Source organism: Mytilus trossulus, chromosome 1 (genome assembly GCF_036588685.1).
Source record: "Mytilus trossulus isolate FHL-02 chromosome 1, PNRI_Mtr1.1.1.hap1, whole genome shotgun sequence".
In the NCBI taxonomy this organism is placed as follows: Eukaryota; Metazoa; Mollusca; class Bivalvia; order Mytilida; family Mytilidae; genus Mytilus; species Mytilus trossulus.
In genome coordinates this window covers 112,212,683-112,330,617 of record NC_086373.1, presented here as the reverse complement: position 1 = coordinate 112,330,617, position 117,935 = coordinate 112,212,683, and the positions used below count along the sequence as shown (strand labels likewise).

Sequence of the window (117,935 nt, the reverse complement as noted above, 5' to 3'; positions counted from 1 at the left end):
CTCACTTTCATTCAAATATTAAATTTATGACACCAGAACCACCGTTTTACAAGCAGAGCCAAATACAATGAAAGTCCCAACTATGTATTGGCTTCCGAAGCTACACAAAACCCCTTACAAATATAGATTTATTTCGTCTTCAAGCCATTGTTTAACTACTAAATTGTCTATTCTTCTTACCAGCACACTTGGTACAATTAAAAACCTGATAATAAATTGTTCAAATAAGGCCTTCGAAAATAGTGGAATAAATTACTTTTGGAGTGTCAAGAACTCGTTGGAAGTACTTGATAAATTGCATGCCTATATTGGTGATTTTGAATCTGTTCAAAGTTTAGATTTTTCTACCCTGTATACCACATTGCCTCACATTCTCATTAAGAAAAAAATCACACGCCTAATTAAATGGGCATTCAAAAAATCAGAATGGGAATATATATGTCCAAACTCTTTTAGGTCATTTTTTAGTAGCAATAAACAAAAAAACTATGTTAATTGGACATGATTTGATACTATATATGCCCTTGAATTTTTACTAGATAACATTTTTGTTCGCTTTGGGGATTCCGTATATCGTAAGATTATCGGAATTCTAATGGGAACTTACTGTGCACCACTTATTGCGGACCTGTTTTTGTATTGTAATGAGTTACAATTTATGACAAAAATAAGCAAAGACCCATCGAAACAACATCTGATAAACAAATTTAATAATACTTTTAGATATTTGGATGATATTTTGGCTCTCAATAATGACGACTTCAGTATGTATATTAATGAAATTTATCCTGTTGAACTTACTTTAAATAAAGCTAATACTAACAATGACCACTGCCCTTTTCTCAATCTTAATATCTATATCACTAACGGAAAGCTGAATACTAAAATTTATGATAAAAGGGATGATTTTTCATTTCCTATCGTTAATTATCCGTTTTTAGATGGTGACGTTCCCTTGTCACCATCTTACGGTGTTTATATATCTCAACTTGTACGATTCGCTCGTGTATGTAACAATGTTTTAGATTTTAACGAGAGAAATTTATGTATTACTGAAAAATTATTACACCAGGGTTTTCGATATCACAAACTAGTCAAAACATTTACTAAATTTTATCATCGGTATAAAGACATCATTCGTAAATATAGCTCAACATGCAGACTTTTTATACGTTCAGGTATTTCACATCCAATTTTTTATGGAAATATTCTTTATAAAGCACAAAGGTGTCAGTATTCACCTCATAATCTTACAAAACCTCGGGATATAATTACGATACTGATGTCAAGTCATTAAAGATTGCATATTTTGGCGTTAATATTGAGTCACTGATAAGGTCTTTGCATCGGAACTAAACACATTTATTCTAAAAACAGTTGTTGGCATGACACGGGTTATGTTCTTCTCATATATGTTATGATGGTATGATACTTAACCCCTAACGGGAAGGATTGTGCCTGATGTTCATATGATGAAATCATAATCTTTCAGTCAGTTTAATTGAAGTCTGGAGCTGGCATGTCAGTTAACTGCAAGTAGTCTGTTGTTATTTATGTATTATTGTCATTTTGTTTATTTTCTTTGGTTACATGTTCTGACATCAGACTCGGACTTCTCTTGAACTGAATTTTAATGTGCGTATTGTTATGCGTTTACTTTTCTACATTGGTTAGAGGTATAGGGGGAGGGTTGAGATCTCACAAACATGTTTAACCCCGCCGCATTTTTGCGCCTGTCCCAAGTCAGGAGCCTCTGGCCTTTGTTAGTCTTGTATTATTTTAATTTTAGTTTCTTGTGTACAATTTGGAAATAAGTATGGCGTTCATTATCACTGGACTAGTATATATTTGTTTAGGGGCCAGCTGAAGGACGCCCTCCGGGTGCGGGAATTTCTCGCTACATTGAAGACCTGTTGGTGACCTTCTGCTGTTGTTTTTTAATTGGTCGGGTTGTTGTCTCTTTGACACATTCCCCATTTCCATTCTCAATTTTAAAACTACTGTAGCCTATATTTGGACCAAATTTGTTAATATTTTCTATATAAAGTTTTTTATTTGAAAACCTGTGATTTAAACATGAAAGTATTATTTAACTTATCTCTTCTCATGTTTCACTCCTGTTGTGCATACTTGGAGAAATATTTAAGATATTGTGTCGAGGATATGGATTGGGTTTCCAGAATAGAGATTTATATTATGTGTCAAAATATAAGAATAGAGAGAAATAGGTCAGATATAAACAATAAAATATAAAGGGGAGATAAATTCAAAGAACAGAGAATAATAGGCAAACCTAAATAAATCAGATGCTCCGCAGGGCACAACTTTATACGAACGCAAAGTTCGAACCCTGAACAGTTGGGGCAAGTATGGACACAACATTCATCTTGATACAGCTCTGGATTTGGATTGTGATTAAATAGTTGACACAGCATAGGTTTCTGACACAGAATGAATGTGGTATAAAAACTTAAACTTAAAAACTTAAAATTTTTAAATTGGACATTTATTATGGTCCAATATCCAAAATCTGAATACATGGTTTGATTCAGCATATCAAAGAACCCCAAGAATTCAATTGTTTATGAAATTAAATAAAGTTCAATTTTGAACCCTTTAGATCTCAATGTGTACCAATTTGATAACCGGGTCCAAACATCAAAAATCTAAATACATGGTAAGATTTAGCATACACCAAAGAACCCCATATATTCAATTTTTGTTGAAATCAAACAAAATTTCATTTTGGACCCCGATTTGTATCAACTGGAAATCTGGGCCTACAATCAAAAATCTAAATACATATTCAGATTCAGCATATCAAAGAACCCCAAGGATTCAAATTTTGTACTTTTGGACCAACTTGAAATCTGGGCCTATATTAAAAAAACTAAATACATGTTCAGATTCAGCATATCAAAGAACCCCAAGGATTCAAGTTTTCTTGAAATCAAACAAAGTTTAGTTTTAGACCCCGATTGTAACCGACTTGAAAATTGGGCCCTTAATCAAAAATGAGCTTTTGCAATCAATTGGTGTCCGTATTTCTCGGTTAAACTTTAACCAAAAAAATACTAGGCCCATTCAAACCATAGTTTATATGATTGATCCAAAAGGTATTAAGATTATAATTTGAGAATTATATTACGGTCCATCAAAAAACATGACTGCCACAGCTAAAATAGAACAAAAGAGGTAAAACTCCAGTGGATGTCTATCATCTGGAAAAATGACGTGTTTATCTACTAGTTTATCATGAAATTCTTAAAAGTAACAATTTGAACGGGGACTTAGATGTTCGTAATATATATAGATCTACCCTCTTTATATTGGTACAAAAACAGATGACTCCTAATAATTTTAATGGACTATACCACTCCAGAAATTGGTGAGACAACTAAGATTTGTCTCCGAGTTGGAACATGGATATTCATGTTCATTATAGATTATGAAAAACTTTATGAAATTTTGTATTTTATTTGGCATTGCCATTAGTGAGTGTTGGGTATATTAACCCAAGTCGGGTAGGATCCTGTGATTTAGTTTATGTTATTGTTGCTGTTTTTCAATTGTTTTCATTGTTTATCTTTTTTTAGACTTTTTCTTATTCAATGTTATACAATGGTCTTTTATAGCTTGCTATTGGTATGGGATTTGTTTATGGTTGAAGGCTGTATTGTAAATGGTAAAACAAAGTTGCTAACGTCTATGACATTTGGTTCGGTTCATTACATTTGCGCACATTACCATTACATTAGCGTGCAAATGTCATTACGTTTGCACGCAACTTTTGATTACAACTGCGCGCATTTATTTGACAGGTTAACTCAGGTAAGCTCAGGTCATATTACTTATTTATTTATAAATTTATTCAATTATTTTTAAGTAAAAGTACCCTTTCTGTTAGTCTAAGTCACCTTCTCACCCACGAGGATGTGGAAGTGGGATTCAAGCAGAAGTCGGTTGCATTATATTATATCATATACTAATGAACTAATGAATGTCTTAGAATTCAATATATTCAATATGTATTTAAAATGTATTTTTTAAATTAATAAATTTTAGTCATATCTAATATGAACATTATAGTTATTCATATTTTGATATTATTTATATTTTATTATATTCCATTTATAACCTGAGTTTACCTGAAATGTAAATGCGCGCAAATATAATCAAAAGCTGCGCGCAAACGTAAAACATTTTAATCCCCAAATGCGCACAAACATAATGCACCCATTTGGTTTTTGCTGGAGAGTTGTCTCATTGCCAATCATACCTTTATTTAATTTTGTTTTGGCGTACTAAATTATAATCCTGGTACATTATACATCACTGCGTGAATGCCACTGCTGGTGAACGTTTCGTCCCCGAGGGTATCCGGCACCAGCCCAGTAGTCAACACTTCGGTGTTGACATGAGTATCAATAATGTGGTCATTTTTATAAATTTCCTGTTTACAAAACATTGAATTTTACGAAAAACTAAGGATTTTCTTATCCCATGCAAAGATTACCTTAGCCGTATATGGCACAACTTTTTGGAATTTTGGATCCTCAATGCTTTTCAACTTTGTACTTGTTAGGCTTTATATAATTTGATATGAGCGTCACTGATGAGTCTTATGTAGACGAAACGCGCGTCTGGCGTACCAAATCATAATCCTGGTACCTTATACCCCACTGGGTCGATGCCTTTCCTGGTGGACGTTTCGTCCCCGAGGGTATCCGGCACCAGCCCAGAAGTCAACATTTCGGTGTTGACATGAATATCAATAATGTGGTCATTTTCATAAATGTCCAGTTTACAAAACATTGAATATTACGAAAAACTAAGGATTTTCTTATCCCAGGCATAGAAGAGGGACGAAAGATACCAGAGGGACAGTCAAACTCACAAATCTAAAACAAACTGACAACGCCATGGCTAAAAATTAAAAAGACAAACAGAAACACAACAATACACATGACACAACATAGAAAACCTAAGAATAAACAACACGAACACCTTAGCCGTATATGGCACAACTTTTTGGAATTTTGGATCCTTAATGCTCTTCAACTTTGTACTTGTTTGGCTTTATAAATATTTTGATATGAGCGTCACTGATGAGTCTTATGTAGACGAAACGCGGGTCTGGAGTACTAAATTATAATCCTGGTACCTTTGATAACTGTTCACACCACTGGGTCGATGTCACTGCTGGTGGACGTTTCGTCCCCGAGGATATCACCAGCCCAGTAGTTAACACTTCGGTGTTGACATGAAAGTCAATAATGTGGTCATTTTTATAAATTTCCCGTTTACAAAACATTGAATTTTACGAAAAACTAAGGATTTTCTTATCCCAGGCATAGATTACCTTAGCCGTATATGGCACAACTTTTTGGAATTTTGGATGATATGAACTTTGTACTTGTTAGGCTTTATAAATATTTTGATATGAGCGTCACTGATAAGTCTTATGTAGACGAAACGCGCGTCTGGCGTACTAAATTATAATCCTGGTACCTTTGATAACTATTCACACCACTGGGTCGATGTCATTGCTTGTGGACGTTTTGTCCCCGAGGGTTTCACCAGCCCAGTAGTCAACATTTCGGTGTTGACATGAATATCAATAATGTGGTCATTTTTATAAATTTCCTGTTTACAAAGCATTGGATTTTACGAAAAACTAAGGATTTTCTTATCCCAAGCATAGATTACCTTAGCCGTATAAGGCACAACTTTTTGAAATTTTGGATCCTCAATGCTTAACAACTTTGTACTTGTTAGGCTTTATAAATATTTTGATATGAGCGTCACTTATGAGTCTTATGTAGACAAAACGCGCGTCTGGAGAACTAAATTATAATCCTGGTACCTTTGATAACTATTAACACCACTGGGTAGATGTCACTGCTGGTGGACGTTTTGTCCCCGAGGGTTTCGCCAGCCCAGAAGTCAACATTTCGGTGTTGACATGAATATCAATAATGTGGTCATTTTTATAAATTTCCTGTTTACAAAGCATTGAATTTTACGAAAAACTAAGGATTTTCTTATCCCAGGCATAGATTACCTTAGCCGTATATGGCACAACTTTTTGAAATTTTGGATCCTCAATGCTTTTCAACTTTGTACTTGTTAGGCTTTATAAATATGATGATATGAGCGTCACTGATGAGTCTTATGTGCGTCTGGCGTACTAATTTATAATCCTGGTACCTTTGATAACTAATTACCAAATTCTGAGACTGGTTTTTTTCTGTATTTGGCTACAAGACTAAGTCAGGTTTAACTTTATACAGTTATAACTGCAGTGAAGAGAACATTTTCCCTGTGTGCTCTGACTATTTGCATTGTTTATTTGCTTCAACATTTCTTGTTTGCAATAATGATTGAAAACATGTTCATGGCAGAAAAATATATATTTGTTATTTTCATTCATTACACTCATTTTTCTGCAAACAAAAATATTAAAGTAAGTTGATTGTTAACTTTTGTGATTCCCTCTTCACTTTTACACATCTTTTATTTCTACAGAATACAAAAACAAATCACCTGTTTCTTCAACACTCCAAAAATTAAAACTTGCAATATTTTAGAATAGTTGCAAAGTAGTTTGAACTACTATATAAAAATAATTCAAATAACAATAAAAATATTTATACAATATTTAATTCTTAAAACCACAGCGAAAATTAAATTTAGATGTTGAAAACATTGTGGCCTGAGATGTTTGATGATCTTTTATTAATCAAAGTTGATAATATTTAACATAAACTCACATACTGAATGCAGAGTAAAATATAGTCAAATGTGTAAAGTACTCATTTCACAAAAGTTGGAATTGGCCAGGAATTTGATGTTTTATTAATTAGGCAAACAAACTACAAGATTCAAGTAGAAATAGTTGTACTACTTTTGGGACAAATTATATCAAAATTATAGAAATCTTCATTGGCTCTTACTCAAAATATGGACAATTTATATTAGGGTGTCTTGAAATCTTTTGACAGCTTCTGAAGTGCTAATTTTTAACCTTTTCAGCTGGACCAAATCACTACTTTCCTTAAAAATTCTGGACCCAATTTTTTTAGTGTAATTCCCCCCTCCCTACTTGCAATTTGAGGCATTAAACATGGAGAAATAAATTTGGAAGGGGTATAAAAATTAATGGCAAGTAACCCATTGTCAACACTAGGGACTATATTTGTGGGACAACGAAAATCAAGGGACGACAATTAATCAAGGGACGACAATTGTGGTCTCTGACCATATAACTGCCAAGCCTAGAATGTACTCTTATGAGAATAGATTTGTTTTAATCATAAGTATAGCTTTGACTATGTAATGTGTGGAAGGTACTTTTCCCAGCTTCATGATATATGATATGATTGATAAACTAAGATGAAATATTTGAATTCTGATTGAATCACAGGTATCTATTATCAATCATGTGTTAATTATTTGCACAGATGCAATTTAAAACTAGGGCATATTTTTGTTGTTGAATAGTCTAGGAAACAGTACAAGCATGATAGCAATAGATAAATGTTTTGTCAAAAAACATAAAAGGGTTCACATTTTTGAAACTCAGAATACAGATATACCATAGGACAAGAATGTAATTAAATACAGGTCACCATAGGGCCTTCAACAAGCAGCAAACACCATACTATAAAGTCAGCTATAAAAGACAATAAAACAAAATCTTTGAGAATTTAAAGTGAGTCAACTCAATTATTTGATGTAAAGCATTTGAAAATTTTATAAATTAGGCTTAATTTCAACAGGAATTTTAATCATCAAAGACAGCTCTTGGAAATGTAAGTCTTTGATGAGTAAACTCTTTGGAATTAAAACCAAATATTGTTTTTCTCCTTTTAATACAGTTTTTTAAAATCATATTCAGTGAAATATTAAATCCATAAATATAAAACTAATGCATTTAAAAATCAACCTCTCTGTTAAAAGCTCATGTTATGTTTGTACACTATGCCAACTCTAAATAAAGCTTATTCATTATAATAACCTACACACAGAATACACTAAACAGTGTTTTTAAGTTACTAAGGCCGTGTTCACATTGACCTAAATTCGGTGTTGTGTTAGTGTAACTCACACGTAAACTAGACACAATTGCGTTCCCATTGATAAAACTCAATGTTTACATGTAGTTTAAAGCATGTTTTATCTACACACAGTCGATAGTCAATGTAGGCCCTGTGTAGTTTAAGTGTACACAAAACTAGGCATTTAGGACATTAGTTTTACCGTGTATATATTTAAGAAGGAAACTATTTTTGAGTAAAAGTGATATTTTTGATAATTTACAGAAACTGTTGTCTAAATTTTACCGATTTTTTTTTTGTTAAAAAAAAATTCACATACTTTATTAACCCCTGATCAAGACTCAAAGCAGCATCATTGCTGAATCCATAAGGCAGCAACCAATTGATTTTCGGGGGGGGGGGGGCCCTGAAAAAAATTGTTTGTTTCACCCTCAGCTGCCACTATATATAATGCTCAAATTGATTTCGACTTGTCACCAAAACTTGTCCTAAAAAAACCAATTCCCCACGCCCCTCTACCTCCCCCCCCTCCCCTAAAAATGAAGTAAATAGTTGCTGCCTAATTCATTTGAAAAGGGCTTTACCGAATCGACTTGACGTACACAGAAATATTCGCAACTGGTTTTTACTCAAAAAACGATTCACGCATAAATGCATGACTAAAAAAAGTGTGGGGTAAATGATATGTTTGTCTAGTATCTCAGATCCGTTAAATAACACTTAAAATAAATTAAAAATAAATGTCACCCTATTCTTTTACCAAATACTCCTTGGAGAAGAAATACCATTTGAAACAAACAGAAAAGATAAAAATGTTGTGATCCCTTATATCTCAATCCCTTTTTTCGGCTGTAAGCACGCTCTGCAGCAAACGTTTTCTAATGCGTAATCGAGACATCTCTAGTATATTCAAACTTCTGCAAATTATAAAAATGGTTTTATAAAAAGTAGCAACCACTTAACTTAAAAAAGGGGAGGGTTATTTTTTTTTTATCTGAGTCAGATTTCTTTTCTTCGAGTATACGTTTTTATTCCTTTTTTTTCGATGCTGGTGATCAGATACATTTTCTTCAATATCTAACACTATCATGTATGGGGATTCAGAATATTTTTTTATCATCTGTATGATCATTTTTTTTTTTTATCAAATTGGGGCTCCGAATATTTCCAGTCCCACCCCCACCCCCCTTTTGAAGTCAAATGGTTGTTCCCTTACCACTAGAAAAAAAAATCCAAAAACTTTGAATTCAGTTCTACGTAATGAACATTTAAATGACATATAGTTTCCAATGGTTTACAAGTGGGAACAAATCTTATGTAAAGGTAGCTAAACAATGTGTATAGATGTGAACAAATGTAATGTGAAACCAGTGTACACTACACTAAACTAATTGTAAACATGTTAACTCTACACGGCGTTTGGTGTGAACACGGCCTAACATTTAATAACACTGTAATTATCAACAACAACATTAATTACATAGTAATTATTGACATTACATTAAATAACACAGTAATTATTGATAGTACATTAAATAACACAGTAATTATTGATATTACATTAAATACCATGGTATTTATATATTTACATTACATTAAAATCATTACAATTATATACATGACATTACATTAAAATCATTACAATTATATACATGACATTACATTAAAATCAATTACAATTATATACATGACATTACATTAAAATCATTACAATTATATACATGACATTACATTAAAATCATTACAATTTTATACATGACATCAAAAACATTATAATTTTATACATGACATTAAATATATTAAAACATTGCACATCATTACAGCACCAACATGATACACTATAAGAGAGAAAACATGGACATTCCTGAGCAATGGATTTTAGTATTGGACATGCATTTGTATCATTTATAAATATAATTTGAAGGGTCATGTAGAATTGTATTTAAAGATAGTTATAACACCTTTTTAGCCACATGAGTGCAGATTTTTTTTTTTCAATTCACCTAGTGACAATCTGAAAGTTTCAAATTGTAAGTGGTCATTTGCAGTATTTCCAAAGTCATTATTGATTCTAGAACACTTCAACATTTTAAAGTTAAGCTAAAATCAAACAAGAAGAGAGTGAGAAAAAAGAATCTTCCCTTGTCATGAACTGGAAATTAAAAAAAATAATGAATTAATCAAAATGACGTGGGCGAAAGATGTTGGCAGGGAAGCAGGGGAAATCTTACATTTATAAATATTGCAAATGAATACAACTCTAAAAGTAAATCAGGCTATAACTTTGTAAGATATTGTTAAAAATATTGAACATTTTAATATTGGAAGGATTTTAGCTGGGAAAAATACCAGCAGCAGTCTAACCAGATGCTCCGCAGGGCGTAGCTTTATACGACTGCAGAGGTTGAACCCTGAACGGTTGGGGCAAGTATGGACACAACATTCAAGCTGGATTCAGCCCAAATTTGGATTGTGATTAAATAGTTGACACAGCATAGGTTTCTGACACAGAATGAATGTGTTCTAATGAACTTAAAATTTTTGTTTTCTCTTAGAGCAATTCACTATGCTGTTGAATATTAATCCTCTCAAAAAAATGTTTGAAGAAATTTTCTTTTTATTTATGAAATTTCAAATGAGAAAAATTGAACCCAATTTTTTAAACACATCCCCCTTTCCCTTATTCCAAAACTAATCTCAATTAAAATATTCTAATGGAGTTTGCAACAATAACTACTCATTTAAATACATCATAAAATATTAAGATGTAAAAAAACTGCTTGTTATCACTGAATGGTAAAGATTATTTAAATTTATCAGTTGGTAGTAAAAAGTGAATATACATTGTATATTGTATATAACAAAGATTTAAGTTGATTCTGGACAAAGAAAGATAACTCCAATTAAAAAAAATATCTTGCTATTGCACAATAAGATATTTCTTGCTTACTATTCTTGACAAAGAAAGATAACTCTAATTAAAAAAAAATTTGCTATTTCACAATATTTTGCAATTAGATATTTCTTGCCATTGCACAATACTGTGCAATTGAAAAGACTTGCTATTGCACAATACTTAATATAATAATTTTAGATCCTGATTTGGACCAACTTAAAAACTGGGCCCATAATCAAAAATCTAAGTACATGTTTAGATTCAGTATATCAAAGAGGCCCAAGAATAAATTTTTTGTTAAAATCAAACTTAGTTTAATTTTGGACCCTTTGGACTTTAATGTAGACCAATTTGATGAAATCAAACAAAGTTTAATTTTGGACCCTTTGGGCCCCTTTTTCCCTAAACATTGTGTTTAAATTTCATTGATTTCTCTTAACTTAAACTAAAGTTATGGTGTGAAAACCAAGAAAAATGCTTATTTGGGCCCTTTATTGGCCCCTTATTCCTAAACTGTTGAAACCAAAACTCCCAAAATCAATCCCAACCTTTCTTTTGTGGTTATAAACCTTGTGCTAAAATTTCATAGATTTCTACTAAAGTTAGAGTGCGAAAACTAAAAGTATTCGGACGACGACGACAACGCAGACGACGACGCCAACGTGATAGCAAAATACGATGAAATTTTTTTCAAAATTTGCGGTCGTATAAAAACCAAATCTGAACCAGTAAATTTTATTTATTCCTGCCTTCATGCATGACAAGAGGGTACTTGGTTGGATGACAGTAGAAAACAGAATCAAATACCACAAATATTTATTGCTATTTAATTGTATGCGGAAAGAAGCACCACAGTACCTAATTCAAAAGTTTCAACTTATATCTGTAAATAATCCTTATGCTTTAAGGGGTGTTACTCAAGGTAATTTGATAGTTCCAAAGCCAAAAACTGAACTGTTTAAAAAATCCTTTGCTTATTCTGGATCAGTTTTATGGAACGGACTACCTTATGAAATGCGTAAAGTGCAAAACACTTATTCTTTTAAACAAATTATAAAACAATACTTGAGACAGTCCCAATATTCAGTCTGAAATGATTGCAACTATTACTCTTAGAATGTATGATTTTAATGATTTGTATATATATACTAGGTCTATTTACTACATGCGATATGTAACTGTTTCATATCTTTTAATCATGGTACATGTACATTGAACTATTATGTCTATACAATTGTGTTTATATGTTGTATGTTTGCTTTTTTCTCTTATTATTATCATTTTGTTTTTACTTGTATTACATACATGTATATGAGGGCCTCAGGGAAGATTAGTGATTGTAACTAACTGTGTTTACCCTCTTTAAATAAAGAATTTATTATTATTATTATTATTATATAATAAGATGTTAAGAATAATGTGAGTATTCTGTATTGAACCATTACATTTTGATATCAATGGAGAGTAAAGATGAATCAAATTTATTTGCAAAAATGCAATTTTTCCTTAATCACCCCAAATTGATACCCAAAAAGGTACATTATTTTAAAATTAACTAAATGCAAATAAAAATTTATAGACTGTATTTACTCTAAAAATATGTCTGAAATAAATAAAATGACTATTATAAGGAATGATCTTTTTGTTGGAATGTGAAATGAGTATTAGTCAATAATGTAAATTTTGAATAAAAGATTAAAACTGAACTGTTGTATAAATGTATAACTCATGTATATAACATCAGATTCAGTAACTGAGACACATAATGGCTTGTTCACTGGCACTTTCTTTAATCCACAAATTTCTAGTAAAGTCATGATCATTGTAATTCACTGGCACTTTCTTTAAATCACTTTCTAATAATTGAGTCATAATTATCATTGTAATTCACTAGCACTTTCCTTAATCCACAAATATAATTTCTAGTAAACATGACTACAGCAGATGGATTCTATAACAAACTGGTATATTCTCCTGGTTGATCCGCATTTCTGGAAATGAAAAAAAAATGCATAATACAAAAATACAAAAATAAAAATACCAAACTCTAAGAAATATTTAAAACAGAAAGTCCATCATCAAATGGCAGAATCCAAAGCTTAAACACATCAAATGAATCGAAACAACTTATATTCCTAAATTGGTACAGGTCTTTCTTATAAATCTGGTGTATAGCTAGCTAAACCTCTCACTTGTATGGCAGTCAAAGGAGTAGGTCCGGTAAGGACTCATTTTGGCCTAAAATTTCAGTTTCATCTAACGAAAGATTTTGACCACTTTTTAAACACTTAAATGTCTATTTCACTTGATTCAATTAGTTTTTGAGAAAGTTTTTAACTAATTTAGTCATTAAAAACGATCTGATTCAAGCTCAAATATGAAAAATCTCTCAAATATGCCAAAAAACGTCACTTTTCGGATGGTTTTTGTCAAAAATGAAAGTGGCCGCATCCGTGTTCATCCACAATCTTTATATATGTTATGTATTATCATAAAACACAACTTACATTTCAATATTAAGGATGAACACGAATGCGGACACTTTCCTTTTTACACGGAAACCGTCTAAAATTTAACTAAAATGACAGAATTTTGAAGATTTCAGCAATTTAGCATGACCTAATGATGCTAGTACCCGATATATGTGCATTGTATGGTCAAAAACAGCCCATATTTATGTAGCAGAAGCATTTAACTGTCCAATAAATAACTAAAAGTTTACATTTTAACAACTTTGTAAAACTGTTATATTTTGGGGCCAAAAAGGGGTCTTACCGGACCTACTCCTTTAACAAAGCTGTTTTGATGACAACTTCTTTACAAGATGTATCTTAATATGTATCATTTGTAATTTTGTTTCTCATTTTGTTAATACCAATTGTTTGAGTCTGGCGTATTAAAAGAAATATTTCCTGTAATTTTTAGGACACCAAAAATCAATAAGGAAAAAATCTTATTTTTACACAATTCTCTAGAAATTAAGTTCTTTAAAAACTTGTTTTAGTTCAATAGTTCAAAAATCTTTATTGTATGGTCTTATGCACTTCAAAAACTGTTAAGCTCAAAAAGTTATTTTAAACTAGCACCATGTTGCATAGAGTCTCTTTTATGGTACGGTACTTTAAAGTTATAAAGTTATAAGTCACAATATATAAAAGTAAACCTTTATAGGTCAAGGTACGGTCTTCAACATAGAGCATTGGCTCATTTTGAGGCACATAAGGATTATTGACTCGAGGTCCGATGGAAGTCCTGATCTTACCTTTTACAACAACATAAACATGACCACAGACCACACCCGGTATCTTCTCCCCTGTATAAAGCTGATGTTGGGGGATCATTACATTTACATATAAACTCTGAGAGATCACTCTTAGGAAAGCCACACTCATAATACTCCTACAAATAGACAATCATTATAACACCATTGTCTTTATAGATGTGATGTGTAGTATAACAAATGTATTCTTTTTAAATAATATATCTGTGCTGGGTTTCTGGGCCAGCGATTATTTGACCGTAAACTTTGGACATTCAAACAATTTAACTTGTGGTGTAACTTAATAAATGCAGCAATCAAGTTTTATCATGATAGATTGTATATGTTGTATATGGTCCAAGTACAACCCCTCCACAAAATATGAAACCTACATACAACATCTTTCAATTTCAATGTTGACTTTTTCAAAATAATGGTACACATAATCTTCAAACGTAATCAAACCTAACACCATTTTATAACAGAGGGGTTCATATACTGTAAATTCAGAATTTCTGGCCAGAATTGTGACAGGGTTATAATCGCATTAATTTAAACTCACATTTTAATTTTTTTTATATGACTTTAGTAGGATTTTTAGTCTGAAATTACAAAATCGCAAAAAATAAATGCACACAATAATTTCTGAATTTACAGTACTCATTTTCAAGTTAAATCAGTTAAAATCATTTAAAAAGCAGTTGAAAAGGGCATCTTTTCCTGATATGTCACAATTTGATGTCACAGAAATAACAGTTTATGTTAGCAATGTGGTTACCTCCCCTGTTACTGTATCATATGCTCATGCATCAAACTCATCACAATTAAGAGATATAAGTTTGGCAGATCTCCAAGTGTTTGAGATTCCTAAGTATCCATGTAATCTCAATTTGTTCTTGTAGGAATATGATTAGACTAAGACAGTTGCAGATATAGACTTCAATTTAAGAGTCAAAATTGAGGGTTATAATTGTACAAAGAAATATATCTGTACTTAAAAATAACCAAACTGAAAAAATAGATATCTGCCAAACATTTACCCCTATTTACTGTAAAGTCAGAAATTATTGCTTGCATTTAATATTGCGATTTTGTCATTTAAGACTCAAAAAGGGATTTTAATTTTTACGATTTTGAGAAAATCCTGTTTAGTTCATATAAAACATTTCAAAATGCCAGTTTTAAATATTGTGTCTACAACTCATTTTTCCAAATAATAAAAACCTTGCAATAATTTCTGAATTTACAGTATATATCCTCAATAATTTCTGAATTTACAGTATATATCCTCAATAATTACCTTTATAGTTTCATATGTATCCAGAATAACAGCAATAAACAAATTCAAAACACAATAAATAAAGAGTGAGATAAATATATACAGGTAGATCCGACTGAAATACCACACCACCATGTTCTTTGTCATTGTGGCCGAAAAAGTCACAAACATATCATCTCCATTGATTAATGAATATAAACACTCGGAGGATGTACTCAGATGACGGAACTGAAAAAAGAAAAAAAAATATTCAATAAATGTCATAAATGTATAATATTTTTTTAATTAAACACTCATATGGAAGGAATGGACAGAGAAACATACATTGGTTCATGATTTTACAAAATACAACATAAATATACCAAATTAATGAATGTGTTGTAAACATTTATTTAAAAAGAAGAATTTGAAAAAAATATGTGTCTGAAGGACACAATGCCATACTCACACTATCATGTGTCTATGTGTAATGAAATGTGAAATCAAGGTCAGCAAATAAAGATTTAACATAACAATTAAAAGTTTCCCTCATAATGAACTTGTGCACTAATTTTTCGAGTTCATGTGATCAAATTTACAACCAATACTACTGCAGCGGTAGTGTAGATTTCTCATAGTTCATTCTTACTGTCAAACATTGCAGAATCTAGCTTTATGATATATTAAATATTTCTCATCATTTATATAAATTAAATATTTGCCAGTAAAATCTTAGCAAACAGACAATAATAAATGATTTAATCAAATTACTTTTAATATAAGTTTAGTCCAAATAAAACATATCCAAGGACACAATACCCACAATTATGTAGTATGATCCAAGTATAACCCATCCATATATCCTAACTTACCTTTATGTGGTATGGTCCAAGTTCAACCAATTCATATATCCTAACTAACCTTAATGTGGTATAGTCCAAGGACACCCATCCATATAACCTAACTTACCTTTATGTGATATGGTATAATTATACCCATCCATATATCCTTACTTACCTTTATGTGGTATGGTCCAAGTACACCCATCCATATAACTTAACTTACCTTTATGTGGTATGGTCCAAGTAAACTAATTCATATAACTTAACTTATCTTTATGTGGTATGGTCCAAGTAAACTAATTCATATAACTTAACTTATCTTTATGTGGTATGGTCCAAGTACAACCCATCCATATATCCTAACTTACCTTTATACGGTATGGTCTAAGTAAACTAATTCATATATCCTAACTTACCATTATATGGTATGGTTCAAGTAAACTAATTCATTTATCCTAACTTACCTTTATATGGTATGGTCCAAGTAAACTAATTCATATATCCTAACTTACCTTTATATGGTATGGTCCAAGTAAACTAATTCATATATCCTAACTTACCTTTATATGGTATGGTCAAAGTAAACTAATTCATATATCCTAACTTACCTTTATGTGGTATGGTCCAAGTAAACTAATTCATTTATCCTAACTTACCTTTATATGTTATGGTCCAAGTAAACTAATTCATTTATCCTAACTTACCTTTATATGGTATGGTCCAAGTAAACTAATTCATTTATCCTAACTTACCTTTATATGGTATGGTCCAAGTACAACCAATCCATATATCCTAACTTACCTTTATGTGGTATGGTCCAAGTACAACCCATCCATATATCCTAACTTACCTTTATATGGTATGGTCCAAGTAAACTAATTCATTTATCCTAACTTACCTTTATATGGTATGGTCCAAGTACAACCAATCCATATATCCTAACTTACCTTTATGTGGTATGGTCCAAGTACAACCCATCCATATATCCTAACTTACCTTTATGTGGTATGGTCCAAGTACAAATCATCCATATATCCTAACTTACTTTTATATGGTATGGTCCAAGTAAACTAATTCATTTATCCTAACTTACTTTTATGTGGTATGGTCCTAGTAAACCCATCCATATATCCTAACTTACCTTTATGTGGTATGGTCCTAGTAAACCCATCCATATATCCTAACTTACTTTTATGTGGTATGGTCCTAGTAAACCCATCCATATATCCTAACTTACCTTTATGTGGTATGGTCCTAGTAAACCCATCCATATATCCTAACTTACCTTTATGTGGTATGGTCCTAGTAAACCCATCCATATATCCTAACTTACTTTTATGTGATATGATCCAAGTACAACCATCCATATAACCTAACTTACCTTTATGTGGTATAGTTAAAGTAAGGGCTATTCCAGAAAAAAAATGTATGAGGGGGTTGGAAGGCACATTGTATTAATAATACATGGGTGATGGGTATCAGAGCAACTTTTCACACTATAATGCACTATAATTCTTAATTACAATTGTCTGAGTGGCGGGTGCTGACAAAAACTGCCTTCCAACCCCCCCCCCCCCCCCTACATTTTTTTCTGGAATAGCCCTAAACTAATTCATATATCCTAACTTACCTTTATATGGTATGGTCCAAGTACAACCCATCCACAAAACATGAAACCTACATACAACATCAGAGCTCCAACCAAAAATCTCATCATATTTGGAAATGCTTTCTTTAAAACAATACTGAGAATCTATAAAGGAATTAAATAAAAATATAATGAATGTAACAATATACAAATGCATTAATCTTAATATGTAACTAAGAACAACTTAATTTTTAAACACACAAATCTACATTATTACCTTATTTTATTATCTATAATGATGTTTATTCTGTTAGGCATTTGTGTTTTAAAAATCCTGGGTTTCTGACTGGACCCATACCTACTGATAACTTACATCAAATATTTTGAAGAATCCTTGATACCTGACTGTCCCATATCTATCAATAACTTACATTGAATGTTTTGAAGAATCCCAGATATCTAAGGACTCCTAACCATACCAGTATACTACCAGTTCCCAGAAACAAGCTACAGTTATCATAATTCTCTGAGGTACTCTGTGCATTCTGAAGATAAATAAACATTTAATATTTTTTTCAAAATTTAGTCTGTCACATGTTGGTTTTTAAAGCAATGTGGATTCTACTTCATGAATGTTTTTTTTTATGAAAGTTCTACAAAACAACTCTGTACTAGCATACATTATAACTTTAACTTGTGAGAACTATATTTGTTATACAAGAACATGTGATCTGAGGAGACCATACACTGCTCCCATGGCCATGTCACACCATACATTATAACTCTAACTTGTGAGAACTATATTTGTTATACAAGAACATGTGATCTGAGGAAACCATACACTGCTCCCATGGCCATGTCAGTTTATTGTGCGACTTATGAGTTTAAATGTCCCTTTGATATATTTCGTCTCTCTTTTAAAATTCTTTACCTCATCTAACTAAGTCTTGATTTAACCTATTCCTAAAAGACTAGCATTATTCAATTAAAACATGCAATGCTGAATTCCAAACCCAATGCAAAATATATTTCAAAACAATGACAAGTAAGTGTTAACAATACCTCATAAAGACTTTTCATTTAGTTTGAATGTAAGACAAAACAGTCTGTAGCAGTATTTCAACTCGCACAGCTATATAATCTTATTGTGAAAAAAATAGATGTAGGGTACCAGTATATCTAATTGAGAGAGCAACCCAAACATCCATCAAAAGTTCATCAGGTGCAAAAATAGTCAATTTGATGATTTTTTGTTGTATTTCTTAAACCTGAGGAATGTTGGATGCTGATATAGTCATCCAGTTGTAGTCTATATGTAGAGTAGACCCCAGTAAACAAATTAGCTCCAACAGTTCTTAGGTTGAAGTGAAACTGATCTGGGTACAACAGTCTAAAGAAGGTCATTAGAACAAAAAATATGGAATTTATTTCATGATTTTTTTACTTCAACTGGAACTGAAACCTAAAGCAATAATTTCCTATGAGTATTTCAATAATAAGTACTATCAGTAGTTATATGCCTGTAGGTTTGCACTATTTTTTAAAGTTATAAGCCTCTGAACTTCCTGTTTAGGACACCAAAGGGAGGCTAACCCTACAGAGAAACCAGTTTTATCCGATTTCAATCTTCCAAGTTCGTAGTTGAGCTCAAAATGCAACTTAAACATGAGGAACATGACAGTATATATAGCTTCAGGTAGATGGAACATGCATACATTTCTAAATAAGTCCGTCAGTTCGTCCGTCAGTCCTGTTTCTTGTCATCGCAACTCCTCTCAAACCACACAACAGAATTTCACGAAACCTTTTCAGATAATAAGGACATACTATGTAGTTGTGCGTATCGTCGGGAAATTGCAATTCAATTTTTTTCTAGGAGTTACGCCCCTTTGAACTTATTTACTTTAATGTACTACTGCAACAGTTTGTCATCGCAACTCCTCTCAAACCACATTACAGAATTTCACGAAACCTTTTCAGATAATAAGGACATGCTATGTAGTTGTGCATATCGACGTGAAATTGCGATTCAATTTTTTTTCTAGGAGTTACCCCCCTTTGAACTTATTTACTTTAATGTATTACTGCAACAGTTTGTCATCACAACTTCTCTCAAACCACACAACAGAATTTCACAAAACCTTTCAGATAATAAGGACATACTATGTAGTTGTGCATATCGACGGGAAATTGCGATTCAATTTTTTTTCTAGGAGTTACGCCCCTTTGAACTTATTTACTTTAATGTACTACTGCAACAGTTTGTCATCGCAACTCCTCTCAAACCACACAACAGAATTTCACAAAACTTTTTCAGATAATAAGGACATACTATGTAGTTGTGCATATCGACGGGAAATTGCAATTCAATTTTTTTTCTAGGAGTTACGCCCCTTTGAACTTATTTACTTTAATGTACTACTGCAACAGTTTGTCATCGCAACTCCTCTCAAACCACACAACAGAATTGCACGAAACCTTTTCAGATAATAAGGACATACTATTTAGATGTGCATATTGGCAGGAAATTAATTTTTCTTTTATAATTTTTTTTCTTACACTTATTCAATTTCTCCAATGACAATGTGGGGACGTGGGGTATGTGAGCGTGCTCACTAAGGTTCTTTAATTTACCAAAACAAAGGTTTCAAGCAAAGGCTAAATTTGTGTGATTTTGCTTCTGATAATTAACATCTAGCATTTCAAAATAATAAGTCTATGATAAGTGAACAACTGTGGTCAGTGTTTGGAGGAATTGTGCTAAGCACATGATGAGGCAGTTGAACATGTTGAATTGAAAGCAATTAAATCAATCTATAAAAGTCCTATCAATAATAATTCAGTCCATTGTTTTAAGACAAAATTGTTTCAAGTTGATAAGCAGACACATAAATAAGAGGATAGAGCTATGTTTGTATAGATTTTCTTTCAAAGTGTTAAACATTTACAATCTGAAAATTAGAGATTTAAGTGAAATTTGACAAAATCATATGGATTTCAATTTAAGGGGGTTCCTGGGTATAAATCAAATTTTTTTTCTAATATAGGATTTCGCTATATTTTTTTTTTAAATGAACTTTATCATATACTTAAAAGAAAAATGAAATAAAAAGATGGGGTCACCGTTCATTTCAGCTCACAATCTGCCTCTGGAAGAAGCATACATTTTTGTTAATGTCCCTTTTTTCTATTGAACTAACAGGAGAAATAGATGTTATATCGAAATAAAAAAATTACCTAATAACAGAAATCGCTTAAATTTTACAATTATTTAGTTTACGTACAGCTTATTTGAAAACAATAATAAAATATATAGGTCACCAATGAGTTAAAAAAGATATTTCAAATTTAATGCCAAAAAAATGGCATTTTTCACCAAAGGGAGATAATTTGGAGCTTTTTCAATGATATAAACATTTTAAAAGTCATCTGGGGCCCAAACGAATAAATTTTATGGGTTGATTTTTGTACCATATCATAAAGTAACAACTATTAGTGTGATAAATAAAAACTTGTAATGAAAAAATAGAGGTTTAATTTTTGGCTGAAATTTTTTGTACCCAGGAGCCACCTTAAGCCTAGAATTTATGCTTTGGCAAACTATATATTCAAGTCAAATATGTATAAAACATCTTGCTTCACATAGCATTTACTTTTCATTACCAGTCAAAAATAATGTTTTATTTGAATTTTCCTAGAAAATCAAAATGTGTGTCATCAAAGGAAAGCCTGTTAATATGTTATATTTCAACCTAGACATGATTTATTATAATGATGGTCAATAAATCCTAATTTGAAATAACTTTAGCTGGTAATAGGGGCCAATTTTGTGCCTAATTGGTCCTACTCCTATGCAAAATGAATGCCATTACTGAATTTCATGGTAACCATGGGTATGGGTGCTGGAGGCAGGAATTTGTCAACTCACCACATCATAATTCTCATCAAATAATTCCTAACCAAAAATAAGGAGCATTTACATAGCTAGTTCTGGATGTAAACAAATTGTAACTTAATGTTTTTTTTTAATGTCCAGTGGAAAATATTTCACTGATAATCACAGTAATGAAGAAATTTTAAAATAAGTTAAAATTTAATTGATATTATAAATTTATACACAAAAGAATCTCACACAAAGAAAGTATTCCCAACATTGAGATTTCTTTAAAAAAAACACCATAATATTTGCTACATGATGGCAATACATTATATGATTTTTATATAAAACTTTACATTAACATTCTATTGTCAAACAAATGTTTAGAAAGAAAAAGAGAAATATATTTTGTACTATTAAAGATTTATCAGGAAAATAAACTTCCATAGAGAAACACTGTCTCAATCTTTTATGCAGAGTTAGTTATTAGTCCAGAGAGCAAGGGCCAATAACTCTGCATGGTAGATTGACACCTTCTCTTTAAAATGAAGAGAACAAGAAATAATCTTGAATCAAACTTGACTATTACCTTATTCTCAATGATAAATCAATGTACCTTATTCTCAATGATAAATAAATGTACCTTATTTTCAATCTGTATCTTGAATGAACTTCCGACAATGGTGAAGATATCATTGAGGACAATGGCAACGTACCATAGGTTTAAAAACTCAAATTTATCTGACCGTGATAAGTCTTTACGATAAACTTTTTTGAAGTGGTCTATTGTCTTCTACAACACAAAACATTTAAGATATAGGCTGATTTCAATGCATGGTAAAAGATAAAGAGCAACTATTTTGAACATTAGGTCGTTAGTTTTCTTGTTTGAATAATTTTACATTTGTGTGATTTAGGGGCCTTTAATAGCTGACTATGCAGTATTGGCTTTACTCATTGTGGAAGACCATACAGTGACCTATAGCTGTTAATTTCTGTGTCATTTGGTCTCTTGTGGAGAGCTGTCTCATTGGCAATCATACCACATATATATTTCTATATTTTGAAGAACAATCAAAGACTATGATTTAGGGAGCCCACCAACAGCTATATACCCACCCCAAAAAAGTCCTCCCTACCTATTTTGAAAATTGATGAAAAAAGAATCACATGCATTTTTTTTGTTTGGCCTTATTTACTTAATAAGTAAAAAATGTAAACCTGCACTAATGATCATTAAATATGGGGTGTTTGTTTCACTGATGAACCAAGTTCGAGGAATAACAAAAACATTCCCTACTTCACAAAGTAATTACTGTATGCACCAGGGCTCACACTACATTAGAATTATAGGGAGAAGGGACTTCTCTTTTTGAAACTGATAGAGAGAAGTGCTCCTTCGCGCACTGTGCTACAACTTTAGTCGAAAAAGCGAGACATAGCGATCTTACATTCTGTGGTCGGTGGCATCCACAAATATTCACTCTGTGGTTAAAATTTTTGAATTTATAATAACTTTCTTAACCTAGCCTGGATTTCTACGAAACTTGGACAGAAGCTTGTTAATGTTCATAAGATAGTATCCAGAAGTAATTTTTGTAAAAATAAAATTCTATTTTTTCCATATTTTACCTATAAATGGAATTTGTTTTTCTGCCAGGAAAAATTACATTCACTCTGTGGTTTAAGTTTTAAAACTTTTAATAACTTTATTTTACTACCCTGGATTCTTTATGATCATAAGATTTACTGTAGGTAACTTTTATCACAATAAAATGAAGTAACAAACTTATTTTGCCGTCGAAAGTTAGAATGATGTACGCTCGCGAGTAACAAATACCGAAAGTGCATGAAGTATAACTTTATCATTAATTTCTCTTCTTCAAACACAAGTGACGGAGAGGAAAGCGACTTTTTTGCTCTAGTGGCCTGCTAGCGTGAGCCCTGATGCAGTTTTTAATATTATAACCAAAAACAAACACTGACTATTTTACCTGTTTAAGTCTGTGTCCTCTGTATAGAGACCTCAAACACAGAACTGCAGAGAGAACACTGACAAATATAACAAAGATATCATACAGTGTATTCGTCAGTCTCTCCTGCTTTTCTTCTTCTGAAAATAGGCAGAAAACATGGTAAGAGTGGGAACACATCAATGTCTTGTCTGAGGAAAGCAAAAATATGCAGAAAACATGGTAAGTGTGGAATCACATCAATGTCTTGTTTGAGGAAAGCAAGAATAGGCAGAAAACATGGTAAGTGTGGAAACACATCAATGTCTTGTTTGAGGAAAGCATTGACACATCATGAAACAGTTAGAAAATGAAGAGGAGCACAATCTCTCCCTTTCTTTCTTATTCCCAAAATAAAACATTGATGTTACAGACAAATGTGTACACAAAGAAATAACATAAAACCAAGGACAATATATTGTATTCATCTCATATAAATATAAATTGGGTTCTTTTTCTCTAGACAAAGCAATGTATCATTCAATATAAATTGATATGCCGTTTCATGATACTATTAAAATACAAACATCTGTTCTTTGTTGTTTTGTTTTTGTTTAACTTCATTTTAAGACATATATGTAATTTATTCTTATATCTAGATTAACAACAAACAAATCTAGCAATTCATTGTATGGACATGGTATGCAGTAATAACTGTATATATTTTAAATATTGCACCCATTTATCAATAAGATTGTTGATATACAAGCAACAATAACATTTTTTTTACATAAATAAGGCCGTTAGTTTTCTCGTTTGAATTGTTTTACACGGTCTTATCGAAGCCTTTTATAGGTGACTATGAGGTATGGGCTTTGCTCATTCATAAAGGCTGTACGGTGACCTATAGTTGTTAATGTTGGTGTCATTTTGGTCTTTTGTGGATAGTTGTCTCATTGGCAATCATACCACATCTTCTTTTTTATAACAATGCAAGATTAAGCAATACAAGCTCATAAAATTGCTAAATTTAAAATTTAACCGTATTTAGACTACTAGTAAGGTCACATGTAAGATGAAAGCATTATAAACATTTCTGAGTATTATACCTATAACACTTACCTCCATAATTATAATGTCCATGACATGTTCTCTCTTCTAATTCTGTGTCTAAATCCAATAACATCTGACCATCTCTATTGGAGTCATCAAATACTATCTAAAATATATGTTCAATCATTTGTATCATTTCAGAAATGAGATACAATGTCGATTCATTATTATTTGTTGGTAGATAATTGTTTGCAGATTTTGTGAGTAAAAAAAAAACTGAGTTTAATTTCATGAAGGCTTGCATTTAGTATTTGTTACAACCAGAAAATCAAGTATCACAAATTTAAAATTTTTACTCAATCCATAAAATGATTCCACAGTATATATCTAATAAGTCTCCATTCATGAGGGAAAACCTAACTAATCTCATTCAAAATACATAGAAATTTGACCTGGATCAACACAGAACATTTATGTATTAATAAACCTCCTTGTTTTCAAAATTCCAATAGGGAACATACTTTATATAATTGTTTAAATAAACCAATTTTTCAAGACGTTTCGGCCAATGGCCTTCTTCAGTTCTTTATTTTTCCTCTCAACTACATGGCTGACATTACATTTAATCAAACCAACAAATTCTTATATTTTTTAAGTTGGTTGCTGATAACATGTACACCATTAACTTAATTGTAGACATGAGTATGAATAATTTTAAGTTGATCCCAACAGGAAAAAACTTTTAAATTTCTGAAGATAAGCCTTAGTGTTAAAATTATATTCACCTGTCCATGGACTATAAAACATTCAGGTGCTACTTTTCTTCCTTCTGCATTCAGTCTGTAGGATTTTATCTTGAATTTCAGGGTCAACTTGATAATCCTAAAAAAAGATGAAAACAGGTTTAAAATCGATAGGTAAAATGTCTAAAAGATTGGAGAAACAGTCACAAGTTCTCTGTAAGAGTAGTTCCTTTTCAAGATCAATTTCTCAAATTTATACCTGTGAAATAGATACTGTATCGCAAGTTATTTTCGCCAGTGTGACAAGACAAATTACCTGTGAAATAGAAATGTTTTGTTGTTTTGTAACAGGAATATTACCTGTGAAATAGATGCTTGTTGTTTTGTGACAGGAAAAATTACCTGTGAAATAGATGCTTGTTGTTGTTTTGTGACAGGAAAAATTACCTGTGAAATAGATATGTTTTGTTGTTTTGTAACAGGAACATTACTTGTGAAATAGATGCTTGTTGTTTTGTGACAGGAAAAATTACCTGTGAAATAGATGCTTGTTGTTGTTTTGTGACAGGAAACATTACCTGTGAAATAGAAATGTTTTGTTGTTTTGTAACAGGAACATTACTTGTGAAATAGATGCTTGTTGTTTTGTGACAGGAAAAATTACCTGTGAAATAGATGCTTGTTGTTGTTTTGTGACAGGAAAAATTACCTGTGAATTAGATATGTTTGTTGTTTTGTGAGAGGAAAAATTACCTGTGAAATAGATATGTTTGTTGTTTTCTGACAGGACATATTACCTGTGAAATAGAAATGTTTTGTTGTTTTGTGAGAGGACATATTACCTGTGGAATAGATTAGTTTTGTTGTTTTCTGACAGGACATATTACCTGTGGAATAAATAAGTTTTGTTGTTCAGCGTTAGATATTCCTTGATATCATATCTATCCTGTGTCTTCCCTTATATATTACCTGTGGAATAGATAAGTTTGTTGTTTTCTGACAGGACATATTACCTGTGGAATAGATTAGTTTTGTTGTTTTCTGACAGGACATATTACCTGTGAAATAGATTAGTTTTGTTGTTTTCTGACAGGACATATTACCTGTGGAATAGATTAGTTTTGTTGTTTTCTGACAGGACATATTACCTGTGGAATAGATTAGTTTTGTTGTTTTCTGACAGGACATATTACCTGTGGAATAGATTAGTTTTGTTGTTTTCTGACAGGACATATTACCTGTGGAATAGATTAGTTTTGTTGTTTTGAGTTAGATATTCCTTGATATCATATCTATCCTGTGTCTTCCCTTATATATTACCTGTGGAATAGATTAGTTTTGTTGTTTTCTGACAGGACATATTACCTGTGAAATAGATTAGTTTTGTTGTTTTCTGACAGGACATATTACCTGTGGAATAGATTAGTTTTGTTGTTTTCTGACAGGACATATTACCTGTGAAATAGATTAGTTTTGTTGTTTTCTGACAGGACATATTACCTGTGGAATAGATTAGTTTTGTTGTTTTCTGACAGGACATATTACCTGTGGAATAGATTAGTTTTGTTGTTTTCTGACAGGACATATTACCTGTGGAATAGATAAGTTTGTTGTTTTCTGACAGGACATATTACCTGTGGAATAGATTAGTTTTGTTGTTTTGAGTTAGATATTCCTTGATATCATATCTATCCTGTGTCTTCCCTTATATATTACCTGTGGAATAGATTAGTTTTGTTGTTTTCTGACAGGACATATTACCTGTGAAATAGATTAGTTTTGTTGTTTTCTGACAGGAAATATTACCTGTGGAATAGATTAGTTTTGTTGTTTTCTGACAAGAAATATTACCTGTGGAATAGATTAGTATTGTTGTTTTCTGACAGGAAATATTACCTGTGGAATAGATATGTTTTGTTGTTTTCTGACAGGACAAATTACCTGTGAAATAGATATGTTTTGTTGTTTTGTGAGAGGACAAATTACCTGTGAAATAGATTAGTTTTGTTGTTTTGTGAGAGGACAAATTGCCTGTGAAATAGATTAGTTTTGTTGTTTTCTGACAGGAAATATTACCTGTGGAATAGATTAGTTTTGTTGTTTTCTGACAAGAAATATTACCTGTGGAATAGATTAGTATTGTTGTTTTCTGACAGGAAATATTACCTGTGGAATAGATTAGTTTTGTTGTTTTCTGACAGGACATATTACCTGTGAAATAGATTAGTTTTGTTGTTGTGTGACAGGACAAATTACCTGTGAAAAAGATTAGTTTTGTTGTTTTGAGACATGGTATATATTACTTGTGGAATAGATTAGTTTTGTTGTTTTGTGAGAGGACAAATTACCTGTGAAATAGATATGTTTGTTGTTGTGTGACAGGACAAATTACCTGTGAAATAGATTAGTTTTGTTGTTTTGAGACATGGTATATATTACTTGTGGAATAGATTAGTTTTGTTGTTTTGTGTTAGATATTCCTTGATGTCATATCTATCCTGTGTCTTCCCTTATATTTTACCTGTGGAATAGATTAGTTTTGTTGTTTTGAGTTAGATATTCCTTGATATCATATCTATGCTGTGTCTTCCCTGTTGTTTTATTTAATTCTTGTACTGGATACACAGAGACACAATCTGAAATAAATGATAAAACTATAAAAATAAACACAATCTGAAATTAATGATAAAACTATAAAATAATCAAACTCTGGATACACAGATACACAATCTGAAATAAAATGACATAGCTATAAAATAACCATGCTCTGAATACACAGAAACACACTCTGAAATTAATGATAAAACTATAAAATCTCCCTTCTCTAGATACACAGAAACACAATCTGAAATTAATGATAAAACTATAAAAATCTCCCTTCTCTAGATACACAGAAACACAATCTGAAATTAATGATAAAACTATAAAATCTCCCTTCTCTAGATACACAGAAACACAATCTGAAATTATTGATAAAACTATAAAATCTCCCTTCTCTATTACACAGAAACACAATCTGAAATTAATGCTATAACTATGAAAATAAACACAATTTGAAATTAATGATAAATAAACTATAAAATATAAACACAATCTAAAATTAATGATATAGTGCTCTATAAAATAACCATGCTCTGAAATTAATTAAATAACTATAAAAATTCATGCTCTGAAATTAAACACATAACTATAATATAACCATGCCCTCATTTTTTTTATGATGTAATTGCAATGTACTTTAACATTTTATTGTTATATGTCTGTTTATTTAATATGGTGCATGTATAATTAATTTGTCAAAAAATGAATGTATATCCTATAAGCTGTACTTGCTTTTGGAATAAAGTATTATTATTAACTAGACATCATTTTTAAAGATTAATTTAAGCAGAGATGATAAAAATTTGAAATAAATAGGTTTCAGGCCAGGTTGTGAGCAAAATTCATTGATGATGACAAGCTGGCCATGATGTCGTGTGTTGTACGTCACAAGCTGGCCATGATGTCGTGTGTTGTACGTCACAAGCTGGCCATGATGTCATGTGTTGTACGTCACAAACTGGCCATGATGTCATGTGATGTATGTTTACAATCACATTATCCATCAGCTGTCTTTCTACCTTCGATAGTTAAATTTCTAACTCAATTTCCAAACAAATAATCAGTTTTTGATTTGGGGATGTACAGCGGACGGTCATTCAGGCCAAACAGTGTCCATGCATTTACTCATCAACAATCAACCAAAGCTTTGCAAATTTCAATATGTTTTTTCTGATGACAGAATGGAGATCAAGTTATTGACAATTTTGACATTGACCATTCATGAGTTATGATTAAGAAAAATAGTGTTTCCAGTTGTTTCTCTGCTTTAACACATGAATCCTTCAATGAAAGCTCTAAAATTTTAATATGTTGTTACTAATGACAAAACTAAGGTCAAGTTACATATTGATGATTTTCACTTTTACCGTTCAGGATTTATGGTCCTTGTGATATTGAAAATTGCATCAGATATTTTTTTCTCTTACTTTTGAAGCATTTGTCTATTTGATAATAAACTGATGTCATCCTTTTATAAGGTAACCCTTTATGGTGACAAATAAAACTCTTAAAATGTTCTCACTTCAGTATTTATATCATACCTTGATTTTTCTCTGAGTAAAAGCTGAATGTTCCATTTGGATAAAGCATGCCACCATTGTAATGTTCACTGCACAGTTCCATGGCTCTCACAGATCCATTCTCACGTACCAACTGGAAAACAGCAAGAGCTGTGTCTTCTGTCTGATTATACTACAAAATGTAAAATAAATATCTAAATAGGGTTTCTATTATAAACGAATACTACAGAGTTCCATTGGTCTTAGGTACCAGATTTTACTGTTGAGCATGACAAATGACTGACCAGGATTTTGAGGGTGCCCCAGGACATTTAAGAAGAACATTTTATGTTTATAGTTAATATGTATTGGTTTCCAGCACACTGTAAGAAGAAGAGAGAGACATATAAAAATATGGCACATAGCAAAACATACCAAGATGAAGCTTGATAAGAAATATGAAAAAGCTACAACATGTAGATTCTGACAAAAATACAACAGACATATATGATATTGACATACATCATGTACATATAGACAGAGCTAGACCATTATACCCCTAATCCTTCCGGGCAGGTATATATTATATCATAAGCTTTATAATACCTGTTTCATTGCAAAGTTGATATGTTGATACAGTTCATCAAAGTCATATATAGCATACTGTCCAATAGCAGGAGGGTAAGGCATTGTTTCATAAGAGTTTTCCCAGTCCTTCAGATACAGATGTTTTAATGCTATATTATTCTTCTCAACATACTCAACAAATAATGACCTCTCTCTACCAAACATAACAAGCTGAAAATGGGCAAATAATAATGAACAAGTGAAACTGCCAGCTACTGCTCACTGATGATACCCCCGCCGCAAGTGGATAATATTAATAGTGTAAAAATATGCAAGTGTTCGGTAAACAGGAAGTTGTCGAGTGATGAATCTGAAAAGGCATCACACAGTATAGCTGACTTATATAAATCCTGAAACCAAATTTCAGAAATCCTTGTATTGTAGTTCCTGATAAAAATGTGACGAAAATTTTCAACTTGGCTATCATGTGTCAAATCATACAAATGTTCTGTAAACAGGAAGTTGTCGAGTGATGAATCTGAAAACGCATCACACGGTATAGCTGACTTATATAAATCTTAAAACAAAATTTCAGAAATCCTTGTATTGTAGTTCCTGAGAAAAATGTGACGAAAATTTTCAACTTGGCTATCATGTGTAAATTCATACAAATGTTCGGTAAACAGGAAGTTGTCAAGTGATCAATCTGAAAACGCATCACACAGTATAGCTAACTTAGATAAACCCTGAAACCAAATTTCAGAAATCCTTGTATTGTAGTTCCTGAGAAAATGTGACGAAAATTTTCAACTTGGCTATCATGTGTAAAATCATACAAGTGTTCGGTAAACAGGAAGTTGTCAAGTGATCAATCTGAAAAAGCATCACACGGTATAGCTGACTTAGATAAACCCTGAAACCAAATTTCAGAAATCCTTGTATTGTAGTTCCTGAGAAAAATGTGACGAAAGTTTCATGGGACAGACTGACTGACGGACAGACAGAGGTAAAACAGTATACCCCCCCTTTTTTAAAGCGGGGGTATAAAAAATCTTCCAAAAATTTTAAATGTAAAAAGTCTTTTTTTTAAACATGCAATTTTACAAAGAAATCAATACTGTCATGACTGTAACACAATTTCTTTCCCACATGAATAGAATGTGGTATTGGTGACAATGAGACAACCCTCCTGAAGTCACACACAATGTATAAGAAATAAATAAGTCACTCCTAACAGTTACCTATAAAGGGCCCTACATTATACATTCTTTTACTGAGATTTTTAATGGCCACTTTATACTAAACACATTGGATGTGTACTGATTGATTCTAGTGTAGAATAGATGACTTATTAGTTCTAGTTGGCCCTGAGCTACAATGTAGCTTTCAAAAACTGTGAATAACCTTAGATCAGTACTTTGAGTCTTGTCTTTTCGATAGTTGTTTTTTTGTGCTTTATGTCAATATGATGAGCCTTTTTCAACAGACTTTTATAGTTTGCATTGTTTATTCTATGTTTATCAATCTTAAATTGTTTCAAGCAACAAGAAATGCACCCACATGTGGCATAACTTTCCTAGTCAATTATGTTTAATAGTTTCCACAGACAACATTTTCCTGCTATGCTATTTTTTCATGAACATGATGAAATTATAAATGAAGGAACACCAACCTGTACTGTTACAATAATAACTTTCAGTATCTGTAATGTAAGCTTCCATGGACATTTTTTCCTGGCTACTATTTTTTCATGTGGTCCCATAAAAAAGAACTTCAGCTCTCTTCTGAGTTTATCCTCCAGATAAGGCGTTGAGGGAGATCGTAATAGAGGTTTTGATGGATTTGGACCGTGTCGAGACTGTCCAATATTTTCATTATTTTCTGGCGGAGAATTGATACTTTGATTTTCATTACTTTCTTGTTTCTGATAACTAACTGGATTCTCATCATTATCAGGTGTTAACCTTTCTCCGGTAATGTCTGTCATTTCTGTAAAGAAGAAATTATCTTGCAATCTGTATAAAAGTTTTTGTTAACATTAGAGATAAATTGTAGCAATTCAACAACTCAAATAAACCAAAATAAAGAGTACATTACATCCTTAAATAATAGACAATCACCCATTCCACATGAGAATCTTCACTCCTTAAATAATAGACAATCACCCATTCCACATGAGAATCTTCACTCCTTAAATAATAGACAATCACCCATTCCACATGAGAATCTTCACTCCTTAAATAATAGACAATCACCCATTCCACATGAGAATCTTCACTCCTTAAATAATAGACAATCACCCATTCCACATGAGAATCTTCACTCCTTAAATAATAGACAATCACCCATTCCACATGAGAATCTTCACTCCTTAAATAATAGACAATCACCCATTGCACATGAGAATCTTCACTCCTTAAATAATAGACAATCACCCATTCCACATGAGTATCTTCAATCCTTAAATAATAGACAATCACCCATTCCACATGAGAATCTTCACATTGTAATGGAAGTGTTATAGATAATCTAATATCAAGGTAATGTGACTGTATACAAATTAAATGAATATATAAATGTACAGTACTAGTTGCTAGAACAAATTGTATGAAATAAGTATTTTTTTATTTCAAAAGAGCTATAGATTTCACCAATTTCACCAACAAAGTTTTTTCACAATATAATTTGTATTATATTGTGAAAAAACTTTGTTGGTGAAATTAAATGTTTATTGTTATTTAGGTCATGTAGGTTTTGTTAAGGAATACCCTATATGTGCTGTTATTTAGAAACCTGTGTTTGTCTGTAATTAGTGTCGTATCTTGAATTATTCCAGAAATAAATTGTAAGTATAATAGAAACAAGACTATGTTGACCTCCAGATGTCTTTTGGTTATTTGTGTTGTTTGACTGCTGTCTCGTTAATGTAAATAAGCCTCTGGATACCGAAGAGCATTGTTCTTTGAGTAAGATTTTTATCATAATGTGATAATATAAAACTGGGTTGCAATTTTAAGTAAAAAAAAAAATGGTAAATTTTGAAATAACTTGCAATTGGTGCTTGAATTGAGGACTTGCTTTCAAATAAGATTTATCATATTTATTGCTGCTACCAAACACAAATTTATATATTTCTTACAAGAAAAACTCAACACTAAAATTAACAAAAAAAAGGGATGATTTTTTGTTCCCTATTGTCAATTTCCTTTATTGGATGGTGATGTTCCTTTGGCACATCTTATTGTTACTGTAATTATATATCACAACTCATTCACTATGGACGTATTGGTTGTGATGTTTAAGATTTGGAAAATTATTTAGTCAAGGATTTCGGTACCACAATTTACTAAAAATTTTAACTAAATTCTTTGATTTTGAAGTTCATTTGTACCTGTAGAAAACTTACTTCAGACGGGACACCACATCCTCATTTTTAAGGAAATATTGTTTATATCCTGCCTGGATATTTAGAAATGATGGCAGCACTAAATTTCTCAATCTTTTAAATAAACTTATTCTGAAAGGCTACTAATTCAACACTGTTATTAGATCTTTAACTATCCTTTTTATTGGTTTTAATAATGATTTTGTTATCAGTGAACTAAAAGCAAACTTAATTCTAGATTTGTAATTGCTAGCAATAACAGATGGCCCCCTTCCCCCAATGCCAGGGTAACAGCAACCATTTTGAAAATGCCAAAGTCAAAGAGCGCATCTGCACATGTACATTCATGGATCTACAATCTGTCGTTTTACAAATTTACATTGGTTTTAAGTCGATTTTCAGTGGTACATTTTGAACAAGTTGACATGGTACAAGTTAACTTGCTTCCTTTAACTTGTTTAAAATCTACTTTTATTCAGTGAATAACTTATTTTTTTACTTACCTGTTATCATATTTCTGAAGTAGAAATTTTACAAATTGAAATGATAAGGAAAAATGTGTAAAATCCCTAATTTTCACTTTCAGATACCTTATGACAAATGATAAATATTTTTACTACATTTTGTGTAATCTAACTTGAAGTTAATGAAACTCAGCCAAGTCCTTGCACTGTTGAGGATCATTTAAAGGAAATTTCCCTTATTGTGTGAAGGCAAATGACATGAATGACAAAATTGAAATTACATATAGATATATAATACCTTGAACTTTTTTCAACTTTTCTGAGATTGCTCTTGTGCGAATTTCTTCTTCTTCGCTATAATTTTCTGAATCCCTTTCAGTTGGAGAAATCTGAAAACTTTTCTGACTTGTCATTGGAGTTTGTATGTGCTGTCATTATCTAAAAAGGAAGTTTTTTTAGGGTTTGATAGTGATAGGTGTTTGACAGTAAGTCAGCTGATTTATATAGTCGTAAAATATATAAACGGATTCTTTTCTCTAATCGATAAATTAGAATATTATTTTTTAACATATTCAATACATATATAAAAGTTATTAAAAAACATTTTTTATGATAGAAAACAAAATATTTTTATGTTTTTGTTTAGTTTATAATGTCGTAAATACTCTTACCAAAAATCAATTAATTTACTGGTTCTGCCTTACACGTAGAGCAAGCAAATTAATAACGATAGAATGTCGGTACCAGTCATTTAAATTTCGGCAGGATGACAGACGAAAGTAGTATGCAATTTTTCTAATATTAATCTTATTCAATTACGAAATACGACCCAAACTCTTCTAATAGAAAAAGAGAGAAAAATGAAACAAGATCTGAGATTTTTTCCCCATGTTAGAGTGATCTTTATGTTTTTTAAAGTGTAAATAAAAAGTGTAATTGCTAAAAAAGTAAAAAAGGTCCTAGTAACATCAATACAATGAATGACATCACAGTAACTGAAAATGGGGTATTCAAACTGTTAAAAAACCTTAACACCAACAAAGCTGCAGGACCAGATGAAATACCAACCAAAATACTGCAAATAACTGCTGCAGAATTATCACCAATTCTGACAAGAATCTTTCAGTTTTCACTTGATACAGGAGAAGTTCCACAAGATTGGAGAGATGCCAACATAGTGCCACTATACAAGAAAGGGGATACTCACCTAGCGGCCAACTATCGTCCAGTCTCACTTACCTCCATCACTTGTAAGCTGTTAGAGCATATAGTTCACAGCAGCATAATGAAACATTTTGATCAACAAAATATACTCTGTGACAACCAACATGGTTTCAGGAAACGCAGATCATGTGAAAGTCAGCTCATCATCACCATCGATCGTATAGCCAAATACCTTTCAAATGGAACCCAGATTGACATCATACTCCTGGATTTTGAAAAGGCATTTGACAAGGTTCCTCATTCAAGACTGCTGTACAAACTCCAATTTTATGGAGTAAGGGGCCGGACAAACTCCTGGATCAGTTCATTCCTATCAAACAGGAAACAACAGGTAGTATTGGAAGGTGCTAGATCTCAACAAGACGATGTTCTGTCAGGTGTGCCACAGGGCACAGTGCTAGGTCCTTTATTGTTCCTAACATACATCAATGACATGCCCGGATATACTCAATCAGATGTCCGTCTCTTTGCTGATGACAGTCTACTATACAGGGAAATTAGTAACACCAAAGATACAGAACAACTTCAGAAAGACCTTGAAGCATTAGAAAATTGGGAAAAAACATGGATGATGAGATTCAATCCAACAAAATGCAATATTATCCATTACCACCAAAGAACAAAGAACCTATACAATACCCATACACTCTACATGGACACATACTCGAACCAGTAGATAGTGCCAAGTACTTGGGAGTTTCAATATCAAACAACCTCTCATGAAACAAACATATCCAGAGTGTTACAGCAAAGGGTAACCGAACACTTGGGTTTGTCAAACAAAACCTTAAAGAATGTACCAGGAAAGTAAAGGCTGCTGGCTATACAACACTCGTGCGACCTGTCATAGAGTATGCTTCTACTATATGGGACCCAACCAACCAAGCAAGCATCAACACACTAGAACTTATACAGAGGAGAGCTGCTAGATTTGTCTATAATGACTACACATCACGCACAGCAGGGTGCGTCACTACAATGTTAGAAGATCTTAAATGGGACACATTACAGACAAGACGCCGTGACAACAGGCTATGCATGCTCTATCGTATCCAGAATGAGCTGATAGACATCAACAAGAGTACTTACCTCAAAGGTGGCGACAGTAGAACTCGTGGAGGACACAAGTTTTACCAACAGAGGGTCACCAGTAATGTCTACAGGAACTCCTTCTTTCCAAGAACAATCATGGAATGGAATACATTACCTGCCAGGGTTGCTGAAGCGGGATCAGTTGAAGATTTTCGCTCAGGGCTACAGACAACACATTAATACCAGACTGGACGATTGTACATAATTTTAACCGTAACAACCTGATTTTATTGTAAATACTGTATATAGCCTTAGGGGACTAGATATGTGATGTCACCATGCGTAGTCCCGCAGAGTTTAAACGTTTCATTAAAGGAACCCAACTCTTATATGGAAGAAGAAGAAAAAATACCGAACGTCAAGGAAAATTCAAAACGTAAAATCCCTTATTAAATAGCAAAATCAAAAGCTTAAACTCATCAAACGATTAGAACAATACTGTAGTATTCCTAACTAAGGACAGTCAATAATCATTTCTCTCTGTAGGGTGACCTATACTATAGTTGTTAATTTTGGTGTCATTTGGTCTCTGTGGAGAGTTGTCTCATTGGCAATCATGGTATCGGGACTGTTCGCCCTAGTAACATGTTCGCCCTGGGTCCATTTGCCCTGAGTTCGTTCGCCCATAGAGTCCGTTCGCCCTACTAAAAAATATTAATATTCGAGGCTTCGAAGTGGAATAAACTTAATCAGATATATTTCTATGGTATATATTCTTGAAATTTATGGAAACATGGAAATATCTAAAAGTTTAAGGATCATTAATTTATTGTTTTATGACAAAATAATTCGGATCACTGCTTATTGTGATACCTGTCTTTTGATGGATTTATAATATAAAAAACAAATTTGTTTTGATAATATATTCAGCTTGAAATTAATTTAAAAAAAATGTACGAACTGTAAAACGGATTTACAAGTGCATTCATTAAAATACTCTGAGACTAGTCTAAGTTATACTGCATACATTAGTGAATGACTGAATACAATTATTTTGTTAACAAATATCAACAAAGATAAATACATTGTATTCCAGTATTCTACTGCAATCAAAGGGAAATTTATGAAATTGATTGCGGCAATATCAATATTCGGTGATTTTTTTCAACAAACTTCAACATATTTTATTCAAATACTTAAAATTATGCCACTAGACAACAATTAGTAAAAAATTAAAATCAAGGCGAATGGACCCTGGGCGAACAGGTACAAGGGCGAATGTGAATTAGGGCGTACGGACCCGGATTCGGCAATCATATACCACAACTTTTTTTTTTATATTTATCATGTTTATGGAATATCCGTTTCACAGAAGGGGACAGAGAGGCCTCGGTGACCAAGAGGGGTGTGGAAATATTTGTTGTGAGCACTTGTCCCCGGGCAAGTGAAACCTAAAATTTTACTTGTCCGGATTTTTTTTTACTTGCCCTAATGATCCCAATGAATATTGAAGTATTTCTTGTAAGCTAATACCTGATTCTTACTTAGCACTGTTGTGCATCACAAACAAATGAAATCTATTTGTTTATATGTGTAAAAAATTAGGAAAGTAGGAAATGGGTTGACATCAATGGGACAGAAACCTAACAGCAAACCAACCAATGAAATGACATGTAAAGGACAATTTTGCAGCAGTTTTTTAAATAAAAATTGTAGCCATTAGGTACATATACTAAATTTGAGGACAGTGATCGAAGAAATGTAAACTTAATAATAGATAAACTATTGATTTTGTGGTGTTTCTCTCAACTGACGCACCTGTTTTTTCCTTGATTATTTATTATTGTCTTGATGGGCAATTAAAGCATCCCTTTTATTTTCCACTTTGACAACAAATAATGTTGACCTTTCATCTATAAATAAGACTACATCTATAAATAAGACAAAAACTTGATTTATTTTCCGAATTTCCATAGATAGCCAGGGGCAATCTGATATCCACGAAGTCTGAAATTTTTGCTTCCGTTTTTTTTTTAAATACTCTGTGTCCTCCATTTGCATTTAAGGTTTTCTACTCGACTCATGACTCTTTTTGTCTTGCTTGACCACCTTTTTATTTATCAATCTGAATTTTGATACAAAATTTAAAGAAATGACACTTCCGGTAAATGATGGATAAAACCTAATCGACGATCCCGGGTCAATCCAATGTTACACGACTCGGGTTCGCATACTTATTTTTAATTATTTTGGTAATCGATCTATTTCCAGTATCATGTAATATTTATCGTCATATTGATGTTTTTACTTGCTGAACATTGGTTTCTTTTACATAAATTAAACATCTTTATATGTTTTGAAATTTATTTTATATTTTTGTTGGATTTGAACTTTTTCTTGTATATTTTTTTACTTGTCCACTTAACTCCAATCTTAATTGACCAGGATTGTCAGTTTTCCTATTGAAGGTTACTTGTTTTCTCAGGGCACTCTGGCTTCCTCCTACCATAGAAACTAACCACCACAAAAAGAGTCTATAAGTAGCACTTAATAGTGGAGTTAAAACACCAAAATCAATCAATCAGAAGGGGACAGATACATTTTTATAATAAGGTTTCTATTATAGTAACTATAATTTTGTCCAATTTTCCTATCAAATTAGATTATTAGGTTTATACTTATTGGAGCCCTATGACAGGTTCTACATATTGATTAGGGAGAAGGATTTATGTATATTTCCTGAGCAGGTGTATTTTGTCAATGTATGAGGCACATGCTTTCATGATAAGTTCTTCATGTTCTTTCTGTTTCTTAGTTTGAATTCAATATGAAGTCTTCTGAAAATTTTCAGCACTCAACATATATTAGCATGAACAAGACAACAACAACAAAATTATTCTTTCAGATGTCTTTAGTGCTTATAACATTAAACATTAACTGCACAAAGCAACTAGAATTTGAAATGTCAAATGCTTCTCCAATGTAAAAATATTTTGTCCATTGAATGACTCTAATGATGTTAAAATGATACATGTTACGGCCAGAAATCGCCTTTAAATTGTAGCCAACAAAAGACACAAATCAATGGTAAAATTTAACAATATTTAATATACAAAAGTTTACAAAAGGTATTACACAAATATTACTGTTAACTTAACTGTCAAAATATGAGTCCAATCTGTTATCTTTATCTGTATCCGGAAATCTTTCGGAATCCAATTTGAATATTACGTTCACTACTAATGTCACAATCCAGTATGATGTTGTTTGTAGAATAAAAGTGTTAATCCAAATGCTGTGAATACTAATGTCTATCAATGTCTATGTCCAAGTTTAATTATGAGAGTTTAACTTTAGTGTCTGTATATATATAGTTGTGACGGATTATTCTAGAACACGCTAGAACGGAACATTGTGGAAAATCCTGGAAAGTTACAATGGAAGTTTCTGGAATAACGTAGAAATTTAAATTACGCATCTTTTATAAGGATCATTCTAGAAAGTTCTAATCATTCTGTGATTGTTCCAGTGATTCCTAAACTGCACAGTTATAAGATTATTTGGTAAACAACTATCAGGCCATACAACACAAATTAGGCCAACATAAATAAACATAATAATTACAATATCATAACACCTCCCCCCTTAAAAGAAGTTTTAGTGTAACAAAAACTTATCATGAATAATATGAACAAAAATACATAATATATACAAAGTGATTTAATAAGCTCTAGATAAAGCATCAGCTATTACATTATCTTTACCCTTAATATGTTTTACAATTACATCATATTCCTGTAACAATAAACTCCACCTAGTCAACCTCTGATTCTTGTTTCTCATTTTATGCATGAAGGTGAGAGGATTATGATCAGTATAAACAAGAATAGGATATACAGTGGGATTCAAATATACATCAAAATGTTGAAGTGCTGACAACATTGCAAAACACTCTTTTTCAATAGTTGAATAATTTTTCTGATGTTTATCTAATTTCTTAGAAAAATATGATATAGGTTTTTCAACATTATCATCTGTCTCTTGATATAAAACAGCTCCTATTCCTACATCGCTTGCATCAACGGCAAGTTTAAATTGTTTTTCAAAGTCTGGAGTCATCAGAACTGGACTATTAATTAAAAGTGATTTGCTATTTTCAAAAGCGTTTTGACAATTTTCACTCCAGATAAATTTAGAGTCTTTTCGTAAAAGATGAGTCAATGGTTGAACAACAGTAGCAAAATTTGAACAAAATTTCCTGTAAAATCCAATCATGCCTAAATATCTCATAAGTTGTTTTCTATTTGTAGGAGGAGGAAATTTGGAAATAGCTTCCACTTTAGCCATAATAGGTTTTACTTGACCTTGGCCAACTGTATGCCCTAAATAATCAACAGTGGCCTGACAAAATTCACTTTTACCAAGATTAACAGTCAAATTTGATTTTGACAATCTATCAAAAGTATCATACAAATGTGTTAAATGCTGTTCCCAGCTATCACTACATACAATAAGATCATCAATATAAGCATAACAACAGTCTAAATCTTTTATAACATTATTGATCATTCTTTGAAATGTAGCTGGAGCACTTTTCATGCCAAATGGCATTACAGTATATTGAAATAAGCCATCTGGTGTAACAAAAGCTGATATTTCACGAGCTCTCTGTGTCAATGGAACTTGCCAATAACCTTTCAATAAATCAAATTTGCTCACAAATTTTGCTTGACCAATATTGTCAATACAATCCTCTATCCTTGGAATCGGAATCAGATTTTGAGACTGAATTTACTTTTCTGAAATCAGTCACGAAACGAAAGGTTTAATCTGGTTTTGGCACAAGGAGACAAGGAGAGCTCCATTCACTGTTACTCGGCTCAATAATATCATTGTCAAGCATATATTTAATTTCTTTTCTCATAACTTCAAGTTTGAGTGGATTGAGCCGGTAAGGATGTTGCTTAATTGGAGAAGCATCTCCTACATCAACATCATGACAAACAGAAGTGGTTTTGTTTGGCACATCTGGAAAAAGATTTTTAAAAGAAAATACCAAAGTTTTTATTTCTTCTCTACGATCAAAAGATAGATGTGCAACTTTTGAGTCTAAATTTGACAAAATTTCTGAATTTTTCAATCTAACGGTCTCTTCCATAGATTTAGAACTAAAAGGTTGTTCAATTACATCTGGTTTGTCATGAGTGTTCTCAAATTGAACCATGCCTAAAGTGGCAACTGGTTTACTATCACATACATTAGTACGCTCAAAATATGGCTTTAACATATTAATATGACACACTCTATTTTGTTTGCGCCGACCTGGAGTTTTTACAATATAATTCAAATCATTAATTTTACTCTCTATTGTATAAGGACCACAATATTTAGCCTGTAAAGGATGTCCAGGGACTGGCAAAAATACAAGTACCTTATCACCAGGCTCAAAAACTCTGTCCCTGGCATCTTTATCATACCATATTTTCATCTTGTTCTGTACATTTTTTAAGTTTTTCTGAGCAATTTGACAAGCAGTAAACAATTTTTCTTTAAATCTAGATACATAGTCTAAAAGATTCAAGTCAGTATGTTCAGTAAGCCACTTTTCCTTAATCAATTTTAACGGTCCCCTTACAGTATGACCAAATACCAATTCAAAGGGACTAAATCCAAGGGATTCTTGAACAGCCTCACGGACTGCAAAAAGTAGAAAGTGAACTCCATCATCCCAGTCTCTGTCAAATTGAAGACAAAAAGTTCTAATCATGTTCTTCAATGTTTGATGAAAACGTTCTAAGGCACCTTGAGATTCTGGATGATAAGCACTTGATCTGTACTGAGCAATCCCTAACTGGTACACGACTTGCTGAAATAAACCTGACATGAAATTTGATCCCTGGTCGGACTGTATAGACTTAGGAAGTCCTACTAATGTGAAAAATTTGATCAAAGCTTTGACGATAGTAGGTGTCTTGATATTTCTGAGCGGAATAGCTTCAGGAAAGCGGGTAGATGTACACATGATTGTCAATAAATATGCATTTCCAGTCTTGGTCTTTGGTAAAGGTCCAACGCAGTCAATTAGAACTCTGCTGAAAGGTTCGTCGAAGGCTGGAATAGGCAGAAGTGGTGCTGGTGGTATTTTCTGGTTAGGCTTACCAACAACCTGGCATATATGACATGATTTGCAGTATTCTGCAACATCATTTCTAAGTTTAGGCCAGTAGAAATGCTGCAAAATCTTAAGGCAAGTCTTCCTGATACCTAAGTGTCCAGCCAAGGGGGTGTCATGGGCAAGACCAATAATTTCTTGCCTATAAACTTTAGGCACCACCACTTGGTACACCACTCTCCATTCCTCCTCTGGTGTAGCATCAGGAGGCCTCCACTTCCTCATTAAAATGCCGTCCTGATGGTAAAAGCATTCGGCCACTTTGTCTGCTTCCTCCTGTGGTTGAGCCCTCTGGCTGAGCTGAAGAACCTCAGGGTCTTTATGTTGTTCTTCGAGTAAATTCTTTCGGTCTAATGAATGGCTGTTTACATCTGGCCATGGCATAATAACATTTTTGTTAACACTAGGTGGTTTTATAATAGCCTTTTCTGAGTTACCAGGATCTTCAATATCAGATATAAAAGTGTCAGAAAGGTCCATGTAATCAAACTTGTCTTCTTGCAAATTCTCATTTTGTTGTTTTCTAGCCATCGCCCTAGTAACAACACAAGCTGGATACAATTCAGCATCATCTTCAGGTGATTTAACATCCACCACCGGTTCACTGGTAACAATTGATTCAGCAACCACTTTGCTCCTAGCTAGATCATTTCCTAGCAATAATGTAACACCCTCGACAGGGAGATTAGGACGAACACCTACAACAACTGGTCCAGTTATCAAATCTGACTTCAGATAAATACGATGGAGAGGAACATCTATACAACCTAACTCTACACCTTGTAACAAAACGGAGGCACCAACAGAAGTATTCTCGGACAAAGGCAACACACCTTCTAACAATAAAGTCTGAGAAGCTCCAGTGTCCCGTAAAATCTTAATAGGATGAAGAGTGGTATCATCAACAATAGAAACAAACCCATCAGACATAAAGGGTTTGTATTCCTCCATGTAATCACAAAAACTGGACTTAAAAGCCTGACTCGCAGGACATTCCAGCGCACTGGAAATATAAGGTGTCGTACACGCACTGGTCTTAGGCTTATTATCTCGTTCATTCTTCTTTTGGAGTCTAAAACAATCAGCCATCAGGTGACCAATCTTCTTACAATAAGCACAAGTCAGTGACTTCTTCTCAAAAGTATCAAATTTTGGACTAGACATATTATAACTGGACTGACTCTTATTCTGTGCAACAGGCTTACTATCAGTACGCTCAGTGCTTTGATTTTTGTAATTTCCACTGGAAGTATTAACATTTTGACCCTTGAAACTTCTTTTATGTGAAAGAGTATAATTATCTGAAATGACAGCTGCATCATGTATTGACTCAACAGTTTTGTCGTCTAAATGTGTTTTTAAGTCCAAATGAACACATTGTTTGAACTCTTCTAATAACATCAATTGCCTTAGGTTATCAAAATTGTTATCTGTTTTCTTTGACGTAAGCCATTTATCAAATAGATCTTCTTTTTCTCGAGCAAATTCCACATAGGTTTGGGAATCAAACTTTTTATATGATCTAAATTTCTGTCTATAAGCTTCTGGTACTAGCTCATAAGCTTTCAAAACTTCCTGTTTTACCGTGTCATAATCAGAACTTTTTTCTGATGGAAGTGCAGAATATATTTCAGCGGCCTTACCCTCAAAAACACTTTGTAACATCGTAGTCCAATATGGTTTTGGCCATTTCAAATTATTAGCAATTTTCTCAAACTGTGGAAAATATTTATCAACTGTTTTTTCACAAAATTTCGGAACCAAACGTATATTCTTTGCTGCATCAAAATAATCTGATTTCGACTGGACATTAGTGTTGCTTTCTTCTTTGACCATTTCAATTTTCAATTTTTCCATCTCTAACCTTTCTCTCATTTCAAGTTCTTTTAATTTAAATTCATCTTCTTTTTCTTTTTTCTCCATTTCTAACCTTTCCTTCATTTCCAGTTCTGCCTGTTTTAATTTAAATTCATCCTCTTTTCTTTTCTCCATCTCCTTCGAATTCATTTCCAGTTCTTTTAGTTTTAGTTCATGTTCTAATTCAAGCTGTTTTAATTTAAAGGCGTCAACATTTTCGACCTTAAGATCAAGAGCCTCTTCACCTAAAATTTCTGCGTCAACTAATTTGTCTATAACCAAATTTTTTATAATTTGTTTTCTCATAGATACTTTAAAAACTAATTTCAGATGTTTAGCAAGCAACACTAATTCCTCTTTCCTTAAATTATCAAAACTCTCCAGGTCTGGCGTTTTCAAAAATTTACCGGCATCAAATGCCATTTTGTAGAATTTTGTTGGCTAGTTATAATAAAAATACTAAACAAATTTTGAATAAAATATTTTTAAGATATCCCGGACGAGCCCCCAATTTCTGTTACGGCCAGAAATCGCCTTTAAATTGTAGCCAACAAAAGACACAAATCAATGGTAAAATTTAACAATATTTAATATACAAAAGTTTACAAAAGGTATTACACAAATATTACTGTTAACTTAACTGTCAAAATATGAGTCCAATCTGTTATCTTTATCTGTATCCGGAAATCTTTCGGAATCCAATTTGAATATTACGTTCACTACTAATGTCACAATCCAGTATGATGTTGTTTGTAGAATAAAAGTGTTGATCCAAATGCTGTGAATACTAATGTCTATCAATGTCTATGTCCAAGTTTAATTATGAGAGTTTAACTTTAGTGTCTGTATATATATAGTTGTGACGGATTATTCTAGAACACGCTAGAACGGAACATTGCGGAAAATCCTGGAAAGTTACAACGGAAGTTTCTGGAATAACGTAGAAGTTTAAATTACGCATCTTTTATAAGGATCATTCTAGAAAGTTCCAGTGATTCCTAAACTGCACAGTTATAAGATTATTTGGTAAACAACTATCAGGCCATACAACACAAATTAGGCCAACATAAATAAACATAATAATTACAATATCATAACATACAGAAATATGAACTCTCAAGCAGAGACCATAAGTCTTTTTTGTTTCTTCAGAAATCTTCATTATGATAAAAATGTATTTTCAATTTTGCACTTGTCTAAGTGAGAAAATGACAGACTTGATTAGATCAATTTATTTTTGGTAAAACAAGATGAAAACACTTCAAATGACTTAGCAACTAAATTACATTATCTTTGACAATAACAAAAGTTCTAAGAATCAACAATCATGACAATGTGATCTGACTGAACTTTTTTTTCTTACAGGTAAAATATTCACTTAAAGAAGTCAATATTCATAAATTTTTTAATAATATGAAACACAAAAAATCATCTTTTTACCAACCATTCAGATATTTTTTTAGGCCACATTTAAAAAAAAATTGGTTTGCCCAAACCCTACCCAAAGGTTGAGACAGTGGGAAGGTAGGTAGGCATTTTTTTTTTTTTCAAAAAAAGAAATTGAAGTATCAGATGTTTATTAGTCTTCATGCCTATTTGATTAAAAAAAACCTTCTTCAAATCAGGACAATGAAAGAATTTGAGTAGGCAGCTTTTTTCTGGGAAGGTAGCGTTTGGGCAAACAAACCTATTTTTTATTATGGCCTTACAGTTGTGTCAATGGCTATCATACCAAATTACCTGATTGTTACTTTATATGGTAAATCATATTAACCAAAAATATCAAACTGCTTGTATGTATTGACATACATGTATATGACATTTATGTTTCTTAATTCAGGTTTGATTGAGAGAGTGTTTTTGAGAATAGGATCAGCAGAAACAGATGACCAGCTTCAGACAGCTTTAGCTAAATTCTTAACTCCTGTTATACTCAAGTTAAACAGTGGCGATGAGGCAGTTAGGAAGAAGGTCAGTATCTATTAATAGAATTATATCATTCAAAGTTATAAATGTGTGTATGATAAACTACAACACTGAGACAGTAACCCATTGACATAATTAAACACCCTATAGCCCTAGGACAAATACAGTTCACAATCCAGATAATGGGAGATATACATGTACATGTATTATGTATTTAAGTGTTCCATGGGATGATCCAGATTTCACCTTTAATTTTCATTAATTGTCTTTCTGGTTTTGATCCCTCAGCAGATTTCTGATTAGGTGTGATTCTGAGAAAACTTTTTTAGTTCACATATTTTATTTATATATGACTTGATAGAAAGTAACTATAACAAACTTCTCCATTGATTGTTTGTAAATAAAATGTAAGTTGATTAGATCGACCTCCCTATCTTCATTAGAGCTGTAGTCAGATGAGTCATTACAGCCCTCTTGTTTCTGCACATGTAATTATACATTTGTATAATCATGAATTTATAAATAATGAAATAGCATGCATGACACTTTTGTATTTTATTTTTTTTTAATTTTCATTAGGTCATGGAGCTTCTTGTCCATATCAACAAGAGATTGAAAAGTTTGAATAAAGTTCAGCTACCAGTAGAATCATTAATTACTCAGTATTTGGATCCAAGCGCTTCGTCTATTATAACAGTAAGTCATCAGAAAAGAAGTGAATCGTTAAATATTAAATTTAGTACATAATCTGATACAGTGAAAAAAGTAAGACAACAGTATTTGTTTACTGAAACACCAAAAAAATAACATATGATACAACATGTGCAAAACAACACAAATAGCTATTCTATTAAAACAAAAACGTTATTGTTTACTTAGCAGTATATATCAGTACTTGAGGAAACAATACATAATGTAAGAGAAAATTTATTCTGCTGTGTAGAATGTGAGTCATTGAAATGTCCCAGTTAATAACCTTTTAAAACTGGTGAGTTAAGTCTGTTTGGAAGAAAACCAGAGGGAAAAGTTATAGAACATCAGCATGCTTATTCTAGAGAAAATAGTTGAAAAATACAGATTCACTGTTTACATTTAAATATCAAGTTTTTCTTTCATTTTATAGAATTTCTCCATTATCTATATAAGGATGGGATATCCTAGGTTGGATCCAGCTAAACAAGCAGAACTGGTACCTTTGTTGATTAAATGTCTGGATGGAAAACCCAACACACAGCAGGACAGGTCAGTGTGTGGTACCAGAAGGTTGATAATATTGTATCAGACATGGATGAATTATTGTTTCAGATGTTTTATGTTAGGGTAAAAAAACAGAAGTGATACATGATAATCACTGTAGTTATAGAGAATAGTGCCTCTAAATTGTTGTCTCATTAACCCTTTCACGTTCCGCCAAATTGGACGTAAACTTATGGAAAGACACTATCAAAGTTCAATCGCATATAGCATTCGCACTGAGGCTTACATAAAGGTCGTTTTAGGTCCATTTGAGAGATAAATGATAAAATATTTCAAAAAATATGATATATCAGAAATTTTGTCTTTTGAAGTCACGTGTTATCTGTCCAAAAGTCACATGACTTGCGAAAAAAAAGTAAAAAAATACAAAAGTCTTCCGAAAATGGTCGTGTGGAGACTTTCATAAGGGCTAATAGGATAAAGTTTAAGTGTCAAAGTAATGTCCTAAGTCTGATAGACACAGGAAATTTACCATTATGGTATAGTTGGAGAAAATACGTGCTATATGCCCCCAAACGTGAATGCCCGCAACATGCAAAATAACGGTTATCAGCCGTTTTTTCGTCAAAATTTTATACTTGACACAAATTTAAGCTTAAATTATGTTTTTTCAAGCAGCACATAGAATTTTGACTTTGAAAGTAAAGATTCAATGAATTACCAATAATTACTTTGGTGTTTTGGGCCTATGAGGTTTTAGTTTAAGGGGGGGGGGGCAATTAGGACACACATTCTTTAAAAACATACAAACATTATTTTTAAGTTGACTTTTGTATGTATTCATGACCCTCTTTTTGAAATTGAAAATAAAGTTAAGTTAAGTTTCATTTAATATAGGAAATTATTTTTTCACCTCCGGCTTTGAGGTTCGAACATGCAATCTTCCCGCTATGGGCTAGTGCAGCTTCCCACTGGACCACGGGAGTTCCAGTTTAATAATATATCGAAATTTTAATACTTAACTCTTTCATAAAGCAACGAAGTGAAAGTAATCAAATAATCAGCCTGTATACTGTTTTCGTTTAGAAATCAAGTCTCGATATAACATAGAATTGTTGTAAAACCCATTATTTTGAGCAAATATAGGATGATATCATACTTTAGTCTGCCATTTTTTTCTAGACGTTTACCGGTTTCTTTATTTGAACAAAAGTGTTTTCGACATTTCCATAACCAGGCACATCAGAAACAATGTTCTGTTACATCTATTTCAATTTCGAAAAAAAAAATTCATGACTTTTTGTCTTTTTTGTCTTTTTTTCAATTAATTTGGAAAGAAATGACCACAAATTGAGAGTGCATTTCAAGTAAATGATTGCGTTGGTACACTTTCAATCACTTTTTTCACTTAAGTACAAGTTTTAATCATACGTTGAATAGTTTCCCTCAAAAATACACGGCGAAGTTAATAAAAAAAGTCATATTGCCCCTAAAATCAACAGTTTATTTTCCCATACTCGACGGAAATATTAAGTTCAAATATAAAAAAAAACACGGTTTTTACAGGAGAAAACGTTGTCCGTTAGGGGTGATTTGATACCAAACCGTACTCGGAAGAAGTTTTAGGCACCACTAATCACACAGCTGTGATATAGGGGATTGATTTGAGCCATCAACCACTCTTGTACGTCAACAAATGTCAAAGATTCAATACTTTGCGCAAGTTAGTTACCCAAAAATATAGCCCATCGGTACCAGAGTACCGATGGGAACAGGAAGGGGTTAAAGGTTTATTGCATGTGGTTACAAATCGAATATGTTATTCTTTTGACAATATAGTAGAAAATATTTCATTACAATAGTTCCTAGTGACTATTTGATCAGGCGCGTAGCTCCCTATACGCCAACACTCAGTTCCGTGCACATCGGTTCGGCATGCAAAAAAAAATATTGCAAAATTAAAAATTTATAAATTATAATTTAAAGGAAACACATATGTTGTCACTTTTTTGATTGATGGAATGTCAATATATAATGGCATTTGGTTTCAAAATAGAAGTTATATTGGAGATCATGCATGACAAAATCGGACACTGCAACTTGTAGATCTTTTAATAGATTTGGATTTGTTATACTCAACACATGTAGTTTTGGAACACATTTTACAGAGTACGGCTTAACTGTTTGGAATGAGATGTACAAATCGGCATTAGCTTTAAACACTTCGATATCGTTGAAATTATGCCACGGCGATGTGTTAGAAACTTCCAGAGCCACTCATCCTGCTAACACACCAAAACAGTATTGGAAAGTCTCATTATATTTTGCGTTTACAGACCATATGATAATGGAACTGGAGAGTGGAGTCGCGTCTGATATTATCAGAAAATCGCTCCTTTGTGTCTGCTTCCTCGTGTTGTAGGAAATATAACAAACGAACAAATCTCAACATTGTCTGAGACATACATGACATACGAAACTGACCTGGTATGTAATTTTGACGAATTCAATTGGGAGGTCGCTCGATGGCAAACACGTACACTGGTTTATAACATCTCGCGAGTGCTACCGTGGAGATATATCAGTCACCATCAGTGTCACTACGTCTGTAGACATCAAATGTACGATCAACAATGAACAATGACAGGTTATCATCGCTAGCATTACTGCTTATTAATCGAGATTTCAGTGTGAATATTGACAAAAAAATAGAGAAGCTCGTTTCTGCCTAGACCCGAAGAGCAGATTTTGGACAATTTTGAGTAAATTCTGTATCAGAAAAATGTGTAGTTTATATGTTTTCAATTAACCATGATTTACTTTATTCAGAAGATTTATGATTAGTTTTACATTCATAAATTGTTTATAAGTCCTATCTACAAGTAGCTCCTCTTTCAACTTTCTTATGACCGAAAACCGAAAAAAAACCATTTTCCTGCATAAAAGGGTCCCAAAAACTTTGCATCAATAGTGATTGTAGCTTCCCTGCAGTTGTGTTTATGATGTTTTGTTGACCAGTGTGATATTGTACAACCTATATTGTGATATATTATATGGATGTACATCTGTAAGATATATCAACATACCAACAGAAATGAAATGGGTCTTTACTTTCCATCTGAATGTTGACATTTCAACATCTGTTTGTTGTTTTTACTTATTAGTATTCTACATTTGATGATGCCAGCATTGGAGCATGTTAAAATGCCACAGGATGACAAACAAAAACAGCAGATATTTGGCCTAACAGAGAAACCCCTGATTGTAAAGGTCATGCTGGACTATATGATGGATATCTTGCTGTTACCTTATAAGTAAGTATTATACTGTGGATTCATTTTTTTTCGTGGGTACCAATTTTTGTGGTTTGAGGAAAACTTGCATATTCGTGGATATTAAATTTCGTAGTTTTGGTAAAGTCTGCATATATTCCTTTAGAAAATTTGCAATTCGTTGAATATTTAAATTCGTGGTTACCCTGTACCCACAAAATCCAAGAAAATTGGTATCCAATGAATATTAATGAATCCACAGTTCTTGCATCCACTTCATTTCATTTGAACTTTGTTGGATAATTGTTTCATTGTCAATCATACCACATTTCCTTATCTTTTTTTAATCATAAATAAGATAAGAAACAAAGAAAAAAGATATTGGACACGACAGGGAAACTAACAAAAGTAACTTATGGCCTGATAGACAATTTTTTGGTCTGACAGAAAGAAATTGTATATTTAAACGAAAAGGTCATTATGAATACTCTGCTGTTTCTTTACAAACTACTTAAACCGTTGGCCAAGAAACAGAAACAGCAGATTTTTGTTAACTTGATACAAAACTTCTTTTACATTTATATGATTTATGTTATACATTTGTAGTATTAACTTACAAATAAGTGTTGGACACCATACAATATTCAGAAAAAAACCAGTTCTATGGTCTTTCAAAGAAATGACAGGATGTAAATATCATATCTGATGCGGATAACTGAGTATCATGTTTTGAAACACAAACCAAAATGATGTCATTTAAAATATAAATAATATATACAAATATTCTAGAAACAACTAAAATGATCAGACAATAAAACACACCACACCAACTTGTTAAACCTGACTAAAAAATAAGATATGAAATGAAAAACAAACAACCCTAACCCAAACAACAAATAGTCAACAAAGACTGATTCAAATTTTATTAAAACTGTCAGAACTTTTCTTTCTTTATAGTGCCCACATATCAACTCCAACCCCGACACGCCCATCTACTGCCCCAGCTGGAGGTCCAGGGCCTACCACTACACTACCTCCTCCTGGCCTCAGTGAATATAGCAAGAGAAGAGTATTAGGAGACAGTCCATTGAACCCAGAGGCATTGGAGAAAGCTAAGATTGGAGTGTTGAAATTCCTGGGTTCTGGTTTGATAGAAGAAAAGATGGTTGTCTGTCATTATGTCATAGCGTCATCAGATACAAGACATAGGTATGTCATTATGTCATAGCGTCATCAGATACAAGACATAGGTATGTCATTATGTCATAGCTTCATCAGATACAAGACATAGGTATGTCATTATGTCATAGCGTCATCAGATACAAGACATAGGTATGTCATTATGTCATAGCGTCATCAGATACAAGACATAGGTATGTCATTATGTCATAGCATCATCAGATACAAGACATAGGTATGTCATTATGTCATAGCATCATCAGATACAAGACATAGGTATGTCATTATGTCATAGCGTCATCAGATACAAGACATAGGTATGTCATTATGTCATAGCGTCATCAGATACAAGACATAGGTATGTCATAATGTCATAGGGTCATCAGATACAAGACATAGGTATGTCATTATGTCATAGCGTCATCAGATACAAGACATAGGTATGTCATTATGTCATAGGGTCATCAGATACAAGACATAAGTATGTCATAGCATCATCAGATACAAGACATAGGTATGTCATTATGTCATAGGGTCATCAGATACAAGACATAGGTATGTCATAATGTCATAGGGTCATCAGATACAAGACATAGGTATGTCATTATGTCATAGCGTCATCAGATACAAGACATAGGTATGTCATAATGTCATAGGGTCATCAGATACAAGACATAGGTATGTCATTATGTCATAGCGTCATCAGATACAAGACATAGGTATGTCATTATGTCATAGCGTCATCAGATACAAGACATAGGTATGTCATTATGTCATAGCGTCATCAGATACAAGACATAGGTATGTCATAGCATCATCAGATACAAGACATAATTTGTGGTTAATTTGTTTTGTGTCTGCAGTATATAGAACACTCAGACACAAGACATGGATTAGTGCTGCGTTTATTTGTTTTGTGTCTGATTGTTAAAGGTGAAAGAGTAATACCAACAGCCTGATTTTTACTTAAACAAATGTAGCAACATCTAACAACCAACAACAGTCATTAAATTCCAGGTTTCTAATTTGGGCATCTTCTGAAAGATGAAGTAGAGGTTTCCCTTGAAAATTCTGCAAAAGATCATAGATGATATGGAATTACTGGAGTACCACTAGATAATGCTATAGGTTTTCAACAAGTGTCAAAAAGTATTTTGCTGAATTCCTATTGCAAAAAAATGATATGCAGATAAGGTACACTGTACCAATACAGATTATTCATAGCCAACTATGGTATAGTTCACTGTATAATGAGTAAAATGCATACCACACAGCAAGCCATTAAATACATTTAACACGTTTGTGATAGCACAACCCTCCCTGCAACCTTGTTTATTTGCCAATCAGGGCCCACAAGGACTTGTTCTTACAAAAATTACCGATTCTAAACAGAAAACAAACATAACTGATTCTAAACAAAAATAGTACATAATAACAAACTAATAATCAATAAATGCATATTTCATTGTGTAATCATACGTTTTTTGATTGAGTTAAGTCTGCCAATTGATATTTTATCGTATGTTTTTCTATGTTGTGATGTTATGCTATTGTTTCAGAAAAAGGGAGAAGGTTTGGATCCATAAAAACGTTTAATCCCGCTGCAAATGTTTGCACCTTTCCTAAGTCAGGAATCTGATGTACAGTAGTTGTCGTTTGTTAATGTAATATATACGTGTTTCTCGTTTCTCATTTTGTTTATATAGATTAGACCGTTGGTTTTCCCGTTTGAATGGTTTTACACTAGTAATTTTGGGCCCTTTATAGCTTGTTGTTCGGTGTGAGCCAAGGCTCCGTGTTAAAAGCCGTACTTTAACCTATAATGGTTTACTTTTTAAATTGTTATTTGGATGGAGAGTTGTCTCATTGGCACTCACACAACATCTTCCTATATCTATAGAAACATTATTTGCTTGTTTTAGACTTATACCTTTTATGAAAATATTAAAGTATAAGATGATCTTTGTCTATGTCATAATGACATTTATAACAAATAGGACAATTAACTTATTATAATTTACATTTTTCAGTGTTGCAACAGCAGCTGATTTAGAATTAAAGAGAATTACAGGGTAAGATACTTCAATGGTAGAACGATTTTCTTTTTTAGAACTGAAATTTGTGATATTAGCAAGCACCTTATGTTTTATCATCGTAATTTTTTTGAGGTTTCATTATCAAATAAAATACTTGAAGTATTCCTTGCATGAATCCTTTACACAAATCTGTAATATTAATTCATTTATACCTCCACAATTAGTTAGTTCAAAATTGACATTATGTACGTTAAGAGAAAAACACTGATTATATGTATGACTTTAATCAAATCAGTCTTGCATCATTTATTCCTCCAAAATTTCACATTCTCAAACCACTGATGTTCGATTGAATGTTGAAAGAGGACCAAATTTTTATAAGGGGCTGTTCTAGTATGTGTCCAGCATGTATTAAAAGTTACATTAATTTTCTACTTTAAAGTTAAGCAATTATTGGTAGTTATCTCCCTTTGTATATAATAGATTTCTTTCTATTTTTTGTCTTTACACAAAAGTATCATTATACTTTGTCATAACTATGCATACTTATGGTTCTTGTAAATATTTATTGATGTAGCTTTACTTGAAAAAGAGAGACAAAAGATACCAAAGGGACATTGAAATACAAGTAAAAATAATCAAACAATGCAATGGCAAAAAACAAACAAAAATCATCAAAGACAACAGTACACAAAACACAACATAGTTAACCAAAAACTGAACAATACAAATACAGTGAAACCTGTTAAACAATACCTCTTTGAGACTTTAGATTTTGTTTGGTTTTGGCTGCTGTACGTTTTTATCAGGTTCACAACGCATGCAATTTGATATGATGGTGCCTAAGAACATGTTTGGTTTATACAGGTTTTTGGTTTATGCAGGATTCGGCTTAGTCAGGTTTTACTATACCATCAAAAACTGTGAGTGATCTCTGGTGCTCCAGAAGGGTAAGCAGTTTCTACTCTACATGTGGAAACATTCATGGTTTTTTTTGTGCAAGTACAAAGCTGATGAGAAAATTAATACCATGATGGACAGGTATATTATTCAAGTAAGTGTGATTCTGACTAACATCATTTGATTTATATATTTTGATATTTCAGGAGTATTGAGTGGAACAGTTTGGATATTCTGAACAAACTTTATACCATCTTCCAAGGGACTATAGACATTAAAGGAAAGGTAAGTCAATAGTAGATATTCTGAACAAACTTTATACCATCTTCCAAGGGACTATAGACATTAAAGGAAAGGTAAGTCAATAGTAGATATTCTGAACAAACTTTATACCATCTTCCAAGGGACTATAGACATTAAAGGAAAGGTAAGTCAATAGTAGATATTCTGAACAAACTTTATACCATCTTCCAAGGGACTATAGACATTAAAGGAAAGGTAAGTCAATAGTAGATATTCTGAACAAACTTTATACCATCTTCCAAGGGACTATAGACATTAAAGGAAAGGTAAGTCAATAGTAGATATTCTGAACAAACTTTATACCATCTTCCAAGGGACTATAGACATTAAAGGAAAGGTAAGTCAATAGTAGATATTCTGAACAAACTTTATACCATCTTCCAAGGGACTATAGACATTAAAGGAAAGGTAAGTGAAAATATACATCATTTGTTACATCATTTTATGATGCTCATGGACTTGCTAATTATATGCTAATTATATCCACATTTTCTTATTAGAAAACAACAAAAATGTACAAAATTGACAATTTTTTTCACTTATTTGACAAAAAGCAGCCATATTAAATTTTTTTGAAGAAAATAAAATTGTTTCTTGGTCCCTTTTTGGCCCCTCATTCCTAAACTGTTGGTACTTTAACTCCCAAAATCAATCCCAACCTTCCTTTTATTGTATTGAAACTTCTCGTTATATTTCATAGAAGTCCATTCTAAATTATTGTGTGGACAACGACGCTGACCCAGACTATGACAACATCATACCATTATATGATCCCCAAAAAATGTTTGCAATCGTATAAAAACCAGTGTTGTTTACTACCATTATTATAAACCAATGTAATTGCAGTTGTTTCTTTAACACAAAATTTTATAATAAAAATCAAGTTGCACCTTTTTTACATTTTGGACTTTGATAAAACCTCACAACTGTCATATAAAATAAAACATATATATATATGTAAATTAAAAATAAAAAAAAATAAAAAAATGGATACATATTTAGAGACAATTCATTTGTGTTGCTTCTAATGCTGTACATTGCTTTTAGACTTTGCACAGCATTTTTTGTTTGTGTTTCCAAAAATTGCAATCATAATTAATTATATAAAATACCCAGATTTATTTTATCTACTACATGTACTTCCATTTTAGAACTGATATACAGCTATACTTTGCAATTTTAATTCTACCTCTGTTTCAAAAGACTTTAATGTTTGCTCTCTAATTTTTAGCTCTATTTATCTGTGTATAGTTATAAAGTACCTTACATATCTCAGAGAATAGACCCACTTTCTAAAAATTAATGAGAACATTATCAGTTATATCAGCTTTTTCCAGTTTTATACATGATTTCAAACTATCAACTCTCATATCAGTCATATGGTTTAAAAATGTTTGAAGTTAATAAAAATGTAATCTCAGAAAATCTGAAACACTATAGTTCTGGCCTCACCGAATTTTCTAGCATGATTTTTATACTCAGACTCCAAAATCAACCAATCAAATTGCTGGATTTCATGTTTCAAGCATGATTTTTGTGCTCCGAGCACTGAGCAAAGTTTTATGCCTTCAAGGCCTGATCTGTTTATAAAAAAATATTGACATAAAACAAATTGTTGAATGAGACAAATTATGAGATAACATATCATTGGACAGTAAATCAATATCAAATCTTAACCCCCCCCCCCCCCTTTCCATATAAACTTAGCATAGATACCAGGAATAAAATTAGATACCAGGAATAAAATTTAATATTTACGCCAGACGCGTGTTTCATCTAATGATGCTCGAATCAAAAATGTAATAAAAGGCCAAATAAAGTACGAAGTTGAAGAGCATTGAGGACCCAATACAACAAAAAGTTTGATGTGAATAAAAGATGTAGGTTGTTTATCAAAGAGACAGCAACCAGTCAACAACAATAATGAATAAGGACCTCTGCACGACAGTTAAGGGATTTTTTTTTTCATTCAAATATATAGGTTTTGTTAACACACAATGATTTATTTGGATTTATACGTAGTTCCAGACAATTAACAGTTGAAGGAAAAAAATCTAAAACATGAGCATTTCTTCTCACATTGTTTTTTTATCTCTTTTAAATAATTTAAAGTGATTGATAGATATCTTAAGTTACCAGAGTAATTTTGAAATAATGGATACAAAGAAATAATGGATTGAAAGAATTTTATTTTCAACCACAATAACAGAATTTTATTTTCATAATAAAAAGAAAAGCACACCAGTCTTTTAATATATACATGTATATGTATTACATAGCAATATTATAGTTCTGTAGAATACAATCCTTATTCTCTATTTTATCTTGAAGATAAATTGAATTTTGTCAAGAACTCGCCATCTTCATCACAAATAAAACCTGAAGACTCATTGTGTTTAAAAAAAATACACTGAGGCTCATCCAATCCTTCATTTTCACTAATCAGTACTTTACTGTTCTGTCCATCTTTTGAAATAAGTATTATTCTATCAGAGTAATAGTTTGCTACAATGATGTTACCATAAGTATCTATACAAAGTCCTCTTGTAACCAGAATTAAGATTGATCAGTCAAACTAGGTGTTAACCTTATTTGTAAAAGATAAATGTTTGAATCCATTTACCACATAACATTGATTTATTAATATTTAGAATAATACGACAGTAAAGTGTTGCACAAAGGAAACCTTATCCAGAAGATAAATTGAATTTTGCCATGTATGTGCCTTTGTTATCACAAATAAAACCTGCAGACTCATTATGTTTAAAACAAATATACTTTGGATCCTCCAGTTCATCCTCTTCAACAATCAGTACTTTACTATTCTGTCCATCTTTTGATATTACTATTATACTATCTGAGTCATAGTCTGCTACAATGATGTTACCATAAGTATCTTTACAAAGTCCATATGGTCTTGATAAATCCTGTGTATATTGCCAGATCTGTTTACCTGATTCATCATAACAGTTTACTGCTTCACCATTACAGTCACTATAGATAACTCTGTCATTACAGTAAACAAGGTACAACAGGTCTGTTTGACTCTCAACTTGTATTGACTTCTGTGTATTTCCTTCCAAGTCTATAATACGGATTTCATCTCCATACAAACCTACAGCCAGAGAATTATTGGAGAATGATAAACCATAGCATAATTTGTCTAATGTGATGACTTTGGTAACTGTTTTATTCTCCAAATTGAAGATCTTAATGGCTTTCTCATCAGGATAAGTTATGGCTATAGTGTTCTGATTGATCTGTGTAACACTCCAGGCTTCACCAGGTATAGGTAATTGTTTCTGTAGTTTGCCATCAGAAGTAAGTAGTTTAACTTTACTCCTATATTCCACTACTATAACTCTTCCATCCATCAGACAAATCATGTCACTGATATACTTCTTTATGTTGATCTCTATCTTTGTCTCTATATTCATTGCCATGTTGTTTATGTTGGATTGTTCTCGTGATTGTACTTGTGCTTTCCTCCTCACACTTCTTTCTCTATTCAAGTCTATATTTTTTTTAACAACCATTACTTCTCCCAGGGATTCTAGTGATCTTATCTTGCTTTGTATACTTTCTATCTCATCATTTTGTTTCATTTTGATATCAAATTCTTTTACCCTATCATCATCTTCCAGATCATCAACATATCTTTGACATTGATGTACTTGTTGTTCAATCTGATGTAAACCTAGAAATGATTGGAGTTTTGAAGTGTGTGGTATAACTGTATGTAATTGTTCTTGCATTTTCTTTAAGTTTTTCTGTTTTCCATCAATTTCAGTTTTTAAATCTGATGCTTTTGATTTTTCTTGATTTAAGATGGTGTCTGTTTCTTGGCAAAGCTTCTTCTCCAGGTCATCTAAATGTTTATTTATTTTCTTTCTATATTTCCCAATAGTTTCCTTTATGCTGTCCACTTGTTCTTCTCCTCTTTTGATGTTTCCTGATTTGTTGCTCATTATTTCATTCAAAATCTGTAAGGTGGAGTTAATATCATTATCTATTTTTTTTGTTGATTTTTCAATTTTGGTGTTGTCTACTACACTTTCTAAACTTTTTATTCCAGTACATTTTGAATGATTTATAGAAATACATTCATCACAGCAAGGCATTAAATGACTGGGACAGTACAGTTTTAGCTGTTGACCATGTATGTCACATTCTGTATTGATAGCTCTGATGGAGGGTTTATAACTTTTGATATCAATAGTTTTATGATCTCGTGTTACTTTGAATTTTTTGTGTTGAACAGAACATGTTGAACACAAGCCTTCGTTACAGTTGTAACACCAGATGTCAGCTTTAGTGTTGACTTTTTCTTCTTGACAAGGTCCACATGGTATAGGTTTACTGGATGCCATGACCTAAAGAAAAATGAAATATAATAATTTGATCTAATAGGTACGGTCCAATGGGTATAGATTTAAGGAATAACAGTACTGTAGTTGAAGAGTTGCCACTGTCAATTGTAGATTTGACGGTTGCAAATGCATTTTTACTGGCGACGCGTAGCGGAGACAGTAAAACGGAGATTTGCGACCGTCAAATCAAAATTGACGGTGGCAACTCTTTAACTACAGCACTGTTATTCCGATTCTAATGCATTTCAAAAAGAAATAATAAGATAAAACTTGGAAAAGTGTCTAAATTTGACAAATAAAAAAAATCCGTGTAACTTAATGAATGATTTTGGCGCAAAGACGTCATGGGTAAACGTGACGTCATACAAATGAAAACTTACAAACTGGAGGTTATTATGTTACCTGTACCCTTCAAATTCTGATAAAATAACTTTAAAACAGCGAATTCGAGGTAGGTGTTGTTTTATTTTGGATTATATAGTAGTAATCCAACATTTGATGATTCAATCATTTCAAAATGGTTGTCCCTCCTTAGTTACGCCTGGTCAACTGTGAATTTGACGGCAACTTTTAGCCAATGAAAAAAATTGTTACATACAAATTGCATTAGAATGACTATTATTATGTTATCTTATTTGTATAAGGTGAGACGTTATTTGTAACTAAAATTGATGTTAAGTATAATATTGACTAGTTATTGCACTTTATTGCTTTAACAATGAGATATTCATTCAAGAATAGGAAAAAAAGGCTGAAAATATACTAATTATTAACACGAAGTCATTTTTGGAGCCCTTTATAGCTTGCTGTTTTTCTGGTTTGAACCATTGAAGGCTCTGTGTTGAAGACCATACTTTGACCTATAATATACTTTTACAAGTTGTGATTTGGATGGACAGTTGTTTCATTGGGACACACACTACATGATGTTCTTATATCTATATTCAGTATGAATAATCACATTTTGTCAATTAAAACATCAAATTGTTCTAAAATGTTCTCCATAATTTTCAACTGGTTTCACTGTTTGACAAATATTTATGGATATGGTTGGTTGAGATGTTGTCAAGCTGTGGTAGTAGGACTATAAGGGACACATTATTAGATCCTGAAGGTTATTATATAGTACAACTGTGGCACTTTTAAAATAGGATAGTGAAAGTAACAATTTAGAAACACCTTAAAAATTCTCATTTATATATCAATTTAACTCAGTATTTCTGCCAATCTGATATGATAAACATATACTGTGTTTATGCAATGCTTGTTACAATGATCTTACAATAATCCATTCTACTTTCTGTTTTAAAAACCTTTCAGGGTTGAAAGATATCGTTGTAATGATTAAATAAACTCATCATAGGATCAAAATTTTATATTTACGTCAAATATTTACTTTCAAACATTTGAAGGAAGAAATTTCATTGGCTGATTTGATAATTAAGATAACAGAAAATAGTGAATCCAAATCCAATATTTGATGATGAAAAAATGTTATGGTTAAGCAGATGACATAAAACATATTCTGTAGTCAGATTTTCCCCATACCTTTGAGTAAAATATTTGAAGAAAAAAACATTATGATTAAAAGTGTTGAAAAACTAAATAAAAATGTTCCAGTTTGATTTTGATAGTCAGGGTCAATTTTATGTTTCAATATATACATACTTTGTTAAGGTTGTTAATTTATTATACTATATAAACGTGAATATGAATATTCTATAAACCCAGGTCCTGTAACATTGTCAAAATAATACAGATAAATTGTATAACTTAATACCTTTTGATGAATGCAAAAGTCCTTTCAGTTGTTTAAATTACAATTTAAAGTCATTTCCTTAGCTGTTTCTCAAAATATGGTTGTACCAGGAAGTAAATAAGATCATGTTTATACCTGATTCAGGTAACCTATAAACATTTAAATCACGTATATTATATATACAATGAAATATGATATATATTGATAATAATTGGGCCAAAGATGAATTAAAACATTCCATCAGATCTATTTATTATAGTTGTGAAATATTTCTTGTTAAATTTGTATAAGAGGTAAAAAGCTATATATCAGAGACAATTACCTATGAATTACAAAGATGAAATAAATAATTGTCAAAATGATTATTTTAATAGAGCATTTAGGTTTGATAAAACAGGAAAAGTGTCGTTTCAATTTTCAAGATGCAGTAACTTTCACAAGATGCTTCGATTTATTGTTAACAAGTGTGAAATCTAAAATTACAACCTATGTTTGTCATATTTAATATTTTCAAAGCTGCATCAAAATACCTATCTTACTGGTGATTAATTTAGCATGTTTAGTTGTAAGCAGTTTGTGTACCTGTAACAAATATACATGATATGTAATATTTATCCAATAAAAAAAAATGGTATTGAATATTATTTCAAGATAGAAAAGCTGGTGTAGTATTTGTTCTTGATGGACACCATTATAGCAAATACTTTTCAAATAAAATAGTTAGAAAGAGCATTGATAGCAGTGGCGGATCCAGAAATTTTCATAAATGGGGGCCCACTGACTGACCTAAGAGGGGGCCCGCTCTAGTCAGGCTTCAGTGATTCCCTATATAAGCAACAAATTTTTTTCCCAAAAAGGGGGGAGAATCCTTCTCTGGATAGAGGTTTCACCATTCTTCCTCTTTATTATAACATCAAAGGGCAGATAAACAAAGTGAACAATCTTGAAACCTTGAGGCTCTTTTTTCAAAAAACTTTACAAATAAAAATATTAGTAAATCATAAACATTTCAGTTTAACTGAAGATCAATCTTAACAATTTTAATCGTTAGACTAATTTTTGTGAAAAGAGTCACTGAAGCTTAACACACTGACATTATTATTTCAAGTCCTTTTAAATTGTCAATCTTAAATAATACAAATATTTTCAATTAAATACCTATATATTAACCTGATAGAGGTAACCAGCAAACATTTAAAAGGCATTGATCATACTAGAGAATAAGATATAAGGATAAAAATCTTAACTTTAAAAAGGAATTTAATTGTATAGTTAGATTTAAAAGTAAAAAAGAAAAACTTCATTTACACCTATTAAATTCTCTACCACTACTCTAATGCATATCTAAAAGCAATTAACAAAAACTATAAAATTAGAATGAAACCATGTTCTGCAGTATTTCATAAATTATTTTAAATGCACATTAGCTACATGGCAAAACATCATGGTAAATCAATGAAAACTTTCAAACTGAAGGTTTTTCAGTACGTAAAGTTGAATGATATCTTAATAAAACAACATTTTTTTATTTAACAAATTTGCAAATCTATTATGTGAATAGAACAACTGTTAATTATAGTAAATGGGAGCTCACTTATTAGTTATGACATAAGCCCCCCCCCCCTCCCCCCAAAAAAGTTACATAAATTCAATCAGAATTTTTATTATTGATCATAAGTAAGAATTGGCCAATGTGAGCTATTGCCACCACTTAAGGTCCATCGACTGTTAACTTTTACAGAAATGTTTGGTTAGATTCAGCTGTCGTTATGTGGTTCTGCTGAGAGACATTCTGCAGACTGTTATAATGACCAGACAATGAATATAGGGACCATTTAACATTTAATTTTGATACCAAACTAGTCTAACTCTTAAATTATATTTACAGCCAGTAACAAAACCTGACCATAAAAGACGACCAGTATGTACAAGAATAAGACTGAAAATTTTCCCATTCTTCCTAAGAGCCAGAGATGCTGCAAATGTATTTCCTTCCTGTATCCAGGTAAGTGTTATGGTGATTTAAGCTCTTCTTAAAAGCAGGAGATGATGCTAATGTCTTTATTTCCTGTATCAAGGTAAAATCAGGGGAAAGATACCAAAGGGACAGTCAAACTCATAAGTCAAAAATAAACTGACAAAGCCATGGCTAGAAAAGAAATAGACCAACAGTCAAACAAGAGTACACCAATCACAACATGGAAAACTGAAGATTGAGCAACATGAATCTCGCAAAATATTATTTTTTTATATATAAATTTCTCACTTATTAAGAGTAATAGGTTAACATTGTGAATAGAAATGGGGAATGTGTGAATGACACAACAACCAAACAAATGTGCAGAAAACAGCTGAAGGCCCCCATTGAAGATTCAACACAATGAGTTAACTATATTTGGTATATGGTTTCCTTGTAACGTATCCATGTCCGTCAGACAGGGTTCACCTGACCTTGACCTCAATACATAGATCAGTGATCAAGGTTGATCAAGGTTAAAGTTATATGACTAGGTCTGTTTCTCAAATATTTTATGCAGTAGGTGAACTATATGTGGTGTATGACATGATTGTAAGGGGTACATGTCTGCATAGCAGATATCATCTGACCTTGACCCAAATTTCTTGGTTCATTGATGAGTTTTAAGCTGTAGTGTTTTAGTCTATTTTTCAAATACTAGTAGCAATAGGTCAATTATATTTGGTGTTTGGAATAGTTGTAAGGTGTACATGTCTGTCTGGTTTGATTTATTTGACCTTGTTCTCATTGTCATGGATATTTTGAAATAGTTCATGTGATACTTGTAGTAAAATCTTTATCTGTATGACTTTCAACATAAAATCAATGATCAGTAAAGCAGGGTAGACATCTTATCTTGTTCCTTGATTTACAGTATTTTTAATAAAATAAAAATAATACTACTTTCTTAATCTTATTGAAAGCAGTTCTCAATTTATAAACATTCCCTATTACTTGTGTTAAATTTTCTGACTTATGATATCTTTCAAAAGGTTATATTTGACTGTTTGTATGGCCAGAGTACTAATGCCAAGCTAAAGAACATGGCTGTACAATTTGTTCATCATGTTTGTTTGAAGTGAGTATATAATTATGTTAGGAGTGTAATGTGAATTGTTAGCAGAATGGAAATCAGAATGCATTAACTGGAAGGGAAAGATACCAAAGGAGTATTCAAAATCATAAGATGAAAACAAAACTGAAAACAACATGCCAAAAAACTAAAAATGACCAAAATAGTAGACAAAAAGCAATATTGAAGACTGAGTAACACAAACCAAACAAAAAAAACAAAAACGAGAGTAGATCTGAGGTGCTCTGAAAGGGTGAGCAGGTCCTGCTCCACAGGTTGCGCCAGTCATATGATCATGTTAGTTATTTTAAAAAGTACTACCAGCACTATAGCAACTTAATACTAGTTGAACAAAGTGTTCAGAACATGTAGTTATAAATGTGTTTCTTTCAAAGGCATTCTCTTTTATTATTCATGACGGTAATTATTTATTTATTGACATTTTATAATAAGTTAATATCATAAGAAAGTTTCATTAAAAATTGATGGAAGGGTCAGGTAAATAAATACTTTAGATTTTTTTTCAGTTGTGCTGAAAATTGAGATTACACCGAATTGTTGTCATTGTGGCAAAACATGTCAGAATTGTACATTATATTTATTTTTCAGTTGTGCTGACAACAAGTTTACCCCTGTGGCACCTGTGCTATTATCTGGTATGGTTAAACTGATTGGTGAGGCCATGGATGTAAGTTCTTATAAAATTAACACTTCATCCAAAACTCTTGGAATTACCTTACTACCGTAAAGCAGGTTATTTTAGCAGGGTGCATGATTTCGCTTATTTTCGCGGATAGAAAAAAATCGCCCAAATTAAATTCCCCTAATTTAAAACGGTCTATGCAAAGGGATTGATAAAAGTTTTAAATCCACCAAAATAATAACCGATAAAATATTTAGTATACCTTATTCAATGAAAATCGCCAAGTTTTACAACGGCAAAAATAACCTGCTATATGGTATGTCTTGTAATTGACTCACTTATTATATAAATATAACGGAATTTGATGAGACTGTCATCAAAGTGAGAGGTTTAGCACTCTTAAACCAGGTTTAATCCACCATTTTCTACATTTGAAAATGTCTGTACCAAGTCTGGAATATGACAGTTCTTGTCCATTCGTTTTTGATGCGTTTTGTTATTTGATTTTGCCATGTGATTATGGACTTTCCGAATTGGTTTCCTCTAAGTTCAGTATTTTTGTGATTTTACTTTTTATTACATGGATATGTAAATATTGGTAGGAGATGAGCACATTATCATCAATAAACACATTGCTGCTTGACATGAAGTACAGCTAGATGAGTAAATATTGGTAGGAGATGAGCACATTATCATCAATAAACACATTACTGCTTGACACAAAGCTCCAATCTATTGTTATTGAACAGTTACAAAAATACAAAGGGAGCTAAATAATTCAAAAGTGGTCTAAAAAGAAGATTCAGAATAAGTATGAAATTTTTGTCCTGTCAGTTCTTTTACTGTGATCCAAATAAATCTTTTATCTAGTATTCAAAACTACTCATTTTGATTTGTTGTGAAGTGCTGTTTTAAAATTTCAAGAAATGAGTAGAATTATAAGTATTTTTAAATTTATCTTGCAATACAATATCTATATATTGATAAAAGACTGTTGAATCCTTTCATTATCATTCAAGGATGTAGAATTTGGTAGAGTTGGATAATAAATGAATTTGGTTTACAATTTTCTACCTAATGCATGAAAACTGGTACCCACAAAAATAAATAAACTCTCAGTATTATAGAAGCTTAACAAAATGGACGGCTTTTTATAAAAAACACTTACAACTTAAAGTGATCCCAAGTTATGAGCAACCCAGTTTACTTTCAATTAATTTACGAAATAAGTCTTTTTTATGAAATGCTTGGCTTATTATCATCTGTTGGTTATGACCAAGAACATTTTATCTTATATTGATTAATTGATTGTTGGTTGCTTATGTTCCAGTGACAAAAATAGAGCTAAAACATTTAACAAATAATTTGCTCTATTTGCAATTGCAGGAAGCCAAATTAAGGAACTTGGCTTATGTAGCAGTGGGTAAAATAGTACGGAGAGCTCCTCAGCTGGTGAAGAAAGATGTGGCTTTAGTACAGAAATTCTTTGATGCTATGAGTAAAGTAAGTCATACATTTCTTTTTGATTCAAGAATAACAATGTTAACTGTCAAAGTACTTTTAATGGTTGGTATCAAGGAATATTTTAAATTAGTGATATTAAGTATCGCCAAATTTTTATGGAAAGTCACAAAAAGGACTTGGTGTGCAGATTGTGTTATCCTTACTGTCAGATGATATTAGACAATGATTATAAATTGACATTTATTTTTGTAGGAAGACCCAGAAACAAGACTTGGTGTACAAGAATCCTTATCGTTGATGGCTGATGCCTTTAAAGACATTGATCCTTCTTGTCAGAGTCTGATGGAAGCACTTATCATGCAAAATATTGAACAGGTAGTCTTACAAACAAATGGGGATGTCAAGGTTTGTCAGATCAGTACTGAGATATAAAGACAAACCACAGTACACCTAAAATTTGGCTAATGACTATCAGCAAACACTAATTCAAAGCCAACTTCAACTAATAAATGAACTTTTTTCTAATATGAGATTATAAATCAGTACAACTGAAAATATAAGAATATACTCTAATACAAAAATTTGCCTATATTTGTTTATTGAATAAATTGAAAGATTTAATCTGGTAGCCATTTATGAATTCACTGGAGACGGGATAATGCAATCAAGTAGATATAGGAAGATGTGGTGTGAGTGCCAATGAGACAACTCTCCATCCAAATAACAATTTAAAAAAAAGTTAAACCATTATAGGTCAATGTACAGCCTTTATTTAGACACCTATTCTTGTTTTAATAGTATTGTGAGTATGGAGGAAACTGATGTGTTAACCCATTTCTGTGTTTTGTTTTTGTGGTGTAAGAAGTAGATGTTATTAGTGTACAACACAGAACTTTGAAAATATAAATTCAAATAATCATATTCCAATGACAAATAAATATGTTTACAATAGTTCACTTACTTAAAGTCTGTGGATACTTTTAAATATAACTGTAGAAGTCTTTGATTCCTTTGAATGCACATGATTTTTACAAGTTCAAATTATTTTAAATTTATTCTTCTACACTAAATTGAATATTTATAATATAGAGCTTAATTTAAGAAAACTGAATGCTTTTCTATTTTCTAACCCTGAAACACTATATGCCATAAAAAAGTAATCTGAAAAAGCATTGATAAATATTTTGCTATTTTCCAGGACCAACCCCAGTCTAGACTAATGTCTGTACAGTATGCCAGAACAGTGTTTCCCTCCGACCACATCCCTTCACGGTACATATTGTTGTTAGCCTGCGGTGATACCAAGGAAGATGTTAGGGTAGAGGCTATGAAAGCTCTCCATATAGCTCAGACTAAAGAGAAAGAAATAGAGAAAAACTCTACAAAATTACCACCACCTAAACTACCAAAGTTTACAAACATGATGAAATATATTTCTGAAAAGGTAATTTGAAAATTATAAGAAAGGCTAATTATATATAAAAAAGAAGATGTGGTATACTAGCCAATTGGACAACTGTCCACATAATAAGTTCATCCTGACTCTTACACTACCTCTGTTGGTATTGGTATTGTTATGGCTATGTATGTTAAAAGAAAGCCCAGAGATAATACAGGTACTAAAGTTGTAGAAAAAAGGGCAAGACAGAAGAAAAAACTTGTAAACAAAACATGATCACCAGATTCCTCTAATTCATTGAATGGGTTATAATAAATGTTATTTTCAAAACGTTAAGATACATTATTGCATCAGAGTTATTTTCTGTCAATAATCAGCTGTTTTCCAGACAGACTTTTTAATCCTGTTTAGAACAATGTAGAATTAGATAAGATATTATATTTTTATCAACTTGTACAAACTACAAACAATTCAATTTTAATCCTTTTTAGAATTATATAAGATATTTTTTTTATATCTACTTGTACGAAATATACCATCAACCTAAGAAAGTTGGAATCAGAGGCATACCAAGAATACTGGTGTTCAGATTTATCTTATAATTTCAGGGAAGTTTAAGAGTAAAGACACAAAATAAATATGTGATTGGGAATTATACTTTACCATTTATTCCTGCTACTTATGAAGAGGTGAGTTGATGAAGAGATAGTGTAGAGTTAGTATGCACAACCTCAATCAATTATGTCTGTTCAATAAAATTTGTAATTCAAAAAAGGAAAGAAAAAAAACCAAATCATAGAAGAAGATAAAACAGAGAGATATGCAGTAAATTAAGCAAGATATTAAATTTGAAAATATTCAATGAAAATCAGTAACCCAGCAAATCAATAATAGATTCCATGTATCACAACTGATTTGCAACTGTTTTGACAAAAATATCTAGAAATACTCGAAGTCATATCATACCTACACATGTGTCTTTACTTGAAGATACAAATACAATACAAAGTTTTTTATTGTCAATTATTGCGCCCAATAATTTGAGCAGTACAATTATTTTGTTCAATTTCATACAAGTGATTACATATTGATAACATTGATTATTTAACAATTAAATTGTAGATGATATTATACCTACACATGTGTCTTTACTTGTAGATGATATTATACCTTCACATGTGTCTTTACTTGTAGATGATATTATACCTTCACATGTGTCTTTACTTGTAGATGATATTATACCTTCACATGTGTCTTTACTTGTAGATGATATTATACCTAAACATGTGTCTTTACTTGTAGATGATATTATACCTACACATGTGTCTTTATTTGTAGATGATATTATACCTACACATGTGTCTTTATTTGTAGATGATATTATACCTACACATGTGTCTTTACTTGTAGATGATATTATACCTACACATATGTCTTTACTTGTAGATGATATTATACCTACACATGTGTCTTTACTTGTAGATGATATTACACCTACACATGTGTCTTTATTTGTAGATGATATTATACCTACACATGTGTCTTTACTTGTAGATGATATTATACCTACACATGTGTCTTTACTTGTAGATGATATTATACCTACACATGTGCCTATCGCAGGACTCAGGCCAGATACCTGACATGGAATCTTTAGCTACTATGCAGACACAAGCCCCTGACATTGCAAAGTATATCAGGGATAACTTACAGGGAGATAACTCTATCCAGACTTATTTTGACTTTATCAAGACTTTATTGTCAGCTGTCAGTGGTAAGAAGAATAATAAAACAATTTAATAACTGGATAGCTGAAATATTGAAAAGTCCATTTTAAAATATCTATAAGGCTATATAAATATTCTTAAAATGGATTTTTTTCATATTTCAGAAAATCTTCTGTTATGAAATAATGGATACGACAATCATAATTAGTTGTACATATTTATTTTGTTATTCTGGTTGCATCCTCTTAATGACTGCTGCCAGTATACTTTAAATTTGTTTAGTTATATTGTCAGTTCAGAAAAATTCCGCTAAGTAGAAATAAAAATTGTAGCATGATAAAGATATGATAGCAAGTTTTGTCTTAACAAATTAATACGTCTTTGTTATTGTGTGAATTTAAGAAAATGTAGTATGATTGTCAATGAGGCAAGTATTCAGTTATGATCAAGGGGGGGAATTATATGTTTGAAAAATAATGCTGAAGACCAAACTTGATAACCAAGCCAGTGTCATTTAACATTGAAACCATTGGACTTCAGACTTAAAATGTTATGGGAACTATACAAGTCAATTATATATCTCATATAGATATAGGAAGTAGGATTTATGAGTACCAATGAGACAACTCTCCATCCAAATAACAATTTATAAAAGTAAACCATTATATACTCATATAAATGGTAGGGACGACGCCATATACAGATATAAGAAGGGAAATAGAGTTCAAACTTAAATACTCAAAGTTATCTTGTTTATATTTTAATGAGTTCACATTTGTTTTCTCTACTGATTGGATATATTGGATATTGTAGGTTCATCAGCTATGTACTGTTTAGTAGAACTGGTTGCCATAGCACCAGAGATGGCCAGTCAGATTATCTCACAAACTGACTGGATGAAGGTAAGTAAACATTTTAATACCCCCACCGTAGCAGAGGAGGCATAAAGTTTTACCCTTGTCCATCTGTCTGTCTGTCTGTACATCTGTAGGTACTTCTGTACATTCAATAGTTGGTTTCTGTTCTCTAAATTTAGTTTGCCTAAACCAAATGTTATGAAACTTATACACAATGCTTATAACCAAAAAATACAGATCAAGTTTTAATTTTGGTGGTGTAGCTTTAACATTTCTAGAGTTATGCCCCTTTATAAATGAATAAATTGCTGAACGTTTTGTTTCTCTTCTTAAACTTAAGTTAGCCTAAAGAAATGTAATGAAACTATTACACAATACTTATTACCGCAACACTCTGATCAAGTAAAAATTTGAGTAGTTTCACTTTTACTGTTCTTCAGTTATGTTCCATTATAACTATATATGATATGCAAGCAGAGACATCATATGTGTCCATTTATTTAGATCGTATTCAGTTTATTGTAGCAATTTATGAATGATATATTTAAATTACAATATGATGTGTATTTAGCCTCTAGCCTTTGTTAGTATTGGATGATTTTAAATTTTAGTTCATTTTTATGTTTTGGAGTTTAGTATTACGTCAATTTTCACTGAACTAGTACACATTTGTTTGAGGAGCCAGCTGAAACTCGCCTCTGATTATAGGATTTTCCTTTTGTGTTGAAGACCCATTGTTGGCCTTCAACTGTTTTCTGCTCTTTGGTTGGGTTATTGTCTCTTTAACGTTTATTAGAATATATTACCATACTTGTCAAGAAAACATTTGTTACCAAAATTTCATAAATAATGGATGGCATATGAGTCTATTATAAAAAAAAGTTCAACATTAATGTACAATGATGAAGAAGGGAAATAACTCCAATTTGAAATAATGATTTTGTTTGTATTTACTAATACTGAAGGAAATTCCTAATATTAAATGAAATGTTTTTAATTCCAGAATTATATGTTCAGTAGTAAAGATGATTTAAAAGAGTTTGGAAGTCAGATGTATGCTGTAGTAATATGTCAACAATCTAAAGATATTATAAAGGATAGCATGGAGGAATTAATGAAGAACTTAAACCATAAGGTAAATACTGGTAAACATTTAGGGCTATTCCATTTAAACATACATCAACCCCCAGGAAGGCACTATGACAATAGGGCAGCCACCCAGAGAAGCATTTTTACAAATTTTGAAGGATTGTCCTCATCAAAACTTTGAAAAGGGCACCCACCACTAGAAGTGGTTTCAAAATGCCTTCCTGGGGGTTGATCTATGTTTAAATGGAATAGCCCTTACAGGATCATGGAATGGTTATATTGAATAAAATGTCATAAATTCCAGATAAATAATATAATGTGAATAATGTTTTTTGTCTCTTCTGCGATGAAACTTATAAAAGGCGAGACATAGGTGTTGCTTCTCAAACGATGTTCAAAATTGTTAAGTTTATTGCTGAAGTTAGTTTGATAGGAATTACTTGTTATAGATCAATGATATTTTCTAACAACTATTTTGAGACCCTGCCCCCTAGGTTATGTGCCAGAGACTTTTAATTAATAACAATTTTCAATATTTTGTTTTCTTCTGAAGTTAGTTTGATAGGAACAACTTGTGACGGATCAATGATGTTTTGTACAAAGTTGCATTGCTAACAGTACATCTCAGTTTTTTCACCTCCAAAGCCCTGTCCCCTAATTCATGGCCCAGACACTGAATTAATAAGTAATGTTGCTGTCCATCAGATTTTTTTTCTGACAGGCTAGATCCTTCTCTGTCAACAGTTAATTAGATAATATTATGTATGAGACTTGATTTATAATTAACTTCATCTATAGTGTTTTTATATAATACCCGTTTTCTTATAAATATTTGTGTTATAGGGTTTTGAGGTACAAATGGGATCCGTAATTGGATTAGGATATCTTATTGGCCAATACTTAAATGATAGAAGTCAGTCCTGTACCATGGAAGTAGATGGTACTTCTAAAGTAGAAGAGGAGATCAAGTCTATCATCACAACTTGTCTACAGAAACTTGGTAGGTAAATTAGTGCAGATCTGAAAATGTTTAGATACACAATTTACTGTCCATACACCTTATCGCTATTCCCGGCTGACCCTGCCGCTTGAACTTTTGATGCATACAACAATCACTTTTTCATTGTGGCGTCAGCTATTTTGTTTTATGACGTCATAATTTTACGGGAACCTGTGTGATATCCAGTAATGGCGGACAAATAGCGATAAGGTGTATTCAGACCTGAAAATATTCAGATATACATTGAACCTAAAAATATTCAAATATGCAATGCAATATAAGAAAATAAGACAATACTTTGGTAAAAAATGTATATATGTGTAAGACTTTTATGTATATTTTGTTACTTGCACATGTTTGTGAAAGTGTATCTTTTACAAAAGCATGTTATTTACTTTTTATACCCCTGCTTTAAAAGTTATACCCCCGCTTTAAAAAAGGGGGGTATACTGTTTTACCTCTGTCTGTCCGTCAGTCCGTCAGTCAGTCCGTCCGTCCCACAAAACTTTCGTCACATTTTTCTCAGGAACTACACATCCACCCTTTCTGTAATTTGGTATCAACATTTATATATGTCAGCCATACCGTGTGATGCGTTTTCAGATTCATCACTTGACAACTTCCTGTTTACGGAACACTTGTATGATTTTACACATGATAGCCAAGTTGAAAATTTTCGTCACATTTTTCTCAGGAACTACAATACAAGGATTTCTGAAATATGGTTTCAGGATTTATATAAGTCAGCAATACCGTGTGATGCGTTTTCAGATTCATCACTCGACAACTTCCTGTTTACCGAACACTTGCATATTTTTACACTATTGATATTATCCACTTGTGGCGGGGGTATCATCAGTGAGCAGTAGCTTGCAGTTTCACTTGTTGTCATGAAGTTCATGTATAGAGTTAGATGCTTCTTACATCATGTGCATTTATATGTTCTGTGAGGGTCTGACATAAATAAAATTGACAAATATATCTGAGCCATTAATTAACCCTTGATAGATGGCTCATATTTGTAAAAAAGAAGACACTTAGTCTGTTACCTGAACAACCAAGTAAATTGACTGCAGTTAATATCAGGGAAAAAATATTTATTAGTGTTTAAAATACTGTGGATTCATTTATTTTCGTGGGTATCAATTTTCTTGGAATGCCGTAAACTGGCATTTTTGTGGATATTTGATTTTGTGGTTTTGCCAATATCTGTACACAATGCCTATTGAAAATATATTTTCGTTGAACATTTGAATTTGTGGTTCATCTGTACCCACGAAACCCACGAAAATTTGTATCCAACGCAGTGTTTTCCCTAGGCTATTCATGCATTGCGGTACCGCTAGGCATAGAATTTCGGCCGCCATGCATTTATCATACCCGCTATGCATCCCGCTATGTGTGAAATTTGTATTATCTTGTAATATACAGTGACAGTTGACAAAACTCTACAGGTGTTTCAAAATCACCCGACTGATAATTGATCATAATTAGATGCAACGCTCTGATTTTACAACCACGTTGATTAGATATAACAACATTCAAGACTTTGATTGCATAATAGAAATCTGAAAGAGTTCTTGAAAATTGATTTAATGATAAATATTATCAGCTTCCAAATATCCTTCCATGGAAAAATAAAAACTAAACTTTTTGCAGTATAAATTTTACGTTTTGAAATCATAAGTCTGACATCGAAATAATTATATCAAACGCAGTTGATTAGTTGGAACAGAGAATACACATTGAAACATGATGTAACTTTGACCTTCGTAGCAGAGTTCAAAAAGTTAATGGGTCACTGAACAATTCAGATCGTTTTTGTTTTGATGTCAAAAATTATTTTATTTTTCAAACTGATCTCTCAAACTAGTTTTAATCCAGAAGAAAGTAAAAACATTGCTTGACTCTACCTTTAGTTGAATATCTATATCCAAATCAAATTAATTAAAGCTGTAATCCATGATCACAAATCGAATGCTTTGTTTACAATTGTTGAAAGCCATGTGCTTTTTGGCAGGAAAATTCGTGAAACCCCTTCTTAACAGGAAACAGTTACATTTCATTGTCAGGGTTTCCGCTGGCGGTCGCCATTTTCGCAAATTGCAAAAAAATAATAATTGTGGCGATTAAAATTCGTCATTGGCGAAAGAATTTGGCGAAAGAAATATATATAACGATTTATTTTCAGCCATCTTGTTTATTTACTTTTTTCGGGTTTCTCTGACTTCCAACGATCAGACAATACTCGGAATTCACCTTGAACTCGTTAAGATTTTGGCAGAAAATCAATAATCAGCTGGTTGCATTCATAGCTATCGACATCAAAGGACTAATTAATAAAAGTGTTGTTCGTATGACATGGCAAAATGATATAGTTAATTGGCTTCTGTCACATGTCACAAAAGGGATTTATTAACCACTGTTCGACGCACGTGTTTGAAGCAATTTTTTGACGCTTCCTCTCCTTCTTTTTATGATAGTCCAGAAAAGGACATTGTTGTTATGAGGAAAAATGTTCAAAAGAAAGAAAGGTCTCTGATTTAAAACTTTATCATTTAACTTTCATATAGATCATTGATTTGAGTGGGTACTGCAAAGTCGTTTCAGTGACACACGTGTTTCAAGATAACTTTTGAAAACTTTTTCGAGCATATAGTTTTACTTATTTAAGATGGTCTAGAAAAGAAAACTATCGTTATGAGAACTCTATTCAAAAGGTTGGCATGAGGGTAACCCTTCAATGTAATGACTACACCTTACAACAGGGATCAATTCCAAGTGATAAGAATTAGATGCTTCGTTTTGTTGTAAAAACCACTTATTATTTAGAAGCGGGGCAGGAAAAAAAAGGAAAATTTTAAAAGAAATACAAATTTGTGTTACTTGGCGAAAAAAAATAATAAAGTGGCGAAAAATATATTGTTTTGGCGAAAGAGGTGGCGAAAAAAATTATTGACCCAGGGGAAACCCTGTTCATTGTTATTTATAGACAGTAGGAATTTCATTTGAAAATCATTTTGATTAACTGCTAAAGATTTATTCATGAAAAATTATTAATTTCTTGGGGTGAAACTGATAATACTTTTTTTTAAATAATTTACATCTAGGGGTATGGAAAGGGGGGCTGTCTTTTTTTTTTTTTTTTTTCAATAATATTACAAATATATATATAAAGTTCACCAGTCTGAAAAAACATGGTTAAATGGATTTAAATTCTGAAAACTCATGTTTATTTAATTCCTTTATTTTTTCCATCATAATCAGAAACAAGCTACATGTATAAGGTATTTCAAACATATTTTTGGCTTTTATATAAGAACATTCCATACTATTAATATGTATGTACCTGGTAGAGCCTTAAAAAATCTACAGGGTCCTTGTAAAAAACTTTTGGGTGCAGGCTGGCCTTGGTAGAAAATGTTAAGTATTGTTCCTGACTGCACTACAGATTTATGTGAAGTTTTTAAACTGACATGCACAATTCATTTCACTAGTGTAATAAAAATAATTCTACAAAACAATGCCGCGCTCCGCGTTGCAAATTCTTCTGAGACCCACCATGCATCAAGAATTTTCTAGGGAAGACACTGCAACGAATAATAATGAATCCACAGTATAGCAAAAAGACCATCTGAAATAAACAGAATCAAGTTTTACTTGTCAATAAGCATAATCTTAAAACCTTTCTTGTACTTATATAATAATATAGAATAACAAGACTTTCATTGTTCTTTGTATTCTTATTATTCAGCTGGAATTCTACTTCTACCAACTGAAAGTAATGTGTCATTGAAAATGTCAGCTTGTCTGTCATTAGGAGAAATTGGTAGAAATGCTCAATTACTGCTGCCACCTGGTGGGGGAGATGATGGGGAAGGGGAGATAACAAAATTGTCTATTGTAACATCTTTACTGAAGATACTAAAATCAGGCTCGGAACCAAATAAGGTTAGTTTATGTTAGATATAGGAAATTTTAGAAAGATTAAAAAATAACATCATTGAAATATGATGCATAACATAACACAGAAGATTTATTAACTACAGAGCTTTAATGAACAATAAGCCATAGCATTTTAGCCATGTAGCCTTAATGCATATAAAACAAACAATTTAACTTGTAGTCTTTGTGAAATAAACCAAATGAACTATTCATTAAAATTCATAGCAGAGTATTCAGAATTTAGAAGGTATGTTTTAATGCATTTCTGCTTCTAGTCTTGGAGTAAAAATGTGCTTGGATAATATGATGGTCCTTCTGAAAGTTTTTATATATTACTATTTAAATCCTTGGAGTTTTGATTTATAAAGATGAAAGTGTGTGTTGTCTTTCCATTGTATGTATTTAAGTGGAAATCTAATTTGCTAATTTTTTTCTTTAAGATAAAAGAGAAATGTGTGATGTGTCTGGGTTATCTGTGTGTAGGAGAAGAAAACTTCCCACATCTACAGAAAGTTATGGAAGAGATCATGGATTCTGTTCAGGTAATTTGTTTTATTTATTATTAATTTCTAAATGTCCATTTTAAGGTTGAATTAAAAATAATCAGTTGGCGTTTCATATGACTACAATTTAATGAGTATATCAGTATCTTAACTAATTTGTATTTTTAATATGAGGCAGGCATTACCTGTGAAATGGGGATGAAGTTTTTTTTAAATCAAACATGTTAAAAAGAGAAACAGAAATACCATAACGTTTCAGATTTTGGTTCTGTTGTTAGGAATTTATTTGTGACGTTATGACGTCATATTCAATGTAAACAAAGAAATGCAGTCATTAGGTAACATCTTTTTTTATAACAAACAATTTTTAAAAATGAATTTTTATTGAGGCCCTTTCTTGTCTGATAAATATACATTTTATTCAAAGTCTCATGCAAACAAGACCGCAAACAGAAGTAGATTTCTGCGCAGATCTGGAAATTCAAAAACGCGATCTGACATTTTTTTAAACGGTTTTGAGTTCATTTGTTCAATAAAAAAAATTCGGGAAATTTTTCTGATTTTTTTTTTTTTTATTGAATTTTCTACTGTAATAGGGGACTTCATCCCCGTATTATATTTCAGCCTAAACAGTTTGAGTTACAGAAGACTTGCAGGGGTGGATTTAGTGTTTGTGCCAAGGGAGATAATTCATTGTCTTGGTATATATGTACCTTGAATAATTTGTATGTTTTATTACATTTCAGCCTAAACAGTTTGAGTTACATATGACTACAGGGGAGGCTTTAGTTTGTGCCGCCCAGGGGAGACAATCATCAGCAGCGAGAGATTTATGGACTGAATCAGAGGAGGATTACAGGGTAAATATTATACTAAATTTACTATGTGAAACATGGAGTAAAATATCAATGAGACAGCAATCAAGTGACACTAATTTTATAGTCTTTAATGTCACTATGTTTTATTTATTATTTCATTAAACTTACTTAGGCATTGGTATTGACAACATTTGGACTTTATCCCTCCAGCCTGATAAGTTTTCCTGACTATATTTGCAGTTAGAATTAACTCAGTTGTATCATTTTTTTTTTTAACTGCTAGTTATGAATCTTCTGTTCACATTTTATCAAAACATTGTATTATAGGTCAAGAGTTAAATGAAACGGAATAAAGAAACTGCTATTGTTATAGAGTTAAAATAATGTTAGTCTACTTTATTTTAAAGAAACGAGTCTCTGTGAAGGAAACAAAAGTGGAATGGTATTTAGAGAATTTACTGAACAAATCTTTGGTTAGCAGTAATCCACATCTCAGACAGGTAATAAACTAAAACTCCACACTGAAGTGGACAGGTATTTAGTCTACTGAACAAATCCTTAGTTAGCAGTAATCCACATCTCAGACAGGTAATAAACTAAAACTACACACTGAAGTGGACAGGTATTTAGAGAATTTACTGAACAAATCCTTGGTTAGCAGTAATCCACATCTCAGACAGGTAATAAACTAAAACTACACACTGAAGTGGACAGGTATTTAGAGAATTTACTGAACAAATCCTTGGTTAGCAGTAATCCACATCTCAGACAGGTAATAAACTAAAACTACACACTGAAGTGGACAGGTATTTAGTCTACTGAACAAATCCTTAGTTAGCAGTAATCCACATCTCAGACAGGTAATAAACTAAAACTACACACTGAAGTGGACAGGTATTAAGTCTACTGAACAAATCCTTAGTTAGCAGTAATCCACATCTCAGACAGGTAATAAACTAAAACTACACACTGAAGTGGACAGGTATTTAGAGAATTTACTGAACAAATCCTTGGTTAGCAGTAATCCACATCTCAGACAGGTAATAAACTAAAACTACACACTGAAGTGGACAGGTATTTAGTCTACTGAAAAAATCCCTGGTTAGCAGTAATCCACATCTTAGACAGGTAATAAACTAAAACTCCACACTGAAGTGGACAGGTATTTAGAGAATTTACTGAACAAATCCTTGATTAGCAGTAATCCATATCTTAGACAGGTAATAAACTAAAACTCCACACTGAAGTGGACAGGTATTTAGAGAATTTACTGAACAAATCCTTGATTAACAGTAATCCACATCTTAGACACAGTGTTTTCCATTCGGCATTTAAGCCGGGTTTGCCGACCACCTTCTTTTCAAAGCCGACCACCTTTCCCTTTTAGGAGGTGGTCGGCTTTTTTTCAAAATTCCGGATTTTTTTCGGTTCCGCACCGTAAAAGTTTAAATACTTATCGCGCCTCGCAGTTTGTTTTCATTAAAAAAAATGGCGGATTGTCAAATTTCAATGTTTTCTTATATTAATCGGGTGAATGGAAAGGCAAATGACGATGGTGATAAGGAAAATTCTAAGCCATATAAGTCAACTTAAACGGATAGTTGAATTGAAATTGTTGAAATTGAAAATAAAGTATCAAAACAACAGAAACGGCACACAGGTGATCGCGAAGATAAACAGGTTGAGAACAATCCCAAAATGAGGGATATCCCTCAAATGAGGGACTGTCCATCAGGCAAGGGGTCATATTACTGTTGAAGAAAAGAAAAACTTAGATTTATTACCTTAAATCGTTTTATTTGGTACAACTTTTCTACAAGAGTGTCCATAATGATAAAAAGGCCAAAAACAAATATGTGCTAATTTGTTTCTCTTTAAATGTACCCCTCATAAAAGGGATAGTCATTTCATTAAAAGGTTTCCCCTCATCTGTTTCTTTTTAAATGCACCCCTCATAAAAGGGATAGTCATTACATTGAGAGGTTACCCCCTCATTTGAGGGGGTGATAAATATGAACAGTACTTTTAATGGATAATCGTCACAGAAGGATATTACTGTTCTGTGTGCCAACAATACAGCACTAAAGCAAGGAACAGAACAGACACTTTGTTCGATAGGCCATGCATTAGCAGACTTCGTAGGAAGAGGGAGTCCTGCAACAGCAATTATGAACTGCTATCAGATATGCACAAAACTAATTTGTCAAATCATTTAATGAAAGGCTGGTAGTGATAGCAGAAGAATGGTTCAATTCCATTAAATGTGAATACAATACTTATCCTTCCATTTGTGACCCCAACCCACAGTAAAACTGAAAAAAATAAACCCCGCTGAAAACGTTAAAAAAATCAACCGGTTGCAAGTGTTTTTTTTCAAAACACCCACCTTACCTTAGTGAAAAAAGGAGAACACTGTTAGACAGGTAATAAACTAAAACTCCACACTGAAGTGGACAGGTATTTAGAGAATTTACTGAACACATCCTTGGTTAGCAGTAATCCACATCTCAGACAGGTAATAAACTAAAACTCCACACTGAAGTGGACAGGTATTTAGAGAATTTACTGAACAAATCCTTGATTAGCAGTAATCCACATCTTAGACAGGTAATAAACTAAAACTCCACACTGAAGTGGACAGGTATTAAGTCTACTGAACACATCCTTGGTTAGCAGTAATCCACATCTCAGACAGGTAATAAACTAAAACTCCACACTGAAGTGGACAGGTATTTAGAGAATTTACTGAACAAATCCTTGATTAGCAGTAATCCATATCTTAGACAGGTAATAAACTAAAACTCCACACTGAAGTGGACAGGTATTTAGAGAATTTACTGAACAAATCCTTGATTAGCAGTAATCCACATCTTAGACAGGTAATAAACTAAAACTCCACACTGAAGTGGACAGGTATTAAGTCTACTGAACACATCCTTGGTTAGCAGTAATCCACATCTTAGACAGGTAATAAACTAAAACTCCACACTGAAGTGGACAGGTATTAAGTCTACTGAACACATCCTTGGTTAGCAGTAATCCACATCTTAGACAGGTAATAAACTAAAACTCCACACTGAAGTGGACAGGTATTAAGTCTACTGAACAAATCCTTGATTAGCAGTAATCCACATCTCAGACAGGTAATAAACTAAAACTACACACTGAAGTGGACAGGTATTTAGTCTACTGAACAAATCCTTGATTAGCAGTAATCCACATCTCAGACAGGTAATAAACTAAAACTACACACTGAAGTGGACAGGTATTAAGTCTACTGAACACATCCTTGATAAGCAGTAATCCACATCTTAGACAGGTAATAAACTAAAACTCCACACTGAAGTGGACAGGTATTAAGTCTACTGAACAAATCCTTGATTAGCAGTAATCCACATCTTAGACAGGTAATAAACTAAAACTCCACACTGAAGTGGACAGGTATTAAGTCTACTGAACAAATCCTTGATTAGCAGTAATCCACATCTTAGACAGGTAATAAACTAAAACTCCACACTGAAGTGGACAGGTATTAAGTCTACTGAACAAATCCTTGATTAGCAGTAATCCACATCTTAGAGAGGTAATAAACTAAAACTCCACACTGAAGTGGACAGGTATTAAGTCTACTGAACAAATCCTTGATTAGCAGTAATCCACATCTTAGAGAGGTAATAAACTAAAACTCCACACTGAAGTGGACAGGTATTTAGAGAATTTACTGAACACATCCTTGATAAGCAGTAATCCACATCTTAGACAGGTAATAAACTCAAATTCCACACTGAAGTGGACAGGTATTTAGTCTACTGAATGAATTGTTTGACATCAGTAATCCAATTTTTGTTTATAAAATATCATCATGCATACATGTACAATGGGACATTTAAAAAAAACCATTAAGCCCAAGTTCACGAAGCAAACTGTAGAAAAAATCAAAGGTTATGATCATGAATTACCAATGTTTATTTGTGTTGTAACTTGTATTTGCAGGCAGCATGTATCTGGTTGTTAGCTCTAACAAAGACATGTGGACCTGATCCAGCTGTACAGAGTAAACTTAGTCAAATACAGGGAGCTTTCATGAGATTGTTATCAGAGAATGATGGTAAGTTAGTCTATATCAAGTTCATACTTGGAACAGATACTGATGTTTCATGACCTTAAGGTAAAATATTGAGACCTTGCAAGCATTTCAACCAATAATACAGGTACTGAAAAGTAAAGGAAAAAACAAATTTTGAGAAAAACAACACAAAATCATACATGAAGAATTGAGATCCAACAGTCAACAAAAGCTTGCCAAATAGAAATTTCATTCATTTCTTTTTGCATGTGATATTTACAATAAAAAACATTTTTTAAAATGATAATTATACTGTAAACCAACTGATTTTGAAAGCAATTTTGTCTTCATGACTTCTGTGAGAAAAAAAATAATGCAAATTTAAAACTTGATTCTTACCTTGTCTTATTACATAGAGTACATTAAAAAATCACAAATTAAGTTGCTGCAAATAAGCTTAAAAGGGGTAAACACGAAATAAAGAATTCACAACAATAATATTGTTTACAAAAACCAAAAATATGAGTTGCCTTTTACCTATGTCTGTATGAAATATAATTTGTTTATTATTTCCTCACTCCAAAGGAAGTTGGAAAACAATTGTATGTTTGTTTGTTTGTCTGTCTTTGATCTGGGTTTGTAGGTAGTGCATTTGTCAGATACTCTCAATTTTTTTTTTTTTTTTATGCCCCCACCTACGATAGTAGAGGGGCATTATGTTTTCTGGTCTGTGCGTCCGTTCGTCCGTCTGTTCGTGTCCGTTCGTTCGTCCGTCTGTCTGTCCCGCTTCAGGTTAAAGTTTTTGGTCGAGGTAGTTTTTGATGAAGTTGAAGTCCAATCAACTTCAAACTTAGTATACATGTTCCCTATGATATGATCTTTTAAATTTTAATGCCAAATTAGATGGTTTACCCCAATTTCACGGTCCACTGAACATAGAAAATGATAGTGTGAGTGGGGCATTCGTGTACTGGGGATACATTCTTGTTTTAACTTATTTTTTTAATCAAGTAAAAAAAAACATGTTGGTATTGTACTCTTCCAGGCAATCAAAGATTACACATTAATGAAGATGTTGTATGATTGCCAATGAGACAACTCTCTACAAGAGACCAAAATGACACAGACATTAACAGCTATAGGTAATCGTACAGCCTTCAACACTGAGCTCAGTCCATACCACATAGCCAGCTATAAAAAGGCTTTGATAAGGACGCCTCCGGATGCGGAAATTTCTCGCTACATTGAAGACCTGTTGGTGACCTTCTGCTGTTGTTTTTTTTTTTTTTTTTTATTTGATCGGGTTGTTGTCTCTTTGACACATTCCCCATTTCCATTCTTAATTTCATTTGAAATGACTATGTTAACCAATTAAAACAAGAAAACAAACGGCTTTATTTATGTACAAAAAAATGAAAAATGCCTGTTTATTAATATATTTTTAGATATAACTCAAGACATAGCATCTAAAGGATTAGGACTGGTGTATGAAATATGTACTCCTGAACAGAAAGACTCATTAGTATCTGAGTTAGTAGATACACTCATGACTGGCAAAAGGTATGTGTAATAAAGGTTCTACTGTTCTATCTGAATATATAGAAATTTTCATGACTGGCAAAAGGTATTGTTTACATAGGTTCTACTGTTCTATCTGAGTTAGTAGATACACTCATGACTGGCAAAAGGTATGTGTAATAAAGGTTCTACTGTTCTATCTGAATATATAGAAATTTTCATGACTGGCAAAAGGTATTGTTTACATAGGTTCTACTGTTCTATCTGAGTTAGTAGATACACTCATGACTGGCAAAAGGTATGTGTAATAAAGGTTCTACTGTTCTATCTGAATATATAGAAATTTTCATGACTGGCAAAAGGTATTGTTTACATAGGTTCTACTGTTCTATATGAGTTAGTAGATACACTCATGACTGGCAGAAGGTATGTGTAATAAAGGTTCTACTGTTCTATCTGAATATATAGAAATTTTCATGACTGGCAAAAGGTATTGTTTACATAGGTTCTACTGTTCTATCTGAGTTAGTAGATACACTCATGACTGGCAGAAGGTATGTGTAATAAAGGTTCTACTGTTCTATCTGAATATATAGAAATTTTCATGACTGGCAAAAGGTATTGTTTACATAGGTTCTACTGTTCTATCTGAGTTAGTAGATACACTCATGACTGGCAAAAGGTATTGTTTACATAGGTTCTACTGTTCTATCTGAGTTAGTAGATACACTCATGACTGGCAAAAGGTATTGTTTACATAGGTTCTACTGTTCTATCTGAGTTAGTAGATACACTCATGACTGGCAGAAGGTATGTGTAATAAAGGTTCTACTGTTCTATCTGAATATATAGAAATTTTCATGACTGGCAAAAGGTATTGTTTACATAGATTCTACTGTTCTATCTGAGTTGGTAGATACACTCATGACTGGCAAAAGGTATGTTCAAAATTACTCTATCAATAACTTCACTTTTTTTTTTATATCCATTTATAAAATAAATGAGGAATGTATCCATAGGGACACAGATGATGTCCAAACTAGTATATAATGTTATAAAGAGACATAACTTAAGAACTGTAAAAGTGAAGCTGCCAAAAGTTGAAATTAAACTGAGTTTAGTGGTAACAAGCATTACATACATACATGAAATTTAGCTGAGACCCTAGAATGGTCAAAGTGCTTGTAACCACTTTTAAAATGTTAAAGATTGCTTTAGATTATCAGTTGGTAGAAAAATTGAATATTGCATTGGTTTTAGTAGATTCAATTACCATTCTGGACAAAAAAAGATAACTCCAATTTTCAATGAAGATTTTAAAAAGCATTGATTGTATTTGATTCAACTTTTATCATAGACAAAGGAAGATAACTCCATGTTATTTATTTTTTTACTTAATTGTTATATTTGATTAACAATTTTTTCATTTGTAAAGGACATAACTCTAGAACAGTAACAGTAACGGCCCCACAATTCATTCTTGATCTGTATAATGTAGTAATAAGTATTGTGTATAAGTTTCTTAACATTTGGTTGAGGCAGACTTAAGTTAGAGAATGTAAATGAAAAATTTAGCAATTTTTCCATTTGTAAAAGGCATAGCTCTAGAATGGGGAAAATGACTCCACCAAAATTCAAACATAATTTGCATTTAGTGGTAATAAGCATTTTGTGTAAGTTTAATAACATTTGGTTGAGGCAAACTAAAGTAAGAGAACGGAAACCAACTTACTTATGTACATACAGACAGACAAGGGTAAATCTTAATGCTCCCTCCACCACGACAGGGGCATAAAAAACCTTTAAAAATAAAATTATGACAGTATCCATTAACAATAGCTATATCTCAGGCACATACATTATATGACAGGGGTATCAAGTTTGTCAGAGACCAACCTGTCCCCTTATTTGAGACAATGGTGTAACTAGATCTCAGTCACATTATTTGGGACGATGGTGTAAAGGCACACTATATGATGATGTAAACAATTATATGTCACCATAAAGACATCAAAACTAATACTATATAGTCAGGTATTTAAGGCACAGACAATACAAAATAAGAAACAATTCAAAAGATAAAACTATTGGTCTGATTTCACCGCTGTATCAGAATAAATAGGAAAATATATTGATATCTTTGGTAGAATTAGGCTGTGACAAGTGAAACCACTGAATTATATATTGACGATATTTATAATTGTATTACAGGGTCAAGCATGACTTTAAAGAAGACACTACAGTGTTTGAGGAAGGTTCTCTAGGGAAATCTCCCGATGGGTAAATATATATTGTATTTAAGACTTCAGAGTTTGTTTTCAAATTTTAAAGTTTTTTAATGATTCAAAAATAAAAAAACTAGAATTTTAATTCTGATACATTGTTGCATTATTTGTATGAAGCATTTACAGAAATTGCAATGAACTATTTTGCATATAATCAAAATCAGAATTATAAATGCCTGGGAAAAATTTCTGAATTACAATTTAAAGAGATGTGAGGAGTATGTCAAAGAGACAGCAACTTAACAACACCAATAACACAGAAACATATAGTCTTCAACAATAGACAGGTGTCTATACAATATATCAAAATCTAGATCATCCAGCGAAAGAGAAATTAAACAGAGAATATTAAAGATTAATCATTAACGCCAAATCCTCCAATTTAACTATAATCTATAAGTAATGGTATTGGACAGGCAATAAACATGTAGCTGAGTTTTAAAACTAGTTTGTGATTTGTCAGCAAAGGAATGGGCCTTCATCTTTAAACACCAGTAAACTACTGTTGTGCCTTATTGACATTACTTATGTACTTCTTTTATAGTGGAAGTTTATCAACCTATAAGGAGTTATGTGCCATTGCTAATGATCTCAACCAACCAGACCTTATTTATAAATTTATGCATCTGGCAAATCATAATGCCATGTGGAATTCAAGAAAGGTAACTCCATCAGATCCTTATGTCTGTTTAAAATAAAGGAGATGTGGTATGTTGCATGGATGTGCTGTTATTGATTTGAAATTACAATTGATATCTAATATAAAGGGATTCATAATTCTAATATAAAAGGATTCATAAGTTTATTAACGGTAAAACTAAATTAGTTTTTAAAATGGAAAATATTTAGAAACACATACTGTAAATTCAGAAATTATTGCGAGGTTTTTATTATTGCGAATTATGCGAATGAGTTGTAAACGCAATAATTAAAACTCGCATTTTGTAATATTTTAACTGAATTAAGCATGACTTTTCTCAAAATCGTAAAAATTAAAATCGCATTCAAGTGTAAAATGACAAAATCGCATTAATAAATGCACGCAATAGTTTCTGAATTTACAGTACTTAGTTTATAAGATGTGTAGTATTGTATAGCAGATAAATTCACAGGAACATCTCATATCCTATTTACATCAAATGTTAACTACACTCATCCCTCAATTAATAATTCGTGATTTATATTTTCCAACATTTCTGTTTTAGGGAGCTGCTTTTGGATTCTCTACAATAGCATCACAGGCAGGGGAGCAGTTAAGACCTTATCTAGCCCAAATAGTACCGAGATTGTACCGGTACCAGTTTGATCCTAACCTAAAGATTCAACAGGCTATGAGTAGTATATGGAATGCATTAATACAAGATAATAAAGATGCTGTGAGTATTCTGACTCTCTCTTCTCAACATTTACAAATGTGAATTTTTAAATTGTTTTACATTCGGAAATATATGAAAACAAGCAAAGCAATTTTTTATTTGAAGGCTCCCTACATGAAGCTCACACTAGACCTGGGGTATGGGAGACAACTCTTACAAAGATTCAAAAATTCATTTGTATATTCTAACTAAGCAGAAATTGAAGCAGTGATCAAGCATTTATATTGTTGACATTTGGAGGTGATAATGATGCAGAAGCATTTGAGAATAGAGGACAGATTTCTCTAAGCATTAAATTCAGGAACCACATGTTTTTTCAAGGTTAATAAAATTAAAGCTTCAAAGTTGGAAAATTTACATTCATTCATGAAACCTGTGTACTGAAGACATTTTGGAATGATCCTTGATATCATTCAGGAAAACTCTTGAAAGGTTTGGGAAAAATTGAATTGAATTAAATAATGAACTTTTTATGTACGGTACTGAGTTAAAGGAGCACTAGCTGCCAAATTCATGTTCACTGATTTGATTCAAATTCTCATATTTTATTTATAACAATGTAAAACATTTTTCCAAACAATCAAAAGTATAAAAGAAACAATTTACAGGGCATGGTCTCAATAAGAGGTAGCTTCGTTTCCTGTGAATTTTAGCCAACACGCCATCTAATTAACTATCAATTGACCTTCTATGACCATATAAGCGATGTAAACATAAACAAAGATATAAAATGATTAAGCAATTCTTGCAATTGATTTTTGAAAGTCTGTTACATTTTGTATAAAGCTTAAAAATTTATGTTTATTATGGTTTTTAACTTTATAAGAACAATTTTTGGTGGATCAAATCATTCATTCAAATTATTTACCTTTTTCACTTTCAATGTTGACATTCTTTTCCTTTAAATAACTGCACACTGACCATGCATGCATTATTCTATCTCTGTCTATCTCTTTCTAACTGGTTAAATTGGAGTTCACATGAATAGGGATTTAATGAGGTAGAATTATTCACTTGCAAGTGAATAATTTATTATCAATGTTTATTAGCTTAATTTGACGAAATTGAACCATTTTAGCTGATAAAAGCAAATTAGTGTTTCACTATTTCACTTTCATTAATGATTGAACAAAAAAAAATCATACTTCAGATTTTTTATATATCTCGTAGCTAGTGCCCCTTTAAACATTTGAAAAGGCATTTTTAAACACATATCAATCATTAAACACATTTTGTGTAAGTACAAAAATATGTGTAAAAAAAGTGTTGATTTATACTGTTAGCTGAGCTTAAATTATGTAGTTGTGTTGTTTGACATTAATTGGGAAAATGGAAAACAGATGATCAATTTTGCAGACAATAAGAAGTTGATACTTGTATGAAATAAATAGCTACTTTACATTTTCTGTCAAAATAAACGATTGAGGCCAAGTTGTCAAGTGTAGTATGTAATTTCAAAATACAAAAACACAGACATCTGCTTCTGATAGTTCCGGACCGTCCGTCTTTGGTTGGTCTTAGGGCGTACAGTTCTATCAGTCACATGTAGTCTGTGGTAAAATGCTTATATAACTCACAATCACTGATTAAAAAACAATTTGGTATATGTTTATTTTTCCATTAACACATTCTTTTAGGTTTAGTAAATATGTTATATGAAATTACATTTTAAAAATCTGTGTGATACATATAACTAATTTCTGTTTTTAAATTAAGATTTAAAGTAAACAATATTGGTAATTTATATAAATTTTAAAAAATAAGGAAATAGGGGAAGTAACTCTTCCTATTCATTGAATGCGCTTTGTATTTAACAGTTTCATTAAGTTTACTTAGTTTTATTTTTTGTTTCACTATAATGTATTGATGTTATAAATATTTTTTAACATGAATTCATTTTATATTTGACAGGTTGACAAGTTTATAAGTCAGATATTATATGATCTCAACAAAAATTTAACCAGTACCCAATGGAGAATCAGAGAATCTAGGTAAAGTAAATTTATACATTCTGAAAACGTTAATATTGTTAGTTACAAAGTATCCGATTTTAGAAAATTTTACAAACTCATTATGGATTGTTAGATTCATTTACTTGAATTTTACAAAAGTTTGATAGGGTTTGTTAACTTATCTTCCTTTTCAGTTTCATGAATGCCATATAGATTTCCTTTGAAATCTATGGTAAAAAAAAAAGAATTTACAGAGTTATGAATGATATATATATATATATTTTTAAAAAAAATCACATCTACAAAAAGATTTGAAATTTTGAGTTTGGTATAAAAATTAAAAGGGACAATTCAAACACAAATTTGTTCATTTGAAGTTTGTTTATGCATTATAATCTATTTTTTCACAATTTTAGTTGTCTGGCAGTAAATGATTTATTGAGAGGACGTCCATTAGATGATGTTGTTGATCAACTTCCAGAATTATGGGAGAATTGTCTTAGGGTCAGAGATGATATTAAGGTAAAATATTTAGATATACTACAAGGAGGTTGGGGGTCATACTTTGACCTTTAGTGGTTTACTTTTACAAATTGTGACATGAATGTAGAGTTGTCTCATTGGCCCTCATACCACATCTTCTTATATCTATGAAGTTTTCATATTTGAGATTGTTTATGAATATTACACATTTATTTTGTACAAACACATGACAATGGTATAAATGCAACTGAGACAAACACCCATCACAGATCACTGGGTAATATATTGTTCTCCTTGCCAACTTCATTACACATAAATATTTATATAAGTTGGAGTTTTTCCAAGAAACCAATGCCTAGGAGCAACAACCTTGTTGTCTGGTATTATTAGTTGAACTTGTGATGATTTTACTGTTTACAAATTTTGAGTTTTTTGAAATACAAAGGCTTTTCTACCTTAGACATAGATTACCCTAGCTGTATTTGGCAAAACATTTGGTAATTTTGGTCCTCAATGCTCTTCAACTTCGTACTTTATTTGGCCTTTTTAACTTTTTTGGATTCGAGCGTCACTGATGAGGCTTTAGTAGACAAAATGCGCATCTGGCGTATATACTAAATTTAGTCCTGGTATCTATGATGAGTTTGTTCTACCTTGTTGTCTGGTATTATTAATTGAACGTGTGATGATTTTACTGTTTGTTTACACCTTAAACCAAACAAATGTACCCCACTATTTCTTATAAGATGTCTTCCAACTCAAGTTTCTGCATTAGAAGAGCAATCTCTTGTGCACTCTGAGGTGCTACTACTAGTAACTGTTATATACTTCTATATGTATGCAGGAATTATATGACTTTACAAGATCATGTTTATGTTTCATCCTTTAGTATTTCATCACATATAAAAAAAGATTTGTTTTATTTCAGGAATCAGTAAGAAATGCAGCAGACTTGGCCTGTAGGTCACTCAGTAGGGTAAGTTCTGGTTCATGTATATTAAAGAAGACAAAATGAAACAAAATTTCTTTTGTTCTGTCTTGTTTGATATATCTTAATTTGGTATTTTTATATTCTTACTGTGGCATCTATACATTTTGATTGTTAATTTATCAGAAAATACCTGGTACACTTCAGGATTTTTTAACGGAGGACTTTTTCCAATTGCATCCTAATCTTATAAAATGTCAATTACTATATAAAATCAAGATTGCTACAGGAAATTTGGTTTTGTCAGGTTATAATGTTTTTGAAAGAATTTAAGAATAGAATATGAATTGATGGACTTGGAACTAGGGAAAAAAATCCAATGTTGATTTTTTTGTCACAACAAATTTTACGGCACTAGCATTTTTGGTTTTGAACATATTAGACAAAATAAATTCAACAATGTTTAAATACCATTTTACATTTTACATTTTATGGGAATAATAAGTTTTTTTTAGCATTTAACAAATGTTTCTTTTATGGAAGTAAATTGCCAACGCTAATTGCTATTTTTCATTCAGGCTTCCATTAAAATCTGTGATATAAACTATGGAAAGCTTGGAGAGAAAGCCACACGATTAGTTATGCCTTGTTTGTTAAAACATAGTTTACAAAGCAGTGTATCTGAAGTCAGAGCTATTGGGTAGGTAATCTAATGCAAGATATCTTAATATTTAACTTATTTTTACTTTTATTGAATTTGTTATATATATATATTTTTTTTTTATTTGGGAGGGGGGTAGGGGAAGTAATGTGACATAGACAATAGAAATGTAGAGTTAACACTTGTAGAAACCCTTAATTTGTGTAAAAACATGTCAATCAACATTTGAAAATTTATAGACAACTGAACAAGACTTTAATGTCTTGTAGTTTTAATTTATCTGTCAACTTGCCTTTTACTAACCAGAACAGTAAAACATATTGAATGTTTTATGCATTACAGTAGCAATATTGAGGCTTTTTACAATCATTGATAAACAGCTGCTTCTGTCATGTTTTTCTGCAAAGCATTTTATTCATATTCATATTTTTCAGTCTTTCTACCATGTTGAAGATCAGTAAGAATGCTGGTCCCCTGTTAAAACCTAATATACCAGTTTTAGTAACAGCTCTATTAGAGGCAGTCAGTGGCCTTGAACCACAAGTTCTTAACTACTTCAGTCTACAAGTCTCAAGTAATCAGAAAGACCTAGAGAAGGTATGTTACAGTGATCTTGAATCTATGATACTGAACTATGAAGGTTTATATTTCATATACTGTGGATTCATCATTATTAATGAGATACCAATTTTTGTGGGTAAGGGTGAACCACAAATTTAAAAATCTTTTATAGGCTTGTGTGCAGAGTTTAACAAAACCATGAAATCAAATATCCCTGAAAAGATGATTTCCACATAAATTGGTACCCACCAAAATAAATGAATACATAGTAAGATAAAGTAAGCATACATATGATTCTTCCAGCAAGAGTCAAAATCTCCCTCTTTTCATACCCTCTTCCGTCCCTCCCGTTAAAATTTGAAATCTTCCGCTTTTGAAAATGTCAACCTCGTAAAATTTTCAATACACATTTTTGTTAACAAAATCGATAGGGACAGAGAAAAAGTCAGAGAAACTTGAAATTGATATGGTAAAAGTCCGAGAAAAACGGAAGTTTCCTGTTGTGTCAAAACATAACATAAGGTCATAAAATCGGCGTTTTGCATTTGCGTTGATTTTTTCTTTCATTTGCGCCGATTTTTTTACAGGTAAATTACAGGTAAAAGATATAAGAAGATGTGGTATGAGTGCCAATGGGGCAACTCTTTATACCAGTCATGTTATTGGGAGGTGGAAGTAGGGTTTCGAGCAGGATAGGTCAAATGAAAGCTTTATACTTAGTTACATACTTTAAAATCAAGAAGTAAAATGACAAATTATAAATCTATTTTCAGCATTCAAATCCCCAAAAATCTTCAACGGAATACATTCAAATCATTAATCTGTTCTTAGCGGTCGAGTGTTTATAGACAACACATCTTATTTAATAAGATATATTCTTTTCTTGTGATTTCGTTTCTTCTATATTTGGCATAATTGTAGATAACGAAGTCCATCTCTTCTTTGAATAGCTACATACTGATGTGGGCATTGCTCTAGTAGAGTTTGCATTTTAACATACGTAATGACCTGTATTTTCTTGATAACATCTATAAAAAAACAAATATGTTTTCTCTTTATACTCTGTCCTTAGTCCATGTAAAAGTATTAACTTACCTGCAAATCCAATTAGGAGAAAATATAAAATCGGCGCAAATGAAAGAAAGAAAATTTTCAAAATCGGCGCAAATGTCATACGCCCCATAAAATAGGTAAAATCAGCCTGAGGTGTTTAAGATTAAACTGTTTATACAGCAATATTAAAGATAATAGGCAATTACCTGGTGACGACAAGCTAGTTTAAGACACAAGCCTGGTTGATTAAAAGTGAAATACTGACAAAGGATTAAACTGACTAATTGTACAACGATGTAATTCACTATGTCATGTATGTGATGCTGTTGAAAACATGAACCTCAAAGACAAATGAAATCAACTCAAATATGATATTTATGGCTAGTTTTCTATCCAAGCCAATGGAATACCTATATAAGTATAGTTGTCTTGGACTATTCTTAAATTTTAGAATTTTACAAAATGCAAACTGTATTTTATCACCAAATCCCAGCAGCAAATAAAAGAAGACCAAGTTTCTAGCCCAATTCATCTCTGTCTTGAGATTTGATTTCAAATGGTGCAGATCCAGTTCCAAGGGTCAAGACCATGCTTACTACACTTATGGAGACAGCTACCAACCAGCAAGCCTACATATCTATCAATTTAACACCTTCTATTACAAGCATGTTCAGTAGTGGTACCAAAGTTGACAATGTAGCTTTATCAGAGATACTTTTTGCCAACTATGTACAAAATGTATGATGGCTGATCACTTTATCTTGAATTATACATAATGAATAAATATTTGAAAACCCCTTATCTTCTATTTTTATCAAGTAAAAATGGATATGCAGGTGTTGAAAGGTATGGAATTATTGTTCCTTTAACCAAAAAAAAAGGAAGATATGCAGTTTTAAAACACAAAAAAAACATTGTGTACGTCGATAAAAAGGTCGATAATAAATCTCCAGTTATGATACCTAAACTCCAGCTGAAAATTTTCAAATCTCCAGTTGTGGCTTGACAACTCTGTCACATGTCTGAGTAAGGGTATATAATACTTTAGTTAGATTGTACTTTTGTAATGGGTAAAAACTGTCTACTAATTATTAAATACAAGATACTTGAAAAATGAATACAAGCCCACCTAAGAGAAAGAAAGAGGACTATTCGTTCATGTCTGCATTTGTACATTTGTCAGTTTGCCCTATAATTGTATAATGTACCAAAACATTAACCTAATATAAGATGGACGACAAGACTGGAAAAAATAATAACCCTTCAAAAATTGTCACTGAACATGCAGGGAAATTTGTTAATGTGAGCAGGACATGGGATCTTGTAGACATATACCAGTAATCTTTTGTTTATAATCTATTTAAAAAAAAGTTGTTAATGCACACCGTAAGTTTAATGGTATAGAAATACAGTATTATAACATAATAAGATGATTTGTTTAATAGGTAATTATTTATTCCAGTTAGACAGTGCCAGGATTGCTGCGTCTAGAATGTCACCTATGATGGAAACTGTTAATTATGTAAGTAATTTTAGATATATTATACTCTTTAAATCTGCCACAAATGTGTCAATTTTGCTCCAATGTGTATTTACAATCACACATCGTTCAAATATGTCCAGCATTACTTTCCTTAAACATGTCCAATCATTTTCTTTGCTCAAACAATGGAGAGACATTTGTTATTGAAATGCGCATCTTATAAAACACTTATTATATTCATGAACTCAGTACAGATAAATTGTATGTGAAATACAGTCAACTGCAATAGTACTGTATCAACCAGGGTTGAAAAGGCTTAATGACATTTGTGATATAGATGTGTTTTATTAATATCCATATGATATTCTGTATAATATCACTTTTTAATTTCAATATCACACACCATATCAATCCTCAACCAATATAATCCCTTGAGCAGTTCGATTATCTTTGATGAAAGCAATAATGACCCATGTTTCTTACTTAGAGGCTTAATAGAAAAAGTAAAATGGCAGAAGAGATAGGAGATCTGAAATAGGAAACACTTTCATTGTAGTTTATAAGATATTTATTACTGGATATGTCATTAATTCTTTCTTCTGATGATTTCAGTGTGTTCAGTATATAGACAGTGATGTCCTTGTAGAGCTGGTCCCAAGGTTAACAGATCTCATTAAAAGTGGAATAGGTATAGGTACAAAGGTAGGTCATACCAGAACTGGTTCCAAGGTTAACAGATCTAATTAAAAGTGGAATTGGTATAGGTACAAAGGTAGGTCATACCAGAACTGGTTCCAAGGTTAACAGATCTCATTAAAAGTGGAATTGGTATAGGTACAAAGGTAGATCATACCCACTCACACCTAGGATGATTGTATGGTTTCCCCTAAGCAATGTAACACTTCAAGATTAATGACATTTTTGTTTTTGATACTACCTGTATCAACAAGAATATCCAATTATGCTTCCGACTTATGTTAAGTTAAAGTCGACAAGTTTCTATTATACAAAAGAGTCTGATATATATATATAGAAAAAAAGTGTGGTTGGATTGCCAATGTGTATTATTGTATACATGTATATGTTATTTACTGGCTATATTTATAAACTGAATATATATGCCAAAAATATTCGTGTCTAACACAGAAAACACTTAAAAAGATCAATGTATTATACAAAAACATCCATGTTTTGTACATATGTAATGAAAAGGAAAAGATGAATTGAGCTTATGTCTGCCACATATTGTTAGTAAAACAGTGAACATCTGATTTTTAGGATTAGTTTAAAATAAAATCATCATAGATACCAGGATTTTAATTTTGTAATTCACGTTTCATCTACAAAAGACTCAGCAGTGACACTCCAAAAAAAGAAGAATAAGAAATGGCCAAACAAATGATAATTACAACAAGCTTGGTTTTATTTATCAAAGGAATATGACCACTGTGGAAAGGATGATAAAATCACTGTTTTCTTTTACAGGCAGGCTGTTCTAGTTTTGTTATACAATTAGTTCACCATTGTCCTCAAGATTTAACTCCATTTGCAGGTAAATATTCTTTCTTATAAACTTCACTTGGTACTGTCAAAAAATAATTAGAGAACACATTAAAAATTACGCACAACATAGAATTCATAATTTGTTTTAAAACTAAGATTGATAAAAATCTTTCTGGAGGACAATATATACAATTTTGTGAATAAGATCAGTATAAGTTCAAACCCGCCACAAAACTCATCTTCTCTGCTGTATTCTCCTTCTTTTCTCTTTACAGGTAAATTGATGTCAGCATTCCTAGCAGGTCTAAGTGACAGAAATTCTTCAGTGAGGAAAACATATGCATCTGCACTCGGCCATTTAATTAAGGTTTGTTTTAGAAATGATTTTGTTTGAATCATCTCACATATGGTTAACATTAAAACATCAATTAATTTAATCTGCTTGTTTTGTTCTCCATTTGTGAAGAGGAGGTTGATCTGAATTATTTTTTTGAGTAGATAAATATGAACTTTACCTAAATATACAAATGAAGGGAATAGGTGAGTATGTCATACACTATTTCCTAATGAATTCTGGGTAATATTTTCAAAATTATACACCAAAGCATTGTTAATGGTTTAACCCTTTCAACGCTATTCGCGGCATATGCCGCGATGACATACGCCGTCCCCCACTGCTATTCGCGGCATATGCCGCGATGACAACGGATTTTTCATTAGGACTCTTAAACCATTCAGTTTTCATTCGGGTCCTCTCTTATTTTTCCTTGTATGAATCGAGGATATACAAGGTCTCATTTGCGTTTGAAATCCCGGCAATTTTAATTATAAAATCATGCAGTAGAAGGAAAATTGAAGGAAAATAAAAACAAATATTTTGACAAATGCAAATGGCGGAAATCGGAAATGAAGCTGTAAATATTGAAATATTTCAGCATTTCTATGGCGAAACTGACAACGAGGATTAGTTAAAAGGTTTCTTGTTATCTCAATGTGTTTATTACATTTAATTTCGTGTGGGAAATATGATTTGATCGGTCATTACGAGACGTAGAAAAAGGGGGGAAAACGGAGGTTGACTGAAAATTTTGAAGACGGAGCCACTGATTTGTGCCACGATCACATAAAACGTTGTTTCTAGTGAAATACGCTACGGAATCGAGCAATAGGTGTCTGCTTTACTATATAGCAGATAAAACATCAAATTAGATGAAGATTAAAAGTAGTTTTATTCAAAATTCAACACAAATGTAATAAATTACACCTTTTACCTGTTCATTACCTGAAAATGCAGGTAACCTGATAAAAATTTTAGTATAATAACTGGCTAACATTACAGTTCATACTCTGCTGAGCATTTTTCATGCAATAACTTTCTCTGTATCTCTTATAATAAAAAAGATACAGCAGTCTGAAAAGGAATATACTGTTCTAATGAATAAACACAAAAAAAATGCAGCAGCGTTGAAAGGGTTAAAACAGCATTAGTGTTGTAATTGGTTAAAAATGTCCTTTACAATGGTGACTCAATGAATAAGTAATGTTATTGTTATGCCCCTGCCATAGGCGACAGGGACGCTCAGTGTTAGCATTGACCGTCCATCTTTCTCTTTATCAGTTCTCTTCCATTTTCGTTGCAAAGCTTGACTTAGGACATTGACTTTCGCAGACACAGCATTGCCTTCTTTATTATTATTGGATACAAACAGTGGAATTATCCCTAAACCTTAGGTTTCCAAAATGGCAAATTGTGAGCTCTACTAACATTTTTAGTCAATGAATTATGCAGTGGTGTACAGAAAAGGAACCTAGAAAATAAAAGCTGTGATAGATGAAATGGTGGACAACTATTGATAAAATTCCTGATTTGTGACATTTTCTAGTGGTTATCAACAACCTTCCAACTTCTCTACATGTTATAATTGGATTGTTATCTCAATGTTGGAGTTCCTGAATGTTTTATTTTTGTCAAATTGATGAAAATAAAGATGAAGTATAACAGTGTGAAACTACTTTAACTTTGTAAATGTTCTTTTCCCTGCAGGTTGCAAAAGACAGTAGTGTAGAAAAACTAATAATAAAGTTAAAGTCTTGGTATCTTGATAAAGAAGGTATGTACTTACTAAGCAATTTGGAGAATCTGTACTTACAATAAAAATGATAACCCCTGATTTTGTTTTTCAAAATATGTTATTATACTGCCAACCAATGAAACAGTAGTCAGCGAATGTCAATTTATGGGATGAAAATTCATAGTTTTTAGTAACTGTTCAGCAAGTAATGGTTGCTGCATGATAATGAAGTTTGACCTATGACCTCAAGATTTCAAGTCTAGTTCCTTATTAAAAAAACACATAATATTTCTGTATTTAGAATCACTAGATATGCTATAATGTATCTGCCTCTAGTGTAGATTTTGTTAAGAGACATTTTTGTGTGTCCACCAGATTTGTAATATTGTTGATATTTTTCAGATGAAGCTGCTAGACATGCATGTGGTTTAACCTTACAATCCATGTGCCACCAAAGTCAAGATATAATGAAGAGACATGCCACACAAGCAGTGCCACTAGCTTTCTTTGCCATGCATGAAAAGAAACCAGGTGTGATTTCATTTGATATAAATAATTCTTTGATATTTCCTCATTACACTATAAGAGTACTTTTTCTTAAATTGATAATATTTCAAGCCATAAAACAACTTATACAAGCTAAGAAGAAGGTTCAATAAAGTTTCGTAGGTCCAAGGCCTATCTTGCTGTACAATAGTGCCTTTTGTTGCATACATTAATGTCTTTTGATCTTTAGTAAAAAGGTAGTCTTATTGACCATCCTACCATATCTTTTTATTCTTAACCTTTTTTCTAGCATAATTTTCAATGAGGATTTATTGACTATTTCTTTATTTGAATTCATAGCAAAAATAATAATTTGAATTTTAGTTTGTTGAACCACAAGTTTGATGTGTCATGTGGGGCAATTCTAGACAATTTTATCAATTCAAAAAAAAATAATCTATTTTCAGCTAGTATTTGAAATGTAAATGCACTATAAGAAAAGCTGGACAAAAATAGCTTTATTTGGCCTTTAAACATATTTATTCATCAATTTGAAACATTTCACTTTGAAACAATGGACTTCATATATTGGACGAAATGTGGCCCTGTCCATTGAACAACTGGTGTTTGAGCAATTGTGAGTACAGTTGAAGTCTAAGCAATATTTCCCTGCTGTTTCAAAAATTTTGTTTGATAAAGGTTTCTTGTTCTCAAATTTTTTATTTTGTTTCAGAAACAGAAGACAAGTCATCTAAAGATAATATGTCTGTATGGGAAGAAATCTGGTTAGAAATCACTCCAGGTAAAATAAAGTAAAGGATTTACACATATTTATTATCTGTTAAATAGGAGCCAATCAGGGACAGTCTAGGTTTCATAAACAACTAATAAGCAATGAGAAAAAAGAACTGACATTTAGGCAAGTAGAAAAACAAAGTCAAATGACAGTTAACAAAACAATTAAAAAGAGTTGTAAGGAAAAGAATTCCATACCATCTTTGAAAAATTGAAAGTTAGTTCTAAACTTCCATGGATATAGTTGCCAAAACAAGGTTCAAGTAATTTGGTACTTTACACAAAGAAATTAAACTTTTCATGTGAATTCAGAAATTATTGTGTATAAAACAGAAAATGTTGTATGATTGCCACAAGAGACAATAATGACACAGAAATTAACAACTATAAGTCACCGTACAGCCTCCAACAATGAGCAAAGCCCATACCACATAGTGAGCTATATTGCGTGCATTTATTGTTGCCATTTTGTCATTTTAGACTAAATTGTGATTTATATTTTGCGATATTGATAAAAATCCTATTTAATTCATATATAATGCAAGTTTTCATTATTGTGATTATAACTTTGTCCCATTTTTCGCAATAATAAATACATTACAATAATTTCTGAACTTACCGTATATAACACTCCTATATCTCCTGACAAACTTATTCCATCATTAACTGTATTTATTTCCGTAGGTACAGAGGCTGGGATAAGATTATACCTCCAGGAAATTATGGAGCTGTTACAAACTTCAATAGATTCCCAATCATGGGCAACGAAAGCTCAGGCAGCAGATGCCATGAGTACTGTGGCAGAGAAACTCAAGGACAAGCTAGGTCCTCCTCACTTAGGCAACCTTCTCACTACCTTGTTGTCAGGGTTACAAGGCAGAATATGGACAGGCAAGGTAAGAATTTAAGAGGACATGAATTTGTCTCAACTTTGTTGAACATCTTGACTTGAATTACAAGTATAATATTGTTTCAGATCATTTGTAGAGGTAATCCATCTAGTTAACAAAATGTAACTTTTTTTTCCATTTTATTTGAGAAAAATCTGAAGAAGTCAACTGAAAAACTAAAGAATTTTATTGAAACTAATCCTTGAGAATCCTCACAGTATAAGAACTTGTGAAACAGTATGTCATCTGTTTTAATTTTGAAAACTATTTTCTCTATATAAAATTCAGTTTAAAAAGAGTTTAAATCTTTTATTTCCAGGAGACACTGATACAAGCCATAGACACTGTCTGCTGTTACTGCAAGTAAGTCAATACTAAAAATACAGGTGTTTATCATTTTGATGTAAAATCTCTCATTTTACTTTTAACACTAAAAGTTTAATTAAAATTGAAATTGATATCAGCTGTTATAACACAAACAAATCATTTAAGACAAGATTGATAAAAAGTATTCTTCATTTATCAATATGCCAAATAGGTTGTCACACAGAGGAAGGTATCTTCCATATTTGTGACGCATGACCTCATTGTTTTATTTTTAAGTTTCTATAGTACTTCTCATATTAGTGTTTTACAATACGATATATAAATTTTACACTACAGATTTATGTGTTGAATAATTTTCTGTTTTAGGGAAAATTTATCAAAAGAAACAGAAGGTCAACCAAGCATTGAAAAGGTGAGTAGAATAAATATATAAATAACTGCTACCACTTTATCCAGTGAAATACATTATTTTTACTCAAGATAGATAACTTTTTATACAACCGCAAAATTTGAAAATTTTTTGTTGTATATTGCTATCACGTTGGCGTCGTCGTCGATGTCCAAATACTTTTAGTTTTCGCACTCTAACTTTAGTAAAAGTGAATAGAAATCTATGAAATTTGAACACAAGGTTTATGACCACAAAAGTAAGGTTGGGATTGATTTTGGGAGTTTTGGTCCCAACATTTTAGGAATTAGGGGCCAAAAAGGGCCCAAATAAGCATTTTCTTGGTTTTCGTACTATAACTTTAGTTTAAGATAATAGAAATCTATGAAATTTTGACACAAGGTATATGACCACAAAAGAAAGGTTGGGATTGATTTTGGGAGTTTTGGTTCCAACAGTTTAGGAATTAGGGGCCAAAAAAGGGCCCAAATAAGCATTATTCTTGGTTTTTGCACAATAACTTTAGTTTAAGTAAATAGAAATCAATGAAATTTAAACACAATGTTTATGACCACAAAAGGAAGGTTGGTATTGATTTTGGGAGTTTAGGTCCCAACAGTTTAGGAATTAGGGGCCAAAAAGGGACCCAAATAAGCATTTTTCTTGGTTTTCGCACCATAACTTTAGTATAAGTAAATAGAAATCTATGAAATTTAAACACAAGGTTTATGACCATAAAAGGAAGGTTGATATCGATTTTGGGAGTTTTGGTCCCAACAGTTTAGGAATAAGGGGCCCAAAGGGTCCAAAATTAAACTTTGTTTGATTTCATCAAAATTGAATAATTGGGGTTCTTTGATATGCCGAATCTAACTGTGTATGTAGATTCTTAATTGTTGGTCCCGTTTTCAAATTGGTCTACATTAAGGTCCAAAGGCTCCAAAATTAAACTTAGTTTGATTTTGACAAAAATTGAATTGGTTGGGTTCTTTGATATGCTGAATCTAAAAATGTACTTAGATTTTTGATTATTGGCCCAGTTTTCAAGTTGGTCCAAATCGGGGTCCAAAATTGGGGGGGGGGGGGGTTCAATTTTTCTCATTTGAAATTTCATAAATAAAAAGAAAATTTTTCAAACATTTTTTTGAGAGGATTTACATTCAACAGCATAGTGAATTGCTCAAAGGCAAAGCACAAATTTTAAGTTCATTAGACCACATTCATTCTGTGTCAGAAACCTGTGCTGTGTCAACAATTTAATCACAATCCAAATTTAGAGCTGAATCCAGTTTGAATGTTGTGTCCATACTTGCCCCAACCGTTCAGGGTTCAACCACTGCGGTCGTATAAAGCTGCACCCTGCGGAGCATCTGGTTTAAACAGAATAGGTGAGGATTACCAAGTGTTGAATATTTAAAATTAAACAATTATAAATAGTGCAGAAATATCATAATGCACAAGATAAGGTGGTAGAATGTGTTTCTCTTATGATTTATGGACACTATGTAGACACACTTAATCCTTCTTTAAGAGGATGTGGGGTTTTTATACCCCCGCTTTAAAAGAGGGGGGATACTGTTTTACCTCTCTGTCCTTCCGTCAGTCCGTCCGTCCCATGAATATTTTTCGTCACATTTTTCTCAGGAACTTCTATACAAGGATTTCTGAAATTTGGTTTCAGGATTTATATAAGTCAGCTATACCGTGTGATGCGTTTTCAGATTCATCACTAGACAACTTCCTGTTTACCGAACACTTGCATATTTTTACACTATTTATATTATCCACTTGCGGCGGGGGTATCATCAGTGAGCAGTAGCTCACAGTTTCACTTGTTTTTCATGTTTCATCAGCTTGCATGGTCACCTTTTTTTGTGACGTCACATTTGGGAATTCAGAGGAAAACAAGAGATTTTAATGTAATAATTCATTCTGTCACAGCACTTTGTTTTATATGATGTTATTTCGATCAATTGTTGGTATATTTAGTAAAGTGATGAGTATCTTAATTGCATAATTTCCATACCTCAGCTGTAACTGATGTGGTAATTACAGATTAGAAATATAGTCTTCTCAGTTTCAAAATTTTTTGATAGACCATAGATAATCAGTTGATCACCATTTTCCTTGTGTAGTACCTTTAACTCCTGTTTGTTGTAAATACAGGAAATATTAATCAAAATATGAGTTTCCGCTGATGGTTGGGCAAATAGTAGTGTATTTTAGAATTTAAACTGATTTATTAAAGACTTGAAAGCTTGAAAGAATTGGTGTTTATGATTTTTTCAATTTTTTTTTTTAATTATTTTTACAGGTTGTTGATTCAATGATGAAAGAATCTAAGAAGGAAAGATTAGAATATAAACTAGAGGCCCTCAAGTGTACAGGAAATATTTTAGAAGAATACTCCTTAGACAGATTCTCAGAAATTTGGCAGATTGCCCAACCTGATTTATCCAAGGTATGTTTTTATTCAATTTACAGACAGAATCTCCTCTCATGTATATTTATTAAAACTATTCTCTTTTTCTGGCTGCTTAGTCATCAACTGTTCTTGTATCTTAAACAGTGGTAATCAATAAGAATTGTGTCTGTTTACGCAGTGATATTTTATCCATCTAACTGTGAAGGATTCTTATTATCTTATCTTGGAATAATTATTATACCCTTGCTGTTCAAGCAGTATTGCTTTAAAAATGTGGGGGTATACTGTTTTACCTCTGTCTGTCCATCCATCCATGAGTCTGTCCTTCTCATGAATATTTTCGTCACATTTTTCTCACGAACTATTTGACAAGGATTTCTGAAATTTGGTTTCATGATTAATATAAGTCTGTCATACTTTGTGATTAATTTTCAGATTCATCACTCAACAACTTCCTGTTTACCAAAATATTTCGGCCGCGGTATCATCAGTGAGCATTTGCTCGCAGTTTTACTTGTTACTAAAAATGCTACCTTTTGTAATTTATGGACAAATTTAAGGAACCAGCAACCCAGCAACACTAAAAAAGTAAATGTCACCAATAGATAAAATTGAGAAAGGAAATGGGGAATGTGTCAAAGCCACAACAACCCGACCATAGAGCCAATAGTTGTCTTTACTTTATGTTAAGCCCATAAAAATCATCGAAATATCACTCTTGTCTCCCACTTTTGTCTATTACATTTCTTGTCTTTTATTTTCAGGCAGGAAACAAAAATGGTGAAGATGATGATATAAAACCAGAAATGAAACAAAAGAAATTTAATTGTTATTTTGAAATTTTAGGGCAGTCCTGGCCTTTAACAGTGACAACACAAGGTATGTTACCTAGGAAACATATGTTTAGTAAGTGATGATTTTAAGGCATTAAATATAATGAAATGCATTTCATCCTTTATTTGAAGAAACCAAAACATAAAAGAGAGAACAATTATTAATCATGTGTCTAATTGAGGAACGAAAGTTAATGGAGCAGAAATGACAATTGAATCTTCTTTAAATATATAACATTTGGCTTGGCATTCCTGTTTATCTTTATTTATTTCAGATGAATTTGGTTCCAAGTTTAGTGATTTGTTGTTGACATCTTTACTCCATAACACATGGAAAATACAAGTGACAATACTGAAGTCTTTGTTTAAACTGATAGATAGGTAAGTTAATGACATTTCTATTGTCTGAAGTTGAAATGGTGAAGATAACCTTATCCTTTCCTGTAATGTATCACTGACATGAATATCAATTAATAAAGGAATTTCATCAAGTAAAAAGCAACCAAAAGAATGCAGCAAAAAACACGACTAGCAAAAATCCAAAAAGAGAGAACAATCGAAAAAATACAGCAAAAAACTCAAAGGAGAAAGCAACCTTAAAGAGGAGCATTAAACTCAATAGTAAGAGTCTGTACAGAGACCTATAGTTCTTCATTTCTATTTCATTTGGTCTGGTGGAGTTATTTCACTGGTAATCTGGCCAAATCTTCTTCTATTTATATATTTAACAATAGAATAAGTTGATACATTTTAGATATAAATCTATTATTCTTCCATAAAAAACAAAAATGTGTCCTCAGTACATGAATGCCCCACTTGCACTATCATTTTCCAGGTTCAGTGGACCGTGAAATTGGGGTAAAAACTCTAATTTGGCATTAAAATTAGAAAGATCATATCATAGGGAACATGTGTACTAAGTTTGAAGTCGATTGGACTTCAACTTCATCAAAAACTACCTTGACCAAAAACTTTAACCTGAAGTGGGACAGACGGACGGACGGACAGACGGACAGACAGATGGACGGACGAACAGACGCACAGACAAGAAAACATAATGCCCTTCTACTATCGTAGGTGGGGCATAAAAAGTGAAGGCAAAATATGAAAGACCTTCTATCTGTAGTCAATCATATACAAGTCTACATTATACTTATATTGCAGTTAAAATAAACTAGTTGATTGACACCCCTATATTAATAGACTATTGCAGATATAATCATGAAAAAAATATAATTCATTGAACACACCTCTTGGTTAGGAATTTCTCACTGCATTGTTGTCTCTTTGACACATTCCCTGTTTCCATTCTGTATGCTATTATAACTGTATGCTTTGTTATTTTTTAGATACCATATCTTTCAAAAAGATAAAACATTATTACATAAAGCTGTGGTCCAAGGTTTAACAAGCAGAATGTTAGAAACCATGATTCCATCTTTAGGTATGATATCTTAGCTATAATGTTTTTTCATACAGTTTTATGGGATTGACAATTTTTATTCATATAAGTTGATATGAATAAGTTTGTATTAAACACCAGCTTATATTTTAATGAATATTTGTAGTTTAAAACAGTAAAATCCATTTATTTTGTTTACTTTGTGTCCAATGATCAGACTTTCCAGGTGAATGGAATAGCATGGTATGGTCATGTATTTAAAGATTGACCTTGTTTATTTACATTTATTTCATAGCACATATTAGTAAAAAGTAAAATCACAAAATTACTGAAAGTTTTCAGGAGAAAATCAAATCAGAAAGTCCATAATCACTTGGCAAAATCAAATAACAAAACTCACCAAAAATGAATGAACAAGAACTGTCATATTCCTGACTTGGTACAGGCATTTTCAACTGTAGAAAATGGTGGACTAAACCTGGTTTTATAGCACTAAACCTCTTACTTTGTTGACAGTCTCATCAAATTCCATTGGATGTCATTTAGTTGCTGAAAGGAGTAGGTTCAGTAAGACCCCTTATTGGCCCCAAAATATAGCAGTTTTACAAAATTGTTAAAATGTAAACTTTTGGTTATTCATTGGAAAGAAGAGTGCTTCTGCTACATAAAAATGGACAGTTTTTGACAAAACAGTGCACATATATCGGGTACTAGCATCATTACGTCATGCTAAATTACTGAAATCTTTACAATTTGGACATTTTAGTTAAATTTCAGACAGTTTCCGTCTAAAATGAAAGTGGCCGCATTCGTGTTCATTCATAATATTGAAATATAAGTTGTATTTGATGATAATACATAACATATATAAAGGTTGAGGATGAACACGGATGCGTCCACTTTCATTTTTGACAAAAACCATCTAGAAAGTTACGTTTTTTTGGCATATTGGATAGATTTTTCATATTTAAGCTTGCATTTTTAATGGCTCAATCAGTTAAAATCTTTTACTTAAACTTATTGAATCAATTTTGAATAGACACTTAAGTGTTTAAAAAGTGTACAAAATCTTTTGTTCGATGAACCTGACATTTGAGGCCAAAATCGGCCCTTACTTGACCTACTCCTTTGGGGTTTGATCATTTTATCGACCAATATAATATAAACAGCAAGTCATCAAGATTAAGAAAAAAAGGTTTTACCTCAACATTGTATGGAGAAGGTTTAACCCAAGTGGATACAGTTTCACTTTGTTTTTTATTATACCTGTTTGGAGAAGGTTTAACTCAAAAGGGACATAGTATATAAATACTTTGTTTTAATGACTATGTTTTATGTTTCAGGTAATATAAAGTATACTGTGATACGACATGAAGCATTAAGTACAACAGAACTACTTATAAATAAAGTCATAGGTGAGTTAAATTATATAAAGGGGTCTTGATAATATTCAAATAAAATATTGTGTTTTCTACATGAAATCCCAAGAAATTGAATTCCTGAACTCCCAAAATTTGAAAAAAAGAATTCCCTGATCCTGAGAGGACCAATCCTGAAATCCCGAGCATAAAAAAAAAGATTTTGATGCAAAAGGTCCTAACCCCTTTCTAACCATATGGTGGAAGACATTTAGAATATGTATCATTGTTTTGTATGATGCCTTTAAACATTTGAATAATTTCAAACATCATTTAAAAGAATGAGATCTTTATCAAAGTGACATGGTATTCCCATATTAACAGTTATTTATTATATTTCAGATGTTGATGGTATATTATCCAGTGACATTCTGTCTAAAGTACAAGATGCCTTGTCAGCCATGTCTGGTGACTCCAGTCCAGAATTACAGGACAAGTCCCATGAACTGTTGAAACAAATCACTGTTAAAATATCTACTATGGAATAACTCTGGGGGTGGGGATCTGTACAAAACATAAAATATCTACAGTGAAATAATTCTGGGGATGGGATTATTAGGAAACATAAGTATATCATAAAAAGAATCAGTTGGACCAAATATCAATAGATTTACGAGACCATACAACATTATAACATTTCTTTTACAATTCTGTGTTCTTACAATCATAATTAGCATCACAATGTCTTACAATTGTATAAATTTCAGAATAATTTATTTGTCTCTTTAAAGGTTGACATTATATAAACACTTGTCTATTGGAAAAAGGTGTATATTAATCTTTTTATTTGTGACGATGGTCTGCTGTCTTATTGACAAATACTCCACATCTCTTATTATTGATACCATGTACTAGAACAGTTAACAAGGAAGAAATTAAACATGGGAGGCATTTTTATGCCCCATCTACGATAGTAGAGGGGCATAATGTTTTCTGGTCTGTGCCTCCGTTCGTTCATTGGTCCGTTCGTTCGGCCCGCTTCAGGTTAAAGTTTTTGGTCGAGGTAGTTTTTGATGAAGTTGAAGTCCAATCAATTTGAAACTTAGTACACATGTTCCCTATGATATGATCTTTCTAATTTTAATGTCAAATTAAAGTATTGACCCCAATTTCATGGTCCACTGATCAAAGAAAAAGATAGTGTGAAGCTCAGGTTAAAGTTTTTGGTCAAGGTAGTTTTTGATGAAGTTGAAGTCCAATCAACTTGAAACTTAGTACACATGTTAACTATGATATGATCTTTCTAATTTTAATGCCAAATTAAAGTATTGACCCGTATTTCACGGTCCAGTGAACATGTAAAATGATAGTGCGAGTGGGGCATCCGTGTACTATGGACACATTCTTGTTTCTGGTATCATTAATTTGTTATTTAGTTTTGGTTTTGTGTTTTCATTTAATGAAGTAAAATAACATATTTTCAAATTTGACATTTATCCATGAAAAAGTTCTTGTAATTTGTAAAACTGCAATCATTGAAAGAAATGTTTAAACTCAGTTATTTGATATAGGACTGTCTTATTCAAATATAATACAAGTGCAATGTCTAAGATGGAATAAAGTTTTATGTATAATCATTGTTATGGATATTTTATTTTGAATTGTTAGAGATCTGAAAAATAAACCTGTTAGAAGTTATTTACTGCTTATTAATGGTTTGTGAACATCAGAAGATGTTGATCATCTCCTCTCCACCCCTCACCACCTGTCTGGTTATTTCATCTTAGCCAACACATCATATAATGTAATATTAATGGCAGGATTGCTGTGTATAACAGCAAGCAGAGTTAACATGTGATGCAGATAATTATGTTGGATTTAGGGGCTAAATAAGACATGAAACCAATACAAGAATATGCAGAATCATTCCTATATGTAGCTATCATTCCAAGATTTGATAAATATAGATCCTTACATTCATACCAGTGGATTATCAGATTTATCCAATTGAGATAGTTAAATTATCAATTTAAAAGTCTGAGCCTCAGCCAGGTAATCCACGAGTAACTATGTAAGAATCTGTTTCTCTAATGATTAAAAAATGAATTTTCTTTTTTTTTGTTAAACGAAAATCCCCTTCGAGTGCCTTTCATATTGCACGATTTGTCAATTTCATTAACACCTGTTAGCATATTTTGATTCAACCAGTTAGCTAAAAAGGTTATGACCCTTAAAATCATCCAATGATCTTTTGAGATCATCGGCAACCGCACGTTGATTAATTTTTTTTATACAATGGGTTTGGAAAGGGATAAATTTTCATAGAATTAGAGAAAGTTTTTATCTATAAAAAAAATATATAGGTATGGGTATACCTAATTGAGACTAAATTGTATAAAACATTTAAAACAAGCTTCAAATTTATTCGTTCATTGTGTAATCATATGTTTTTTGATTGAGTTAAGTCTGCCAATTGATATTTTATCGTGTGTTTTTCTATGTTGTAATGTTATGCTATTGTTTCAGAAAAAGGGAGAAGGTTTGGATCCATTAAAACATTTAATCCCGCTGCAAATGTTTGCACCTGTCCTAAGTCAGGAATCTGATGTACAGTAGTTGTCGTTTGTTTATGTAATATATACATGTTTCTCATTTCTCGTTTTGTTTATATAGATTAGACCGTTGGTTTTCCTGTTTGAATGGTTTTACACTAGTAATTTTGGGGCCCTTTATAGCTTGTTGTTCGGTGTGAGCCAAGGCTCCGTGTTGAAGGCCGTACTTTAACCTATAATGGTTTACTTTTTAAATTGTAATTTGGATGGAGAGTTGTCTCATTGGCACTCACACCACATCTTCCTATATCTATTTAAATTTGCATGTTAGACTTCAGTGTGAGTATACATCTGGTATAATAAAGAGTGTTATCAATGTTGTAATGTATGCCTGTCATGTCAGTTAACTGCCCAAAATCACTGACTGCTAATATTTATAAATCTCCATTGGGATTTTAAGAACGAGGAAACATATACTTGTCATAAGTATTTTCAAACTAATGTTTAGTGGGTATAATGGAGTTGATGCATTTATTGTATGAGACACGTGCCTGTTTGGACACCACTTTTGCATTCTTGTGATTCCCACAAGTTGTATTTTTAACTTCATTTGCATATCTAAGTAGATTTCTGTGGTTAAACATCAGTTAACTACTGTTGCCCAAATTTCTAATGAGATTATATGTGCCTAAATGTTTTAAATGCATTATTTGAATATCAGTTTTTAAGGTTTTTATAAATTTAGGACATTAATGATTCCAGTATAAGGTCTGAAGCACCCCTATAAATTGTAAAAACACTCATAAGAATTGGTCAGTTCCTCAATACTCTGGTTTTCTCTTTTTAAAAAACATGAAAAAAATATACAAGGTAATAAGGGACCAACAAAAACTTTAAGACGAAAAAGAAAGAAAAACGACACACTTCACAGAAAAATTAATAAAATTGGGTACCAAAACTCAAAGGTCTCCAGTTCATCAGGAGGTTACAAGATTCTGTTTTACCGCCACCATATTGATCATTGCAAGCAACAATGGATGACATTTCATAAAAGTAAACCAAAATATTATAAGCTAGAGATAAATTCAACTTTACCAAATTTGGTTCTTTGATCAAGAGTTTTATAATAAGCAAAACTTGTTTTTAAGGAAATCTAGATAATAAAGATAATCTATGTAATAATTTTACTTGGAAGATTTATTGTCCATATAGATGCACTGCTTGAATGTGCAGTACAGAAAGAAAAGTTTTGAAGCAAATTCTCAACTCACTCAATTTCTATATGTATAAAAACAAGATATAAAGTAGACTGTAATATCTTGGGTTTGACTTCTACTGAAGAACAAGAAATCTGTAAATATTTATTATAATATTATCTTCTAAATTGCACAATGGTTATGTCTATTTAGAAATGAATAATTCAAATTTCCGTCAAAATAAGTTTTGAACTTCAATCATTGTATTCTTGGTATTTCCAGTCTTGGTAAAACAATAAAATTGAGAATGGAAATGAGGAATGTGTCAAAGAGACAACAACCCGACCATAGAAAAAACAACAGCAGAAGGTCACCAACATGTCTACAATGTAGCGAGAAATTCCCGCACATGGAGGCGTCCTTCAGCTGGCCCCTAAACAAATATATACTAGTTCAGTGATAATGAACGCCATACTAATTTCCAAATTGTACACAAGAAACTAAAATTAAAATAATACAAGACTAACAAAGACCAGAGGCTCCTGACTTGGGACAGGCGCAAAAATGCAGCGGGGTTAAACATGTTTATGAGATCTCAACCCTCCCCCTATACCTCTAGCCAATGTAGAAAAGTAAACGCATAACAATACGCACATTTAAAATTCAGTTCAAGAGAAGTCCAAGTCTGATGTCAGAAGATGTAACCAAAGAAAATAAACAAATTGACAATAATATATAAATAACAACAGACTACTATCAGTTAACTGACATGCCAGCTCCAGACTTCAATTAAACTGATTGAAAGATTATGATTTCATCATATGAATATCAGGCACAATCCTTCCCATTAGGGGTTTAGTATCATACCATCATAACATATATGAGAAGAACATAAGTTTACATTTTGGGGTTGAATCGCTTATTCGAAGCAGTGTTGGTTATCTTTATATCTTACATATAAAGTTTATGTAATGAAGAAAATGTTGAAATTAGGTTAAAAAATGTCCAACTACATTTAGCTATAGTATGGCTGAATAATAGCACCGACGATGATTTGATTAAACGGACTATTGCCATATCGTAATCTTTTCAAAATTTGTCTTCTCCGAAACAGCTGGACCAATAACAGCTGAAGTTGTCCTGATTTACACGTAGAGTCATACAAGTAATTCCCCTGAGGTGAAAAATTGATATTCATTATCACGTTGTTGTTTTTTTTGTCTCTTTTTTCGAGATTTAAGACAGAAACTGAAACCCCTATTATGAAAAAGACTACAAGATCGACATAAATGTTAATTTGAAAGACGACTCTATAGGTTGTAAGTCTGGCACAACTTTTTGGAATTTTGGATCCTCAATGCTTTTCAACTTTGTTAAAAATGGGAACAAATTGTGCCCCTCTACTTGCCGACTTGTTTCTTTATTATTATTATGAGTCTGACTTCATGCAGGAACTTCTTAGGAAGAAAGATTAGAAGTTAGCGATATCCTTTAATTCTAATTTCCGCTATATAGATGATGTTCTTTCACTAAATAATTCAAAAGATGGTGACTATGTGGAACGCATCTATCCCATCGAACTAGAGATAAAGGATACTACAGATACAGTTAAGTTGGCCTCATAGTTTGACTTGCATCTAGAAATTGACAATGAGGGTCGGTTGTAAGCAAAACTTTACGACAAAAGAGATGATTTCAGCTTTCAATTGTGAACTTTCCATTTCTAAGTAGCAACATTCCAGCAGCACCTGCATACGGGGTATATATCTCCCAATTGATACGATATTTCCGTGCTTGCATTTCCTCTCATGATTTTCTTGATAGAGGGTTGCTGCTCACAAGGAAGCTATTAAACCAAGAGTTCCAAATGGGGAAGTTGAAAGCATCCCTTAGTAAATTTTACGGACGCCATCACGATTTGGTTGACTGTTATGGAATAACCGTTTCACAAATGATATCGGATATGTTCCTTACGTCGGAACTACAATCCCCTTCCCTTTCATGAATGTGACCTACCGAATTAGACTATTTACCGGATTTGTTATCACATTAGCACCACGACGGGTGCCACATGTGGAGCAGGATCTGCTTACCATTCTGGAGCACCTGAAAACTAAAATGGATAGCAAAACTGCCAACTATGAAATTGATAAGACAACAAAGTTGAGATAAACCATTTCTTGCAGTCATTTTTAATATGATGACTTCTTTGTGAAGATCATTTTTTTAATTCAGGAGTGGTTGGTTCTTGGAAGACTTTGACCAAAAAAGGTAATTAATTTTCGAATAACATTTTTGATTCTGGTTTTGGAGAAGTAATAAATTGTTTCTATAAAAAATAAAAATTTAATTCCACCAAAAAGCTATATACATGTTGTTTTTTAATATAACTAGTTAAAACATATCAAAGATATCAGGATTATAATGTGTTTCGAGTGCAAGAAAGGTAATAAAAATATATTGAAAGTACTATTTCCTCCTAGATAAGCGATTTCGGCTTAACGCATCTTCTAGTCTTAATTTGCCCTAGAATTTTCTGTAATGAATAAACTTTATTAAGTTATGTAATTTAAATATTTGTTGAAGATGATAACTCTGACATATTTCATCATTATATCTATTATTAACGCGCAATATTACAATATATAGGACAAATGTCATTGGGTTAATAAAACATTATTTTCATGTGATGCATATTCATGTGATCTAGATTACCACCGATGCGGGAAATGATTGGATGGTAATTATCCATGTACAAGGACAAGGAAGTGTCTGGAAAATAGACCACACAGATAAGTTGGTCGCAGTCGTACCTAAACTATATTCAAAGGTGTCAGTTAATTGCATATCTATTTTAGTGTTGTTTATCAACATATCAACTTCTACGTTAATAATTTCATAGAATATTTACAATACGAGTACAAATGTAATCGAAATTGTCATATATTGAACTTTGTTGAACCAAATTGTAATATATATTTGTTGAACCAAATTGTCTATCACATTAACAAAAATTTAGCCTATTTGACCAGGTTAATTTTACTAGTGACAAATGCATGGGCTTTACGCATCTTAAAATTATCTTTGCAATCAAAATAAATTGGCTATAACGGTTGTAGTAAGTTGTAAAATGAACAATTTCAAAATAAAAAAAATACAAATTGCTGTCTCTTATGATCCAGCAGGAGGTTGAATAACAAAATATTGAGGAAAATTCAAACCGGAAAGTCCCTAATGAAATGGCAAAATCAAACGTCCAAACACATCACATGTATGATTATCAACTGTTATATGTCTGCACTTCGGACATATTAGTCCAGTCGATTAGTGAAACAATTGTACAGATTGTGGTAAAAGCATCAAACTTTGCAGAGTGTTAGTGGAGGTCATAACTAACATTTAAAGCTATGAACCCATTTAAGAAAATCAAAATGGCGGCTCTTGGCGGCCATTTTGAAATCGCCTCCAAAAAATTAATAAAAATTATGAAAATAATTATGAAAAATATATTACTTTACCAATTTTGATAACCTTTCGTATATTCATAATTAATGACAAAGACTATAAACTGAGGACTTTTTTATTATTAGTGTCTATCTTGAATTGTGGCCATTTTTAAAATGCAAATTTCCAATTTATCATTATTCGCTATCCTATAAATTGCTATTTGAATTTATACTAAGTTTTTTTATGCATTTACAACTAGTCTTTCTAATTATTTATTTATGACTGTTGCTATTTATATAGGACATTCACCAAGTGCTCAAATAAGGCATGCATATGTTGACAAAATAAATGTATCTAAAGAAATACATAAATTCTTTTACTTGCAGTTACTTTTTACCACTAAATAGTGCGTATATACAATATAAGTTATGACCGCTCTATGACAAAAAGGAAAAATATGTAGGTATTGAAATTACTGGAGCTGAAAAATCAAATGAACAAATACATATTTGTTTTTCGGTTCATTTTTTTCCATAAATAAGGCCGTTAGTTTTCTACTTTGAATTGTTTTACATTGTCCATTCGGGGCCTTTTATAGCTGACTATGCGGTATGGGCTTTGCTCATGGTTGAAGGCCGTACGGTGACCTATAGTTGTTAATGTCTGTGTCATTTTGGTCTTTTGTGGATAGTTGTCTCATTGGCAATCTTCTTTTTTATAAATAGACTGAAAGAATAACGAAATGCCAAGCAAATACAAAAAGAGCAGAAATTTGAGCTGGTAATCAGTCATTTTTTTTGTAAGCATACAACTGTTCCAAGTTGATCAAGGCCATAAATTGGGAGTAACACTCCAGAATCACAAGGTAAAAGGTACTTATCATGTCAAAACAAATCTTCAGACCAAAATATATTTTGTCAGGAAAACGAAAAAAGTCCAAGATGAGTCACTGATTGAAAATACCAGTTAAATAACCAGACACAGTTGTAATGAATCAACAAGAACAAGATTGCAGGGAGTTTTTTTTTTGTGATGTGGTATCTGACTATCATCATGAAGCATCGACAGTCATGATCGACTATAGAGTACGTGACTTTCAGGTGAACTACTAACCATTGTTCTTGTAGCCAGACTCAGTGCTGGAGATTAATATTGCAGGAACAGATATCATGCTAAATGTAGGTTAAAACTGCACGACAATGCAATACTATAGTAAGACAGAATTCAAATACACAGGAAGAAAGTCAGGAAAGGAATCTGTTATCCATGGAATGGGGCTGCCAAATGTTAGAAAACAGTGATGGATATTGTTTTAATATTTGAATTTGCGGATATCGGTAAATTGTACAGTAAACGTCTTGAGTAAATATGAGTTGTCATGGAGAAAATGATGAATACAACACTTCTGAAAAATTGTATACTAGCTGCCATAGATGATATGGAAGCACACATGTAATGTCTTTCTTTTTATTTTCAACGAATATTTGTGGGAAGTTTTGGAACAGGTCATGTCTTAAAGCCGTGATGGTGAAGGCCTTATCATAGGCAAAGTGACTAGAATAATTGATGAGTATGGCTTGGTATTATAAAAAGGTTTACAGGGACATTCAATGTAGAATGTCAAAATGGATCAGTTCCACAAACATTGAGACATGTTACTCTCTATCTGAGAACTGATAAAATGCAGTTCAGTTCGACGACAAGTTGAACACTTGAACTAGATGAAAAATGGTAAGTGTTGTCTGCCACTCAACGAAATTACCGGACTCGATGTTTGGCCAACCTGTACCATTCTTACTAGGGAAACTTATGTCTGTTGAGCTGATTCGTGTTGACAGCTGTTATTGAGTATCTCTGAAAAACTATTCTTACTATCAAGCATATATATTTTGCCTGCTATGGCTATGGTGATGCCTTCATTTTCACCCTTTTACTATGAGGTCTGTATCAGAACTTCATGAATACAATCGTTTAAAATCTAGAGAAATAATTTACTTTGCTTGTATGTCTGCAGATATCCTATGGCAGCTACATTTCAATTTTGTAAGATGCGTTGTATCAGTTCTTTATTTCATGATAACTCCAAGTTGTTCAATGCGTTTACTGTACAATTTAGCGTGATCTTTAAGCTTGGAGATTGGTTCAATATCTGCCCCTGACCGTGTGCCGTCAATGTATTTTATTATTTTGGAAAACAAAACTCCAAAAATGAAAGACTCCTGGCTTTCTTTCTGTATCGTTTATCCTGCATATTGGCTATGCTGTCATGTTTTATCAATCATTAAGCAGGATACTAGTGATTTGACATCTCCAGCACTTACTTTGTCTAAGAGAACATTGTCTTGTAGTACAGGTGCACAGTCATGCCCAAGTTTTGAAGATTATAAATGTCGATGCATCATGGCGATCTTCAATTACATCACCACAGAAAAAATACACTGCAGTCATTGATTTTGTTGATCCAGTGCCACTTTACAGTGTCTGGTTGCTTATTGTTTTCTTTCAATTGGCAACTTATCTGCAACATCAGAAGTATGTTTTCACTTTTACTGATGAAATATTTTGAGATCTGAACATTTGTTTGAATATTTTGATCTATTTTGCCCTGTGATTCTGGAGTGCTACTGGAGTCCATAGCATTCATGCAACTGTTTCAAATTGAGCGAAAGGAAAACAATTAAAGACCCAAGATATTTATTTTTATCGATTTATGACTTGGGAGTTCTACCTATTTTGGATAAAAAAAATAAAGATTTTTCAAGATGGCCGCCATTCAATATGGGTAACATTTTCAAAACATTTGTTCAACAAGACAATTGTTATCAGCACTGTCATTCTATTTACCAGGTTTCATGTCAATATCTTCTCTAATATCATGTTCATGATTTATTTTATCAATTTATAGAGATCAAACGTCCGCCATTTTAGAAATGGCCGCCGCCTCCGCCAATTTCGACTTTCAGAGTGGGTTCATAGCTTAAAATGTTGCCCATGACATATACTACTACTATGCCAAATTTCATGATTTTACCACAAACTGAGCAATTTTGTAAAAAATCTGCACAAATCGACTGGACTATATATGAAACTCATAAAGTGCTGATTTCAATTTTGAACGAGAGGGCGAAAGATACCAGAGGAATAGTCAAATTCAAAGATCGAAAATAAACTGACATCGCAATGGCTAACAAAGAAAAAGACCAACAGACAAATGATAGTACACAAGACACAATATAGAAAACTAAAGACTAAGCAACACGAACCCTACCAAAAACTTGGGGTGATCTCTGGACCGAATTTTGAACAACCGTTTCTCCTTAGGTGATAATTTATATGTTATTCTATAATGACAAAAATATGTTTTAATTAAACGTATAAAAGCAAACTATTATGACAAAAATATGTTTTAATTAAACGTATAAAAGCAAACTAGTCTCGTTTATGGTTTTATATGATGGTGTTATTTTTGGAAAATGTAATAATTTCAATAAATTGCAATTTCCATGGCAATATGTACTTTGTTTACAAATTCCATAAGCTGTATTTTGTATGACATTCGCATAAAATTTCATTATTTTGCCAACGATATGTGAACAAAACAAACAGATATAACAGGTAAAACTGTCAAAATTAGGGATACAGCAGTCAACATTGTGTTATTATCTTAATCGCTATTACATGAAACAAATATGTAAACAAACATTGGCACAAAAACACAAAAACGGGATGTATAAGTACAGAGCCATGTCATATTATCAAAGAAACACATAAAGGCATAAAGACAAAGCATATTAGCAAAAATGAAATAAAACATTACAAAAATATAGGTTTCAAATGTTGATAACTTGTTCTTTGTATTTAAACGACTTAAATGAGGACAACAGTAGTATACAATTCAATCAATTGAGAGAAAAAACCAAATCCAGGTTACAAACTAAAACTGAGGGATACACACCAACTATAAGAGGAAAACAACGGAACAACAGAAACACTGAAGTGCAACAAAAACAAACAACAATGTAACATACATAGAAAGAACTTGAAGTTATCAAATTCGCTTTCCTGACTTTGTACAGGATATTTTGAGAAA

At 32.1% G+C, this 117,935-nt stretch overlaps 3 protein-coding genes across 6 annotated transcripts; 1 reads left to right on the top strand and 2 right to left on the bottom strand.

Annotated features, from left to right (window-relative positions):
- Positions 1-11,624: 11,624 nt before the first annotated feature.
- LOC134698104 (mucolipin-3-like) lies at positions 11,625-34,542 on the bottom strand. Its single transcript, XM_063560398.1, has 14 exons — positions 34,343-34,542; positions 31,868-32,184; positions 30,235-30,426; positions 29,671-29,821; positions 28,050-28,164; positions 25,571-25,667; positions 24,855-24,951; positions 23,775-23,893; positions 22,424-22,573; positions 18,335-18,448; positions 17,946-18,068; positions 15,516-15,722; positions 14,219-14,355; positions 11,625-12,947 (listed from the first exon to the last, which is right to left on the bottom strand). Exons 1-14 carry the CDS (start codon positions 34,455-34,457, stop codon positions 12,908-12,910), a joined length of 1,974 nt encoding a protein of 657 aa, XP_063416468.1. The 5' UTR covers positions 34,458-34,542; the 3' UTR covers positions 11,625-12,907.
- Positions 34,543-34,728: 186 nt separating this feature from the next.
- On the top strand, positions 34,729-108,347 carry LOC134698063 (proteasome adapter and scaffold protein ECM29-like). 4 transcript variants are annotated; one of them, XM_063560376.1, is made up of 50 exons: positions 34,729-34,826; positions 46,170-46,300; positions 46,835-46,951; positions 47,379-47,497; positions 50,617-50,766; positions 51,682-51,933; positions 53,934-53,975; positions 55,046-55,124; positions 63,160-63,276; positions 64,281-64,366; positions 64,970-65,048; positions 66,390-66,506; positions 66,720-66,842; positions 67,666-67,911; positions 68,475-68,555; positions 69,457-69,640; positions 70,407-70,495; positions 71,454-71,585; positions 72,383-72,539; positions 76,294-76,490; positions 76,925-77,026; positions 77,734-77,847; positions 78,213-78,247; positions 78,520-78,577; positions 81,799-81,913; positions 83,317-83,431; positions 85,601-85,669; positions 86,219-86,336; positions 86,880-87,050; positions 88,962-89,041; positions 89,419-89,524; positions 90,414-90,461; positions 90,992-91,113; positions 91,509-91,671; positions 94,151-94,210; positions 94,784-94,873; positions 95,657-95,723; positions 95,950-96,041; positions 97,719-97,785; positions 98,149-98,277; positions 98,966-99,034; positions 99,712-99,923; positions 100,237-100,280; positions 100,611-100,656; positions 102,947-103,093; positions 103,822-103,936; positions 104,166-104,271; positions 105,240-105,334; positions 106,636-106,707; positions 107,053-108,347. In XM_063560376.1, the coding sequence occupies exons 1-50, from the start codon at positions 34,811-34,813 to the stop codon at positions 107,196-107,198; spliced, it is 5,487 nt and encodes a 1,828-aa protein (XP_063416446.1). In that variant the 5' UTR covers positions 34,729-34,810; the 3' UTR covers positions 107,199-108,347. The 4 variants fall into 4 exon arrangements, with proteins under 4 accessions (XP_063416446.1, XP_063416440.1, XP_063416433.1 ...); XM_063560370.1 differs by lacking the exon at positions 78,520-78,577 and adding an exon at positions 78,428-78,485; XM_063560363.1 differs by lacking the exon at positions 78,520-78,577 and adding an exon at positions 94,971-95,013 and having other exon boundaries at positions 78,213-78,305; positions 94,784-94,830.
- On the bottom strand, positions 57,338-61,395 carry LOC134698092 (uncharacterized). Its single transcript, XM_063560387.1, has 2 exons — positions 61,293-61,395; positions 57,338-59,515 (listed from the first exon to the last, which is right to left on the bottom strand). Exon 2 carries the CDS (start codon positions 59,510-59,512, stop codon positions 57,830-57,832), a length of 1,683 nt encoding a protein of 560 aa, XP_063416457.1. The 5' UTR covers positions 59,513-59,515; positions 61,293-61,395; the 3' UTR covers positions 57,338-57,829.
- Positions 108,348-117,935: the final 9,588 nt, after the last annotated feature.

Coding starts and splice junctions, on each gene's coding strand:
- LOC134698104 (XM_063560398.1), bottom strand. CDS start 34,457: ATGACAAGTCAGAAAAGTTTTCAGATTTCTCCAACTGAAAGGGATTCA. Junction 25,668..28,049: donor AAAACTAATCTATTCCACAG/GTAAAATATAAG, acceptor ATCTTTTTTTAG/GATTATCAAGTTGACCCTGA. Junction 14,356..15,515: donor ATACATATGAAACTATAAAG/GTAATTATTGAG, acceptor GTCTATTTGTAG/GAGTATTATGAGTGTGGCTT.
- LOC134698063 (XM_063560376.1), top strand. Junction 53,976..55,045: donor GAATTAAAGAGAATTACAGG/GTAAGATACTTC, acceptor TTGATATTTCAG/GAGTATTGAGTGGAACAGTT. Junction 71,586..72,382: donor TGAAGAACTTAAACCATAAG/GTAAATACTGGT, acceptor TTTGTGTTATAG/GGTTTTGAGGTACAAATGGG.
- LOC134698092 (XM_063560387.1), bottom strand. CDS start 59,512: ATGGCATCCAGTAAACCTATACCATGTGGACCTTGTCAAGAAGAAAAA.